This window comes from Zingiber officinale, chromosome 9A, assembly GCF_018446385.1.
Source record: "Zingiber officinale cultivar Zhangliang chromosome 9A, Zo_v1.1, whole genome shotgun sequence".
NCBI lineage: Eukaryota > Viridiplantae > Streptophyta > Magnoliopsida > Zingiberales > Zingiberaceae > Zingiber > Zingiber officinale.
The window spans coordinates 22,801,373-22,938,065 of NC_056002.1; the positions used below are offsets into that span (position 1 = coordinate 22,801,373).

General features: G+C 36.5%; 7 protein-coding genes across 9 annotated transcripts; 5 read left to right on the plus strand and 2 right to left on the minus strand.

The window, feature by feature from the left end:
* Window positions 1–14,667: 14,667 nt before the first annotated feature.
* Window positions 14,668–17,051, plus strand: LOC122021286 (la-related protein 1B-like). The gene is made up of 6 exons (XM_042579387.1): window positions 14,668–15,035; window positions 15,189–15,588; window positions 15,662–15,818; window positions 15,885–15,975; window positions 16,103–16,174; window positions 16,438–17,051. Exons 1-6 carry the CDS (start codon window positions 14,718–14,720, stop codon window positions 16,591–16,593), a joined length of 1,194 nt encoding a protein of 397 aa, XP_042435321.1. The 5' UTR covers window positions 14,668–14,717; the 3' UTR covers window positions 16,594–17,051.
* Window positions 17,052–35,510: 18,459 nt separating this feature from the next.
* Window positions 35,511–44,033, plus strand: LOC122019981 (cell number regulator 13-like). Of its 2 annotated transcripts, none has more exons than XM_042577653.1 (9): window positions 35,511–35,963; window positions 36,055–36,113; window positions 36,202–36,726; window positions 37,872–38,248; window positions 39,375–39,484; window positions 40,715–40,786; window positions 41,776–41,882; window positions 42,245–42,338; window positions 43,760–44,033. In XM_042577653.1, exons 3-9 carry the CDS (start codon window positions 36,319–36,321, stop codon window positions 43,810–43,812), a joined length of 1,221 nt encoding a protein of 406 aa, XP_042433587.1. In that variant the 5' UTR covers window positions 35,511–35,963; window positions 36,055–36,113; window positions 36,202–36,318; the 3' UTR covers window positions 43,813–44,033. The 2 variants fall into 2 exon arrangements, with proteins under 2 accessions (XP_042433587.1, XP_042433588.1); XM_042577654.1 differs by having other exon boundaries at window positions 39,378–39,484.
* Window positions 44,034–48,894: 4,861 nt separating this feature from the next.
* On the minus strand, window positions 48,895–55,439 carry LOC122019729. Its single transcript, XM_042577224.1, has 6 exons — window positions 55,197–55,439; window positions 54,873–55,025; window positions 54,721–54,779; window positions 52,890–54,641; window positions 49,902–50,004; window positions 48,895–49,833 (listed from the first exon to the last, which is right to left on the minus strand). The coding sequence occupies exons 2-6, from the start codon at window positions 54,961–54,963 to the stop codon at window positions 49,223–49,225; spliced, it is 2,616 nt and encodes an 871-aa protein (XP_042433158.1). The 5' UTR covers window positions 54,964–55,025; window positions 55,197–55,439; the 3' UTR covers window positions 48,895–49,222.
* A 26,136-nt stretch (window positions 55,440–81,575) lies between these two features.
* Window positions 81,576–85,646, plus strand: LOC122020545 (mevalonate kinase-like). Of its 2 annotated transcripts, none has more exons than XM_042578515.1 (5): window positions 81,576–81,840; window positions 81,927–82,170; window positions 82,252–82,505; window positions 82,717–83,130; window positions 85,255–85,646. In XM_042578515.1, the coding sequence occupies exons 1-5, from the start codon at window positions 81,699–81,701 to the stop codon at window positions 85,362–85,364; spliced, it is 1,164 nt and encodes a 387-aa protein (XP_042434449.1). In that variant the 5' UTR covers window positions 81,576–81,698; the 3' UTR covers window positions 85,365–85,646. The 2 variants fall into 2 exon arrangements, with proteins under 2 accessions (XP_042434449.1, XP_042434450.1); XM_042578516.1 differs by lacking the exon at window positions 85,255–85,646 and adding an exon at window positions 83,414–83,430.
* An 849-nt stretch (window positions 85,647–86,495) lies between these two features.
* On the plus strand, window positions 86,496–97,687 carry LOC122020807 (bifunctional 3-dehydroquinate dehydratase/shikimate dehydrogenase, chloroplastic-like). Its single transcript, XM_042578836.1, has 10 exons — window positions 86,496–86,805; window positions 87,706–87,811; window positions 88,036–88,254; window positions 89,482–89,828; window positions 95,649–95,712; window positions 95,847–95,955; window positions 96,064–96,207; window positions 96,640–96,788; window positions 97,095–97,257; window positions 97,337–97,687. The coding sequence occupies exons 1-10, from the start codon at window positions 86,618–86,620 to the stop codon at window positions 97,369–97,371; spliced, it is 1,524 nt and encodes a 507-aa protein (XP_042434770.1). The 5' UTR covers window positions 86,496–86,617; the 3' UTR covers window positions 97,372–97,687.
* Window positions 90,166–95,707, plus strand: LOC122020806. The gene is made up of 4 exons (XM_042578835.1): window positions 90,166–91,993; window positions 92,094–93,718; window positions 93,805–94,201; window positions 94,285–95,707. The coding sequence occupies exons 2-4, from the start codon at window positions 92,202–92,204 to the stop codon at window positions 94,636–94,638; spliced, it is 2,268 nt and encodes a 755-aa protein (XP_042434769.1). The 5' UTR covers window positions 90,166–91,993; window positions 92,094–92,201; the 3' UTR covers window positions 94,639–95,707.
* A 957-nt stretch (window positions 97,688–98,644) lies between the features above and the next one.
* Window positions 98,645–104,779, minus strand: LOC122021155 (phenylalanine--tRNA ligase, chloroplastic/mitochondrial-like). Its single transcript, XM_042579236.1, has 10 exons — window positions 104,367–104,779; window positions 104,077–104,270; window positions 103,513–103,719; window positions 103,321–103,438; window positions 103,096–103,172; window positions 102,302–102,481; window positions 99,614–99,658; window positions 99,247–99,351; window positions 99,001–99,114; window positions 98,645–98,913 (listed from the first exon to the last, which is right to left on the minus strand). Exons 1-10 carry the CDS (start codon window positions 104,650–104,652, stop codon window positions 98,863–98,865), a joined length of 1,377 nt encoding a protein of 458 aa, XP_042435170.1. The 5' UTR covers window positions 104,653–104,779; the 3' UTR covers window positions 98,645–98,862.
* Between the last annotated feature and the right edge of the window lie 31,914 nt (window positions 104,780–136,693).

Here is a 136,693-nt window from a genome sequence, read left to right on the forward strand (position 1 = left end):
TTAGTGTCACCAGAGGCTACAAGGTGCCGGCCGACAACTCCGGAAATCCACTAGACCCGGAACAGTGGATTCTGGACATGAGAAAGAAATCCTCTACAGACTTCAAGGCTCTCAACACGCTGCAATACGTGCTAACGAAGGAAGAGTTAAACCGAGTAGGACCGCACCAAAACGCGAAAAAATTATGGGACAAACTAATCGAACTACATGAAGGAACGAGTGACGCCAAGGTAACAAAACGCAATCTCCTTTTAAATAAATTATTTAATATTAAAATGAAGGAAGGAGAAATAGCGAGTCAACTACATGTGACGATCAAAGACATCCTCAACGGACTCCGTGCAATAGGCCACCAAATGGATAACCGCGATCTAATTAGGTACGCATTGAATGTTTTTCCACGTAATACCTTGTGGCATCTATCGTGGATGCCTACAAGATTTCAAAAAAAATTATTTAAATTAAAACTTGACAAATTGTTTTGCGAATTAGAATTACACGAGCAGACTAACATCGGATCCGAGAAAGCTATTGCTTTGATTGCAGGTCCCTCCAAGGAAAAGAAAAAGACCAAGCCTGAACCTGGAGAAGAGTCCGACCAAGATTCCAAAGATGAAGAGTACCTGGTGAACCTGGTAAGGAAGATGTTCACCAGGAGGAAGAAAAGCTTCAGCAAAAATGACCTGCAAGAGATCAACTCCCCAGCCGAACCAAGGAACGTGACTTGCTTCAGGTGCAACAAGAAAGGTCACTACAAGAACGAGTGCCCGAGATTGAAGAACAATAAATTAAAGACATCCAAGAAGAAGGCTCTCAAAGCAACTTGGGACGACTCGTCATCAGAAGAATCGGAGGCCGAAGATCAGAAGCACCAGAGTCACCTTGTGTTGATGGCCCTCGAAGAAGAATCGAAGGATGAATCGGAAGACAGATCCTAACCTGAATCGAGCCACGAGTCCGTACTCATTTCTGAAGGTTCCGAAGAGGTATGTCTAAATTTGAATAATTTTTTTTAGACTTATTGCTTGTTTAAATAAAAAATTAGCAGCAAAAGAAAATGAAAATAAATTGCTCCTTGAGGAAAACCAAAACCTCATGGAACAAATCATAAATTCTAATCCAACTCAAGACCTAACACTTGAGGAAGAAATGTAACACTAAAAATAGAAAATAATAAATTAAAAAGTATGTTAGAAAAATTTACAACAAGATCTAAGAACTTAGATCTAATTTTAAATAGTCAAAAAGCGGTCTATAATAAAATCGGACTTGGCTACAAGTCAAGTTCAAATAAAACATTTAAATCATTAATAACTCAACATAAACAACAAAATAAAGCATGGGTTCCGAAAGTGTGCTTAACCACGCAAGTAGGAATTAACCAGTATTATATACCTAAAGATGAAATATACTATATAAAATCTAATCAAAAACCAAAACACAAACCTAGATCAATAAAATAAAAAAATTTAAAAACCCATCAAAAATTATATTATCATCATGTTAAATATAGTTATAAAAGTAACAGACACAAACCTAGAATTTAAAAATAATATACCAATAATTCAGGGGGAGGCTCCAGAATAGCTGGCACCTTCAAAATTAATCTACCCGACAGGGTAACCAAAACCAATATGTCCGGCATGGTAATTAGGATTAGTTCAAAGGGAAAATAGTTTAACTTTATCAACGGTATTGGTGAAGTTTTGGATGATAGAACGTTAGGGAAACTATATCTATGCATGTCTAGGAAGATATGGCTTCGACCTGGTGCATTTGGCTTAGTGGAACTAACCGAAGCTACCCTTTATGGATCATAACCAATTAGACCAAGATTTTGTACTAAGTTCAGTGGATAGGACTATTTGGAAAATCTCGAAGGCATGGTTACTTTAATGATGTCCAAGTGACTCACCATAAACTAGAAGTTTATCCAGAGAATGTCTATTTGTTGAACCCAAAGCTAAACATGAATCTAACACAAAGTTAGACCAAACCTTGAAACTGAATCTAACTCATCTCACAAAAATTATAGGATTTCCTGATTGAAAATCTAGATCGGGTGAAATGACTAAGGATATAAAATCGAATAGAACCAAATCGAAAAGAATTGAACCAAATCGAGTCGAATCGAATCGAACAAAACTAAATTAAATCTAACCAGAAATGAATTAGATCTAATTAAAATTAAACTAAACCAAATCAAATTAAAATTCAATTTCAAAAAATTATCTTAAAAATCTATTTTCTTTAAAAAATTCATTTTAAAAATTCTTTAAAAAATCAATTTTAAAAAACAATTCTTTAAAAATTCGTTTAAAAAAACTTTAAAAATTAATTTTAAAAATTATTTAAAAATCAATTTTAAAAAATTATTTAAAAAATCAATTTAAAAAATTCGTTTAAAAAAAAAGTCTTCAAAAATTCTTTAAAATTTAATTTTAAAAAATTCTTTAAAAAATCAATTTTAAAAATTCGTTTTAAAAAATAAGTCTTCACAAATTCTTTAAAAATCAATTTTAAAAATTATTTTAAAATCAATTTTTTTATAAAAAACTTTAAAAATTCGTTTTAAAAATTAATTTTAAAAATTCTTTAAAAAACCTTTTTAAAAAATTATTTAAAAATCAATTTTAAAAATTCTTTCAAAATTCGTTTTAAAAAAAACTTCAAAAATTCTTTAAAAATTAATTTTAAAAATTCTTTAAAAAATCAATTTTTAAAATTCTTTAAAAATCAATTTAAAAAATTTATTTTAAAATTTCTTAAAAAAAACAATTTTAAAAATTCTTTAAAAAACAATTTTAAAAATTCTTTAAAAATAAGTTTTAAAATTCTTTTAAAAAAATCAATTTTAAAAATTCTTTGAAAATTCATTTTAAAAATTCTTTAAAAAAAATTATTGTTAACTTAAAATTTATATTAACTTAAAATTTTATCTAAACAACTCGAGAATTATTTTTATGTAAAGATTAAATTCAGACTAACCCTAATTCGTAGCTATTATAGGAAACCAAGTGGATCTTGGGCAGTGTTTGCTCCAAATATATGATTGAAGATCACACTAAATTCACCCAACTTACTTACAAAAACTTAGGAACAATTGCCTTTGGTAACAATGGCAAACTCAAGGTAATTAGTATAGGTAACATTGAGTTATCTGCGTCGAAAGTTAGGAATGTGCTTAATAGACTAGGACTTTTAATTTACAAAAACTATTTTCAAAAATAGTGCTTTTAAATTCTAGGTTAAAACTTTCAAAACTTCCCATTTTTAGAATTTCAAAAATAATTTTAGCCTTAGACTAGGTCAATCCCTTAGAAAGCATATTCCTATAGGACTAGAAAATGAGCATCTCACCAACACACTAGAACTACCTTGTCTGTGATTGTTGAACATAGAAAGGGGTGAGATGCATAGGCAGATTGCCTGGACTTAAGATGTTTATTTCAGTGTATTGATATAAGTCTGGGCATTAAATACAAAACAAACATCAATTAGGTTAAGTCTTTCAGTTTAGTCAAATACTAACTGATTATAATTGACTTAACTTGATTAACCAAGTGAAATCTGCTGTCCTCTGACAGTTAGTAAGTAACTAATTGGTTAGACAATTTTTGTGATGTCAGGCACAAGGAGAGGATTAATTATTTTTCATACTTATTTTCCATTGTTTTTTAAATTAGATTTTGAAAAATATTTTCTTAATTTGATTTTAAACTAACTTTTTATGGATCCAATTTTGTTTGAAAATTGGATTTGAAAACATCTGTTTGAAAATTGATTTTACAAACTTGGTTTTGAAAACATCTGTTTGAAAATTGATTTTACAAACTTGGTTTTGAAAACAAATTTTACTTAGTTTTAAAATTTATTTTGAAAGTTAGATTTTCCAAATATAGTTTTGAAAATTGATTTTAAAAGTTAGGTTTTACAAACTTAGTCTTGAAAATTTTACTTAGTTCGATTTGAAAATTAGACTTAGCCTTAATAATCTCCCTTTTGTAAACAAATTCTATATTTGAAAATTATATTTTAAATTTGAAAAGCTTATTTAAAAATAAAAAAAAATTAGGTTAAAATTACAAATTTTATCTTTAAAAATTACTCAAAATTTTGAAAACAAATTTTACTTAGTTTTAAAATTTATTTTGAAAGTTGGATTTTCCAAACATAGTTTTGAAAATTGATTTTAAAAGTTAGGTTTTACAAACTTAGTCTTGAAAATTTTACTTAGTTCGATTTGAAAATTAGACTTAGCCTTAATAATCTCCCTTTTTAAACAAATGCTATATTTGGAAATTATATTTTAAATTTGAAAAGCTTATTTAAAAATAAAAAAATAGGTTAAAATTACAAATTTTATCTTTAAAAATTACTCAAAATTTTTACAAAGTTATCTTTTAAAAGTTATCTGTATAAAGTTTAAAACTTAGTTATTTTTTAAAACTAAAAGCTAAGGTTTTAAATAAAATATTCTATGTTTTCTACTTTAGACTCCCCTAAGTCAATCTGACTTTAATTTTTTTTATTTTTTTACTTCCCTTATTTTTCTGTGTTTTTTTTTTATGAATGTCAAAGGGAGAGGGTTAGGTGGCTTAAGTTAGTTAAAACAAATCAATAAAATACCAAATAAGACTAACTTAGAAACTAACCTAAAAACCCAGGTTGTTTACTTGCCTTATCATTGTTTGTTCGTTTGCATATTTTTTACTAACTTAACTTGGGTTGTCATTGCATTAAAAAGGGGGAGATTTTGGTGCGGTTAGCACTAACGGTCTAACTCATTTTTGATGGATGACAAAGTAGGTTAAGTTAGTTTTATATTGATCTAACACTTCTACGAAGTGTCTAGGAGAAGCCCAGAAGGGTTTACGGACTGACCTAACGTCTGACATGAAGTCCAGCTAGGTCGACGAGCCGACCAGATGGCTGACACGAAGTCCAAATGGATTGACAGGCTGACCAGACGTTTGGCACGAAGTCCAGCTAGGTCAAAGGGCCGACCGGATAGTTGGCACGAAGTCTAGACGGGTCGAAGGGCTGACCGGACGTCTGGCAGGTAAATTGAGGTAAGTCACTGGAGGGAGCGACTGTGAGGATGCGTTCTTGAGAAGGGAACATTAGGCGTCGATCCAACTTAGATCCATTTCGAAAATCTAAGTTTAGATCGTGACTAGATTCCGATCTCGATGAGACGAAATCTAACTACTACTTTTGTTACTCTTATAACTTAACTGTGCTAACACTTTGGTTTGCAGGATAGTTTTGCATTTTGCCTCAGACTAATATGTTTTGTAGGTTGCTGAAAAAACAAAAGTCTGAGTGCCCGGAAGGGATCCAGGCGCCTGGGATGCAAAAAGTTATCCCCAGCCGCGTCGCTACATGGCGCTTCATGTGTGGATGAGCTAAGTCACACTCCAGGTGTCCGGAAGGGATCAGGGCGCCCCGAGCTTCCTATATAAGGAGGGTGAGGCCTGGAGCAAAGAACAACGAACGACAAGATCTCCCATCGATTGCTCTTCTGTGCTCCTGCGACGCTACGAAGGCTCTCCGACAAGTGCTATTTTTTTTCTTCTAAATTATTTTTGGTATTATTTTTACTAGCATTTTTGTACTTTACTTTTGTAATCAACTTTTCGAATTGATAGTAGATTGCCCAATGAAAGCACTCAACAAGTGCGGGCCTTGGAGTAGGAGTCGCCGAAGGCTCCGAACCAAGTAAAAATTACTTGTGTTAGTGTTGTTGTTTTCGTGTTTATTCCGCTGCGTACTCTTGCTAAATTTTTTAATCACTATTCACCCCCCCTAGCGAATTCACGATCCAACAGTTACCCTTAACCTCCCCGACTAAGTTATCTACATAAAACTTGATCTTTTGGCAGAACGTGGAGACGATCGCTTGGAATGCGTTAAGAGCCTGTCGGCCCAATATAATATTGTCAATGGATGGTGCATCCACTACAATGAAGTTTGTCGTCCTCATCCTTTTGAGTGGCTCTTCCCTAAGTGATATGGCCAGTCGAGTCTGGCCGATCGGCAATACCTCATTGCGTGTGAAGCCATATGATGGAGTCGTCATGGGCTAAAGCTCACTTTGATCAATCTGAAGTTGATCAAACGCCTTCTTGAATATGATGTTCACCGGGCTGCCTGTATCTATAAAAATACGGGTGAATATTCTAGTTAGAAATTATTACCTTGATGATCAAGGCGTCATCATGAGGGACTTCTACTTTTTCCAAATCTTGAGGGCCAAAACTGATCTCTAGTCCCTCTGCTCTCTCTTTGCTGCATCCGATAGCATGAATTTCTAATTGTCGGCATGTAACTTCCGGGCTGGGTTAGAATCACCGTCGGTCGAGCCTCCTATGATCATGCCAATGTCATCTTGAGCGGCTTTGCTACAATTCTCTTCTTCCTGGGTTGACGGGCATGACCGTTCGGCCGATGCCGGAGCATGCCTTTAATATTCCCTTTGCAGGGGCTGCGGTGGGTGCTGCTCAAACACCGGCTTGCCTTCTTCTCTCTGTCTGCCTAATTGGCAACAATGGTGGCGGTTAGGAGACGGAGACTAATGGTGAAATCTTAGAGGAGTCGGTTGGCGTGGCTTTAGTTTGAGATGGTATCAATCTCTTGTGTTGTGTGAGTCACTGAGCGGTGTTAAGCGCAAAACAGCGGGGTTCATGGTCGGGGCTTAGTGAACTTCGCCCGCTCAGTCTCCACATGTTGGACTACATGGGCTCGGGGCTCCTGATGTTGCTAAGTTGTGCCCGCTCGGGGCCTCTTTGGCGGTTGATGGGTGTGTGCGGCTCGGCGCTCCGGGACGACTGTCGTTTCAGGAATTGCTTCCTTCTTCTGAGCTGACTAAGCCTCCTCAATGTTGATGTACTTAGTGGCCCGACCAAACAGATGGTTAAAGTCTCTCGGGGGCTTCTAAATGAGTGAGTGGAAGAAGTCACCATCTATAAGTCATTGGGAAAAGGAACTTACCAAGATCTTCGGAGTGACCGATGGGACATCCATGGCCACTTGATTGAATCTCTTAATGTAGGCTCGCAATGCTTCCTTAGGCCCTTGTTTGACTGCAAACAAGTTCACGCTCGTCTTCTAGTAGTGACGACTACTAGCAAAATGCTACAGGAAAGCCATTCGAAAGTCTTTGAAACTACGAATGGTATGATCGGCAAGCATTTGAACCACCTCTGGCTTTGAATTGGAGAGCGTGGTGAGGAACACTTGGCACTTGACTCCGTCAGTGTATTGGCGGAGCGTGGCCATGTTGTCGAACTTGATTAGATGGTCTTCGGAGTTAGTTGACCATGTGTACTCCCTGATCATTAGAGGCTTATAGTGAGGTGGCAACTGATCGTCGAGGATTTCTTGGGAGAACTGTTTGTTGATCCGCTTGGGAGACTTATAGAGTCGAGGTGCTTTGCCCTTCCACTCGCCTCGGATGGGCACGTTCTCAAAAGAGGATCCTTGTGTCCTTTCAGCTCGGCCTGACTCTTTTGAGGGTGTGCAGAATAACGCCCGATGGTAGGGGATCGACACGTTCGGTGCTTCCCGAAAGGCACTAGCCGGCCTGTTGTCTGGCTTACGGTTGGCAGGGCCTTCCACTCGGGCTCTCGAGTCAGCTTGCTAGCCTGTCACCGATGCTACGGGGTCGTTCGGTACTTGGTAGTCGTTGTTGTCTGTTGTTGTTCCACCATCTTTGCAACTCAGGTTTGTATCAACATCTCTAGGTCTTCTTGTGTCAGCGACTTAGCGTTACCATAGTAAGTCGTCAAGCGTCTTCCATCTTCACGTTTTCTACTCAAGTGAAGTTCCCATAAACGACGTCAAATATGATCTTGTTCGAAAGCTGAGAAGACGGCTGGTTGGGAATGTGGCTTCACGGTTGACTGAAGGAAGACTTCGATCGATCTTGCAAAACTAAGAGCGTTAGTGCTAGGCCAGGAAGGGGGTCCCCGGTATTGACCCTCCAATGCTCAAGTCAATGATCCGCGTGAATGAAGAAGAAAAATAGTAAAGAACTATAGAAAGAGTGTATTCAACAATGAAGCATCACATATCTTTGCTTGTAGATGGAGATCCCCCTTTATAGTGTCACTATAACATCTGTGCATGCATCTCAAAGTATATGCACATTTTCTAAGGCATACTAAGAAAAGACAAGTCAAAAGGTGTCTTTAACACATTTCCTTAAATGAGCACGCAAATCCCTGATATGTCATATTAGAAGATTCAAAAGTGCGATTTGCATACTGGACATGCTCTATTAATGACATCACAAACTTCCAAAAAAGTGCGAGAAGATATGTAGGTGGGTCCGACCATTGGCCCACTGGAGCCCGCTTGGCCAGGACGTCCCAGTTCGGTCGCACCGATCGGAACTATTGGCTTGTCCTCTACTTGGCTTCCTTGCTATCGTGTGGCTACCTTATATCCGATAGGATAACCCATCTGATCGACAGGGACGGTGGGCTAGGGGGCTTACTACTTGTCTCTTAACTCTAGTTGCAAGCTTTCGGAGGATGACTGTTTGAACCGGCATGCTCGCTTAGCCAACATCGCCAGCTCAGCCATTTTGTGCATTTGACTATTTTGACTTTGACCTCCACGTCAGTCAGCCTTTCCCACTTTGACCCATCTCTGATGGGCCCATTTTTATCACCGTATCAGCAACGAAATATGTAATTCCTTCATTAAATGATGTCAGTGATCAATTTCATAGTGACGATAATAATTACCACTATATTCAATTTCACAGTGATGATAATAATCACTATTATGTTCAATTAGAGACGAATTAGTGACAGATAATTTCATCGCTAAAGTATTTTATTTGTGACATTGATTGAACTTAATTAGCCAACCGAGACTAAATTTAAAAATTTTATTTATTTTATTCAAAAATTTATTTATTTATTGAATCTCGATTATTTAAATTTTTCATTCCATCTCGATTTTCAAATTAAAAATTAATCAAATCGAATACGACAATTTACCAAAGGGCGCATGTAGAAAGTTAAATTTATCAAAAGGCGTACGCTACTTTGGTATTTACCAAAGAACGCACTTTTTTAAATGCATTTCCTATTTTACCCTTCTGACAATTTGACCTTTTTTTACCGTTTTCTTTTCTTCACTATATTTCTCTCTCTCTTCTCTCTTTTTTTATGGGCAGAATATATAAATAACATTAGTCAATTTTTTAGCAACATTTTAATGCATTTAAAGAAGCAAAAATAAATAATGAATAGCATATTTGAACTCCTTGCAATTTTGGAAATCCACTGGAACTAAAATGAGTGTAATCGGAGCTCTCTAGGTCGATCAGTGGGTTTCGGTCAAAACCCACTGATGAACGTAGAGCGCTCGGATTGAACCCATTTCAGTTCCTATGAATTTCTGATGTTGCAAGGAATTCAAAATTGGTGTTCATTGTTTATTTTGGATTTTTATAGATGTTAACATGCAAAATCAAAGAATCAACAAAAATACTACGTTGGGTCTGATATCATTCCATATCAGGCCCACGTTGGGCCTGATATGAGTTCATATCAGGCCCAACGTGTGATTTTTTTGTCGATTCTTTGATTTTGCATGTTAACATCTTTGAAAGGCCGAAATAAATAATTGACACCATATTTGAACTCCTTGCAACATCAGAAATCTATAGGAACTGAAATGGGTTCAATCAGAGCTCTCTAGGTCCATCAATGGGTTTTGACCGAAACTCACTAATGGACCTAGGGAGCTCCGATTGTATCCATTTCAGTTCCTATGGATTTCTGATGTTGCAAGGAGTTCAAATATGATATTCATTATTTATTTCGACTTTTTATAGATGTTAACATGTAAAAATAAAAAATCAACAAAAAACTCCACGTTGGCCTGATATGAACTCATATCAGGCCCAACGTGGGCCTCATATGGAATCATATCAGGCCCAACATGGGCCTCATATGGAATCATATCAGGCCCAACATAGACCTGATATGATTCCATATCATGCCCAATTGTTTGAGATCTGGGAGAAAAAGTACTTGCTCGCTACGCATAATGCATCATCATGTGCCAGGAATTGTTTGATTCAAATACAGATAGTAGTGGAATGCAGCAGAGGCCGAAGGAAAAACAATATTGTGCCTCTGTTCGCAACTACACATTTAAATCTTTAGCTAATGCTTTATCCTTCTGCATTCATAGTACAAAAATTCAGCCCGGCCTTTTTGACAATTAAGACCTGAGAAAAATTATGCTCTTATTTATAGAGGAAGCAACACAAAGATGAAATTATTGTCTAGAACTGCAGTGATCCATTTCCGGTGGTCAATTACTTAGCCAGCAATATTAACAAAACGATCAGATCCTTGTTTAAGGGCATGACGCTGCAGCACTTCAATTCTCTAAACGATTTTGGAATCATATCATTTTGGAAGCAATATTAACTAAATTATCGTGGTGTTGTTGAAAGTTGGGCCTGATATGGAATCATATTAGGTCCACGTTCATATCAGGCCCAACGTGGAGTTTTTTGCTGATTTTTTATTTTTACATGTTAACATCTATAAAAAGTCAAAATAAATAATGAACACCATATTTGAACTCTTTGCAACATCAGAAATCCATAGGAACTGAAATGGATGCAATCGGAGCTCCCTAGGTCCATCAGTGGGTTTCGGTCAAAACTTACTTATGGACCTAGAGAGCTCCGATTGAACCCATTTCAGTTCCTATAGATTTCTGATGTTGCAAGGAGTTCAAATATGATATCCATTATTTATTTCGACCTTTCAAAGATGTTAACCTGCAAAATCAAAGAATCGACAAAAAAACCTTACGTTGGGCCTGATATGGACTCATATCAGGCCCAACGTAGTATTTTTGCCGATTCTTTGATTTTGCATGTTAACATCTATGAAAAGCCAAAATAAATAATGAGCACCAAATTTGAATTCCTTGCAATATCAGAAATTCATAGGAACTGAAATGATTTCAATCGGAGCTCTCTAGGTCTATCAGTGGGTTTTGATCGAAACCTACTGATCGACTTAGAGAGCTCCGATTACACTCATTTTAGTTCCAGTGGATTTCTAAAATTACAAGGAGTTCAAATATGATATTCATTATTTATTTTTGCTTCTTCAAATGCATTAAAATGTTGCTAAAAAAATTGAATAATGTTATTTATATGTTCTGCCTATAAAAAAAAGAGAAGAGAGAGAAGAGAGAAATATAGTGAAGAAAAGAAAACGGTAGAAAAGATCAAATTGTCAGAAGGGTAAAATAGGAAATGTATTTAAAAAAGTACGTTCTTTGATAAATACCAAAATAACGTACATCTTTTGATAAATTTAACTTTATACGTGCGTCCTTTTGTAAATTGCCGAAACTAATAATATGATTGTTATATTACAGCTAGCCAACTAATATTGCTAGACCAATATTTTTTAAAAAAATCTTTAAAATCCTATCAATTGATATAAAAAATGTTTGATTTATCAAAAAAAATTTAATTATAATTTAATTTGTTCGTAAACCTTATTACAAAAAATTATGATTTTCCTATCTTTTACTAATGATGATAATTTTCATAATAAATATTAAAGTTTAACAAATTTCAAGAAATAACTTTAATATTGAACATTTATTAAAATAAATTATCAAATTTTATTCCGTGTCAATTTTTTTTTTTCTTAAATTATTTACTAATAAAGACGAGATATTTTAGTAACAGATTGTGTATGGATTTTTTTTAAAATATTTGAAATAAATAAGCTAAAAAATTGAAATACATATTGATATTTTTAATGATTTTTTACTATTTTTTTAAAAATTATATATTTTATATTTTTTATTCAATATAGTTAAAAATAGTTTATTGATAATAAGTATTCAAATTTAATATTTTTATCTTTATTTAAAAAATATATTTTAAATATTATAAGATCTCAATTATTGTAAAAAGATGATTACATCGTCAAAATTTTACAGTGGATAATTAAATGACTAGGGACGGATATAATTTTTTTTCCGAGAACATGTATATTTTATGAATTGATCTCTATTTTATTATTATTATTATTATTAAAATTTATCATTCTTTAGTCAACCGTGATAGAACCCGATCTTAATATATAGTAAACATTATCCTAATAATATTAATAATAAATCACTGTTGATAAATTTTATTTTTTTAATATCTATCACAATTATTATCCATAATTTTCCGTTTTAATTTTCTTTTATAAAAGAAAAAGAAATTTTATTTTGCTGTTTAATTCACATTTTTTTAATAAAAAAACTAGAAATTTTACATGTATATATATTAACTTCTATCCTCTTCTATGTGCGATGATCACCATCTTCTTTTCTTCGGGGCGATCTGCTTTGTCTTTTCGAAAACCCTCTCACCATGTCCCAGCAGTCCGATGCCGTCTCCGGCCGGTGCAAGTCTGGACGTCGATCTCTCTTCTCCGGCGCCAACTGAGCCTGCGTACTCTCCTACAGCCCCGGCCCTCCGATGCCAGCGCGCACGTTCCGAGTGATGAACGAATTTAGTTATGAAATTAAATATTTTATCACTGCCAGATATATCAGTATGTAAAATTAGCTTAATAAACTTCGATCTCTATGAATTTTTTAATTCTATCACTAATATTAAATTTTATAAAATTCTGTTGCTAAATGATATCAGCTACTAATTTCATAGTAATTCATTGTGGCAAAAAACGAATACGTTCGTCCTCAGCGTCCTGCCAACTTGTCCTAGGACCAATACGGAAAAGGTAAATCACGGACGACTACTAACTTTTAGAATAGTAACTAACACATAATGAATTTCATAGTAATTCATGCTAAATTATATCAGCGACCAATTTCATGAGAGCAGATCCTCTGGTCCGCAAATTACGGACCAGAGGATGGTCCATTGATGAGGACCTTTGATTTGGATGGACCCCACTTATTTAAAGATGGGGTCTATCAAAATCAAAAGTTCTCATTAATGGACCATCCCCTAGAGGATCCTGTTGTAATTTCATAGCAACATCAATTATTGATCATTAATTAGTTGTTATTTTATCTAGGGATGTAAATAAATCAAGTCACTCGTGAGCAGTTTGATTAAAACTCAACTTGAGTTTGAAATTGATCGAGCTTGAGTTGACTTGATTAGAAATCAAGTTGAGCTCAAACCTAATTACTAGCTCAGTGGCTTATCGAGCGAAATGAACCAGTAATAATATATATTTTTATAATATATAATATATTAATTTATTTATTAAAAAAGAAAAGTGTTAAACTCGAATCCATTAATTAGATATCGAACTCGGACTCAACTCTACATGTTCGATTGAACTCGAGCCAATATAAATCAAGTCGAGCTGACCTCGAATCTAGTTTAGCTTGAACTATGAATATTTTATTTTGTCTTAGTAGCGATGAAATATATAATTCCATCATTCAATGATATAAAAGAAAATTTTCACAACAACGTCAATAAACGATCCCTATATTCAATTAGTGATCGATTGACGGATAATTCCGTCCCTAAAGTACTATTTGTTGTTCCAGTAACAACGATTAAACTTAATTAACCAAAGACTAAATTTGAAAATTCAATTTATTTTATTCAAAAATTTATTTATTTTCTGAATCTCGATTATTAAATTTATTCATTCCATCTCATTTTCAAATTTAAAAATTAATAAAATCGATTGATTGTTATATTCCAGGTAGTCAATTAATATTGCTAGACCGATATTTTTTTTAAAAAAATCTTTAAAATCCTATTCCCAACTCGACAATCAATTGATATAAAAAATGTTTGATTTATAAAAAAATTTAATTCATTTAATTGATTGGTTGTTCATTTTTAATTATTAATGTACCCTATTAGATCTCATGTAGTCTTACAATCGATGGATTAATGGTATTAGAAGCTAATGAATCATCTTTTACTTTTAAAATCTTACTAAAAAAAATTATGATTTTCTTATCTTTTACTGATGACATAATTTTCATATATAAAAAATAATAAAGTTTATCAAATTTTAAGAACTAAATTTAATATTTAACATTTATTAAAATAAATTATAAATTGGTATGCCATGTCTTAAATTATTTATCAATAACGACAAGATATTTTAATAACCGATGTTGTATGGTTTTTTTTTAATATTTGAAATAAATAAGCTAAGTAATTGAAATAAATATTAACATTTTTTAATGATGATTTATTATATTTTTAAATTATTATAAGATCTTAATTATTATAGAAAAAGATAATTAAAGTTACTCAATTATTTTTATAGTTTACCAACTTAGTAGCGATGCTTATTCTATTATAACAAATTTATTATCTTCTAACTAACTAACTAGACATCCGGAATTATAAAATTTCAATTTTATATATATATATATAGTAAAACTTATCTTAATAACATTAATAAGGAAGTATTGTTGATAAATTTTATTTTTTATATCTATCGCAATTATTATCCATAATTTCCCGTTTTAAAACTTTTTAGAAAAGAAAAAGAAAATTGATTTTGCTGTTTCAATTTTTTTTATAAAAAAAAATTAGAAATTTTACAATCATGTATATATATATATATTAACTTTTATCCCTTCTCCGTGCAAGTGCAACGATCACCATCTGAAGATCTTTTCTTCAGGCCGATCCGCTTTTCGAAAACCCTCTCACCATGTCCCAGCAGTTCGATGCCGTCTCCGGCGCATGTCTGGACGTCGATCTCTCTTCTCCGGCGCCAGCTGAGCCTGGGAGGATCGCTCTCCCACATCCCGCCGATGCCGGCGCGCACGTTCTGGGTGATGGCATTGCCGCCGCTAGAGGGGGTGATAGCGAAGCTTTGATTTTGATGGCCGGCGGAGTGAACGAGGCGAGTCAGGTTTGGGGAAATCAGAGTCGGCCTTCGTCCTCGGAGTTCACTCTCGGGCCCTCTGTCAATTATTCCTCCTCTTCCGACTACTCTGTGAAAGTTTTATTCGATGGATCATCTCCGGTGAGATTTCGTATTTTTCCCTATCTTGCTGATTGTAAATTTGGTATTTTCTGAGATTGAAAACCCGGCCTTTTATTCATAATCTAATGAACATAGCCGAAATCGTCGACTCTTGTTTATAAACCTAAATAAACCCTATCTATCTCAATGTAGAATGCCGGCGGCAGTGGCGGCAGTAGCGGCAGCACGTCAGCCAACGGTGGTCCTGTGGCGTCGGTACAACCTCCGGTTTTCCGCGGTGCGTTTCCATTGAACAGGCATGCCAATGAAGGAAATTATGGCACTCCTGTTCGCCATACCAACTTTAGGTTCCCGCCACAGTCACAAGTTGGTGGCAATTGGGGCAGATTCAACAGCGATAATGGACGCTACAGGAATCAGCGTCATCACGAGCGAGGAGTACATCTTTGGAATGGTCCTCCAGTTGTCGGTACAAATCCAGGCATACGGATGCCGATGCAACCGCTGCAGGGACATGGACAACCGTTCGTTGCGCCGTCTGCTTTCATGCTCGATCAAACCCAGCCTGTTGCGAGTCTCATATGCTACGCTGGTAATGTTTTCTCTTTGTCAAGTTAATTTGGTTTTATATATCGTTTTGATGATCGTTATTATCTTTCGTCTAGATGGCACTTCTCCATATTCATATTCTGGCATACCACCTGCAGCTCTCGAGACGTATTATGCTCCCTCACCTCCAGTTCTTGAGACATACTATGTCCGGCCATCTCCACATCCACCTCAACAATTGGTGTTGAAGCAACAAATAGAATACTACTTCAGGTACTCTCACAACTCCATAGATGCCTCATTGTCAAGGTCCGGCATTTAATGATCATGCTTTTGCAGTGTCGATAATCTGTGCAGGGATTCTTTCCTGCGGAGTAATATGGATGCTCAAGGGTGGGTGCCCATCTCATTGATTGCGACCTTCAGGCGGGTGAGTTGCTGTGAATTCTTATTTCTGTTTCCCTTTTTACCTTCCTTGCTATCTGGTGTGTTGTTTAATAGATTCTGATATCATTTTATTTGGTATAACACTGATGATCCTGACTTAACATGTGCAGGTTAAGAGGGTGACTAGTAACACAAACTATATATTGAGTGCTTTAAGAAGTTCAATAGTGATTGAAATACAGGTACAATAATTCACTTTGTTGTTTATTCTATATACTCCAAGACTCCTGAGTTTACTTTCTATTGATTGTATCATTATGGGTCACTTTGTTTTTTTATTGTATCTTAATCCATCATAATTCTCATCATTTTACATTTTACTCAACTATTGCACCATTCATCTATCTGCAAAGTGAAGGTCACAAGAAGCCTTATCTTCTATGTTTCTTGAATTCCTCTAGGTGATTGCCTAATCCATCCCTACTCTTGCTTCAAACATTTACAGGGGGAGAACATAAGAAGGCACAATGACTGGAAAAGATGGATATTGCCATCGGCAAATGGTCGAGATGGACAACCTTCGGGTTCCACCGCATCTGCATCAAATTATGATTCGGTCGTAGGGGATTCTTCCAGGCAAATTGTGACAGCCTCAAATTGAGGTACTTCAAATGGGATTGGCTGCTGGGATGTTGAACAACCAGCAGGATCACAATCCAGCTCAAGACGGAATTTGCTGGTCAGTGAGTCAGATCATCATAGTCTGAGTTTGATCATCCAGCAAGTCAGTCAGTGCGGTCTGACTTTGATTCCCCGAGAACTACCACAACCCATTCAACAATAAGAAACGGATGGATTCGTTGTTTTAGACCCAAGTCGACTTGACTGCCAAGACGACGCCAAAGAGAAGCAGTCATCTCTTTTCATGAAAGGAACGAAATAAAAAAAATAAAACTGAGACTAATTTAAACTGGGTGTGTGGCCTTAGAGCAGCTATTGGTAATATGCTACTTGGTTTGTACAGTTTAGTTTGACTTTGATGCTTGCTTATTGTCGATACTGTAATTCATGGGTGCTTTTATCCTTAGATTTTTTTGTTTGGATAGTACTGTTTTTGAAGATGGAGATCATATTTTGAGAACCAGATTTGGAGATGTGAAAACTTCTTGACAGGAAATCAAAGTTGACAGACTGACGAAACAATCTCTGCTAACTATACATTCAATATGATTTTCTTTGAATGCCTTGTTCTAAGCACTTAGATGCATCTTAACATGATCTAGTTATTATCAATATGTAAAGCTTATTATCAATATGTAAAGCTCAATAGAAAACTAAAACAATAGCTTAAGAATGGCTGACTTGAATTCATTTCAATAAACTATTACTTTTTATTTGTTGCCGGCATTCTTGCTAGTACAGAATAATCTTCTACATAAGTGGGTGGCGACAATCCTTAGTTCTTTCTCAATAAGGAAGAAAGGAGGTTGAAGAAGCTTTTGAATGTACCTTAATTCATAAGCATCTTCTTTTATATACCAAGCTCATCCTATGTGGACTATCCACCTTAAAGTTCATTTATCATTAACAACCCATCAATTTTAATGAACCGGATTATTGGATTTATACATTAAATTTATATCCATTTAATCCAAATACTCTTTATATGCATTGAAGCATTGGATAACTTAATTGTGTTTAGTTACTTTTATAGAAATTAGTTGTGTGTGTGTTAATCAAGTGTAAGCCCACCTTATGGAGATTAAGTCTATCCATGTGGACTCAATTGAATTTAGTCCATCCATGTAGACTTAATCCTACAATCTCCCACTTGGTTATACTTGATTCCTTATACACCACACAACCCATTAGTTCAGCTCAATATGCTAAATTTTATGGGTTAAATATCTCTTTAAACAATCTCGTCCATTAAATAATTAGTACATGACTAAAGAAGTCATATTTACTATAACTATATCAAGACCCAATAGTAATCACAGTACTAATATCATTAACGATATAGATTAAATGTGGATGTGTAGTACAAGAATGACATGAAATGTGTTATGCAAGTGTCTATTCTCAATAAGTCCTTTTTGTGATCCAAACCGTATCCAAATCATATTTACCAAAATCGTATGCTAAACTGTAGTGGTAAATCATGATTCAACTTTATGACTCCAAATGGAGTCTGCATCATATCTACAACAATCAAATATAAAACTGCAATAGTCAATATGATATCCATATGTCAAAGAAAGTCAAAATCATATACACATATAGAAAAACTACAGTATATATAATGAGCCAAAATATGTGTTCATGAATATAGAGCATTACACAAAATACAGATTCTTACATAATGGATACTTCATCAAAAGGAAGAACCCTCATATTTAGCATATGCTGATGAAACACCTTGGGTTGTAAACCCTTGGTAAGTGGATCCGCTAACATGGAATCTGTCCTTATATACTTTATCATTATTTGGGCATTCTGAACTCTTTCTTTAATCGCCAAAAACTTTATGTCGCTGTGTTTGGACTTCGACGAACTGCGGTTGTTCTTAGAATACAATTCTGTAGCTTTGTTATTACAATTGATCCTCAATGGTCTGTTAATGCCCTCCAATGATCTGTAACCCTGTGATAAGGTTTCGCATCCACATCCCATACATAGTTGGAAGCTTCACGGCTAGCTATAAACTTTGTCTCCATAGTGGAAGTGGCTATTAGCATCTGTTTGACGTTTTTCCATGATATAACCTCTTCTGCCAACATGAAGACATAACTTGAGGTGGACCTTCTGCTATTCAAGCATCCAACAAAATTGGAGTCTAAGTATCCAATAATCTCCAGATGACCTAATCTCCGATATATGAGCATGCAATCCTTCGTTCTTTGCAAATACCACATAACACTCTTTATGGCTTTCTAATGCTCTGGTCCAGGGTTGTTCAAATATTTGTCCAACATCCCCATAATGTACCAAGATCCGGACGCATACATACGTGAGTATACATCAAACTCCCTACTGCTGATGTATAGGAGAATTGCTGCATTTCTTTGATCTCAAGTTCATGACGTGGATATTGTTGCAAGCTAAGCCTATCACCATTTGTCGCCAGCGTGTCATCGGGAGCACAATTCTACATGTCATATCGAATGAGCACATTTTATATATAGGTTTTTTGTGATAGTCTAAATGTGTACCTTAAATAATCACGAACAATTTGTATGTCAAGATAAAAGATACTTTACCAAGATCCTTTATTTCAAATTCACCGGATATAAATGACTTGGTTTCTAGTAGCAGACTCTTATCATTACTTGCCAACAATATATCATCCACATATAGAACAAGTATAATAAACTTGTTCCCACTGAACTTGATATACAAACATTGATCAACTAGATTTTCCTTGAAACCATATGAAGAAACTATTTGATCAAACTTCTAGTACCATTGATGAGATGCCCACTTTAGACCATAAATGGACTTCCTTAGTTTACATATTAGGTGTTTTAAATCATCCAACTCAAAGTTCTCAGGTTGCACCATGTATATAGTTTCTTCAGTATTTTCATTGAGAAACGCAGTCTTAACATCCATTTGATATAACTCTAGGTCATAATGAACTACAAGTTTCATGATTACCTTCAGGAAGTCTTTTGTCAAAATTGGTAAAAATGTCTCCGTGTAATCAATATCCTCCTTTTGAGTAAATCCCTTGGCAACTAGGCTTACCTTATACTTTTCAACATTATCATGTTAATTTTATTTGGTTTTAAATATCCATTTACAACCAACGGATTTCCCACCTTTAGACAATTCTACAAGTTTTCAAACGTCATTGCCCGTCATAGACTTCATCTCTTCCTTCATGGCATTGATTCATTTATTTGAATGAGGGCACTGTTTGACTTCTTGGAATGATGTGGGATCATCTTCCAACCCAATATCAAATTCATGCTCTTGGAGATATACATAATCACGAGACATCATGGATCTCTAATTTCTAATAGATCTTCTTAATGACACTCGATGGATCTTGAGGTGATTGAGAGTCATTCTCAACTATAGGAGGAAATGCATCTATTTGAGATGATGTACCTTCCAAATGAATTGGAGGTGACATTAAAATATCATGGCTAACTACCTCTTCGGGTTGAGCAGTTTCAAGTATATGTGGAATAGGAACCATTTCACTATCAGTTGCATTAGTAGTTACTATATTAAGATCACTAATGTTCTCTTCAAATGATATTTCCCTAGCTTTATCATTCCCACCGTCCTCAAAGAATTTGGCATTATCCGTCTCGAAAAAGCATCTACTCAAGGGGTTATAAAACTTGAAATTTCTAGAGTTTTCACAGCATTATACAAAATGGCAATTAACAGTGCTTGAGTCTAATTTTCTTTTGTTAGGCATATAGGGCCTAGCTTCAGTTGGACAACCCAAGATATATAAATTCCTTAGACTAGGCGCTCTACTTGTCCACAACTCGTATGAGATTTTCATTACTGCCTTACTAGGAACTTTGTTGAGTAGATCAACTATAGTCTTGAGTGCTTCACCCCACAAAAACTCTGATAAAAAAGAATATGCAATCATACTTCTCACCATATCCTTAAGGGTCTGATTTCATAGCTCTACTATATCATTTTGTTGAGATGTCCCAAGCATTGTGTATTGCACCATGATACCACACTCAGTAAGGTAATTTGCAAATGACCCAGAACGTTGTTCACCTGATTCTTTAGATCTACCATGGTATTCTCCACCACGATCTGATCTTACGGTCTTAATCTTCTTACCAAGTTGATTTTCAACTTCGGTTTTGAAGGTTTTGAACATGTCTAGGGATTGCGACTTCTCATGAATAAGGTACAAGTATCCATATCATGAATAATCATCTATAAAACTTATAAAATATGTTTGACCATTCCAAAAAGCTTTAGGGAATGATCCACATATATTCGTATGTATAAGTTTTAAGACTCCATTACTCTGCCTTAAACCCTTATTACTTTTGTTAGTTGTTTTCCCCTTGATACACTCAATGCAGATTTCAAAATCTGACATATCAAGATAATTGAGAATTCCTAATACATTAACCTTTCTAGGCATTGTTTAGAGATATACCCTAAACACCTATGTCGCAATATGGATGAATTCTCATTTGTCACACCATGTTTCACACCTATACTATATATCACAAAATTATTTGTATGAATTTCAGTGTCTAATCTCTATAGGCTGTCAATCAAAGGACCAGTACCACACAAAATATAATTTAAAAAAATACTAAACTTTTCATTTCTAAATGAACAAGTGTATTCGAATTTATCTAAACATGAAATAGAAATTAAGTCCATTTAAAAGACGACACTATAAATATATTTTTCAAACTCAAAAGTACATTATTCCCCAAACAAACTCTAAAAATACCTATTGCCTCTACTTTTGTCTTCTTACCCATTCTTATATAGATAAATCTTTCAACACCAATTGACATTCGGCTCGTGAGATAATCCTACATAGTTACACTTATGCGAGTAGTTGCAGCAGTATCTATCTACCAAGTGTTATTAGATACAATAATTAGGTTGACTTCTAAACTAATAAAGTTGAGAAGTATATCTGTCTTAACACATTAGTTGACATATCTAGGGTAATCCTTCTTCAGATGACCTTTTTTTTTACAAAAGAAATAAGTTAGGCTCGGATATTATTGCTTTTGTACTTATACCCTGAAGCTCCAGTGCAAGTTGTTTACCCTTACTCTCACCATTACCCTTCTTCTTTTTCTTGTGCATATACTAAGATGAAGATATATAGTGAGCACTTTGAGATGTGTCACCTCTCAATCTTTTTTTTTCCTGTACACACTGAGCTATGAGCTTATTTAGTGTCCATTTTTCTTTTGAGTATTATAGCTAATCATAAAAAGAGTGAATTGTATAGGTAGGGAGATTAAGATAGGGTTTATAAGGATACTTTCAGACATGTCTAACTTTAGTATCTTAAGTCTTATAACCAAGTTGGGCATCTAACTTTAGTTCCTCCTTTCGGATACACCATTCCACTGTGGTGTTCCAGGAGGAGTGAGTTGGGATAGAATCTCACACTCAGCTAGGTAGTCACGAAACTCATGGCTAAGGTATTCTCCACCTCGATCTGATCGAAGTATCTTAATACTCTTGTCAAGCTGGTTCTGTACTTCATTCTTAAATTCTTTAAACTTTTCAAAGGATTCAGACTTATGTGTCATCAAGTACACATAACCATATCTACTGAAGTCATCAGTAAATGTGATGAAGTACCTATAACCGCCTCTAGCAGTGACATTGAAAGGGCCACATACATCACTATGTATAAGTCCTAACATATCAGTCGCTCTTTCGCTGTGCCCACTAAAGGGAGTCTTGGTCATCTTGCCTAGTAGGCACGACTCGCACGTCTCATAAGATTCAAAATCAAATGAGTCCAGCAAACCATCCTTATGGAGCTGGGATAAGCGCTTGTCATTTATATGACCTAAGCGACAGTGCCAGAGATAGGTCTGGTTCATGTCATTTGGCTTGAACCTCTTGGTATTTATGTTATAGATGGGGTTCTCTAAGTCTAGAATATAGAGTTCGTTTATCAGATGTGCACTACAATAGAACATATCTTTTAAATAAACATAACAACATTTGTCCTTTATAATAAAAGAGAAACTTTTCTTGTCCAAACAAGAAACTGAAACTATGTTCTTAGTAAGAGCAGGCACATAACAACAATCATCTAAATCTAGTACAAGCCCAGAGGGCAGAGACAGATGGTAAGTTCCTACAGCAACAGCAGCAACCCGTGCTCCATTGTCTACTCGTAGGTCCACCTCGCCCTTTGTCAATGCTCTGCTATTTTTCAGCGCCTGCACATCAGTACAAATGTGAGAAGCACATCCAGTATCTAATACCCATGATGTAGAAATAGATAAATTGACTTCTATAACATATATACCTGAAGTGAAAGTCTCACTTCGCTTCTTCTTAAGATCCTCCAAGTATACTTTGCAGTTCCTCTTCCGAGGCAGGTAGCATCCTTGGCGACCCCTCCTTTAGGCTTCAGTGCCTTGCCTTTGCCCTTGGTTTGGGACTTTCCCTTACCTTTGGGCTTGCCCTTGTCCTTGTGTTTCTGAACCATCAGAACAGAGTTGGGCTTAACCTTCTTAAGGTTGAGCTCAGTAGTTCGCAACATACTAAGCAGCTCGGGCAGTGGCTTGTCAATCTCGTTCATATTGTAGTTTAGAACGAATTGACTGTAGCTATCCGGCAAGGATTGCAAGATCAGGTCAGTGGCCAGCTCTTGGCCAAGTGGGAACCCCAACCTTTGTAGGTTCTCTATGTACCCAATCATTTTGAGTACATATGGGCCTACGGGAGCCCCGTCTGAAACAGTGCCCTTGAGATCTCAAATCTCTCATGCCTCGCTTGTCCTTGATACAGTTGACGAAGATGTTCAACCATATCGTAAGCGCCCATTAACTCATGTTACTTCTGAAGCTCAGAGTTCATGGTCGCGAGCATTAGACAAGACACATCTAATGGGTCATCTTGATGCTTCTTGAAAGCATCTCGGTCAGCTCGCGGGGCAGTGGCAGGAGGAGCCTCCGGAATGGGCTGCTCCAGAACGTACAGTTTATGTTCTTGGGTGAGAACTATTCTCAAGTTCCTGTACCAGTCCAGGAAATTTGCTCCGTTGAGCTTGTCCTTCTCAAGAACAGATCGCAGGGAGAAAGGGTTCGTATTTGACGTCATGGTTATCTACAACAGAAAAATGCAGAAAATAAATATCATATTCTTTAAATCATTTAATTAGGCCTTTAACTAAATGATGCTCCCACTGAATTCTATAATTCATGTGGGACAAGATCCATATCATACTAACCCTTGAGTTAGCTTTGGCTAATACGCCCAAAACTTAGTATGATCGGTAGGTAACTAATTACCAATTACATCTCTATGCAACTCTTGTTTATAGGATCAAAATCCTCATTTATATTAAAACTCGAGTTAGCTTTGGCTAATACGCCCAAGAGTTAATATAAACGTGATTTTGACCTATCTACCAACCATTGGATAATGCCTATAGTTAAACTCGATCCAATTGAGTTAACTAGTTACTCAATCTAATTGAGTTGTACTCACCCATGCGTTGATAGGCGGGACCAAGATTGTCCCTCCGTACCCTACCAAGATAGTATGTGTTGCTCTGCTTTGGCAGATTCAACAACAACATGCGATCGAGGTAGTGGTATGTATCACGGCATGGTAGGCATTACGAGTTATCGCGATTTAGATATAATCTAAACGATGATGCGTATCATATACTCGATAGATCTAATCTAATCGAAGGGTGCATCATGTGCACGACTTAGATCTAATCTAATCGTTAGGCACTAATTAATTACTTAATTAACTAGCATGCATCACATACACACAAAAGTAATTAATTAAATAATTTTATGATTATGTCATGACCCTACTACGATCTTCTCAAGCCAATGAGAAGATCGGATAGTCAACCTAAGGTCAACAACTTCTCAAGCGCCTTCCTTTTGACCACCTTGTGTTGCTCGTGCCTTCCTCGTAACTCCGTCTTGAGTGGACCTTCCACCGCTTCAAAATTTACATTACATTTTGAAACTCGAGTTACATTCGAGTCTAAATCTAATTTACAACCAGAATATAAATAGGGAGGCACGACGCGCAGGTCGCGTATCAAATACAGCACACACAAACACATGACGACACGCATGTCATATTATAAATTACAACACAAATCCAATCATATTGGGTCTTTTGGGCCATGACTATCACAAAAATAATATATAATTCTAAATTATATATTTTTCATAATTTTCTGTAATTTTTCATAATTTTTACAATTTTTATGAGTAAATTTTTCCCGGCGGTCCCGATTAGCGATTTCGGGCGCAATCGCGGAGCAAATCCCCTTGCGGGGTTAGGGGCAGTACCCCTATCCGCGATCTAATCATCGCGAGTTGCTCCTAAGAGATCCTACAGCGCCTTAGCCCACTGTCCCAAAAAGTTTTCGGTCGAAACATTGCCGTAACGGAAAAATCTTCTCAGTAGTCGAAGCCTACAAGTGTCTAAACACTTGTGTTTCGCTTCTACGAGAAAAATACTCTTTAAAACTATAAAAATCATGAAATTACAGAAATTCACAGAATGTTTATTTTTCATAAAAACCAAAATAAACTCGTATTCGTCTTCGCATGTGGCTCTGATACCACTGTTGGATTTTTCGGGCCGCAAAAATTGCTTTTTCGCGTCGCGGAAACCCCGAAACCCCCTAGCTAACGGATCCGTGCGAAGAAAATTTTGAAAAACATACGAGTACAAGTTTCTACCTAGATCTACTCCTAGATCTACATGAAGAGATTTATTACCCTTGATGCGCGCCCTTCGCGTTCCCGCTCGTCCAAATGGTGCAGGATCTAGAAGTTGTCAACGTAGACAACTCTCTATACATATCCACACAAACAACTCAATGGAGAGAGAGCCTTAGAGTGTGCTAGCACTCCAAAGGGTCTCGGCAATGGTAGAGGAGGAGAGGGAGAGGGAGAGCTTGAGGAAGAGGATGAAGTGAATGTGCCTTGAATGAAAAATTCATTCCATCCCCTCACAATAGTGGCCGACCACTTTCAAAAAGGTGTAACCCCCATTTCCACATTAAGTGCAATTAATGTGGAGCCATTAAAGTAAAGAATTGTAACCTCCATGAGGTGGCATCTCACTTAAGTAACCATGATGATGTGGAGCATCATCATTGGTCCACATCTTGCCAACTCACTAATGATGTGGCAAAAAGTCAAGTCAAACTTGACTTTTCCTCTTCCTCTCAAGTCAAGTCAAACTTGACTTAATCTCTCTCATGGTTGATCTAATCCAATAATTTAATTCAAGCCAATTTAATATAATGAATCTAATTCATTTAATTAAATTGATTCAATGAGTCATAATCTAAATTAGACTCATTGAACACATGAATCAACTTGAGTCCAACTCAATTAGCCCAATTAAGATTACTCTTAATCCAATTTGATTCATCAAATGAATCCAATCCTCTTGGTTCATCATATGAACCTAATCTTCATCTAATTGTTCTTAGTGTGTGACCCTATAGGTTCTTGTAACGTTGGCAATGCCCTAAACCCATTTAGGAGCATAAGTAATGAGCGATATCTAGCAACACATCATTACTACCCAAGTTACAAGAATGTTGAGATCCTACATCACCTTGTGACTACTAATTGTGACTCCTCACAAAATATGACAAGTGTCCTTCTATCCTAGACATCTAGATTGATCAATGTGAGGTATAGACCGTGTCATCCTCTGATCAATCTAAATTCTGAACTCCAAGTAGACTCACTAAATCAAATGAGCTCAATATCTCATATTGACTCATTTGGGCATGGCCATGCACTTCGTGGTCTCACTCTATCAAGAATATCGATGTCTCTCCCATCATATAGGAGGGATAGATCTCAACTACATCACTCACATCCCTCCGCATAATTTGTTACATATCCAGTAATCGCCTTTATAGTTCACCCAGTTATGGGTGACGTTTGACGAAACCAAAGTACATAACTCCTTATGTAGGGAACCATGGTGACTTCAGGTCTAAGGACTAGTAGTCATACTAATAGTCATATGAGAAAGTATATAACACTCATATAACGATCCATGATACTTTCTCATGGCGGGTCATTCAGTATACATTCTCTAATGCATACTCATGTGTCAACTTGATATCTCTATATCCATGACTTGTGAGATCAAGTCATCGAGTTGACCTACATGCTAGTCTTATTGCATTAACATTGTCCCTGAATGTTAATATTCAACTAGGAATAATTAAGAGTAGTGTTCCCTATATCATCTCACTATTGGTTCAACAACCGATTGATATAGGTGAGAACCTTCTACTCAAGGACGCTATTATACTTAGTTTATTTGGCACAAATACAAGTAAGTATAATAACCAAAACAAATGCCTTTTATTTATATAGAATATGATACAACAAGTCCATAATACAATCATCAAATGATTGGCTCTAGGGCTCTAGCTAACACTAATCACCCTTAGCATGGACATACATCCCTATACACTAATACTTCTAGCCTCCCCAATAGTTCTAACTTTGGCGATAGTATATATTTGACTAAGTAGCAAGAGCGAAGAAAAATCCAGGAAAAAACTATTAAAAATTGAGCTAAATTCAGTTATCAATCGATTGATATTAGATATCAATAATTGCCACACTTATTAATCGATCAAGAATGGATGTGGATCGATTCACACACATGCCAATTGATTGAACACACATGAATCGATTCAGAAGACTTCTGTTCGCATGTTTATCCACCCCAATTGATCAGCTAACGAATGCCAATCTATTCAGAAACCTTCTGTGGGCAACCCAACGAGCGTCAATCGATTAGTCGATCGATTGGTGAACCCCAATCTATCAACTGATCAATTTAGAAGCTCTATATTGACTTCATTACAAACTTCAAACGATTTACTGATTGATTGATGAACACCAATTGATTGATTGATCAATTGGTGAACACCAATCGATCAGTCGATCAATTGGTGAACACTAATCGATCAGCCGATCAATTCAGAAGTCTTCTGTGAGTTTCTAAAATTAATTGGCCACTCATGGTGATTGATTGAGGAACTTGAATCGATCACCAAATTGATTTGGGGACTTGTTGCAATCAAGCGATTTTAATCGATTGACTCCTCATGTTGATCGATTGGTGAATACTAATCCATCAGTTGATAAATTCTGGACCCCATTGTTCATGAACCTAGGCATCCCATTCGATTCAGCCTCACGTCAATCAAATGGTAAACGTCAATCGATCAACTAATCGATTCGGGAAGCTTCTGCTTGCAAATTCATAACTCCCAATCGATTGGGAACCTTCCCAATTAATTGATATCAGAAGAATATGATTTCTGAATGTGATTTTTGTTGGAACCCCAAGGTTATTTTTGGTGTGATCAACCAAGTTTAGATTAAGTTCTATTATGTTTTGATCCTTGTATCTAAGTGTACAGGAGCTTATGAGCACAGGAAGTCGAGTGAAAGATACAGCTAGCGAAAAAGACGGCACGAGAGAGAGTCGACGGGCTCGGTGCGTCTGAGGGACGAGGTGCTATGGAAGAGTACACCAGTGGACGAGAAGGACGCGCGCGGCGGTCCGAGAGACGAGAAGCCGGGGAGGAAGGCTGCTCAAGGAGAAAACCAAAATTAGGTTCGGATGAGGCTTATTTTAGTTTACGGAAATCACCCAAGCGGAAGAGTTAGAGGAAGAAGAAAGAAGCTGTAGCCTTCCGCTAGAAGGCGCGTGAAGGCGCCTTCCTTACGCATGGAAGGCGCCTTCAACTCATCATGGAAGGCTATGGAAGGTACCTTTAACCAGGAAATTCTGGTTGTTGCGAAAAAGGATAAAGTTTCATCCTTGGCCTCGCTGGAGGCGCCTCCCAGCCCTATGGAAGGCGTCTTCAGCCTGCGGATAAGATTTTTCAGGGGCTATAAAAAGATCCCTGGACCTAGAAAAAATATAACAACTTCTGTATTCATTTCCTAGCGATAATCTGAGTTATTAACGAGTGTAAGAGGTTTCTCCACCTTCACCGAAGGAGACTTTTTAAGAGCTTTCATTTATCTTGGATTAACAATCACCTAGATTGTAACCAAGTAAATTTTGGTGCCTCTTTCTTTAGTTTCTTATTATTTAATTTTATTTGTTATTGCTACTAACCTAAGTTGAAAGATCGAGAAGGTGTTTGTTTTAGTGTTTCAGGCAACTCAACCCTTTCTAGTCGGTCTACCAGGTCCAACAAGTGGTATCAGAGCCAGGTCGCCTCAGAAGAACTAACCGCCGACTGAAGCAAACAAGAAATGACCTGAGCTAGTATCTATCCACAAACGCTCGAGGGGGAATTCACGTTTTGGAAGCGACAAATCGAGGTATTTCTCAAAATAGATTTTAATATTTTATTAATAATGAAATATGGTTATGAAACACCGAAGAACACGAACGGAGAAGAAATCTAAAAACGCCTCTGGACCAAAAAGTAGCGTGACGATTTTATGTCAAATGGTAAGGCTGAATTTCATCTTTTAAGCGTACTACCGGTTGAAGATCTCGACAAAATCGGCGACTACCAAAGTGCAAAAGAATTTTGAGAAAAGTTCTTGAAGCTTCATGAAGAACCAAAAGAAGTTGAATCCAACTCCTCGATGGGCACCAAGTCATCATCAGAAGAATCTGAAACCGAGGAAATCGTCAGAACAACTCTAATAGGCGAGTACCTACCAGAAGGCGAAGCAAGTTCTTCTGAAATGAGCATCGAGAGCATCGATGAAGGGGGAGCATCTACAGAAGAAAGCAGCAGTTCAGGGGGAGATACGGACAACGAGGTCGACAAGGTAAGTCAGATACGATCTCTTCCATCTGTTAAGTTGTTTAAATATATTAAATTATTAACTAAAAACTATTGCAAAGTTGAAAAAGAAAATAAAGAATTAAAAATAATGTTAGCCAAATCTTATATGTTAGAAGATTTTGAAAAATTAAAAATTGAAAATGATAAATTGAGGATACAAGTAGAAAACTTAAAACCATACATGCTTAATTGTTCAAGCTTAAAATTTTAAAAGACTAAGATGGTATCTTAGATTTCACAGGGGTCAAATTAAAAAAATTCCAAAAAGTTATGTACCTTGTAAATTTCTAATAACCCAGTAGTAAGGAACCTATATTGGGTTACGTTCCTAAAGAATATTTGAATTGAAATTTCTGTTAGGTTTTCAGAAAATAAATTAAATGTTTAAATTCTTTAAGAGGCTTTATCTAGAAGTGGTTGATGATCCAATAACTAAGAAGGCATAGTGCCTCGCCACAGCCTGAAAGTCAATTACTGAATTGAATATTTAATTGACAAACTGATAAACATGTAATAGTTAATTAAAATAATGCTTTCAATCTGTGTTAATTGTTTGAAAACTTCATAACTTAAAAAATTATTTTTTAAAAAACTTAAAATATTGACATTGTAATTTTTTTAATATCAAATTATTTTTAAAGTTTATCAAAATTATTTTCAAAAACTTTAAGTTTTTATTTTTATTTGAAAACCTAAATTTTTTAGAAAAGTTACCCTTGGATTTTTTTTACCCTAAGTTTTTATGTGATCAAAGGGGGAGAAAGGAAGATTAAGTCTAGGGAGAGGTAGTAGTTAAAATTCAAATTTTAATTTACAATTGAAAATCTTTTTGCACTTTATTACAATTTTATTATCTTGACTTGGTATTACAATTTTTTACTTGGTATTGCAATCTTTAATTTATGGTTAGTTTACCCTAACTTAATTTGGGTTGCTCACATCAAAAAAGGGGAAGATTGTTGGAACCCTAAGGTTGTTTTTGATGTGATCAACAAAGTTAGGTTAGGTCATGTTATGTTTTGATCTCTGTGTCTATGTGTGCAAGAGCTTAGGAGCACAGGAAGTCGAGTGGAAGACGCAGCTAGCGAGAAGGACGGCACGGAAGGGAGCCGACGAGCTCAGTGCGTCTGAGAGACGAGGTGCTGGGGAAGAGTACACTAGTAGACGAGAAGGACGCGCGCGGCGGCCCGAGAGACGAGAAGTCGAAGAGGAAGGTTGCTCGAGGAGAAGGTCGAAATTGGGTTCGGGTGAGCCTTATTTCGGTTGGCCGAAATCACCCAAGCGGAAGAGCGAGAGGAGGAGGAAAGAAGCTGAAGCCTTTTGTTGGAAGGCGCCTTCACTGTGCATGGAAGGTGCCTTCCTTACGCATGGAAGGCGCCTTCCTTACGCATGGAAGGCGCCTTCAACTCATCATGGAAGGCACCTTCCATGGCTATGGAAGCCACCTTCCATAGTTATGGAAGGCGCCTTCGACCAGACAATTCTGGCCATTACGGAAAATAATAAAGTTTTATCCTTGGCCTCACTGGAGGCCTCTCAGCCCTATGGAAGGCGCCTTCAGCCTGCTGATAAGATTTTTCAAGGGCTATAAAAAGACCCTTGGACCTAGGAAAGATGTAACAACTTTTGTATTCATTTCCTAGCAATAGTCTGAACTATTAACGAGTGTAAGAGGCTTCTCCACCTTTACCGAATGAGACTTTTTAAGAGTGTTCATTTGTCTTGGTTTAACAACTACCTAGGTTGTAACCAAGTAAATTCTGGTGTCTCTTTCTTTAGTTTCTTATTGTTTAATTTTATTTGCTATTGCTACTAACCTAAGTTAAAAGATCGAGAAGGTGTTTGTTTTAGTGTTTCAGGCAATTCAACCCTTTCCAGCCGGCCTACCTGGTCTAATAATTTTCAGCCCTAAAATCATGCTGCCAATCGTGTTCTTCGATGCTAATGCGAAAAACTAGATTTATTGGTTAAATCTTAATCTACCCATGCTACATAACCTACATTCAATGAATACACATTAATTTCACTCATTTATATGGAATCAAATGCAAAAATTAATATATATGTGTCAAAACATTAAAAAATTATCCTTACGCCTTAAATATGATAATAAGCTAATCCTAAGCTTTAATATCAATTGTTAGATTTGCAATACATTATACATGAACTAAAAGATGTATCTACAACAGGAGCTAGCTATTATCAATATCTAAAGCTCAATAAAAAACTGAAACAATAGGTCAAGAATGGTTGGCCTGAATTCATCTCAATAGACTATTGCTTCTTACTTATCGCCAGTGTTCCTGCTAGTGCGGAATAGTCTTCTACAAGAGTGGGTAGCGACAATCCTTGGTTCTTTCTCAATGGGGAAGAAAGGTGGTTGAAGAAGCTCTTAAACGTGCCCTAATTCATGAGCATCTTCTTTTATATACCAAGTTCATCCTATAGGAACTATCCACCTTAAAGCTCATCCATCATTAACAACTTATCAATATTAATAAACCGGGTTATTGGATCTATACATTAAATCCACATCCATTTAATCCAAACCCTCTTTATATGCATTGAAGTATTAGATCACTTAATTGAGTTGACAATTAGTTATGTATGTGTGTTAATCAAGTGTAAGTCCATCTTATGAGGATTTAGTCCACCCATATAGATTTAATCCTACACTTACAAATTCTTACACGAGTACTTTGAACAATGGAAACCTGCATATGAAAGTCGGGGTGCTCGAATTATTTCGGGACACCGTGACCACTTAGTCGCGGACGATCAAGTAGGATGTCAATTTCTTGGAGATGGAATTGGCCAACTTAAAATAATGATTTTTAGGGAGTGTTTGATTGTATGCTACTGAAACGGAGGATCTACGTTGTTTCCCTTTTTTCTAATTAGTTTGGAATTTACAATACAAAACTATTATTTATTAAATGAATTTGTTGATAAATTAAGACATTTTAAAATAATATGTATACTATACCCTAGCAATGGAGATTCCTCTCTTTAGGTAAAGACCAAAATAATCAAGTTTTAAATCTGTCAAGCTTTTGATTAAGCTAAATCCTAATTGATCTGTAAATTTGACTGTTTGTTTGGTTTAGTTGCTTAGGGTCTAAGAGGAAAATCTTAAACTTCCCTCAGTTTGTATCCATTGCGCCCTTGCTATGACTTTATATGAACATCTGCTTTTGCTCTTTTGTCACAATAGTTTGCCACTTAATTTTGTGCACTTTTACTGAACCAAAGAACGCCAAGGATTATATAAACAAAGACTCCAACTACTTATTTTAGTATGCTTCAAATCAGGACTTATGACCTAAACGCCCGCCTTCATCTCTAAACTAATTTTAGATGTTAATTTGAAATTATATTACATGCAAAGCCAAGCTTACCAACTACTGTGCCAACTTTTTTTCCTAGTTGCATCGAATATTTGCTAACTAACTCTATAAAAAATTTTCCACTAACTACCAGGATTAATCGGAAAGCACTCATAGCGGATAGCCAATTGATCCAGTTACATTTTTAGATCAACCGTCCATTAAACAAAATTCATCCGTTAATTCATCAAAGTGGAGACTCAATTGCCGATAATATTGCACCATTACCCATGTCATTTCTATTTTTTTTAATGCTTCGCCCCGCTATTCTTGAAAGTGGGAGGTCATTCGACCATCGAGTACATTCAAAAACACTCATAATACTACGTTGACAATTGACTTCCGTAGTCTTTGTCATCTCTATAAGGCCATCCAATATTAAATTGAGTACTTTGTCTTTGAAGGCAAACTCTCCGTCTTTCTCCGCTCGCGGGTATTTGGATTGAAACCCCTAACTTAGGTTTTTAATCAAATTCAATGTCAACGCATGCCCCACTAGAGGATCGAACCGTGGTGCTTTGGATATCCTTGTAACGCTCTACTTTTTCAAGCCAAGTCTAAAATGAATCAAACGATTAAAATAGTTGTTCGAATTTGACTTGATTTACAAACTTGAATTTAATTTTTTTAAAATGTCATCGCGCTCTAATTTCAAATTTGTCTGAATCTTTTATATTTATAAAACTTATTTAGTTGGTATATGAGTTTGATTTTAAATGTTTGTTTGTTTATTTACTATACATCAGTATCAGTTTATAAGAACAAACTTGGTTTTCTTCGTATTATTCAAATGAACAATGTAAAAGCCCAAAGGATGAGATGAGCGAAAACACACACACAAGGAGAAGAAGACGCCTGTGGACCTTACACAGCCATTGTTGCTGTGTTACTCATGGATTTCATGACTTTCATCTTCCTCCTCATATTTTATTTTGTTTTGTTTTTTATTTTCTCCTTTAAATTGAACAGAAAAAAAATACTAAATTCAGTTAGACCATCTCCAACCACAAAACCTATTTTGATGCACTTTCAACACTAATTTAGTGTCATTTGAGCACCAAAAATTTTTCCAACTTCAATCAATGCACACCATTTCCTACACTAAAAGAAATATTCTTTAAAATATTCTATTTTTCCATCTTATAATTTATTATCAACATACATATTAATTTGTTGAATATTTTTATTATGATAATAATTACTATTAAAATTAAAAATTTTATCATACATAATAACTAATTTTTATGATATTATGGTTTTTAGTTAAAGCAAATTAAAATTAGTATTTTATAATTTTGTTAGAAATAATTTAATAAACATACTAATATTTAATATTTAAATATAATACACAATCATAAACAATTTAGATATTGATAATCTTAGTAATATAACAAATATTTTAAATATTAATTATTTAAGTTAATAACTAATATAAATTTATAATATATAAAATTTACATAATAAACTCAATTAAATTAAATAATATTAATTTATAATATTTAAGAATATTTTAAATATAAATTTAAGATTATAATATATTATATTTAAAAAATCTAAACGTGTACCAAAATGATGCAAGTGAACAGTTATACTGCACTGTTCACTTGCACCCTTTTTGTGCAAGTTTTGAGGTTTCCATTGGAGGAGATATGGTGTCCCTTTTACATCAAAATGATGTAAAAGTGCACCGGTTGGAGTTGCTCTTAGTCCCAGATGACCAATCCGATTTCACAGAATTCTTCCATTGATCATTAAGATAAATCGAGAAACACTCACCCTAAAACTTCTTTAAACTGAACAGAGAAAGAGACCCTATAAATAAATGATCAGATTGAAATGCAGGCATCGCAGAGTTTAGTGGATCACTGAAACATCCCACCAAAAATGCTCATCCTACTCACTGCGTGCCAATCAGTTTCTTCATATTTTCCTTTATTATTATTATTATTATTATTATTATTATTATTATTATTATTATTATTTATTTTTGTTGCTAACTTTTTGAGTGATCAATGGCGCATGCCGTCTTTATCTCTTGTTCCACTAGCAAATGGAGGGCGTTTGGCTTTTGTTAGCTACCATGATGGAGCCACCCACAGACCTCTGCCCCCAAGCACATGCCCCACACTAGGGACTAGGAAGGCAAATGCTTCATTTTCCCTTTCCTTAATTTAAGAGTAGTTGTTGGAATGTATTTGTTGCGAGGTCCATATTATTTATTATTTATTTATTGATTTATTTTAGATTTGTTTTTAGAAAAATATACAAATGCTTAATTGATTGATTTATTTATCCATTCTTTCCAAATTCTTATTATTCTATCAATCCTACTTAAGCAATAAGCATAATTATCTAAATCCATGAGTTGACTTCAATGTGGCGTGCATTTAAGCAACTAAAATTCACAGTTGGTATTTAGGTATGATTACTATAATAGATTATGAGATCGATTAATATAATAATTTTAATTAAGTTAAAGTAATTTTAAATGGATATAATAATGATAAAGTAATTCTAATTCAGTGAAAATTAAGACACTGTTTTAGTAAATTATGCAAAATATTTATTTAATAAAGATTTAATTAATTAATTATATATATATACTTCGGATAAATAATTTTTGGGAATTTATGAACAGAGTGGGCGCTGCGCTGGAAAAGAGCCACTGCAACAGACAGAAGCGCGCAAGCAAAAGAGGGACTGAGGGAGAGAGGATGATTTGGAAGCGAGGCCAGTAGAAGAGGGGGAAGAGGACAGAGCGCTCGTGCCGCGTCGCTCCAAAAGAGGGGAAAAGGAGAGCTCGCAAATCGCCCACGGGATTCGGCCGACCGATCGAGCTCGCACTCAAAGCAATGCCTGCGATGCACCCACCTCGATGCCTCTCTCTCTTCTTCCTCTAGTCACTGCTGCCCGACGGCGCCCGGGCCTCCCCTGCTCTGGAGAAAAAGGAACGAACGGTGGGAGAGAGGCGGCGAGATGGAAAAGACGTGGTTTTTCCAGGTCTAGTTGCCGCGGCGGTGGATCTGGAACTTAGATCTGTGAACTTACTTGAAGCTGTAACGTTGGAAGCTCGTTTGGTTTCCCGCGTTTCTCATATTGGTACTTCCACATTTCCTCCTTGATTTGCACCCCGATCGAAGTTTTCACCTTGGAACTTAAAACGTTTCCTTTTTGATAATTCATCCCCTAGGAATCTTCGACGGGAGATATCTGACAAAAAGGAGAAATTTTGGAGTGGTTTCATTGCAGGTATTGTGATCTGTAGACTGTAGCACAGATTCTGAAGTTTAGTTTTAATTATTGTCTGTCTAAGTTTGTTCCTTGTCCTCTTCGGTAGACGGGTGGCATCCTAAGTCGTCGCCATGTGCTGTTGCGTCTGTTAAACTTCATTTCCTTTCCTTTGTTGCGCGGAACAACCTACATTTAGGTTTTCTCCGTCCTAACCAGCTCCAAAATGGCGAGTTGGGAGCAGTTGGGAGAGCTGTCGAACGTGGCCCAGCTGACGGGTCTCGACGCCGTCCGTTTGATCGGGTTGATTGGGCAGGCGGCGGCTACTGCACGGATGCACAAGAAAAATTGCCGGCAGTTCGCGCAGCATCTGAAGCTGATTGGTAATCTCTTGGATCAGCTGAAGATTTCGGAGCTGAGGAAGTACCCTGAAACCCGGGAGCCTCTCGAGCAGCTGGAAGATGCTCTTAGGAGGTCTTACATTCTCGTGGATAGTTGCCAAAACAGGAGTTATTTGTACCTTTTGGCAATGGGATGGAACATGGTCTACCAGTTTAGAAGAGCTCAGAATGAGATTGATCGATATCTTCGACTCGTTCCACTCATCACCCTCGTAGATAATGCTCGAGTCAGAGTAAGATTTTTTTTAATAAAAAAACTTGTTAATTCATCCATCTTTTGAAGTTTTCCTAGAATACAATCTTTCGCTGTCATTTACTTCCCTATATCGAAGACTTTACATTTAATAATTGCAAGATTGATTCAGTTTGAAGTATTGTCAAATGGTTTTGGTTACTTCTTCTCTGTTTTGATTTGATTTGCTGTTGCAGCAATTGCAAGTTTGATTCAGTTTGAAGTTTTTTCAAATGGTTTTGGTTGTATCTTTTCTGTTTTGATTTGACTTGCAGTTGGTAGAGCTAGCGGTTTGACTATCCTGTATACTTTTTTTTGGTAATCGATTTAGTAAACAGCAAAGTTTTTACCTGAGTAAAGAAATATGCTAGAATGGCTGTCATCAGCGGAAATGGCCACAAGTGAACAGAAACCCACCTGATAGTTTTTCTTGCAAATAACATGACCAGCGATCATTTTACCACAAGAAGTCTTGTTTTGCAACCATGTGGGGTTGTTTGTATTAAATGTTATCCTTCAATCGTTGTTGTTAATACTTGGGTATCCTTTTATTTCTTTTTGCCTCTCTACTTCAACTTCAATTAATATAACTTGTCTAACTATGTACTTTTCTTGTCTCTAAATGTTTTATAATATCTTAACTTATTTTCTGCCATTTTATCATTAGTTTAAGCACCTGGTTGTCTTCACATAGCAAGATTTTAATTTTCTCTTCTAGTGGTCGTGCACATTCAATTCTGGGATTAGAGATATTTTTACAGAATAACTTTGTATGTTGAAAATTTTACTCATGTTGGATAAGCTTTTGTCCGAAGTGTAAGTGAGCTTTGGTTTAGTTAAAGTGTCAAAGGATTCAATTATTCAATACAGAATTTCCTTTGTCTGGCAAGTTTAAATTTCATATATCCTAATTAAAAGTGGTTTTTTTTTGTTTTCATTCTAACCTGATTTAGGGTTTCATTGAGTAATTTCCGAGTTTTTTTTTTGAAGTTTATCTAGGACATTTTGGTGGATCTTTTGGGTTTTCTATAAAAACTTTTGAAGTTATTGTTGATCTTGGCATGTCAATGTCCTTTCTTATGATTCATGTAATATTTGCTTTTGTTCTTTCCCCTAGAGCTTCTTATTTCCTTTTTCATATGATAGGAAAGGCTTGATTCCATTGAGAGGGATGAGCGAGAATATACCTTGGATGAAGAAGATAGAAAAGTGCAAGATGTCATTTTGGATCGTGAACGATCAACAAATCCTTCCACAGTTCTCAAGAAATCTCTCTCTTGTTCTTATCCAAATGTGCCATTTGATGAAGCCCTTAAGAAAGAAAGGGAAAAGCTGCAAATGGAGCTTGAGAGATCGTGTGATATAGGTCAAAGTGAAATGATCCAACATTTGATAGGGGTAACACAAAATGTGGAAACAGCATTAGAAGAAAAAAGTGCACATCTTAAAAGTCCAAAGAAAGTTGAGCTAAAATATTCAGATCCCAATGATTACAAAGAGAAGTCCTTTGATGGGACAACTAGGTTGGTCTTGTTTTTCTATATGTATAGACATGATCGTAAATCCATAGAATGCATCTTTCTTTAGAAGATGCTAATATATCTGCAGGCAACCTTACTACAGTTTTCATTTTTCATAACAATAATCCATCATTCCAGTGATTAAAATTTTCCACTCAAGGAATTAAAATTTCATTAGATTAGACAATCTGTATTTATAATGTCTATGTAGTTTACTTGAATTCCAATAGAAAAATAGTGATTTTCCTGCCTCAAATGATTCTACGCTTCCATGATCTTGAGTATTAATTTATGAAATAGTTGTTTTCTAGAAAAGTTCAACTTTAGGGACTCATAATGTACTTATTCAAAGAGTTATAGATTATCATATAAATTTTCAAATATAGCATACCAAAGGAAAAAGTTATTGTTCACTTTGTTCTCGGCTTACCACTTTTCCTTCAACCTCTTGTTTTTGTTACATCAAGCATACTCCTAAGGTAACAATTCTTTTTTGTTCTTTTGCTGATATTGCTGGTCAAAACATGTGTCTTTAAGTAAATTCAATTGTGTAATTCTTTGAAAAAATGGTCAACTGGCAACATGTCTATGTAATGGTGAGATTATCACATGATAATAATTGCTAGGAAGGAATTTGATTCTAACTCATATGTGATTTACCTCGATTCGATGATAAAGTAACCCTGTTGTCATTTTCTTCCCTAATTGTTGAATATTTTACCATGATTATATTTATGTGTTTCTCTAAAAGAAAGACATTAAGCCCAAGCAATGACAACCATGAGCAGTATAGAATTCTCCTATACCAATCTTTACATAGCACATGGTGTGACCAGCTTGGACAAGCTTCTATGGTGATCCATCCCATCATTGCTCACTGTATTCCCACCCACTCACATGTGAGATCCATCACCATTGTCTGAATAAATAGAGTTTGATCAACATCACATCTTTTGTTTTAAGCATTTTCTTGGACTTTGTTGGAATGAGTGTTTGAGTTGAAGATATTAAAGCACTATCTCATACTTTATTCATATGAATTTTACTAACAGTAAGCTTTCTAGTTCATGATTTTTTGCAACGTAAATGTAAACTTCAGAATATGATAACAATTCTGAATTTTGTCTAGAAGGGCTTCACCAGATACATATGGTCACGATACACCGTCATACAAAGGATTTCATGGACATGAAGAATGGCATGCGGATTTACTGGGATGCTGTTCAGAGCCTTCATTATGTATGTGATTGTTAGTTTCATGCTTATGCTATTTTGTGAAGTTGCTTATTACAAAACACTGTTTTGATTTACTATGTACTTGAATTCCTTGTAGCCAAATGAGTATGTTGCCATGTGGAAACAATTTTGTCAAGATTTAATTTTAAATTTGGTCATACTTATTTTTCCATTATAGATTCCTTGACATGTTGAAAGTGTGTGATATATTTGTAGTTAGAAATGAAAATAAGGGATATTTTTGTTAAAACCTTAAAAAATCATGACAAACTTAACAATTGATCATAATTTTAACACTCGCCTCCATGTGTGCAATGTGGATCATGTGCACTAACTTAGTTATATATATTTTTTGAAATACTGACATTATCAGGGTCTGAAAGACGACTTCCATTCGACCTTTGGGAAAAGTTGTTAGTCATTGAAATTTATCTTTTGGAGTATGCAGTGAACCAATCAAATTTAACAACACAACTGTTCAATTTTATGTGTCACAAAGCTTGTCAAGATAGATTTTGAGTTATATATGCCTAGTAAAAGAAAGAAAAAGAATCCACGATGGTATTTGTTCTTTTTTTTCATAGACTCATTGGTGAATAGACCTCCAGATCATCTTAGTCAACTGATGCACTTTTGATGTTCTCCTATTCTTTCGATATTGCTGGACAGTAGCAGTCATCTGTTCCCTATATTTAGACATTTAATTTTTGGGCTTCTTAAGAGAAGTGTTTTCCCCTCCCAAACAACCTACAGTTTGCATACATGAGTGATCAGTTCCTCTTCATTTTAGGTCTCCTGCTACTCTATGTTACCAATTAATTTTTGTCAAATTGTCAAAATCAAGTGACGGAAGGGGAGCTTTGACGTAATGGTAAAGTTATTGTCATGTGACTTGGTGGTCACGGGTTCCAGTCGCAGAAACAACTTCTTACAATGCAAGGTAAGGCCGCATATAATAGATTCTTCCCTAGGACCCCATATTAACGGGAGCTTCGTGTATCAGACTGCCCTTTCTCAAACTCAAGTGACCCATGATTTGCTAACCATTTCTGTTGATTTTCATTGTGGACTTTGTTTCTGTATAAGCTAAGATGTAAAATGGACACTAGTTTATCCATCTTAGGCAGGATTGAAAACTATTTCAAATATGGTTATAGATTTTACAAGATTATTTTTATACAGTTCTTTTCTAAAAATTAGATAAAAATTATATTGCCTAATGATGTTTTGCAGGTTTGCGAACTTTATTCTATCCCTGCGGAACATTTTCACAGATTGCTAGTGTGGCAAAAGATAGACCAATTTGTAAGTTACTTTGTTCCACAGCTAGTTTCTTGCCTAATCTTTCTGTTGGTAGTCAATATATATTTTGTAAAAATGAATAACAACCAAACAAACCTACATCTATTTAGAATTTTCTTTTGTTTGCCATTGTCATTTCAGATTAGAAACAATCAATTCTATGTTAGTTGACACCGTATATCTCTTGATTCTTGGGCATAGACTGGGAAAAAACAATATCTGGTGTATTTATTAAAATATACAAGAAACTAGACCAATCTGCTTTAAAGTTTCAGATTCTTTGGGTAGCTAGATAATAGATATAATTCACTGGAAAGACTGCTTGTTCTTTTTAGTGTTGCACTTCCTGCAGACAAATGGGTGTACTTAGCTAAATAAACAATAATTCATATTTGATATAAGGATGAACTGTCACAATCTTCATTGAGAGTTTGAATCTATTCAATTAGCATTATTGTCAAGGCCAATTTACATAATCACGAGAAACTCAGTTGGGAATAAGGATGACTATCAAGATAAGTGTTGAATATAGTTTACCTCAAAATGAATCTAGATATTTTGAAAGGAAAAATAATAGAGATGAAAAAAGATGATTAGCGCTATATTTACCAAGAACAATAAGCTCTTCAAAGGGAATGAAAACGACTTCCATAAGATTCTTGCCTGCACTTTTTCAGTTTCTTATGAACTTGTTGGCAGATTCCATTTGGACAAAATTGTTCTGAATAATCTATGTTTAAACTATGTAAGGATTAAAAAAGACCTCTAGCATTCGTTGGCTTTTTCTTCTTGCGGACAGGAACCTGGATGCTCGCAGTCCTCTTTTCAGTTTTGCTCTTAGTCATCTGTCGTGACTACTATGGTGTAGGAAGCTTCCATTTTTGTAAAGTAGCAATTTCATATAAACTTCTCATTAGATATTCTGTTCATAGTCTGATAGAAATTTCTGACGTGTACTAGCGTTGAACTGAGGCCTTGTTTCTTGTCAACAGCTTCTGCTGAAGCATGTAATGATTTGATGGCTTATACATTAGTATTATCATGCTGTTGTTACACTTGCTGTGTACGAAGGAAGCTACGAAAAATGTTCAATATTACGGTAATCTGGCTTCCGTCATTCTGTCATGTTTACTTACAAAGTATACTGACCTCTGCAAAGTTTTTAAAAATTTAAAAATTGATAATTTTTGTCTAAATAAATCTGGTGAGAAGTTATCTTGTATACCTTCAGATATTCATGTCAATGTAGTTTGCATCGCTCAATGACTGCTATTGCATTATGAGACGGCAAACAATGTTACAATCATTCGTTAAATAGGTGGTGCTATAATTCTAAACCTCGTAATTTTATGTTTGTTCACAATTTTTAAAGGCTTAACAATGCTTTCAGAAAAATAAAGAGGTGTAGAGAAGCCAAACTACTTTTCAGAGTTTGCTGATAAACTACTCTTTTACAATTAGGGAGGGCTTTGTGATGATTTCTTGTCTCATCTACTTTGCTGTTGCTGCGCCCTAGTTCAAGAATGGCGAGAAGTTGAGATTCGTGGAGCTCAAGGTAATGACTTTTTACTTTTCATAATAAAAAATGACTTTATAACCCAAAGTTAATGACCATTATTAAAAAATGACTTTATAACCCAAAGCTATTATGAGCAGCAAGTGTAGTTCAACATTGCTATTTTCAAGTTTGGTTTACGGTTTTTATCATAGGTCAATATATGCTCATATAATGGTGATTCTAACAATGCAACAGGATATTTGTTTTCCTAAATTCTATGTGGTATTAGAGCCTCCGTTCTAGAATTAAGATTTTGCAAAGCAAAATTCACCTTCAGAGTAGGTTGTTGGCGTTTTACTCATCCTTTGATTTCTTCACCTCACTTCTTAGTATCCTTGTTCTGTACTAGTGTCCATTGAACTCCTTTAACTCATGCATCAGCACGTCAGTGTTCTCACAGTAGTCAACAGATCGACAACTTGAGAAAATCCAGTTTCACCACTTGCAATGCTAGTCATGGTTCTTCCTTGCTTGTCATCCACATTTCACCAGCATCCTTTCACCATTATGCGTCTGCCTTCCCTCGTGTCATCCTGTAGATCTCACCAGCTTTGCTGATCTGTGATGCACCAACAGATCTCCAGCGAGCCTCACTCTTTATAAAGCTATCCATCGGCGCAATTCCTCCATCCAATGGGATGCCTTAGCCGCAGAATTTGGCAATGGCCTACTATCATCATGTCTTATAGTTCAACATCTTCTTCCTGACCAGAGCAAAGCCAACATCTTATCCAAGATCAGCATACTTGAGTATCATGTCTTTCGTGTGTCTCTTGCTGGCGTCATCCTGCACACAGTCCACACGTCATCCGAGGTTTCTCTGTTTTTGGACTAGCAGCTATAAATGACCTGCTTCACCTTCAAGATTTTCAGACTTCCCAATTTTCAATCCAGTTGGTTGTTTATGAGCATTTTGTCTTGCACTCTTCTAATCGGAGCAAAATTTATTCCTTTCGATCATTCCAATCTTCTTTGGGTAATTAAGAAATAGTAATACCAATCTTCTTTGGGTAATTAAGAAGACTAATTCTATATCTCCACTTCAGTTCTATGATAAACAATGCCACAGGGTATAGATAGATGCATTCCTGGGTCTTCAGCATAACACCCTTAAGACGACAAAGTGTGCAATGTTTAAAACGAACGAATGGAGTCTTAGTTATATTCCTTGTGTACATGATTCATATCTAAAACAACTAAAAACTTAGCCTTCATTGAAAGAAATCCTTGCTATAGATTCTGCTGCATATCCATTGCTCACTTCTCAACAACAACAACAAAGCTCTATAGTTTGTCTCTCACTGGATGGATGAATCTTTCTCCATGATGTCTAAGATTCTAATACCAACATGTTTCTAACAAATTGCAAGCATTCTGTCTAATCTTCCTGACTGTTAAAGCTGTTCGTTATTCTGCAGGATCCTGGAAAACAAAAACAAGTCCACCAGCTTCTCAGTACATGGAATCCTAGGTATCAAGTTTCCGCTGATATATGTCTATCCTATGAACACTGCTACATCACTAGGTTTTTTTTTCCTTCGAATACGAGTCTTCTTAACTTGACCGTTCCAGTTTACGAACTCTAATAGGTTGGCAGGATTGAGTAACCGTGTTGTGCAGGTATTTAACAATGCTACAGTTGTAAATGTTGGATCCATGAATTTATGTTTGCCATGGTTTGTTATCCTACAATTATATGTTGAATAAGTGTGAATGGAGAAGAGGTGGAAGAGAAGAAGCTCCATTGTGAATGAGACTTTAGTCCCACATTGGAAGTTTCAAGGCAAGTTTGTTGGTTTATATTGATTCACATGCATTGAGGATGTGAACAAATGCATGGGGAGAGACTTTCTCTCACGCATGGGTGCGCAGGGGGTGCAAATCTAGGGCCTGGATTGCATTTGAACCAAGTTAATTACTGCGCACACGAATGCCAGACCGTCCAATATTTTACCACATATATCTTTTTGCTGCTTGTGTAACGGATGCATTAAAGGAAAATTAATGCATAATCAAAACGGCCAAGTGAAAAGCTGACGTTTAGTAATGATCATTAATGATGTCCTTTAGTCTTGAGCTCCTATATAAGGAGGCTGCGACCTCAGGCAAAATGTTACACAGATAACATAGCAAAAGCAAGAAAAAGCTCTCCTCCTCATTCCCCTTCTTTGTCGTGCAACTCCTGCTCGACAGATTGCCCGCGGTAGCTTTTGGGTACCACTCAGTTCGCCGTGACCACCGGTGCTTAGTGGAGTTCGCGGTCAAACCGTTGTATCCTGGGAAACAGACCTCCCAAATAAGCCTCGAAGCACAGCCGGAGGTGGGGGCGAATCTGTTTCAAGGAAACTGCTACTTGTAGGCCTCAGTCAGTTTGTCCGGTCGGGATTTTGCCCGACCTTACTGCTCTGTCGAGACTGTTCTGCAGACCTGGTCTTTTGTTCTGCAGATCTGCTCTGAACAGATCTGGACATGCTATTCTAAACAGACCTGGTCTCCATTTTTGTCAAGACCTGTTTTGCTGCACACCGACCCAGCCGACCGACCGACCCGCCGACCCGCCGACTCGACCGACCGACCGACCCGCCGACCCGGCCGACCGATCGACCGACCAGGTTGACCGACCGACCTCAACTCGATTTGCCCTCTGCTCGGCCGATCCGCCCGCTCGACAACACAGACTAGTGGCTCAACCGATCTTCTTGCTCGGCAATTCTTCGGCTCGGAGCAGAAACCAGCCCCTGCTGGCAGCCTGAGATTATCTGCTCAGGTCATCTCTACTGTAAGTTGAATTTAAATCAGTGCTATTTGAATTCAGCTAATACCCCTAAAATCTCTGACAGATTATTTGTGTCTAACATTATAAACTGTTGTGCCCCAAATTTTCCTCGAGTATAGAGCAAAAGCATAAGATGATACAATAATGGTTGAACTAACCGTGGTGGTCATGGCTTGACAACGTCAAGCTCACAACAACCACTTACCATTCTCTTGAATTATACATTATGTGTGATATATGTAGAACAGTAGACCTTTGTCAAGTATTGTGGCCAAGAACAAATAAGAACATAGTCGCAACTTGTTTGCCTTGTATCGACTAGGTTTTGCAATGTAGTAATTACATGCTTGCGAAACATAGATGATCGCATTCGTGGCATGTCGTAGCACCCATGCTTTGTTGGATCGAGCGCTAGAAGGGGGTGAATAGCACTCGTGGCTATTTCTCGGACTTTTGGAATTAAAAACGTATCGAGTAATACAGCGAAAACAAAGAAATAAGCAATCACACAAACAACACCAAGATTTTACTTTGTTCGGAGCCTAGGACAACTCCTACTCTAAGACACGCGATCGTTGATCACTTTCTGTGGGCAATAACTATATCGCGTAAACTTATTGCAATCTAAGTACAATAAAAAGCTGTAAAAATTATACCGACAACAAGAAATGTTAAATCTGAAGCTCCAGGTCATCAGACACTTGTAGCAGCACTTCTGGGTCGTCTAGTTCGCAGCACAAAAGAAGAGATTGCTTTAGAATTCGTTGTTCTGAGTGCTGTCTCGTGATCTCCTTTTATGCATTGTTGGAGGCACCTCTAGCACCATCCAAGGTGCCTCCAACCCTCCCGAGTCGCCCGCGTGGATCAGCACAGAACGGGTCGCACCTCATCCACTCAAAGGTACCTTCAAGCCACTCCAAAGCGCCTCCAAGTTGCGGTCCAAGGCGCCCCCAGCTCGGTCTAAGGCGCCTCCAGGCTTGCTGCGCATCTACCTTCAGCCTTGCATCTGAGGCGCCTCCAAGCTCCATGGAGGCGCCTCGGGCACTGTTCATCCGAGGCTTAAGGTTGTTTCTTCGTTCCTGCAGAATGTGTTAGTCCCAAACACATACCATGCAAAACAAAGTTAGCACATAATAGTTATAAATAAGATATTGACCGTCTCTGAACTGTTCGTGTCTGATTTCGGATTTCCTACCAGAAATCCTAGGTCGACCCGACGTCTACTGTTCCCTCTGCGGGGAACGCGCCCTCACCTACTCCACTCAGGAGATTTACCTGTTGCCAGCACGATCTTCCAGATCGACTGGACTTTTGCTCGGCGCTCGATGCTTCCGGACTTTCTGCTGGACGCCCGCTCTTGACCCACACCTGGTTCGCGACACCAGAACTTTCCACCTAGGGTTACCACCCCCTAGGACTTTTGTCTGAAGCTCTCGACCTGCCAAGACTTTTCGCATAGGGTTACCATCCCCTAGGGTTTTCCACTTGCCTAGCCGCAGTTAGGACTTTTGCCTAAATACACTTAGGATTTTCTTGCAAGCTTATTCAAACTGTTAGATCACAAAACAACTTAACTTTGAACCGTTTGACATTATTAAAATTTGGGTTCAATCGTCGGATGCTTCCTGCACCAACATGCTTTTCTCAATAACAATTGATATGCTAACTTTTATAAGACCCAGTTGTTTGTAGGAGCAATTAACTAGTTAGTAGTCAATTTGGCTTGTAATTTATACAGCTCATGGTGACTTGCACCAATTTATCTGAAAACCTAATGGACGAATGCACACAATCAAACCAGTCTTTCACAGAATTGAATTAAGATTAGAGGAAATATCAGTTACATCAAGGCTACAATTCAAATCGATGAACGTCATCTAACATCTAACTATCAAATGGGGAGAGAGCACAAGCAGACCTCATGAAACAGCAATAGGTTTATACAATGAAGTCTAGATGCTCCCCGAATGGTTGATGGCATGCTCCTTTTTAGTTTGAAGGAAATGTTCACAATATGGAGCAGCTCTTGACATATTGCAGAAAGGAGTGATGGGGAGCTGAGGGTCGGCATTTTATACTGATTCCGGATAGAGCGTACCTCGAGTTGGTCAATTCGGATCCTCTGTCTCTATCCTCATGTCCCTTTGTCGATCGGATGGATCAGATTACATCTCAAGGGTATCTTACACATCTTAAAGATGTCATGATGTCTTAAAATGTAATCTGGTTCGTCCGATCGACAGAGGACACGGGGACAGAGAAATTTGGGGATAGAAAATTTGATCTCCGAGTTGGTTACTTGAAATATTCCAAAAGCTTAACCATTTTTAGAAATGGCACTTAAAATTTTAATTATGTTAGAAGTTTTTGTTAATCTTTTTTTCAAGTAAAAAAAAAGTCCAAGTGTTAGGACACTCAATTAATCCCGGAGATGATAGGTCTTCCCCGGAGAGTACTAGTGAATCCACACCCAGCAACCAACTAGCTTGTCGAACATTATACTTCATCCAATCCAACTTGATCAACGCATTTGTCTAAACTGACATCCCAACCTCATTTGACGCATTCACCTCGATAGCCATGTTAGCACAATGCAGTTCAACCAGCCTACTTACCCTGTGTGGCTTGGCTAGCCTCCAAGACAGGCAAGCTTAAAAGCCTACTTGATTGTCCAACTAATCCAATCCAACACTTGGTCTGTGCACCCTGGCCCATTCAACTTGATGGTCCAACTCAACCTACCTAAACTCTAGTGTTAGAGTAAAAAAAATATGTTCATCCCTAACGGTCTAATATCGTCAATTCCATGGTAAAATACAAAAACATAAATCATGAGAGATATTTTACATGACAAAGATCAATCCCAATGAGATCCCGTTGAGAATTGATTTCAAGGCCTATTAAATAAATACTCATATAAATATCAACTGCATCAATCCGAATCCACAGAGGCAACTAAAGTCTAGGCTACGTTTGATTGAGTGTAATGTAATCGAGCTTGTAATATAATCAAATTTGTAATATAATGTAATCTTGATTACATTACTACGTTTGGTAATGTAATGTATGTAATATTTGATTACAAGGATGGTTACATTCTTTTATTTAGTATTCATTATTTTGTATAAGGAATGTAATTCATATTATTATAAATGATAAAAATATCCTACGACTTCTACCGACGGTGGCTGCACCTCTGTCGGAGCTTGCGTACGGTGACCGGTGACGGTCGACCGGCGACGACCGACTATGGCCGGCGACGGTCGGCGGCCGGCGACGGCAATGGACGACGGTGGTGGTTGGTGACGGTCGGCGGTGGCGGCCGGCGGTAAACAATCGACGAAGCGGCCGGCGATCGACGATCGACGACGGCAACGACCGGTGATAGCGACGACCGACGGCGACGGCTGCGACTGATGGCCGACAGCGAGGACGATCGACGACTGGCGACGGCGAACAGCGGGGACGACCGATGACCGGCGACGGGGACGGCCGACGGTGGGCAGTGGGAGGGCTACGAGCGATCGACTGACTAGGGGTATATTCGACATTCAAATTTTGGTTAAACAATGATCTCATAATGTAATCGGATTACATAATATTTGCTTTGTAATCCAGATTACAAAACTTCATTATCTTTTGTAATCAAGATTACATTACATTACAGGTTTAAAGTTAAAACAAATAAAATAATCAACCTTATAATGTAATCAAGATTACATTATAAGACAGATTACATCCTACCAAACGTAATCCTAATGTTGAAGCATGATGATCAAGCGTGTAAAGCCAACTACTATTTAGCAAGTTCAATGCACTACACAAATCTTGCCATTTTAGGAATTCTTGTCGGAGCAAAATGATTGCTAACTCGAGTCCCAACAATGCCACAGTGATTCTCTTCAAATCCTGGAATGTATTTACATGGTTACAAGGAAAAGAGAGAAGCCTGGAGAACATCAAATGTGGGAACGAAAGGCAAGCCTGTTGCCTTCACCGTGAAACCCCCTATACAGCCTCAGGATTAAAATACCTGAAACCATCGACTGTATAGAGGGCTTCAAGCGGTTTGCAAGTGAACCCCTCAAGTTTGTTTCCTCGTTCCTCATAACAATCCGGCAGCAACATCATCGACCAAGGAATTGAAAAGCTCTGACTCAATCTCTATTCCTGCTTCGAATGCTTCAATTTCATAGTGAACCCAACCACCTAAATGCGTAGTCATGTCTCGATTCACAAGTTCATCCACCATCCAGTCTCCAATGCTACTCCAATCTGAGATCTCCTTGTAGAGTTCAGCTCCCAAACTTTTTGCAGCAACAGCTACCCCTTTCACCCATGATTGGAATCCTGACCGGAAATACTGACTGCATTTCCTGTCCAAGCATTCGTTCACAGAGTCGAATAATATCTTCCGCCTCATCCTCAGCCTTTTCTCCTCCGCTTCATTTGGTGTTGAGATTCTAGTCTCTTCCAGCTTGTCAAAAAGAATTGGATCAAGTATCTCGAAAGAATGGTCAAGTGGACATGGTATCAGATCCTCAAATGTAAAGCCGGTGTTAATAATTATCTCTTTCACATATTCTAGTTCCTGAGTGGATGAATTAGTATGACCACCGTTGCGGATTTCAGATACTAATTCTCCATCTCTATTTTCAGAAAATTGGGAAACTGAATTTGATAAATCAGCACAAAAAGTGGAACTTATTTTGTTTCCTGCAAAGAGAAAAATAAAATTGTTTACTTGTTGAAGAAAGCATCGAGTGTAAGCATTCTGATAGTACCATGAACACTGCTGCAGCTCAGCATAGAGTTCCAGGATAAAGGGCTCAGATCTTGGTGACCAATTTCGTCCACCTTGCTGTGAGATCCTGCTCTACTCATTTCCTGCAGTGACTCAAAAAGCTATTCAATTGGAAAAACAGAATGCTCAAACAAATGCATCGTAAATTTATCTAGTAATACTTGGAAGTATTGCAACATAAGAAAACTAGCATTTAACAGTTTGACGTAATCTAACTCACAAGTCTAAGCTAAGTATGTTGTTTGTTAACATATAGTCTTCACTTTGTGTGCAATGTAACTGAAAAGGCTTTGCGTAGTCTAGAGTGACATCCATACTTGGTTAACACAGGTCCAATACCTAATTTTGATAAAGGAAGAAATGGAAAGGCATAAAAAAACTAAAATGACAGACCATTTCAAATTTCATCTCTTATAACTTATCATAAAATTGATCTTTCCCCCAATTTCAATTTCCAAGTCAAACTATAATGAACAGCAAATCAGAATATAAAGCCATTACCAACAAATACTACAATCCAGACCTTTTCAGCAAAGTTGTTCTTCAAAAACTCATTTAACTCGAACATTGGCACCAATTATTCACGTTACCAAAGTTTTCAGTTTTCTATCAACAGCTTTTAAGTTGACTTTGCATCTTTTGGATCTGATCTTTTTGAAAGGTTAGTTAACAAAACAAACACTATGAAGGCTTTTACTGCCTCACACCAGAAATAATATGTACTTATGAATTTGGTTATCTTTTACCTCGTTATGTAAAGATGAGGGTTGAGAAAGAAGAGAGGAAAAAACACTAGAAACAAATAAGGCTAAGGAGACATGTTTTAAAAGCAGTCCTTGCTCACCATGTTTTACAAGTTATATGTGCTTCCATTACACATTCAAACTGAAGGTGATAAGTGTTAGCTCTTTAATGCATATGTCTTTATTCTTTAAATGGTTCACCATACTATGATAAGCACTAGGTTAAAGAGAACTCAATATTTGTGATCAGGCAACACATGGAAAAGATAACTAATCCAATCTATTTTAAATTCAATAAAATCTTTTAAAAACACAGCAAATTGAGAAGGGATGAGATCCCTGGCTACAAAAGATGGACAAATGCAATCAAATGATTTAACAAAGAAATTAGCTTGGGTTGGACTTTGACATGGAATTTAATTTCAGAAACACAAGCTAATAGACTGTGTTACCAGAGGAGCTGCAGACTCACTTGTACCCTGGTAGTATAAACTAAAAACCCACTTGTTCTTATGATAGTGATTGTAAATATAGCTAAATCCCTTTCTGAAGAAGAATAACAAACTTCACATTGACTTTGAAGACTTTTGTAAAGATACTATAAGTTTTGGTTATGGCTACAAATTTGAAATTTCGGCATTATTTTGCATTTTTGTTATTCAATAGATGGTTTGTGTTAAAACCCTTATTTTTTGGTCCGAAGATAACCTTATGTTATGAATTACTTGTATTTGTTAAGTTTTACAACTATTTAAACAAGATTTTACGAATAATTGAAGAAATAACTATTTTAATACGAAGTGCTTATGCTAATGCATATAAGTAAAAATCATTAAAAAAAACTTAAACATATAGTCTGGAGACTATATTTAGCTAGTGTGCACAGGCCCCAGATCTCCAAGGCAGAGACTTCATCAGTAACCAGATCATATATTAGGTAATCAGACACTGTATTGCTTGCTTATGTTTCTTAAAACTCTTGGTCAAAGGATCTTTTACATATGGCAAAAGGGCACCTTTTAGCTAAGCTAAAATCACTGAAAAAAACATGGACAGTCTGAGACCGAATTAAGCTGGTGTGCTCAGGTCCCAGATCAAAAAAAAAAAAAAAAAAAATCCACCAGGTCTCCAGGCTAGATAAATCTTTATGCCACTGAACTTGTGAATTATGTTGATACTCACTAGAATAATTTTTTTTGTGAATCAAACTGTTTTTTTCGCCTAAAGAACAATTTTTTATGAACAAAAGCACGGCAGACAGTTGGTCCAAGTCAATGTTTGCTTAGTACTAAGTCCGTATATCTGCATTTCAAGATCCAGCCAAAAGATTTGGTCTCCAGGATTATTTTGCTCAAACTTAGACTTATAAAACTAGAACATTCTCATTTGTCAATAAATAAATGAACATAACATATTAATTATTATGAGATTCCAGATTGTGGTAGCTGTCAAAATTTATAATTAATTCATAAGATATTAAGAAATAAAATAATTAAGCTTGCATAATGTGTGCAAATATATACATAAAGTCCTAATTTATGGATTATCCACACTCAGAAAAGATGAATGAGGATAATATAGTAACTCAACCAAAACAAAAAGGGGCACGTTCACATATGCCCAGCAACATGGGCACTAATATACAGATATTCAAGGGAATTTAATGCGGTTGAGGGATACAGTAGATAGTTTTGTTGGTAGAAATCAAGCATGCAATTTTTGATAATCTTTCTGGTAATTATCTTGAAGAGAATGGGGAAAGGAACATGGTTAAATAACTCATTAAGTTATTAGCAAATAATTGTCTAGTTGACCCTCCTGATGAAAAAAAACACCAACATGTTTAAATATTTTCAAACCCAATTTAAACCTCAAATTTCTCTTTGGAAAACAATAAGAAAATAAACAATGAAAAGACAGTGTCCATTGTGAGAATTTCCCTGTTACCAATATGTATCGACAAAAAATTACAGGTACTGGTTAATTAATGACAATATTCATCATTCAAATTTTCAAAAACTAGACTACTTTTGTTGCGTAAGAAAGACACCATGAAAGGACTTAAGTGACAAAACATGATCATGTCAAATCCTTACTTCGAACAAATACTGGCAGGTTTTTCCAAATTAACAGCATCTGTAGTGTCCAATGATTTATTTTTCTCAAGCCATAAATTTACATGTTTGCGAAGAACATAGGCAAAAGAATAAATAGTAGCAGCATACCTGTAGCCTAAAGCTCATGTTGCCTTCTTCCATTTCGCTAGCTAATGAAACTGATTTCAAACTAACAGATGAAAATGAGGCTTTCTTTTTGCGCTCAGAACTATATTCATTAAAAGCAGAAGCCGAATCATCCACAATGGGTATGCATGCTGAAACACTACCTCGTTTAAGTAAATTAAAATAAGGTGATTGAGCACCTGTAGTTAAATCTTGTAACTTTCTTTCTAAAAGAATGCCTAGACAGTCCTGTTCTATAACATTCTGTTTTGAGTGGGGTAAGATTTGGTTGTCTGAATATACAACATCTTGACATTTCTTATCAGAATATTCATTCTTTTTGACCTGGTTTTCCACCTTGCTGCTGAAGGACAGTGATGAGCCCTTTGGCTTACTAATTTGTGAGGTGAATGTAAATGAAACAACATCTGTGCTCTTTTGCACATTATCATACCTGCATTTCAAATGTTCATCCAATACAAAATTATGCTGTACCAGGGTCCAAGATTTACCTGGGGGCACCTGAGCGATCTCATTAGAAAAACTTGTTTGGGAAGATGACTTTGTCTCTACCAAACTATTATGCTGTGAGAAGTTTTTGCAACCTGGCGGCACTGCCTCTTTCTCGGAGTAATTAGTTCCTATTCCTTTCTTGTAACCCACTTTATTATTCACTGGAAACTCACTTCCAATCTTTCTCTTCTCAGATGACACATGTCCAATAACGTTTTTGGTCCCTTGCTGCTCTGTAACTGATGGCTGCAAAGTTAACTTGCCTTTACCAGACAGATACTTGTCCTTCTGATTACTTCTCTTCAGCACACTGTAACCATTAACAGAAGGAGCTCTCATATCCTGGTTGCTGTTTTGGTCATCCAACAGACTATTAGCTGGCTTGTTTGAGCTGCACCCCTCATTATCTTTGCCTAATGTTGTGCTGCTCTTCAAGCTTGTTCCCTCCTTCCTCTGTGAGTTTACCTTTGCTTTAATTGGAAGCGAGCCTGAATTCTGATTTACTTTAGCACCTGAATACTGGGACTCATTTGAACTTCCATTCAATTGAGCACCTGTATCATCTTTCAGGCTCTTTGAACTTTTTAAGGTCCGTCCTCTGAGAGATGCAGGATCACCGGTCTTTGAAATTCCAACAGATGATTCTATCTGTTTTGATATATTCCTACGTGTTTCTATGATCCCATTGGATTCACTATCCTTTAGTGATTTCAGAGGCATCCTGAAAGAATGAAGTCCACCCATGGTAGTGCTGTGAAATTTTGGTTCAAGAATCTTTGCTGCAGCTTCAATTATATAAGATGCATTTCTAGGAGTGATGAGACCAGAATTTCTAACAGGAGAAAGTAATTTGTGGTGGGTAATTGAGATAGTTTTAGCTCCTCTAGGAGGCAACATTTCTATTTGAAATTTCTCAATTGGGCTGCTCGGCATCCTCTGTAACTTTGTTTCTATTTTTCCAGAATAGATATTGTTTCTTGTGATCACATGATATACACTATCATTGGAGTAATATTCAGCATCTCTCTTCTGACTATTGTTACCCCAAAAAGAGCTTGAGTCATCTAAGAGTGGAGAATCAGGCTTAGAATTGCTAGAGGCTGGCATAGAGTCCAAACCCATAAGCTTGGCTACAACTCCTGGAGCTTTAAATCCACCTTCCTCTTGATCAGTTACCAAATTACCATAATAGTTACTGCCAACCTCGGTGCTTGCTTGCCCATCCGACTCATTTTGATCAACCTGCAAAAAAGAAAGCGCATTAAAAAGTAGATTTGTACCAACTTGAAAAAAGGACAGAGCAAAAGAGGTTTAAAGGCACCTGGTGGAGTTGTGGCTCTGACTTATTATAATCACACTTATTGCCCTTGGTTGTTTTTTCTGCAAGAAGAAGACAGTTTAAGTTGCAACAGGCTTGACTTCAACGTCCGAATAAACAAGCGAGCAAATACCAATGAGGAAAAAACAACATACCAGAACAAGCGTCTCCGTTGTAGAACAATTTCTTGCGTGATTTCCTGTTCCAATCAAACAAATGAAAGAAACCTCCACCCTCTGAGCCCATCTCGCGTAACCCCAGCGTCAAATGCTTCTAAAGCTCGATAACTAAACTACAACCTCGTAAACCTAACAAACAAAACAACAACCTTTAACATCAACTACATTAATCAAGAAAAAAAGAAGAAGAATGTTAGACAAAACGCAAGCAGCTGAGGAGGCGAACCAGATCTTAAAACGGTAAAGAAATCAACTTTACACTACACTACAAGACCTCAATGATTTGGAGAGAGAACAAACCAGGAAGGCGAGCGAGGCAGCGAGATTGAAGCGAGGCACGGCATCCCCAAGCGAGTTTGTTCGAGTTTGAGCCGGGATTAGGGTTCTAAGGCGAGGACGGGAGAATGGGCTGAAGAGGTAGAAGGCAAGGGCAGGCATCGAGATTAGAGTCGTGCGATGGGCGTAGGAGGAAGAGGAGGCAAGAAGAGCAGAAGAAGAGAGTGGGAAGCCATTAATGAGAAAAGGAAGCGACGTTGAAACAAGTGGAGTGGGAATATTTAATTCGGAGATGGAGACGGATCCTTCACGAGCTTAAAATAGAAAATTCGCAGTTATAATTAATGAAATGGAAATAGTAATAAAATGGCGTTTCAGGGAAAAAAAAGGGGTAAAAATGTATGATAATAAATTTTAATAATTTTAAATGAGAAAAACTATCTTTAAAAGATTTTTAAATTGTTTTTTAAAAGTTTTAATTGAGGCTTTATAATTACTAACGAGATAAACAATTCAACTAAAGTTGAAAAAGAACAATATAACTAATTAATTTTTATTTTATTCATGACTTTTAAACATTAATAAATATGATAAGAAAGAAAATTAATATTGTGTGGAATGATTGGCAGGCAACCTAGCTTGTTGGGTAGGCAATGATGTGGATTGGCAGTCAGATTAAATTAATAAAATTGCAGCATTAAATTCCACGTTTAGAATCCTATTCCTTGAGAGGTGGACGTCACTGTCATGCAGCTCGAATAACTAACCGGACCAACTGTGATGAATAGGGTACCATTGATGAATGGGGATGATTGATTAGGATACATGACAATTTTCTAATGATCATCCGGATAAATTATAAAGGGATTGCAATATCTTAGGATTACATCTTCTATTTAAAAATAAAATTTTATAAATACATTATATAGCTAGGATGATAACTTAAAACCTTTCACTATATCATAACCTCTTCGATGACCAACTCTTCTTTATGAGTTGCGAAGTCATAAGTTAAATGAGTTGCTGATCCATTTTATTGTTTTTTAATATTATTATTATTAGTTAATTAGAGGTGACGGATTTAATATAATAAGGTAAAAGTCAATTTTTTATAGATATATATTTTCAGAAAATTTTTTTTTCCATCTACTAGTTACTTATTGATTATAAGTTGATCTCATGATTTATCCTTTTTACTAATTTGAAAACAGACTCTGAGGAGTGCTTAAGATGAGTATAATCATCTTTTATGATACTATGATTATTATTATTATTATCCCTGAGAAATAGTGCAACGGTTAAGCCTTTCAAACTTTTAATCAGATATTTAAAAGTTTAATCTTAGTTGCGGTGTGCTATAGAGATTCTTTTTATGAGATAAACACTTGGATAGACCTCCATAAAAATTTCTTAATTTATCCCGATGACAAATAAGAAATTTTCATGAAACAAAATAAGTCATCTTTAGAATTAGTCAATTTGAAAAGTTAGATATCTAAATTATTTTTTAAAATTATTATTATTATTATTATTATTCTACAAGAAATAGTGATATATTTTCTTTTGAACAATATTAAACAATTAAAATTTGATCCGTTAGAATATACTTTAAAAAAAATATTATTAAAAATATTCAAATAAAATTATCTCTTTTTATATTCATATTTAATTATAATTTAAAATGATATATATTATAATTTATTTTTTAAGTTAGTCAGATTCAGATTCTGTCCCTAAGATTTATCGTTGTCTTTCGTGCAACAACAAGTTAATATATTAACTGGATTATTATTTCACTTCTGCAAGGTACTCGTGTGTCAGAAATTCAGCTTTACTTTGGTTGCTAAAATAGCAGCGGGAAGAAAATAATCTTGCGCAAAATAACATTTGTCAGAGCGCGCGCCCTGCCGAAAGTTATTCGGCACAGTCCTTCCATATTTAAGTTACCGCTAAGCTAAAAGAATAATTAAAAAAAAAATTTAAAAAAAAAAGAGAGAGATATTAGATTTAGATTTTCTCTGTGGTCGTCGATTTTAATTATTATATATAATTAATTAATATCGTAAAATTCAAGGATGGTTAGATCTTAAAATTATAAATTGCAACGGTGAGAATTATGATGGGACATAGACAATAATGGTCCCGGGTTACAAGGACCGTGGTTAATTATGATATATTCTTGCAAGGACTATTTCTAATTATGATCTGTACCTGCAATGCAGGATTCTGTCCTCTAACTTACGAGGACCATAACGGGTCAGACCCAACAAAAAAAGGTTTCAGGGGAGTTGAGCAAGAGTACAGAGGTCGAGAATAGCTAGCTCTAGCGGAATGCTTCTTAGACTTGGACACTGAAACGTGTTGAGTGCTGCTACAGTGTAGCTAAGTTAGTGTTTCGATGGTAAAGTTATTTTTTGGATTCATTTTTTTAATTAAAATGTCCTTTAAATTTAAGAGATTTGGTACTATGATTTTTTTTGTTTTTCATATTTCATTATGAGACGATAAGACATTCGAGAGGAATAAAAACATATTTTACTTCCTAGAAGACTGAGTCGCATGAGGGATTCATCAACTTCTTCCGAAAACTAGCAGTTGTTGTGTTTAAATTTGCTCAAAATATTACTTTTTAACTTATTATGATGTAAAGGAAATCAAATGTTAGGGAACGCTTCAAGTGCGTCATTTTGCTAAAAGCCTTTATTAATTAATATATTTTTAAGAAGATTACGTATGGTAGTCATTATGGTGTAATTGAGTTGGTACTCGAGTGATAAAGTTACTTTAAAGATGGTTAATTATTGTAATGCAATTTAGATGAATGTGTAAGAATCCCGGATAGATTTTGATATGGTCAACCAAGTTAAGTTAGGTGTTGTGTTTTGATATATTATGTATAAGTGCGTATAAATTTATGAACACAAGAAGTCAAGTGCAAGATATATCCGACGAGAAGGATGGCACGGAAAGGGAGTCGACAAGCTCAGTGCATTCAAGGAACAAGAAGTTGCGAAATAGTACACCGATTGATAAGAATGACTCACGTGGCGTATTTGAGGAACTAGAAGTTGGGGAGGAAACCTGCTCGAGGAGAATGTCAGAATTGAGTTCGGATGAACTCAACTTTGGCTAACCAGAGCATCGCCCAAAAGGAAGAGCGAGGAAAAGTTAACCTTTCTTGAAGGTTAATTGCTCAAGCTGACGAATGGAAGACGACCTCAAGGAACATGGAAGGTGCCCTCGCGCATTCATGGAAGGTGCCCTCGCGTCTTCATGGAAGGCGCCCTCAAGGAACATGAAAATCGCCCTCGCCCCTTCATGGAAGGCGCCCTCAAGCTGATTGGAGTCGCCTCTAGTAGTCGTTGAGAAGGATAAAGTCTTATCGCTGGAGGATAAGCTCTATCCTCTTGGAGGCGGCTTGGACCTCCTTAGAGGCGCCTCCAAGCAACGAGCGTCAATGGATACTTTATCCCAAGAGGCTATAAAAAGCCCCCTGATGCTAGGAATTAAACACAACTTGATAACAACTTTTGCATTCAATTCCTAGTAAATTTTTGAGCTATCAAAGATTACAAGAGGTTTCTCTGCCTTTAGCAAAGGAGATTCTTTTTGAGTGGAGCTTTGCAACTATCTTGGATTAACAACCATCTATAGGTTGTAACCAAGTAAAAATTCTAGCTTTCTCACGTACTACTTTTATAAGTTGTTATTTCTTTTAATGTTAATTGTTTATGCTTAGCGAACTTGTATTCTTGCTAAGTTTCAAGTAAGAGAAAATTCTAACTCTGGTTTCAAGACTATTCATCCCCCTTCTAACTGATTATTGTTATGTGCAAAAGTTCTTATCCCAATCTTATTATAAAGCTTAAGACAATAATACTCACTAATCAATACCGTCGATGGGTTCCTAGAACTTCCATGCCTTGAAAAATATCAAACTTTTAAAATTTTTGAATGGTGTATGTAGTGATGTAGCTAGCTAGGATTTTCAACCAACGGGGGTCAATTCAATCAATTTAAAAAATTATACAAACACAAAATTGAATTATTCAACTCTAAAAACTTGAATTTAAAAAATATATAAGCTAAAATTTTAAAAAATTCCAACATTAGTGAAAGTTGATTTTCACAATCCAAAAGTTTAAATTTCAAATTTAAGGAGTCAAAAATGAATTAAATTTAAAAATTTTGATTTTATACCTTGATTTTAGTTGAAACAATGATTCGTCAATACTCAGAGCTTATCTATGACTTAAAGTCGTAGAATCATTTGTAATATATATTCCTTATAATATTTAGTATTCTTACATATGATACTTCCATTCTGATCTAAATAATCATTATAATTAACAACATAATAAAATAACACTACAATAAAAATGCTACAATGGATTTTATTTGTTATCTTTGCCCTTTAAAAATTGTTGTAATCGGCACTATTGTTAAAAGTATACTAAAACAACAACGTAACAACTTCAAAACTATTGTCTTTAAGCGTCATAGACAACAGTTCTACAATAATTTTAAACTATTATTTTTTAATACCAAAGATAATAATTTTGCTATATTTAAAAACTGTTGTCTGGATGCTTTTGACAACAATTAAATATCTTGATTAGAAAATATTTTAACAACAATTAAAAATCATTGTGTTTGATTTTTTTCATAATAGTTTATGACCGTTGTCTTTATTCAAGGGACGGATTTACATTAGGATCCGAGGGGGCCACGACCCTCCCCCAAACATATTTTTATATATATATTTTTATTTTTGTAGTATATATATTATTTTACCCCTTTAAAAAAAATATGTATTGTTGGTCTAATGGTAAGTTTTGTTTTCCTTTTTAACACACCTCTTGAGTTTGAATCCTTTGAGGATTAAATTTCAAGATTTTCTTCTTTATTTTTCATATTTCAACTAAATATACATTTTGCATTTTTAAGGTTTGGAGAGGTCATTATTTAAATGCGTTTAATAATTATTTTCGTCACTTAGTATATGACTCCCCTAAACCTAAAATCTGAGATCCACCCCTGTTTTTTCAATAATTAAAAACTCAAATTTTTATAAGACAAACTGTACACAACATTTATTTACAGTACACAACATTTATTTACAATACATAACATCTTTTACGAAATTAATTTGTAAGCACATCAATATCTTTAACCGTTGTCTTTTACAATACATGTACAACATCTATTTACAATATTATTTTTACAACAAATTATCTTTTACACAGCTATTTTACAATAAATAACATCTTTTACAAACTTAGATATACACATAATGTTTACACAATATATTTTTACAACTCATAAGCTACTAAACCTAGCTACATCTTTAGATTTCTTGGACGCTCAAAGCTAAAAAAATAAATAATATTTACCATAAATGAATCAATAGCTGCTTAATCTATAGATTTAGTATACAAATTTACTTTATTGCAATAGTAAATATTACTACATTGAATTAACATAGAAATTATAATAGTAATGGTAAAAAAAAAATACTTTAAACATTTTTATACAAAATTATAAAAGTCAATTAGTAAATATACTGAATATGATTATCCCAAGTTAGGCATCGAGAGTATACTTAATTTGCTTATCTTTTTACTCTGTGCATGAAGATTGAACCTTCCAAGTATCTTGTAAGAAATTAATCCATATATGGATAATATCAGCTTTTACATTGCATAAAGTGACAGATTTTGCAAGCTCATCTTCCTGCTAATTAAAGAAAAGTCAAATATTGCTATAATAATTTCTTTAGAATGATAAACCTTTAGACGAATAACTGAACTTTGAAAACCTTTGTTTTGAGGTGCATAATCATTTGATTGCTTGCATCATCAAATAGGTCTTTCTCCTCCCTGGTTTTCTTGAGTCGTGCAGAAGCAGCTTCCAGAGAAGCATTAACCTGATATAAAGCACATATTTGGTCACTTACACTGGTAGAAGAGTATTTAAAATTTATACTTTGTGCTTTTTCTCATTTAAATTTCCAGAAGTTATAGGCCATCATGTAAACATGAATCCTTCATCAAAATAGACTAGAGAACCTCCAACAATGGACCTAGTCTGCTCCTTTGTAATGACTTGATGTCTATACAACATTATACAAAGGTTTAGTACAAACCCAGTTCTCGACAACATACTCTTAATGGATGTAGTTCAAACTAGCAGATAGTTGGAGCTCTGTAGCAAATAAGATCCGTCAAATTTGATACAATATGATTTATGGATGATATACAGTGACAGTGGTCTTGAAAGTAATTCACTGAACCATTGACATCAATGTAAAAAAACATAAAAAATATTTAAGAGGAAGTTCAAGTACTTGATGTGGTAAGATATATATATGATAAACTGGAATCACTTATATATCAACATTTGGTCATTGGAGGGTAAAGTTATATCCATCATAGTCTTCCTGATAAAATCATGTTGATGATAGCAGATACAGCTTGGGTGTATTTGGAAGTAGTTTAGTGACTCCATGAGTTCAACTTTTTATCAGCTTATTACACACTATGAACAGGGGAAGACTCCAATATAAGAAAAAGAAAATCTGATGAAACTTAAAAAGAAAATTTCTACAAAAAAAAAAAAAAACTTCTTTAGCTCAGCCTCAAGTCCATCTCTTTGATCCTCCAGCCTAGCAACATCAAAGAGTTAAGGGTAACTCCTGGTTTAAATTGACAAAATAAGCCAATAATAGATATCCAGGTAGGTTCAAAACACCAAGTCACCATCAATAAACATGAAAGTTTAGATGCATAGGTAGAGAGATGAAGATGATGTTGAAATGAAGCAATCAAGAGGAATGTACACTAAAAAGTTGGTTAAACAAGTTGTTCCAAAGAGAAATGTGTATCAGCAAACATACCCACTAGCCAAACTTGTAGCTCTAATTATATTGTCATGTATTAATGGAGCACCTTTATCTTCACAGGACGCAACTGTAAGTCTAAGTAATGAGTAGAATCCTGGACAATTATTATCCACCAGAAAATGACATAACAACAATCAAAATCAAAATCAAAATCAAAATGCTATATCAGTATGAGAATTTACAATACATCAACAGAATATGAGGAAAAGTTTTTTTTTACAACAGAAATATCATCCAGAATAGTAGTAATTTTATGTGATGAGACACTCCCCCAATACATGACATCTTGACACAACATGATACTGTAAGTATCCTGTGGTAGTTTTGATATGATCAACCAGATTAAGTTAGGTCTTGTGTATTTGATCCCTGTGTCTAAGTATGTAGGAACTTAGGAACACAAGAAGTCGAGCGGAAGACGCAACTAACGAGAAGGATGACACGGGAAGGGAGTCGGCTCGGTACATTCGAAGGATGAGGTGCTGCGGAAGAGTATACCAGCGAACGAGAAGGATGCACGAGTTTGGTCTGAGGGACGAGAAGCCGGGAAGGATGGTTGCTCGAGGAGAAGGCCGGAGTTAGATCGGGTGAGCTCAATTCCGGACGACCGGAGCATCACCCAAGCGAGCGGAGCAAAAAATGGTTAACAAGGGAAGTTAACCATTTTCGGATGAACAGTGTCGAATGTGTCTTCCATGAACAATACCGGAGACTCCTTTAAAAGCTTGGAAGACACCTTCCATGAACAATACTGAAGATGCTTTCAGTGAACAATGCTAGCCTCAGTGAACAGTGCCAACCTTAAATCCAGGTGGGTCAAGGCTGACCAAACACCTAGTGTTTAGAAGTCCAAGTGGATAATGGAGGACCGGACACTTAGCACGGAGAGAAAAGTCTAAGTGGGTCAAAGGTTGACCGTGTTGGATCGTGAAACGTCGATAGAGGGGGGGGGTGAATATCGATTCGAAAAAATCGCGTTAATAAGAGTTAAGCGCAGCGGAATAATAAAAAACTTAGGCAAACTGAACAAGGTGTTTTTTACTTCGTTCGGAGCCTGTGACGACTCCTACTCGAAGGCCCGTACTCCTTGAGTACTTTCGTTGGGCAATTCACTAGCAATTCGAAATACTATTACAAATTAAGGTACATAAATGCTAATAGAAATAAAGTGATACCGACAAGAAAATTAACCAAAGAAGAAGGAGCACTTTGTCAGGGCTTTGTTAGCGTCGCAGGAGCGTAGAGCAGCAGAGCAAGGAGTCGAAGAGTTCTCAGTTGTTTTTGAAGCTCCACCCCTGGGGCTTCTTTTATATGCTGCTCCGGGCGCCTGGATCCCTTCCAGGCGCCCTGGTGCGACGTGGCAGGTCTAATCAGCGAACTCCACGTGGCGACGACTCGGCTTGGATAAAATTCACCTCCGGGCGCCCGGATCCCTTCCAGGCGCCCGGACCTCCTATTTCCAGAAACTTCCTTTCCTACAAAACAGAGTTAGTCCGAGGCAAATATATATTCTGCAAAACAGATTGTTAGCATAACTAAAGTAATATGATTTAACAAGAAAAGAGTATGACTTAGATTCCGTCTTTCCGAGACCAGAATCTAGTCACGATCTCGACTTAGATATCCGAAATGGATCTAAGCCGGATCGACGCCTAATGTTCCCTTCCTGGGAACGCGTCCTCGCAGTCACTCCCCTCCAGTGACTTACCTCACTTACCTGCCGTCCGTCGACCCGTCTGGACTTCGTGCCAGCTATCCGGTCAGCCCGTCGACCTAGCTGGGCTTCGTGCCTAAGCGTCCGGTCAGCCCGTCGACCCGCTTGGACTTCGTGCCAGCTATCCGGTCAGCCCGTCGACCTAGCTGGGCTTCGTGCCAGACATCCGGTCAGCCCGTCGACTTGTCTAGACTTATCCTGCACACTCGATCAGAGTGTTAGATCAACAATAAACCTAACTTAACCTATTTGTCATTCATCAAAACCTGGGTTAAATCGTTAGTGCTAACCGCACCAACAATCTCCCCCTTTTTGATGGAATGACAACCTGGTTAAGTTAGTGAAGACATTTGCAAGAAAAAACAGATAACATCATTATGTGGAGGTTTTTAAGTTAGTTTGTATTTTCAATTGGTTTGGCTAACTTAACCCACCTAACCCTCCCCCTTTGGCATTCATCAAAAATAAGCATGTTTAAAGTAATTAAAAATATAGACTTCAGACAAAGTAAGGAATCATGTCAAGTTAATCTGGGGGAGTTAAACTTAGTAATTTATCTTTTGTAAAAGAGCTAAGTTTTGAGACAAGTTTAAAAGATCTATTTTTCAAAACTAGGTAAAATTGATTTTCTAAAACTGAGTTGGTAAAGGATTCAACTTTCAAGACTTAAGTACATAAAAGACTTGATTTTTTAAAGCTAGTTTTCAAAAATAGGTGTATATATAAAAAAAATTCAGATTTAAAGGCTAAGTTTTGTGAAAAATAGCTATTTTTTCAAGTATAGCTTCTAAGGTTAAGGTTTAAGAATAAGTTCTAAATTTCAAGAAAAATAATTTTTTAAAACAGGTTTCAACTCTTTTCAAACATAAGCAAAATTTCAAAACTAAGTTTTAAAATATATTTCAAGATTGATTGAAGTTTAATTTTCAACACTAAGTTTGTAAAAGATTAAAAATTTTAAAAAGACTTAGTTTATAAACTTATGCTTAGTTTACAAAAATTAATTTTTGTAGAATTAAGTAAAGTCAAATTCTCAGAACTAGATTTTTAAATTTAATTTTCAAAACTACGTTAAATCTAATTTTGAAATTCAATAACTTAGTTTTCAAAAATAGGTTTAAGAAATTTTTAATAAAAATGTTTTGAAAAACTGAAAAAATTTTAATTGATTCCTCCCCTGGACCTGACATCAAATCAAATGTCTAACCAGTTAGTTACTGACTGACTTATCAAAAGATAGCAGCTTTCACTTGTTTAGTCAAGTTAAGGTCAATCTTAACTTGATTAATATATATTTTGTTTTTAACGCCCAGACTTATGTCGATGCACTGAAATAAGCATCTTAATTCTTAGGCAAGTGGCCTATGCATCTCACCCCATTCTATTGTTCGGCAAACACAAGCAAGGTAAGCCTAGGGTTTTGGTGAGATGCTCAAAACTAGTCCTATGGGTGCATGTTCTCTAAGGATTTTGAACTAGTCTAAGGCTAAAAGTTTATTTAAAAATCTAAAAATAGGAAGGTTTTAAAAACTGACACATGTTTGAACCTATAAGTTGAAAGCAATAATTTTGAAAGTATTTTGAAATTCAAAATTCCTAATCTATTAGGCACATTCCTAGTTTTCTACGTAAATGGCTAAATTCATTTTCAGGGAGTGGTTTAGTGAATATGTCAGCTAAGTTTGACTTGGACTCAACGTATTTGAGCTCAATGTCACCCTTAGTAACATGATCCCTGATAAAGTGGTGCCTGATTTCAATGTGTTTGGTTCTTGAATGATGCACTGGATTTTTTGTTAAATTTATTGAGCTAATATTGTCAATTAAGACTTTTACATTTGTGATTTTTAAGTTAAAATCTTTTAAGGTGTGCATCATCCATAATAATTGGGCTACACATTCTCCTATGGCTATGTATTCTGACTCAGTTGTAGATAGTGCAACGCAATGTTGCTTTCTACTAAACCAGCTAACAAGTGATGGGCCTAGTAGTTGACATCCACCACTTGTGCTTTTGCGGTCTAATTTGCACCCAGCAAAATCTGAGTCAGAATATCCTATTAATTCAAACTCACTGGTCCTAGGATACCAGATTCCTACGTTTGTTGTTCCCTTAAGATATCTAAAAATCCTTTTGACTTGAGTCAAATGGGATTCTTTAGCACAGGCTTGGTATCTTGCACACATACTAACTCCAAATAAGATATCAGGTCGGCTTGCAGTTAGGTAGAGTAGACTGCCTATTGCACTTCTATAGTACTTTAGATCTACTGGTTTTCCATTTGGGTCATTGTCTAAGATTGTGTTTACTGCCATGGGTGTTTTTATTTCTTTTGTATTTTCAATTCTGAATTTTTTAAGTAATTCTTTAGTGTATTTGTATTGATAAATGTAATTTCCTTCATTTGTTTGTTTGATTTGTAATCTTAGGAAATAGGTCAATTTTCCTACTAAGCTCATTTCAAATTCTTGTTCCATTAGATTAATAAATTCTTCTAAAAAGTCTGAGTTAGTTGAACCAAATATTATATCATCTACATATATTTGTGCTATAAATATGCCGTTATTTAGTAATTTAACAAACAAGGTTGGATCAATTTGACCTTGGTTGAATCCTTTGGATGTTAAGTAAGATGTTAGCCTTTCATACCATGCCCTGGGTGCTTGTTTAAGTCCATATAATGCTTTCTTCAACTTAAAGACATAATCAGGGTGTTCTATATTTTCAAACCCAGGAGGTTGACTTACATACACTTCTTCTTTTATTAGTTCATTGAGAAAGGCTGACTTAACATCCATTTGATATAGTCTGAATTCCTTATGGGCTGCATAACTTAGTAACATTCTAATGGATTCTAGTTTGGCTACTGGGGCATAGGTCTCATCGTAGTCAAGTCCTTCAACTTGACTGACCCTTTGGCAACTAGCCTAGCCTTATTCCTAGTAATTTCCCCAGTTTCACTTAATTTGTTTCTAAATACCCATTTTGTTTCTATTACTTTCTTATCTTTAGGTGGTGGCACTAAATCCCAAACTTCATTACGCTCAAATTGAGCTAGTTCTTCTTGCATAGCGATGATCCAATCTGGATCAAGTAGGGATTCAGCTACAGTTTTGGGTTCAATTTTTGAAATCAGGGAGATTTGACTCAGGTTCCTAAAAGATGATCTGGTTTGAACCCTTAGGTCTGGGTCACCAATTATTTGATCAGTTGAATGGTTAGGATTTACTCTTATAGTTCTAGGGGGTTCATTTTCTTAGTGTGTTCATCTTCTTCATAGTCTAGGGATTGATTGGTTTCTTCAGAATTATTAATTTCAGTAGGTTGAAGTTGAGTTTGTCCTTGGGTTTCTTCAAATTTTACATTTGTGGTTTCCTCGATTTTTAGCGTAATTTTATTATATATTCTGTAACCCCTACTGTTTAGAGAATATCCTACAAAAATTCCATTTTCTACTTTAGAGGTGAATTTTCCTAAATGTTCTCTAGTATTTAGGATGAAGGCTGGACACCCAAATACTTTAAAATATTTTATGTTAGGTTGTTTGTTATAAAATATTTCAAAGAAGTTTTATTATGTCTTTTATTTAATGTTGTTCTATTTTGCACATAGCAGGCTGTGCTAACAGCTTCTGCCCAAAAATATTTAGGTAGGTTATATTCATTTAACATAGTTCTAGAGGCTTTTAGTAAGGTTCTATTTTTTCTTTCTACAATTCCATTTTGTTGGGGGGTTTTAGGACATGAAAATTCGTGATGGTAGCCATTTTCAAGACAGAATTTGTTAAAATTATGATTTTTAAATTCTCCCCCATTGTCACTCCTAATTCTTTTAATTTTAAGATCTTTTTCATTTTTAATTTGTTTGCAAAAGTTTGTAAAAATTTCAAAAGTTTCGTCTTTATGTTTTAAGAAATTTACTCAAGTAAACCTAGAATAATCATCTATTATAACTAAACAGTATAAGTTTCCATTTATGGATTTGACTCCATGGGAGTCAAAAAGATCTAAGTGTAGAAGTTCTAATATTGAGTTGGTTTGTGGCTGATTTATTGGTTTGTGAGTGGATTTAGTTTGTTTACCTTGTTGACAAGCATTACATATGGTTGAATCTATGTTAGGTAATTTTGGTAAGTCTCTCACTAGTCCATTTAATTTGCTTATATTTCTAAAGTTGGTGTGAGACATTCTTCTACGCCATAACCATGTTTCTTCTTTTTGTGTTAAATAGCACTTAATGGAAGAAGTGGTTAAGTTGATGGCATAGATGTTGTCTTTTCTAAAACCTTTTAGGCTTATGGTAGGATTATCTAGATGTTTGATTAAACACTCTGTGGATAGAAATTTAACCTTATACCTAGTATCACATAACTGACTTATACTCAGAAGATTATATTTAAAATTTTCAACAAGTAAAATATTTGTAATTATAAAGTCTATTTTTAATTCAATATTACCTATACCAATTACCTTGAGTTTGCCGTTGTTTCCAAAGGCAACTGTTCCTAAGCTTTTGTAAGTGAGTTGAGTAAACTTGGTGTGATCTCCAGTCATATGTTTGGAGCAACCACCGTCCAAAATCCACTTGGTTTCCTACAGTAAGTAGGATTTAAAGTTAGTCTTTTTATTTTTGAGCAGACATTATTTAAGTTAATTTTAAGTTTAAAATTAAAGTTTTGACATTAATTTTTAAGTTTGAAATTGAAAATTTGAAATTAATTTTTAAGTTTAAAATTAAAATTTTGAAATTAATTTTTAAGTTTAAAATTAAAATTTTGAAATTAATTTTTAAGTTTGAAATTGAAATTTTGAAATTAATTTTAATTAAACAAATTTAAGCCTTATTCATCTCACCCGATCTATATATTCAATCAGAGAATCCTATGATTTTGTGAGATGAAATTAGATTTTTAATTATGGAGTTTTGGTTTAACTTGTGCTAGATTCAGATTTAGCTTTGGTCTCCACAAATAGGCAATCTTCGGATAAACTTCTAAGCTTGGTGAGTCACATGGACGTCATTAGTAGTAACCAACCTTTCGAGGTTTTCCGAATAGTCCTATCCACGGAGCTTAGTACTAAATCTTGGTCTAACTGGTTAGGATTCATTTAAGGGTAGCTTCGGTCAGTTCCACTTGGCCAAATGCACCAGATCGAAACCATATCTTTCTAGACATGCGATGCCCAAGCTTCCCTAACGTACTATCATCCAAAAACTTCACCAGTACCATGATTCAAGTTAAACTTGGTCTCTTTTTAACTAATCCTAATTACCCTGCCGGGTTAGTTAATTTTGGAGGTGCCAGCTATTCTAGAGCCTCCCCCTGAATTATTGACCTTTAATTTAAATTTTCGTTTTAGGTTTGTGTTTGTTTCTTTTATAGTTATAATTAACTTGGTGATAGTTTAAATTTTGTTGAGTTTTAAATTTTGAATTTTTCGATTTAGGTTTGTATTTTGGTTTTTTATTTGGTTTAATCGAGTTTATATAATTTACTTTTTCTTTAGGTATATAATATTGATTAAGTCCTACTTGCGTGGTCAGACACGCTTTTGGAACCCAAGCTTGATTAGTTGATTTGTATTGAGTTATTAATGACTTAAAAGTTTTATTTGAGTTCGACTTGTATCCGAGTCCGGTTTTATTATAACATGCTTTTTGATTGTTCAGGATTAAGTCAAGATTTTTTGATCTTGTTGTAAATTTTTCTAGCATTTCTTTTAAATTGTTAATATCATTTTTTAATGATAAATTCTCCTCCTCAAGTGTTAGATCTTGAGTTGGATTTGAATTTTTGATTTGTTCCTTGAAGTTTTGATTTTCCTCAAGAAGTGATTTATTTTCATTTTCTATTTTAATTAATTTACTATTTAAATAGGAAATGATTCTAAAAATTTTTTTGTTTAAATTAAAATATACCTCATTCGGGCCTTCGAAAACGAGTACGGACTCGTGGCTTGTTTCGGGTTCAGACCCGTCTTCATCTTCCGACTCGTCTTCGCGGGCCATCAGTGCGAGGTGGCTCTGATGTTTCTGCTCTTCTTCCTCCGATTTGTCCGAGGAGTCGTCCCACGTTGCTTTGAGGGCCTTCTTTTTGGTTGGCTTCGGTTTGTCGAACTTCAGTTTTGGGCATTTGTTCTTGTAGTGTCCCTTTTTATTGCAGCCGAAGCAAGTCACGTTCTTTTGTTCTGAGGGAGAACTGATCTTTTGAAGGTCCTTTTTGCTGAAGCTCCTTTTTCTCCTGGTGAACATTTTTCTTACCAAGTTCACCAGGTGTTCTTCGTCTTCGGAGTCTTGGTCGGAATCTTCTTCAAATTCAGGCTTGCTCTTCTTTTCTTTGGAGGAACCTGCAAATAAAGCTATACCTTTCTCGGCTCCAGCATTAGTTTGTTCATGTAATTCTAATTCACTGAAAAGCTCGTCTAATTTTAACTTAGAAAGATTTTTAGAAATTTTGTAGGCATCTATGATTGATGCCCACAAACTATTACGTGGAAAAACATTTAATGCGTACCTTATTAAGTCTCTATTTTCCATCTGGTGGCCTATCGCATGAAGCCCGTTGAGGATATCCTTGATCCTCGCGTGGAGCTGATTCGCCGTTTCGCCTTCCTGCATTTTTATATTAAGAATTTTATTTAAAAGCAGGTCTCGTTTTGTTACCTTGGCGTCGCTCGTTCCCTCATGCAGCTCGATCAATTTGTCCCACAGCTCTTTAGCGTTTTTGTGTGGACCGACTCTGTTCAGTTCTTCTCTTGTTAATCCGCACTGTAGAGTGTTGATCGCTTTATTTTCTGTTGACGCCTTTTTCTTCAAATCTGTTGTCCAGTCTTCAGGATCCAGTATATTCCCGGAGCTGTCCGCTGGAATTTTATAGGGTCTCGTAACGCTCATCCACTGGTCGAAGTCTGTTTTGAGGTAAACCTCCATGTGCTTCTTCCAGTACGGAAAATCGTCCCCGTTGAAGAGTGGAGGTCGTACTGTGCTGAATCCTTCTGTCTGAGACATTTTAGTCCTGCGCACAGAAGAAAGAAAAGAAAAACAAAAATCCCAAGACTTGGTCTTGGATTAGTAGTGCGGAAGAAGAAAAATAATAGAAGTATCTAAATTGGTGTTGCACCAATTTAGATTTAATTGCAACGAAAAAAAATTCAAAGCAGGTAATAATACCAGTTTGAAATTAAATAAACCCGAAAAAAGATTAATTTTTCACCCCTGTCTGATTGGTGGTTGCACCAAATCAGAGCGGTACCTGCTCTGATACCACTTGTTGGATCGTGAAACGTCGATAGAGGGGGGGGTGAATATCGATTCGAAAAAATCGCGTTAATAAGAGTTAAGCGCAGCGGAATAATAAAAAAACTTAGGCAAACTGAACAAGGTGTTTTTTACTTCGTTCGGAGCCTGTGACGACTCCTACTCGAAGTCCCGTACTCCTTGAGTACTTTTGTTGGGCAATTCACTAGCAATTCGAAATACTATTACAAATTAAGGTACAGAAATGCTAATGGAAATAAAGTGATACCAACAAGAAAGTTAACCAAAGAAGAAGGAGCACTTTGTCGGAGCTTTGTTAGCGTCGCAGGAGCGTAGAGCAGCAGAGCAAGCAGTCGAAGAGTTCTCAGTTGTTGTTGAAGCTCCACCCCTGGGGCTTCTTTTATATGCTGCTCCGGGCGCCCTGGTGCGACGTGGTAGGTCTAATCAGCGAACTCCACGTGGCGACGACTCGGCCTGGATAAAATTCACCTCCGGGCGCCCGGACCTCCTATTTCCAGAAACTTCCTTTCCTGCAAAACAGAGTTAGTCCGAGGCGAATATATATTCTGCAAAACAGATTGTTAGCACAACTAAAGTAATATGATTTAACAAGAAAAGAGTATGACTTAGATTCTGTCTTTCCGAGACCGGAATCTAGTCACGATCTCGACTTAGATATCCGAAATGGATCTAAGCCGGATCGACGCCTAATGTTGCCTTCCTGGGAACGCGTCCTCGCAGTCACTCCCCTCCAGTGACTTACCTCACTTACCTGCCAGACGTCCGGTCAGCCCGTCGACCTAAGCGTCCGGTCAGCCCGTCGACCCGCTTGGACTTCGTGCCAGCTATCTGGTCAGCCCGTCGACCTAGCTGGGCTTCGTGCCAGACATCCGGTCAGCCCGTCGACCTGTCTGGACTTATCCTGCACACTCAATCAGAGTGTTAGATCAACAATAAACCTAACTTAACCTATTTGTCATTCATCAAAACCTGGGTTAAATCGTTAGTGCTAACCGCACCAACAAACCGGACACTTGAGACTAGGAGAAAAGTCCAAGTGGGTCAAAGGATTGACCAGACACTTGGCATAGGGAAAAAAGTCCAAGTAGGTCAAAGGATTAACTAGACACATGGTGACAAAATCTCAACATGTCAAGGTTGACCAGATACTAGGCATGAGGGAGTCCCAATAGGTCATTGTTGATCGGATGTTAGAGTTGGGAACCCTAACTTGAGTTTAGGGTTGGTCAATCAATCAACCGATCGATTGAACCAGAGTCCAATCAATCAGTTGATCGATTAGGAGATTTGCGTGAGCAATGATAGCCCAATTGATCGGCTAATCGATTGGGGTTGTGCTAATTGATTGGGCTATTCCAATCGATCCGGCTATCGATTGGGGTTGGTTTTCTCATGATGACACGAGGAAGTCGGAATCGATTAGTTAATCGATTTCGAGGTCTTCTATGAAAGCACAGAAGGTTGCTAGATTGATCAGTCGATCGATCAAACTGCTCCCAATTGATTGGTCCATCAATTGGGATATGACCGTTGCATATGTTGCGAGCTTTGGATGGTTGCGATTACTAGGATCTAATGTGACAATCAATTGGGAGCCAACCTAATAGATTGGGAGCCCTAAAAGGGCAGATATAAAAGCGACAATGAGTTCAAACAGTACATCACTCTTCACTCCATCTTCTCCGCTAGTTCTTGGAAGCTTAGGATTGAGGTGTTGCTGCACTTCCAAGATTACAAGAGGCATTTACAAGCAACAAGAGATCAAGTAAGAAGGTTTTTCATTTGTATTTGTGTATTTACTTCTTGTTTCGAATTGTATTGTTTGTGTGAGTTGTAAGAGGTTTCTTCACCTCTGGATTATTTTCGAGAAAAAGTATTTTTGATAGTGGAGAGTATGCTCGATATGGATTCTTGGATTAGTCACCTCTTCTTGAGGTGGATACCAAGTAAATCCTAGTGTTAGTATTGGAGAGTTTGTCGCTTTAAGTTTATCCGCTTCAACAACATCTACGAAGCGAGAAAGCGAGCGAGAAGAGCTATTCACCCCCCCCCCCCCCCTCTTCTAGCTCAAAAATGTTCCAACAGTCATGTTACCCCCGTCTAGGTGTCACTAGATGAGACAAAAGGTTGATGGACCCATTGGTTTAACGACTTTTTAATGGGTCGACTTGGTTCTGCTCTGCCAGGAAGACTGGCTAGTTGGATGTTATGGTAGGTATACTGGTTGGCTTGACTTTGGGATGATAGGTAGGCTAGTTGGTTTTGGAAGCATGGCCGGTCAATCGGTTAGATCGACCTTGGCGAGTTGGCTGGTCAGGTTGGCCTTGACGGGTCAGCCGATCGGCCTCAACGAGTTGACCGATCGTCCGGTCGGGTCGGCCTTGGCAGGTTGGCTAGTCGAGTTGGCTGGTTAGGTCAGTCTTGGCGAGTCGGCCGATCGGGTTAACCCTAGCAGGCTGGTTGGCTTTGCTATACTTAGCCAAAAAGACTGGCCTATTTTGGAAGAGTGGCTTGGGTGGTCTGGTCTGGGAGAGATGGTCATTGACCTCCTCTTGACTTTAACCCAACTAAGCATGCCATTTTGACCTTTTTTGCATTTGTGGCAGCTTTAAATACTCGTTGTATCAGTCGATGAACACAATCAGAGGGCGAAAGCGGGAGACCTGTAGCCGGACGATAGGGGGATGTGAAAGGAGAAGGGAAGAAGAGATTTGATCCTGTAAGAAATCGGTGAAGGCAATGCATTGGGATATGGCTTTACTATTGACTCTATGAAAACTCCGTGCTGTCTTGCAACACAGGAAACGTTAGTGTCAGGCCAGAGAAGGGGTGTCTGCCGTTGACCCTCTGATGCTTTAGTATTCGATCTCATAGAAGAAAGTAATGAACTGTAGGCATGTGCAAATAAGAAGCATCTCATATTTTCGCTAGTAGATGGAGACCCATTTTCTAATGTCACAGTTGCACTGTGCACGCATATCAAAGCATTAACATGTTTCCTAAAACTTTTCTAAGAAAGGATAAGTCAAAAAGTGTCTCTGACACCTTTCGTCAAATAAGCCCGCAAATTGTTGTAAGCTGACAGGCTGAAAGCTTTTAAAGGACGATTTACCGACAAGATATTCTCTGCCTTTTCTGACACACACTTCCAAAAGGGTATAATATGACATATATCTAAGTTCCACTATAAGCCTACTGGCAGCCACTCTACCGATATATCGTCGGCTCAACTATTCAGAGTGAAGCTACTGATCTATTTTTCACTCTGTTTCATGCTATCGAAGAGGCGTACGGTGTCTGATCGGACCTAAGGTTCAATTGGCCTCAACTGTAAGTTGAGGAGGACTGGGTAACTTAGTATTTGACTCTTAACCTCAACTGCAAGTTGCGGAGGATGGTTGTTCGGATGATTTGGTTGACCTTTCACGTTTAACCGGCCCGCTAGGCCAACCTTGCTTGATCCACAATTCGCAGTCTCATGGTTCATCCGACCCTGCGACTTTGACCGTTTGACTTTAATCTCCACGTCAGCCGATCCTTGCTGCTTTGACCCGCTCTTGGGTTGACCCCTCTTTATCATCATATCAGGTTTAACACATTGCTATACGTTGGTTCGCGGTATCTTTTTAGACTTAGCGGACGACAGTTTCCGTAACGCCTCACACTTCACCCACTTTTCTTGGAGAGTATTAGTGAGAGGAGATGAACGTCGAGTAAGTGCAAAAGCATGCACTAGGATTTGACCCCCAAAAAATAAAGCACATAGACAACAGTTTTCAAAAACTGTTGTTGTAATCTCAAAAAAGCGTTCATAGACAACGATTTTTAAAAACCATTGTCATAGCCCCTAAAAATCGTTCATAGACAATCATTTTTTTTTATAAATCATTGTCTTTGCTTAAAAAAATGCTTAAAGACAACTATTTTTATTAAAACCATTGTAAAAAGATAAAAGACAATAATTTTAGCATAAAACTGTTGTCTTTTGAATGTTGTTGAATACATATTTTCTTGTAGTGTAAGGTTTATATTTTATAAATCTTCTTTAATTAATAAAATATGAAAAAAGAAAGGAACAACTTACTCTTTTTGTTGTTGTCATTGAACAAAGGGGAACAAGAGCTGCTTGCAAAGGGTTGCTCGTTGAAAAATATAAAAGGAAGATCATTGCGTTAAAGAAAAGTAGATAAGAGAAGACAAGGAGGAAGAGGTAAAGAGAACTTTTATCTTCTTTGTTAGCAACCTCGATTAGCTTTGGTGAACTCAGTAATGACACACAGAAAACAAGGCAAGGCAAGACAGAGCTATTTTTTTAGTATCACCAAAACCCTAGAAAACACGAAAAAAGGAAGAAGATGTGAGGATTGCTCTTGTTGCTGGAAGAGGGTAGCAATTGATACTGCATTTCTTTGCTTGCTGAAGAAGAGAAAGGAGAAGAAAAGGGAGCTCCTGAGCCTAAAAAGAAGAGAAGAAAAGTGTATGTTGACTATTATTGGAGGAGGGGATAAGAAGGAAATTGGGAAAAAGAGAAAGAGAAAAATAAAAGCTAGGGATGAGCAAAGTCATTACGGTGTATGACGACGGAGTCTAGTTTAGGGAGAAAAGTAGAAAAAAAGGAAAGGGAAGATTTTCTAAAAAATATCTTAATTTATTTTAAATTGATTAAACTCATTTAAATTTTAACTTGGTTTGACCATAATTTAGCTAAATCAATTCCGATTTAAACAAATATAATCTTTATCTTCGTACCTATCCATTTAATTTAGTTCGAACTCAATTTGATTTTAATTTAGTACTCTCACTTCATCTTCTATGATTTAGTTCATTCATTTATTATTATATATTTTATTTTTAAAATTTAATACTTAACATTCTAAGTCTAATATTTCCTCGTAAAAGTGCTATCAATAGATATCTTAAGTTAAGGGCTTTCTAAATATATAGTCAATTTTAATTTTTTGATGATGAGGTGATGAATGAGCTGATCAAAGTGATAGTGAGGGTAGTTTTTTTTTTTGATAAAAAACTTAGGGAGGGCAAACGTATCCTCCCGTTAAAAAGGTATGATTTAGAGATTTTTAAATAACTTTAAATAAAAACTAATGCACACTTGAAAACTTTATTAGCGTATTATTATTTCCCTCACACTTGAATTTTATAGTGTAAATTGAATTTTTAAATTTATAAAAATTTAATAATTTTTTTTCACAAACTTATTATAAGAGGGGGAATGATACTTAGGGCATCCACAATTGTTAGAGCTCATTGAGAGCTCTTTCATTACCACATCTGTGTCACATCAAAAGTTAAAAACCTCACACTACTCTCTACTATCAAAAAAACCTCTCAACAACTTCTTCATGGGTCCCACGCTTTTCATTATATATATTTCATTATCTCTTCTTCATATTTACATTTTATATAATTAAATTTTAATAAAATTTAAATTCATAAATTACTAACATAAAATAACTTTCATAATTAAAAAAATTACATAAATATCACAATTAATAAATTATTTTTTCACTGATTACAATGATAGCGTGCCCAGATATACTCAACTAAGTCGGCTCGAAGTTGATGATTTAGTTGATTATCACGTAGCTCGTAATTTCTGCGGATGTATGCTTGGAATTCTTGAGTGGAGCCTTGAAATATTTGTGATTGAGGATCTCCTTCATCGTCCAACCAATTGACTACTGCATCTCCCTCATTCTCAATAATCATGTTGTGCAAAATAATACAGGTATACATGATGTCCTTCAAATTATCCTTGTACCAAAATCGTCCTGGACCTCTTATCATTGCCCATCGTGATTGAAGCACCCCAAATGCCCTCTCGACATCCTTTCTCGCGACCTCCTGTCGTTCCTTAAATATTTTTCTCTTGGGATCCTGGGGACATAGAAAGCTCTTGACGAAAGTAGCCCATTCTGGATAGATCCCATCGGTCAGATAGTATCCTTTTGTATATTGTGTATTATTAATCGTAAAATTAACCTTGGGTGCATTTCCTTGTAAGACGTCGTTGAATAACGGTGATTCGTTAAGCACATTGATATCATTACGTGACCCTGCAATCCCAAAAAAGGCATGCCATATCCACAAGTCCGAAGATGCAACGGCTTCAAGCACAATTGTTGGGACGCCATGATCTCCTCGAGTAAACTGGTATTTCCAAGCGACGGGATAATTTTTTCATTGTCAATGCATACAATCAAGATTGCCCAACATGCCAGGGAAACTATGTCTCTGCTCATGCATTTCAAGCAAGTGTTGTATATTAGCAGCATTAGGTCTTCTTAAATATTGGGCCCGAACACTTCAATTATACATCGACAAAAGTTGAATAAACATCAGATGACAGTTATTTCAACAATCCGTAGATACTCATATCAGCAGGGACTCCATACGCCAATTGACGAATAGCCGTTGTGCATTTTTGAAGTGGTGACAAACCTTTTTTCCCGCTGCATCGACCTTCCATTGAAAATATTCGGAATGATTTTTCACGGCATCAACTATACGAAGAAATAAGTTTTTTTGCATTCGAAATCGACGTCGAAATATGTCATCAGGATATACTGGATCATCAGAAAAGTAATCATTGAAAAGACGAGCATGTCCAACTTCACGATCTCGATTCAAATACCTTCTCCTTTGTGTTCTACCGGAAGAATTTTGAGCTCTTTGACGTACCGTTTGTCGCTGCTCATACAGTTGGAGCATTCTTCGTGTTGGGAATATGCCCATAAAATAGATATTTATTATTAATTGCTGAATTAAATAAAAGAAGCATTTATTTTATTGTTTGATTGTTTTATGCTTATTTTTATAAAAATAAATATCTGTATAAAATCCATAATATATTGATGTAACTATGATTTTAGTATATAAGATTGTTATATACAAGAGAATTAAAATCATAGATAATATATTTAAAATGTCCATGATTGATTAAAGTATGGATCTTTAATTGGAAATCATGAATGCAGTTTGCTGACATTATGAATATAATAGTCTTATCCGGACAATCAGTGTAATGACACTAAGCAGAGGCATTTTATATAATATAATTATATAGGACAAGGACTAGATGTGATTTAAGTGTCTATGTTTAAGTACCGTTATAAAGACTCGAATCAACATCGCTAAGATGATCATATGTAGATCAATCTAAATCCTGAGTTGTCATAGACTCCTTGTTTGTATTAACAAGTCTTTTGATTTGTTTGTTAAAATCTATTTTAAATAATAGGTGTAACACTTACATTTTGGAGACTCAATTATACATTCAGCTGGGAATATGATTTATAGATACGGAATCCGTAACTTCCGAAAGGATGCTAAAATGGTTCTCTTGAGTGTTGATTCTAGCACTGAATAGTTTGAGCGCTCTAATTCATAATTAGATTATGAATTAACTATTCACTAGTGAATCAATGGTACTTAAGGTTTTAGATACAAATAGAGAGGTAAAACGATAATTTTGCCTAGCTCTATTTGTGAACCATGAACGGAGGATTGATCGACATGTAATGATTATATCAATGGACTGTTCAAGTCTTTTGAGTAAATATGTTCCATAATTTTCAAGAGTGCAATTCCGGATTTTAGTGGAATAATCTCGAAATTAATAAATTAGATAATTAGTTAAAGAGCTTTAATTAATTGTATCTAAATTTATTGGAGCTTGAAATTATGGGTCCATGGTCCCCAAACCATCTTCGTATAATCATGATGGATACTCTTAAATAATTAATTTGATTAATTATTTATTCTCACAAAATTTATTAACTAATAAATTGTTTATTATTTTTACTAAAAGGAGATATTCTATTTGTAATTTGATTACGAATAAAGTATAAAAGAGAGAGAAATCAAATATTCAGATATTCTATTTGTAATTTGATTACGAATAAAATATAAAAGAGAGAGAAATCTAATATACAGATATTCTATTTGTAATTTGATTACGAATAAAATATAAAAGAGAGAGAAATCAAATATTCAGATATTCTATTTGTAATTTGATTACGAATAAAATATAAAAGAGAGAAATCAAATATTTGGATATTCTATTTGTAATTTGATTACAAATAAAATATATATAAGAGAAAAATCAAGTATTTAGATATTCTATTTGTAATTTAATTAAGAATAAAATATAAAAGAGAGAAATCAATATTTGTGAATATTATAAATTTTCTCTCTCACTTTATAATACACATTCCCATTTTTTCTCTTCCACTTTTGTATACATATCCCCTCTTTTCTCTCCCACTCGATAATACACGTTTCCCTCTTTCTCTCCTTACTATATTATACATCTCTCTTTCTCTCTCGAAAGGAGATAGAATGAAAAAGAGAATTTTTGGTGAAAAATTCTATAGTTCATTTTGTGAGAAAAGTTAAAAGAGTTAGCCCACACTTTTGTCCATCCGTTGATTCGAAGAATTGGAGAGGAAGATCGTGGCATTGGAAGAACTCCGGCAACCTGTGAAGAACTCCGATGACCTGCGAATCTTAGGCGCGAACTCAAGGTAAAGATTCTATTTTGTAGAATTATAAAGAAAATATTATAATGTTTGCATGTTGAATTATAAGAGATTTTATAATTAAACAAGATCTTTTGTTCGATCTAAACAAAATTGTTTTGTTGTGAAAAATTTTAAAAGGCATTTAATCTATTTTTCACACCTTCCGCGCATCGAACAATTTAATATGAACACTTCATTCATCAATATCCTCCGCATCTTCCGTCAATTCATTTCTACATAATTCATGGAGCATAGATCGATCTGGATTTTGAGTTATTTGAAATAAATCAACATATTTTTGTGGTTGAAAAATATAGAGAGTTGAGGAAAGAAATCGAAACCGAAGATAACAATGTGATGGATGAAAAAAATATGAAATTGATCATGTATTTATAAAAAAATTTAAATTAAAAAAATAAAGTTAACTGTTGAATAATGGCTAAAATAGCCGTTGTTCAACGGCATAGCGCACAAAGAATATATTAAAATTCTAACTGTTATTTTTTTTACAATTATTAAAATAAAAATAATATAAAAAAAATAAAAAACATGAAAAAGAGGCGGAAAAAAAGCTGCTTCTTCATGTAAAAGGAAAAACCTCCCTCCATTATGGGAGGGAGGTTTTTCTCTACTGTTACATCACAGTGGGAGTTCTGAAAGAACTCTCACTATGGATGCTCTTATTAATCAATGTAATTAATGCACTTTTAAGAATCCTTTATTTGAAAAATTATTAAATTTTTAAATTTTTTGATTGATATAATCCATCAATCAATTTGAGAGAATAGAAATTGAAAATAATGATTTTTTAAATTAAAGTATTTAATTTTTTGAATCAATTAATTTAAAGGTCACCCTTCAATAAAATTTTTGATTTACTATTAAAATAAATATAAAAACATAAATATCTTATCTTCCAATAGTCAACATTTTAAATCTGTTAGAGTCACCGTAATTAAGATTTGAATAGTGAATACGTAAGAATGGTTAAAGGTGAAGTCCACCGTAGTCTCAGGTGAAAATAGTGAATTTTTAAACAATAAAATAAAGATTTAGAGATGCACGGACAAAAAAACTAGGTTATTATTTTGTGAGAAGGAAGTTAGGTATATGATGGTAAAAGATGAATACATTCATCTCAAGTGTTCGTCAATTCGTCTCATGGTCAACACGGAAGAGGCTCACCCCAGGGTCTCCGTCAATCCGTCCCAAGATCAATACGAAGAAGACGACTACTAGTATTTGCTGAGATTTGAATCTCAGACCTTATGATGATAACATCTTATGCGCTAGTCACTAGATCGTCCCGAAAGACGAAGGAAATTGGGTACATGAAATTGTAAAGGATAATACTGGAATTTTCTATTCAGAAAAATACTGTAAACTCTATCGTGTATATTGTAAAGGGTTATCATTCCAAAGAGACGGAATGATGGAATGCAAAATGCATATATTTATTTATTATATTTTTGATTTTTTTTTCTAGATCAGTTTCCATGGTACCTAAAAATACAATAAAAATCAACGATGAATCCGTATTTTTCCAACAAAATTAAACTTTAAATATATAGAAAAATCGGTATAAAGAAAATCTCATTTGATTAAAAGATCATATTATGTATGTTATAGTGATAAGAGATTGATTAGTAACAAAGAAGTAAAGATCAAAATCCACATGATAATTTTTTAAAATTTAAATTTATTAAATTGTTTGCTGGTTACCAAAAACAAAATAAGACATGATTAAAATATTTACTATAATTTTCAATTTTAACCAATATAATAATAATAATAGCAATTATTTAAGTAACTTATTATATAATATATATTTTTTATTAGTTAACCTATAAATTTAGCAAACAAATATTGTTTTAAATCAAATAATCAATACGATTAATATTTTATTATTTATTTTTAAAAAATAATTATAGAATAATTAATATAATCTATCTGTAGGAAAAAACCAACGGAGCCGCCAGCAACCGTGACTCTGGTCCTCGGGTCTCTCCTTATTCTTCGCTGCGGTCGTCGTTGGATTGCTTCTCCGCTCCGCTCCGCCATCGTGCTTCGCGTTAGCATCGCAGCAGCGCCAATGGCGGAGGTCCGAGCCCGATCTCCAGGGAAGATCATTATCTCCGGCGAGCACGCCGTCGTCCACGGCTCCACCGCCGTCGCCGCCGCCGTCGACCTCCACACCCACGTGTCGATCCGCCCCGATTCCCCGCGGCTTCCAGGTTCGCCACCTCGCCCTCCGGTCGATGTTTCATGCATTTTCTCTTCGGGATTTTCTCCAAAGTTGCAATCTTTTGTCGGAATCCAGGCCATGCTGATGGATCGGTGTGTTTAGAGCTTAAAGATATGAACTTGGTTTTTTCTTGGACGCTCTCGCGATTAAGGACGAGTCTGGGGGATTCTTTTAGTGTTTCTTCATCGCCGGTCTCATGCACGGATGAACGAATGAAACTGATTGCAGCCCTAGTTGAAGAACAAAGCATTCCTGAAGCAAAGATGTCGCTTGCTTCTGGGATTTCAGCCTTCCTTCATCTCTACACCTCGATCCACGGGTAACACTCGCGATTGATTCCGTTTTCTACTGTTTCCTTTGCTTTCCCATTTAGCTCATTCTTGCCTTTCTCTTTATCAAGTTACAAACCAGGAAAAGTGGTTGTCTTCTCTGATCTTCCACTTGGCTCGGGCATGGGTTCATCTGCATCATACTGTGTTTCACTTGCAGCAGCTCTGCTTGCTTTGTCTAATGCCATTATGATCGATAATTCACAAGGTGGATGGCTGAAATTGTGCAATGATGATCTTGAACTAGTGAATAAATGGGCATTCGAAGGTGAAAAAATTATCCATGGGAAGCCATCTGGCATTGATAACACCGTGAGCACATTCGGTATCAAATCTCCTTACTAGTAATCTTTTTTCATTCATACAGGGGTCTTTCAATTATGTTCTATTTGAAGATTTTTTTTTTCTTTTTGGATTTGTAATTTATCCTGCTTGGTAATTCGTTAAATCATCAATTCTAAGCTGTGATATGTTTTTTCATTGTTGCTTAGGAAACTTGTTCTTTATAGTTTAATTTTTAAGTGACCATCTTATAGGTAGCATGATTCAGTTTAAGTTGGGTGAAGTGACTCGCATTAAATCTAGTTCTCCCCTAAGAATGCTCATCACAAATACAAAGGTTGGGAGGAACACAAAAGCACTGGTGGCCGGTGTATCTGAAAGAACCTCGAGGCATCAGGATGCTATGGCTTCTGTGTTTGCTGCAGTTGACTCTATCAGCAAGGAACTATCAGCCATAATACAGTCAGCTGTTCCTGATGACATTTCAATTACTGAAAGAGAAGAGAAAATAAAGGAACTAATGGAAATGAACCAGGGTTTACTGCAATGCATGGGGGTAAGCCATGCTTCTATAGAAACTGTGATTCGGACAACACTAAAGTATAAACTAGCATCCAAGCTGACTGGAGCTGGTGGCGGCGGCTGTGTTTTGACTCTGCTGCCTACATGTATCCTTTTATTTATATGTCATCATATCGTATTTTTAGCTTTTAAACCTTTTTTATATGATATTTATTTTTTCAGGTTTATATTTGTGCTTGGTTAACCTCTGATTTTGGATACTAACTATATGAACCACAATTTATTAATTATATCATAATCCATACCTAAACTTCTTAAATTTGCTAAATTTTTCTGTAATTTTGCTTTTGTTATAAATTTTGTTTTTGTAGTATATTATATGATTGTTTTAGGACAATCTTCTAAGAGCTTTCTTTAAGGTCTTATAAGAATTTTGACTCTTACAATACAAATTTGCACAAAGGAGATGACGATGCGAAGAATCTGGTGCAAGTGTTTGAGTACTTACACAAAGGTAGCTCCATAATGCTTGACCACACCATGAAATGTAAATAATCAGAGGCCGATGTTAACTTGTTGACAAAACACCTTTGTGTACTTTGTGCAACTTTTGTGAAGAAAAGAAATAATTATGGAAGATTTTGAGTCCTGTGATTGAACAAACATCATATGTCCTTATTTTCTATCTAGAATATCTAGATACACCAGGATTTAATTAAAGAAGCTTGAACATCCATTTGTTCCATTTATTTAGAGCTTAGGCATCTTTGGGAGTTGGTAATCCACAACATAGGTTCAAGCTGTATTCCTATATATTTTTAGATGCATACACATGGAACCCTTCTCATCATTGAGCCCTACTAATTATTGTATTGTCTCTTCAAATAATTAATATCAAGTAAATCCCTTTCCTCTTTCTACCAAAGAAATCCTTGACAAACACTGAGCTTACATTGCTTGTTTAACTAATCACCACAATCCTTTAGGTTTTTTTTTCTTCCCTAGAAATCCTGGATAAAGTTGACTATGTCAACCAACTTTTGACTGTCAGAGTATTTTAGTTGAAAGAAGTTAGCATGCAGATAACACAATGGTTTTCAGTCTAATAGGCAACTGTTTCTGCTTATTGTTTGGAATTATCATATTTACCGTACTTTTGATGTGCTAAAATTATACTGAAAAAGAAGGAAAAAATTAATCCTAATCAGTATTAGAATGTACTAGTAAAATGCATTTGTGTTACCTTTATGGCTTGCCTAGATTTGCCTCATCCTCTTCTATAGCAACTTCAATAGTGGATTATGTGAAGATGCTGACAGTTATGATATGAACTTGTCATTACAGAGTCAGTTAATCCATCAGGACTGGTTCATCTAGTTCATGAAGAGGAACGATAACAGGTCCCAGGATATGGCAATCAACATGATGTTTGGTGGCACAATGCTTTTTAGCATACAAATTTCTTGCCATTTCTTTAGTATTTCATTGTATTGGTACATGAAAATTAGCTCTGACGAAATTCCAGAGTACATTCCATTTCTTGTTTGTTCAAGACAGATTAAGTTGAAGTTTAGCCATATGCAGTAACTCCGAAAGAATGATAAAATAGAGCTTTATGGAAACAGATGACATATTATTAATTGTATATATATCAGAGCTATAGCTAGCTGTTCAATTAAGGAACGGCTATGCCTGGAAATATTAGGCAGAGCCAACATGCAATAACTTGATAAATCGAATATATGTACATGAAATATACCATTTTCTTAGTTATAAGGATGCATCTCAAGAAGAACTTATCCATATTACGTCAGGTTTCACACAAGCAAAACTTAGTAGAAGTAATCTAAAGATTCTAAAATGTTCAATTATTTGTCCCAAAGCCATTTACTGAGAGTGGAGCTTTCACCTAAAACTATTATGTGCCTTGATTGCCTCAGGAATTTCTGATAACCTTATGCAGATCGGCATATAAGCCGTGCTCCAGTAAGTGTATCGGCCTCAAATGAATTCTCTCTTATTCGTTTATATATTTTTTTCTGAACAATTGCCCCAACACGATATGGATTAGCCTATAAATTAGCATCTGTGCCCTCTGAAAACTGCATAGGTTGGTTGTCTTTTATGTTTGCAGTGACAATTGCTGGTGTACTTTGAATCTGAAAATGTGGTTATACATGATTTTGAAACCATTTATCCATTTATTTTACTTTATTCATTTACTTATCCTCTAAATCTTGCTTTATAATGCTTCCTTGACCTTGGGGCAGCTCTTTCTTCCTCAGTTCTAGACAAGGTCATTGCAGAGCTCGAGTCGTGCGGGTTTCAGTGCTTGAGAGCTGAGGTTGGCGGGGAAGGTTTGGAGATATGCTTCAGCTAACAATGCCGATCCTCTTCATAACCACCCTACTTGAAGTAATCTATTCTTCAGAGAGAAACTCTCATGTTGCTAGGTAGGATGGTTTCTTTGTGCTTTTTTTACTCGTGTCTGATCAATAAGAACCATGTTTAAGTTTTTGTTACCAAGGAAATTCAACAGTTGATGAAATGCAATCCCTGAGGAGATTTTGTCTTTCAGATAAACTAAAGAAACATGTCTCTAACTAAATGAGCATTGTTCCAAACAATTCAGTATGAAACTTAATTCAATTAGCAATTTATATGTTCTCGAATTGCTCTTCGTGAGTAGTTTAATGTGTAGATTAGCAATTTTGATGTGAGTAGTTTAATCCAATTAAATGTATTACGGAAAAGAGATTATTCCATTGTAGTCAAATTTTAGTCACAGCAAAGAATAATTTGATTACTCTCTAGCAAAAAGCAAACTTTGACTGCCCAAAATATTTTGAGTCATCAAAGACACCTAATTTGGTTGACTAACTAAAGATTTTGGTCAACCAAACCTAATACATGTGGAAAACTTAATTTTGTTTTAACTTTGTTTGACCAGTTAAGAATTATTTGTCGATCACACAAAAGACATCTGTAAAGCTCTTAAATAAACTTTCTAGACAAATTGAACCATGATAAATAGTCCTTCACATAATTTTTGGGGTAATTTTGAAGCTTAACAATATCAGTAAGATGATTTTAAAATATTTTACACTTGCCCCGGATAATGGTACAATGGTAGGATATTTTTTCAATTTTTAAAATATTTAAAGATCGAATTTAACTTTGACAAATTAATGGATAACTAATTTTTTAAATATTGAAATTGCATAATCAAACCCATCATAATTTTTTCTTTTTTAATATTTAACTTTGAATTTAAATTAGTGAATTAATCATGTTCTACTAGTAGGCTAATTGATTAAAAAAACAATATAATGTGTAAAATCAATCATGGATTAAATCTGCTAGATTTTCTAAAATACAAAAAAAAAACGTACTAAATTTAGCAATTAATAATATAATAAAAAAATAACCGTCGGCCGAGATGGCGCATCCAGCCGTAAAGTGAACGCGAGTCACATCAACCGTTGGATCTGCCCCAGCTTCCTCGGATACTCTCCCGCAGTGCGACGAAACGAATCGCGCCACCAACCTCCTGCCGCCGCCTCTTCCTCTTTTCTCGCTGCTTCATCCACCGTCGCGAGCCGCATCGCATGCGACGAGCGAGCGAACGAGAAGATGACGCTGCTTTGCGTGCCTTTGGTGTCAAAGACGGTGGAGCAGATGGTGGACGACGCGGTCGCCGCCAAGGCCCGCGGCGCCGACATCGTTGAGATCCGGCTCGACCACCTCTCCGACTTCGATGCCTTCCGCGATCTCCCTCTCCTTCTCCGCAGCCGTCCACTCCCGGCCCTCGTCACCTACAGGTCTTTTCTCGTCACCTACAGGTCTTTTCTCGTCTTCTCCCCCTTCCCCTCCCCCTTGGTGGGATTATGCAGTAGGCGATCTTTCTACCGGTTTGGGATTAGCCTATACTCGATCTTCTAGGTTTCTTTTCTTGGCTTCAATTTTCTGGTTTGTTTTCTATTCAATGATCTGAAAAGAGAAGGGATTTAGGAAGCTGTTTAAGGTGCTATTTCCTTTCTGTTGTTATGATTTTTGTACATGATATTTCAAAAATATAATTTGCGCACAAAATTGTTTTTTGATCGAGTTCATTTTTTTTTTCAGTTTCCATTTGTCATCTGTAGTAGCGTAAAAGTATGCGTAACAGGAAGGTGGAACTATACACTTCTTCGCCAGATTGGATGAAGCCTTAGCTAATCCTTTCGAAAGCAAGAATGCCCATGCTTTGATTCAAAAAAAAAAAAAAAGGGGAAAAAGAAAGAAAGAAAGAGAATCATATATTCATTATGCATAATCAGAATGTTATCTGAAGTCCTTTTGTCCTATTAATGCTTCTACCCTGGATGCTGGAAAGTTAGTTTGTCACCTCTGGGGCTATGGTGCAGTGGCAGGACATCTAGGTTGTCTCCCAGGTACCTGTGATTCGATCTCCAGTTATGGCGAATTTGTAGGATTTTTTCCTCCAAATGAGACGCACAATCAAAGGATGCTGGACTTCTTTGTTGTCCGCCGCTAGCGCTTCCCGATTTAACTTGGTGGCCGGTGGAAAAATTCTCTGGGGCAGGCCGGTCACCCCAAGACTAGCTGGGTTTATCATTTTTTTTTTTTTGGAAAGTTGTTTTGCCTGCATAATTAACCAAAATGGTGCTGAACTCATGTTATTATATTTGATTCTAACTTTAAATTTGTATCTTCCTTAGGCCAAAATGGGAAGGAGGTGAATATGAGGGTGATGACAAAGTGAGATTTGATGCACTATGCTTAGCCATGGAATTAGGAGCTGAGTATGTTGACATTGAGCTTAAGGTTGGTGTTTACACTAAAGTATATCTTCAAGCAAATGTACCAAAACTTAATGCAACAGACCCAAATGCTGCATTTAAATATTACCAGGAAGAAAAATGATGTGTGCATTTTGATATTTTCAATGCTAATTGAAGATTCCTAGTAGCTAATTAAGACATGCCAGTGTTATTATATGACTTCTGCTATCTACCTTATCTGCAGATGTGTACACTTTGTACTTGCAGGTTGCTGAAAACTTTGTTAAACTCATATCTGGAAAGAAACCAGAGAGCTTCAAGCTTATTGTTTCTTCTCACAATTATCAAACTACTCCATCAAGTGAGGAGTTGAGTGGTCTTGTAGCAACAATACAAGCTGTTGGAGCTGATATAGTGAAGATTGCAACCACTGCTGTGGACATTGTTGATGTCACACGCATGTTTCAAGTAATTGTGCATTGCCAAGTAAGTGCTAACAAATTGATGATGCAATTGAATTGGTTGGCGGGCACATATCTTCTTCTTTTTATTTCTTTTTGTTGTTCTATTGTGCCTAGTAGTGAACTGGCATTCTTAGATCAAAACAGGAGTCCTGTTTCTAGTATGCTCCATGGTATTCATGGCAATGTGGAGTCATGTTAAATGAAAGTAGTTATTTGGTATGGGCCTATTTGGTCAGATATGAAAAGATAATGCATCTGGCTAAACCAAAAATGGGATTTAGGATCAGTAGTTCCGAATCTAATTTGAGTTATTTTTCTGCTGTTGACATCTAATTGTATATTGGGATGAAGATCAATTGCAATTCAACATATCTTGCATGTTTCTTTATCTTATTTTACTGTCGATCCCTGTTTCTTCTGGAATATTCCTGCATCAATAGTTGCTTGAAACTATAATTTAATAGAAGTGACAACATCATCAGAAGAAAGGATGTAAACTATCAAACTTGACTATACTACAACGTTCAAATTTCTTTTCTTATTTTGTTTCAATATCGATAATGAGAATATGTATATGTAATAACCATACAGTATGTGCATTATTATTATGACCATGTTTCTATTATGTGGTTTATAAAATGTAAACCAGGGACATAATGTTTACTGGCAATAAGTTAGGACAACACATCTTAGTTTTTTAGGATATAAGAAACTAGCTTCTGAATTCTTTGTCAGTCAAATTGGATGGACTAGTTCTGTATCAGCGACTTAGCAATAATATGCTACAAGCGATATACTAATTCTTTGTTAGTCAAATTGATTGGACTAGTTTTGTATCAGCGAATTTTGATTAAAAAAAAGTGATATACTTGCAACTACGTTTTCCAAATTCCACCTGAAGTGTATACGATTGGCATTATCTAAATAACTTATAAATTGCCCCTGCATATTTCTCTATTTGCCTGTTTCGTTTAGTGGAACAGCTCCTCTTCTGATTTGGTTGTTATTTAAGCAAAAAGAAAAAAGAAAGGAAATCTCCCATTATTATTGTGATAGTTAAGTTTACCTTCTGCTCTTCAAAATAAACCACTTTTAAATGCTTTTTGATCAAAATTCATTACTCATTATGGTACTGGTTCCCCTTTCCTTTACAAATAGAGAGATTGATGGTCTATTCAAAGTAAATATAGGATATCACTTGGACTTGAGATAGAACATCATATGTTTGACTAATTAATAGGAATAACAGGTGCCAATGATAGGATTGGTCATGGGGGAGAGAGGTTTAATCTCCAGGTTGCTTTGCTCAAAATTTGGAGGATATCTAACTTTTGGCACCCTTGACTCGGGCAAGGAATCAGCTCCTGGACAGCCAACTATCTCAGACTTGTTGAATGTATACAACATTAGACAGATTGGAGAAGATACAAAAGTTTATGGGATTATTGGGAAACCTGTAGGCCACAGCAAGGGCCCTATTTTGCATAATGCGGCATTCAAGTCAGTTGGTTTCAATGCAGTTTACGTGCCGCTTTTAGTGGATGACCTTGAGAACTTTCTAAATGCTTACTCATCTCCAGATTTTGCTGGATTCAGGTACAACTGTTAATATCTTGCGCAAAGCTTTTCACTCTGTGCTGGGTTCATTATTCTTTGAGAGTCCTTATTTTTACCTGTTTTGTCAACATAAGTTCTTTGCACATATAATATTCTTATGCCAGGCCTTCATTCATACTTTTCTTTGCTGACAGTGATTGTCTTCATTTGGGGGTCTTTATATTGGCTTGTATTGCGATTTGAAATTTAAATAAGCTGCTTCCTACTTTTAAGCTTCAACTATCTTAAAGCTTTCATCTGATATTATTGCATTTTAATGTTTTCCTTGACATGGAAAGGTGGTTGGACATATCTCCATTTTCAAATAAAGGTGACCAAATGGATATCATATCTTTGCTTCTTTTTTTCTATCTCAACATGTTGGCTGTGGATCAGATTTTTATGCTTTGTGCTTTTGTCAGATGTAAGATGTTTACTCAATGTCTTCCTTGCCTATCATACATGTTGCAGTTTGTCACTATGAGCATAAGGGTATAGGAGTATTCCTGCCACGCCAAATTCTCGTCATTCAATTTAACTCGGGAATTTTGCTCCACTGGCGTTGGAATGAACAATTGAAAATTTTCCATTTAATTACTTGTGGCATTCATATATGTGCACAAATCCCAAAACTGGTCATTTGGATACCCATAAACAAATTGTAGGAGTCTAAAAGAGAAATGAGGGATATGTGAAACGTGCAATGGAAGTGATCTATCCCCTTATGCAAATGGTACAAGGTTAAATCTGCCATGTAGACATAAAGGTGACCAGATTAGTCTGTAGAATCTTATAAACTGATATTAAAGTATTATATTTCACCATGGTTCTCTCAAGTAGAATTAGCATCATTGCTTCCAACAGTGATGATCTTATCTGATATACAGTGTGTTTTTAGGAGGCAGATGGATCAAGGAACTGAATCCCTTTAAGTTGTTTTCTACCTATCTAACCACTTGTAAGAGAACCACATCTTGTTTTGTGTCATTACAGGCTTCCTGAATCACACTATACGTTCTGCTACCCAATTGATATAGTAACTAGAATGTGAAGGTCATAGTAAAATGCTTAATCTGAATACACTTCTTGCCCAGGCATCACAAAGTTGGGTGACTCATTTTCTATCTTTCCTTCAGGGACTGCATAAAATTTTAAAATAGCTAGTCCTTGCTGCATCATTTGCCATCATGAGAATAATATGATTTAATAAAAGGAATTTCTAATGTTTTATGCTCAGCAGATGAACAATGGACATTGATCAAATATGTAATGCAATATCTGCATGGTTCATGATTCATGAAGATAATGGGATAGGGATTAATTCCCAGCGGACGCATGCGCTTGGGAAAAAACTCCTCCCACCCCCTAGCCAATTGTCGGTTGGCTATAGGTGTCCGTGTGATTTACCTCCCTTCACATAATTTGAGGATGGATTATGAGGGGCGCTTGGGGTGAGCTTGTCAAAATCGCGAGTCGGAACGTAGAATCGCACGATTCTACGCATTTCTGGTGGCCTTCCGCGTTGCGTGCCCAGGCGGAAGCGGAATCTGGTGGAATCGTGCAGAATTGCGTGGAAGCGTAGCGGAAATCGTAGACTCGTAAGAGTCCAGCGATTTTCCAAGACCAGAAGGTCGATCGCAGCGATCGATCAAACACGGGTCCAAGAAACCTCACTCCAAATAACACGTGCGTTTCTCCTTCAGAAAAATAGGGAGATCGGTCTGTGGACCGATCCACCTATGGCCTGATCGGTCCACAGACCGATCTGCAAGGGCCGATCGGCCTAGGGGTTGATCGGTCTGGGGACCGATCGGCCTAGGGGCTGATCGGTCTGGGGACCGATCGGCCTCCGATCGGCCTAGGAGCTGATCGGTCTGGGGACCGATCAGCAAGGGCCGATCCCTGATTTCCGCCTTCGTCACGTGTTTCTCACGAGTCGGTTGACGTTTTCTGCGTGGGACAGAGGGACAGGGAGAGTTTCGGGACAGAAGATTTGATCTCAAGAAACCCTAACTTTCCTAAGTCGCGTCGCGAGCCATTGTCGCCGCAACTGCTGTGCTTCGTTCTTCTTCAGCAACCATCGTCTCCTTCACGTACGCGTCTGTCTCCTCCTCCCTGTGCGTCCGGTGTGCGTCGACCGGCACTGTGACTGACTTCAATTAAAGGTACGCCATCATCCGCCTCTGTCCCTTCTCCATCTATCTCATCTGTGGGTCTCTGTTCTTTACTTCTTTGGCCGTCTCTGTCCCGTCTGCATCTCTGAAGGCTGTTGGCCACGTCTGTGGTTCGCGAGCTGCTGTTGCAGAGTTGCAGTGTCGTTGGTGAAGCTGAAGCTGCGTGGTGGTGTTCTTGTTCTTCTTTAATTTCACAAAAATGAGTAGAGAAGCTAGTGTTGGTGGGTCTGGTGAAGCAAGCTCCAATAGTGGTGCAGCCATTCCAAGCGTAGCTTCCACAACTAGTGGAACTTCAGATTCCAAAAGATTGGCAGTGAATGCTCCTGGAAATAGATCTGATCCAGGTTGGAAACATGGAATTGCAGTTGATGAAAATCCAAAGAAAGTGCAATGCAAATACTGTCAAAAGGTGATAAATGGAGGGATTTATAGACTCAAGCATCATTTGGCAGGAACACAAAAGGATGTTGGAGCATGCAAGGCTGTTAGTGATGATGTAAGGAAGGAAATGTGGAAAATTGTATCCTCATTGCAAGAAAATTTAATAAAGAGGGCAAAGGAGATTGAAGGAAGATCAAGTGATTCAAGTCCTCTTGGCCAATATGAAGATGAGGAGGTGGAGGGTGCAAAAAGACAAAGGCGAGAAATTGCAAAGAATCCTGCTGATCTATTCAAGAAAAGGGGTGTGAGTAGTCAAACTACCATCAATGGCATTTTCAAGAAGAATTTGAGGGAGGAAGCTTGCCAAGGGATTGCCTCTTTTTTCTACAATAATGCTATACCTTTTCATGTGGCAAAAAGTGATGAATTCAAGAAGATGCTAGACTTGGTTGCAAGACATGGTATTGGCTTTAAGCCTCCATCCTACCATGAGATTAGAGTCAAGTATTTGAAACAACAAGTTGATTGCACCAAAGAAGTTATAGAGCAGCACAAAGCATTTTGGAAGAAAATGGGATGCACAATTATGACTGATGGGTGGACAGATAAGAGGAGGAGGACTATATTAAACTTCTTGGTTAATAGTCCTATGGGAACCATTTTTTTGAAGTCAATTGATGCATCTGATATATCTAAAACAGCTGACAAGATTTTCAAGTTGATGGATGAAATTGTTGAAGAAGTTGGTGAAGAGAATGTAGTGCAAATTGTCACAGACAATGCAGCAAACTACAAAGCAGCCGGGGAGATGTTGATGGGGAAGAGAAAGAGGCTATATTGGACGCCTTGTGCAGCTCATTGCATCGATTTAATGTTGGAGGATTTTGAAAAAAAGATACCAATACATAAAGAGACAATTGCACGAGGTAAAAAGATCACAACTTACATCTATTCAAGGACTGCGCTTATTTCTCTATTGCATCATTTTACCAAAGAAAAGGATTTGATTAGACCAGCCACTACCCATTTTGCCACATCTTACTTGACTTTGGGTTGCTTGAATGACAATAAGGGAGCATTGATTAGAATGTTTACATCCAAAGAATGGAAATCTAGTCAATTTGCAAAGACTAAAGATGGAAAGGTTATTGAAAATGTGGTAATGGATAAGGACTTCTGGAAAAGCATTATTACATGCTTGAGGAGTGCTTATCCTTTGATCAAAGTCCTTCGTTTGGTAGACTCAGATGAGAAGCCTGCCATGGGGTTCATTTATGAGGAAATGGACAGGGCCAAAGAAAAGATACAAGCCGCCTTTAATGGTATTAAGAAAAGGTAACTTAATTTATTACTAATTATTAAATACTCGTATAAATTTATAATTTCTTGGAAACTAATTCAAATTTTTTCTCACTCTTTAGTTACTTGCCTCTATGGGAAATTATAGATGCAAGATGGGATAATCAACTACATCGGCCTTTGCATGCTGCGGGCTATTACCTTAACCCTCAATTTCATTACAGTCCTAATTTTAAAGCTGACTTTGAAGTGAAAAGAGGACTATATGATTGTCTACAAAGGATGGTTGAAAGTATGGAAGAAGTAAAGAAGATTGATGCTCAACTGGAAGACTTCAAATATCGAAAGAAATTCTTTGGTAGTGCAGTAGCCACTTGTGGAATTGAAACCAAAACTCCAGCACAATGGTGGGAATCATATGGTTATGAACATCCTGAGTTGCAAAAGTTTGCTATTCGTGTTTTGAGCTTGACATGCAGCTCATCTGGCTGTGAGAGGAATTGGAGTGCATTTGAGATGGTATTGCATTTCATTCTTGAATGAAATTACCTAGTTGTATGTGATTATATGAGTATGTGTTAATTGATTTTGTTATTATTTAGGTCCACACTAAGAGAAGAAATCGTTTGAAGGCAAAAACGATGAATGATGTAGTCTTTGTGATGGCTAATTCAAAATTAGCCAAGAAGAAGGAATTGAGGAAAGTCAATGACTATAGCATTGATGACCTAGCTTCTGATGATGATTGGATTGTGGATGATAGTGAAAATTTAGATTTGGATGCTTCAAATGAAGATTTGGTTCCAGTTGAAGAAGGACCTAGTAGTGGAGCACCTCATGATGATTTGGAGCTGCCTAGTTATGATGATGATGAAGTTGAAGAAGGTGGAGATGCCATGGAGGATGCTGGAGATGAAGAACACATGGAGGATGATTATGAATTCATGAATTTATGAAGTTTAGACTTTAGAACTTGACTATTATTTTTCATGTTGTAGACTTATATGTTATCTAAAATTTGTGACTTATGACTTATTTTATGTGTGGATTGTAGAAGACCTTATAAATGTTTAGTTTAATCAAATGTTTAATGTGTTTTTGAGGTTATTAATCTTATGTATGTTATTTTCTATGAGTATATATATGTTTATATATAATTTTACATTTTGGTAGAAACTTACGATTCGTGTTACGATACTACGAGTTTACGATTCTACAACTCCCTTCCGTTTCAACGTAGAATCTCGATTTTGACAACCTTGGTAATCACCTTGCTACAATGATTCACGAAGATACAACAAATTACTGTGCATTGATTTGCCTGTTGCAAATCTCATTATCTATGTTGGAGCATAGCCTTGCAAAGCAAAAAGGTTTTAGGATTTAAATTTGGGAACCACAAGTGTCTTTGTCAAAAGAAAATTAGTGAAAAGGTAAAAAAAGTAACCACTAGGTTTGAATGACTGATGATCCAACAAGACCAGGGGTGCACATATAATTCAACTTTAACAAATTTTTCAAGCGGAATTTTAATTTATTTATCCATAAGAAGGAAAAATTCCATTATTATTCATTACTTTCTTGTCACTTTGCATACCTTCTCTTAACATTTTATCATAGACCCTACAGACATAAGCTGTTGTTTAAATGTCACACTCGCAGTGAAACGTTATGTGATTAGTATGTCCAAGCCATCCATATAGACCAAGGTCAATAAATATTTTTACACTCAATCCCTACAAATTATACCATGGGAGAAAACATATAAATATAATAGGAAAAGTGACACCAATAAAATGACAACTAGACAGTGAGAAATTGAATCATCTTAGAAGTGGGTAAATTTTACTACCCAATTTTCTAGAATACAGTATGTCTTTACTTGGACAGCTATTACACAATAAATGGTTAAATTTGATGAATATTTCCATCTCTCTTGACTAATTGTATCTGTTCTATGATTCAGTTGTACAATTCCCCACAAAGAAGCTGCACTAAGATGTTGCGATGAAGTTGATCCAATTGCAAAAGTAAGTGAGGATAGCTTCAGGTTTAATGGTGATTTTACAGCTAGTTAATGGGTGCCATTACATCTTGGTCGAGAAATTGTACAGCTATGTTCTATAAAGAGTTATGAAATGGCATCCTTGTTTTGCTTCTGCAGGCTATAGGTGCCGTAAATACTATTGTTAAACGGGCATCTGATGGGAAATTAATTGGTTACAACACTGACTATGTTGGTGCAATATCTGCAATCGAGGATGGACTAAGAGGTGTGTAAGTATTGAATACTTTTGTATGCAACTTTTGGAAAAGCTCTATCCAGAAAGTAGCTGTTCATTGGTAATGCTAGCGAAGTTTCAGTTTATGTTACTTCACAGGTTTACGAGGGGGAAAGGATGAAATTGGTTCTCCCCTTGCTGGTAAGATATTTGTTGTCATAGGTGCTGGTGGTGCTGGGAAGGCTCTTGCTTATGGTGCAAAGGCAAAAGGAGCAAAAGTAGTGATTGCAAATCGTACTTTTGGTAATTCTTTTTCTGAAATTGATTGCCTCCTCATTTACCATTTTACACATGTACTTGGTGCTAGAGAAACAAAGAAGCTCCATGCTCAATCAGCTTAACAACTTATTACATTGCTACCAAATCTAAGTTTTGTATTAGCCTATTTATAAAATGCAGACTCGTTGGTTGTTTGATTAATAAGTTTCATAAGCTAATTTCTTTTATAATAAGAAGCTGAAACTATAAAATTCCATGCAGTTAATTTGGGGAGAGGTTATTCTCGTACACTCACCATTATGATTTTATTATGGTTTTTGATTGTTCCTAATGTGAATGAATAGCGAATAGTAGTTTACAAGTAGAAGAATCAATGCATGCATCCTTTGCTGCATTGCTGTTCACAAATAGAGTTGCTGTACTTGTCTTGATCTCTTTACCACTCGTGATTCACAGAACGAGCAAAAGAGCTTGCAAATTTGATGGGGGCACAAGCGTTGACCCTTGCTGAATTAGAAAATTTCCATCCTGAGAATGGAATGATTCTTGCCAACACCACATCAATTGGAATGCAACCTAATATTAATCAGACACCTGTCTCTAAGGTTTGTGAATTCTCCTTAAATTGGTTTTGCTCCTTCCAAGTTTTTGCTGCTTCAAATTCCTTTTACAGTCTGAAACTAAATTCTTGGTGTTGTATTCATCTATGAGATGTTATACTCTTTTAGCACACATTAAACCTTCATATGGAATCTGGGCAAGATTCCTACCACCTTCATTCTCGATGCTTCAAGGAACCAGAAGATAATCTTTGTTTCACAATTTGAGCAAATAGAGCATTTCACATATCTAGGATCCTATTAACTCTTGAAGTAAAAATTCCATAATCAAATATATTTGTGAAATTGCAGCAAGCACTGAGGTGGTATTCTTTGATTTTTGATGCTGTTTACACACCAAAAGTAACCACTCTTTTGAGGGAAGCACAGGAATCTGGAGCCACAGTCGTTAGCGGACTTGAGATGTTTACAAGGCAAGCAATGGGACAATTCGAATTGTTCACAAATTTGCCAGGTCAACTCTTCAACCCTGTATCATATTTTGATATGCTTTGTATATTTAAAGGAGTCTCATATAATTCTTTTTTTTGCAGCTCCTGAAAAACTTATGCGCGATATTTTGGCATAATACACATAAAATGGTTTGTTTTCTGTAGTAAATAAATGCTTTCTCAGTATCTCCTTGACAGTCGGATATTTTTTCAAACTTATGGCATATCGACTTGGCCGGCATTCTTCAATAAGTAGCATGAGGCATGTTGATTCCTATTTTGTTGTGATGGAGACAAAGAAATGGCAACTAGAAATCTGAAAGTTGTATTCAGCATATTTGCTATCAGTAGTTGTATTCAGCATATTTGCTATCAGTTTCATATTTATATACATACAATATTGAATTGTATCTGTCATTTGATATTTGATTCAGCTTGATGCTACCTTCTGGATATTTAGTTACAAATTCAAATTCAAACTTAAAATGTTGATATCATTGTTAGGGCTGTAAACAAGCCGAGCCGAATCGAGTTTTGGGATGTTCAAGCTTGTTTGATAAACTAACCAAGCCGAGCCGAGCCGAGTTTAAAATGAACCAAGCTTTTGAAATGAGTGTTCAAGCTTGACTTGATTTATTTTTTATGAGCTTGAGCTTGTTTGAAGCTTGGCTTGAGCTTGGTTCATTTAGATGTTATCAATCTCTCAATTCAAGTTTAGCTTGAGCTTGGTTCGAGCTTGGCTTGAGTTTGTTTCAAACTTAGTTCGTTTAGATGTTATCAAACTTTCAATTCAAGCTTGTTTGATTGTTTGAAACTTTTAGTTGTTTGATTGATTATTAAACTTGATAATTTAAATTTATTTATTTATTTATTTTATTTTATTATTTATTTAGCATATTGAAAAGAATTTTATTAATAAATATGGTTCGTGAACATTGTTCATGAATGTTGTTCACAAACATTGTTCATGAACGTTGTTCACGAACGTTAACGAGCTGAATATATATGTGTTCAAGCTTATTTGTTTAGCTTAACTAGTTGTTCAAGCTTGTTTGTTTAATTAATTTTATATATATTGAACGAACATAAACAAGCTCTTACCAAACCGAACACCAAGCTTGTTCATGAACGCTTGGTTCATTTACAACCCTAATTATTGTGCAAGTTATATTTATTCCATTTCACTCCAAATGACAATATTGTGCCATCCATGCTCTAAATAGGCGTAAAAATACTCATAAAGCCAATTCTAGTTAGTAGGATAAAGATTTGATTGTATTTGTTGTTCTTATACTCTAAATACAAAATGAATGACATATTAGATAGCAAGAACCATTTAACAAACACATTTAGTTTATCCAGATTCACAAAAGTGAAGCTAATGAAGAGAATGCCAAAGACAAAAAAGTATATCCTCATAAGAGATTCATAAACACGTACGGAATCAGTAAGAAAAACAAGAGAGCATTAACCCGTAGCATTATTATTTTCGTCTTCCTTTACTAGCATTAATCCCAGATGAATTACATCTAAATCTGAATCTTAAGGAGATAATAACATGAATATTAAATGTGATAGTGCAAAATTTCGCTAAGGATGACAATACTTGCAGTGGGGTGCATCTGCTCTTATCGTAGTGTGACATGCAACTTTGTCTGCACTGTTTCCCTGATACTCCACTGCAAGCAAGTTTGTACGAGTACATCAACAATCAATCGACGAGCACAAATTGCAAAAGGAAAGGATCATTTAAACATCCTCCAAACCTGTAGCTGGTTTATCTCCTCATCGGTAAGCGACCTTTCCATGGATCTGAATGCAATTCTGTAACAATGGCTAGTCATACCCTTCTTATTGGTGAAATTATCAATCAACTTCACCTGCCACAGAAAATATATGATTAGTCTTCGCTGTAATATAGCAACCTTCAGAAAACCAATAGAGCAAGAAATATAGATTATGAAAAAAGAATTCGTTATATAGAACAGAACAAATGCCGCCTAGAGACTGACCTCTTCCACAAGATCCCCAGCAATTCCTCTAACGACTTCACATAAGTTGTTCTCTGTAAAGGAATCACTGATCCAAAAACTAATATCCTTGTAGCAGGGAGGAAACTGCAAAAGGAAGTTTCCATGAGACGAAAGCAAAAGTTTTGATAAGCATTATTTATTTTGTAATTTAATTTGCACAGTTCAATGTCATTTTCCAATCTTTTGAATTGAAAAGGCAGATTGTTTAAATTGGAAATTGAAGCATACTTCTGTCGAATGTTCCAGAACTGTAAAGGCAGGTCGAGTTGCAAAAATGTTTGGTAAAAGTGAGTCTTTTCTCTCTTTTTTTTAGCTGATCCAAAAGAGTAAGTTGAGCAAATAATACCTTGGAAAATGGTTTGAACTTGACACCAAGCTTGCCCGCGGAAAACTATTCATAGGAAGGGAGATTAATTAAATGAAGGTCAATGCTTGATGACAAGTACAGACAGTTCCATTAACAGACAATTTATGTAATGATCAAGTGAATTAACATTTATTGATATAATTATTTTAATTTGTTAGGATGATTGCCTTTGACTATGTATTTTTTTGACAAAAAAAATTAAAAATAAATCACCATATAGCATAGAAGATGTATTAGAATACGCAGTTCTAAGAAAGCATAATGATATTCCAACTAAGCTTTTAGGACATGGTTTATGTGAGAGCATGTATCGCAATAGAACCGCAATGCAAAGCTGTATAATGAGTTGGTCTATTTCAGATTGTAAATGAAAATACAAAGTCCATAACCTAGCGGACTGCTCTAGAAATGATAATTGAACTAACATGGGCTTAATTGGTCATAAAAATGATGTGCATTGTATTCATTGATCAGTCTCTCACACAAAAGTATATAGTTCATATTCAAAACTTCAACTATATTTTATTATGGTTTAAGTATTCCTCATACTTGCAAGACTTGTATCTGCAGCAAATGTTTATCGAACTTGAGTTTCAAATAATAGCAAATTTGCAAAATTCGGCAATTAGTGAATTTTAACAAATCACAGGTGACAACTAAGTCCTAAATCACCTATATTTTCTCACAATATAAAGCATATATGAATTGTGTGACCTGACAATTGAAGCCTCTCTCGTGACACAACTGGCACTCCACATCATCCTAAAATCTAAATAATGCTTTGGTGTTCATGAACACACTCAATGATAGTTATCATTCAATTTTTTCCCCTCCTAATTAGTTCTTCGAGTAGATGAAATCGGGAGAAAGAAAATTAAAATCCCAAAATTTGTAACCCTAAAATGTCATGATTTCAGAGTAGTTGAACCTGATTATGATCTGCCGACACAACATACTAGTGCAAAATTAGGATAGAAGGACAATGAAACATTCATGATCAAGAATAGTACTCAGCGTAGAAATAACTCATTTATGCACTTGTGCGATCTTATCCACCCATAAATGATAAAATAATAAAGCTTTAACTTTTTTAGGCACAATTAATAAACAAGAACATGAGTACTTTTGGCTCATTAGTATATCTTAGGTAACTAGAAATTACAAGTGGCTCACAAGGTGAAAATTTCATTTATAAGCTTGTCTAGCTCATTAAAAATTTAATAAATATGGTCTGTGATACTGGTTACTGGCTATTTTATATGGGCCTAGAATGTTTACTTTTTGCACATAAGTTAATTTAGATATTCAATAAAATTTGTAAGATATAAATCTGATGTATGCACAAGGCTTTGCTGCTAAATTAAAATTTGTCCTTTTGAATATGTAAATGTTTTACACATCAAGTTTATAGAAGTATTTTATGTTGACGAATAGTCTTCAAAGTTTACCATTACCAGCATGGAGCTCATCCATTGCCGTTTTATATACTTGTATGTCTTAGTATCTGAACCTGTTTTATCTCATCAGGAGCCATTTCATATGTTTTCCTAACTCTTTTAAATCTCAATAGCATCATTTTATTTTATTTTCAGGCCTAATGAAATAAAAGGTCAATTTTCTGATCTGAGGGGATATCAGAGCATACTTAATTTTAAGAATAATAAGGTGTTGGAAAAGGCTATATATGTAATCGTGTAGCCACTGTTGTACTTCACATGCTGTCAATTAGGGATGATTATGGGTTGAGTTGGAATTTAGGTCTTGACAAAGACCCGACTGCAGTAGATTCTGACATCCAATTTAGTGCTACATGGCGAGTTGTTGGATAATAAAAAAGTTCATAAGTTCAGATGAGTGAGTTGTTTTAACTTGGGTTTAAACATTCTGGTCAATGATTAGGCTTAATAAGTTGATGGGTTAATTTTCTCATTTAAATTTATTATGACACGTTTGATTCACAAATAATATGGAGAGATATCCTCTCCATTACTGCTAAAGTCCCTAATTTAAATTTATTTTTTTTATCAAGTTTATTATGAGAATTATAGTGATGCTAAATATTATTTAAACTCTTAGATAAGTCCAAGAGCAAGTTCTTTTAAAAAGCTATATAACAAAATTATTGTGAGAAGTTTATTAAACCCATTAAAATGATCTAAATATCCTTCATTGGCTCGAATTTGAACATAATTATCCTTATAGATTTGATTCTAATTGAGCAAACATCTTGAGATCAGTCAAAGTTCAATACTTTGAAAAAAAACACATGGAGTTTCATGCTTGGTCAAGATTTTAATCCATGACAAATATGCATAAAATTTTCATGTTTAGTTGAGATTTTAATCACGACATATGCATAAACATGATTAAGCTTAACAGAACTCAGCTCCTTTCAGATCTATGCAGAAAAAATCATCTTTATCAGTGTATACTTAAAATTTTGAGTCGGTTAAACAAGTACTCACATGGGTGTCTAAACAACCAGAGAACCATTAATCCTAAATCATGATTTGATATTGGATATATCTCAAACAATGAATTAACTATATATCTTCCTTTCTCATCTTAAGAACTACCAAGTAGATCATCACTACTCGAATAAAAGTAAATGTTTGAAGACAATATTAGCACTAGTTTCAGCATCAGCAAAACATAAGTTTGACATACTTGTGAAGTAAGCCTCTGATCAGTTGACCAAAAAAGTCGAATATCTGGTATATCAAAGAGAACCATTGCAAGTCTTTCTAATCCAAGCCCAAAGGCCCATGCAACAGAATCTTTCCTACCATTTCTGTTAAGAATTTCCTGTTCAGTCACTCCACATCCCAACACTTCCATCCATTTTTCCTGCAAAGGTTATTTATAACAATATTAAAACAAATATCAGATCATACAAGACAAGAATTAGTGGGAATAATGTCTAAATATATTCCTAATTAAGCTCAGTCTAAATCTGTCTCTCATCAATTTCAAATATTTCAATTAAGATAAATCTATAATCTAAAATGTGATATGGGATCTAAAAGAATACCCATCAATGCATTGGTCAGTTGATCATTTATGTCACTCTAAAAAATTCTTCAACAAACAGAAAGATTAAATTGACACATAATGTGCTATTGAACTAGGACTTCAAAACAAAGAAAAATTCAGAATCTTAAAACAAATGCCTATAAATGTATTTCGTGTTACGATCACAATAATGTTTATTAATAAATACCAAGTGTGATCATGAGAGCGACCAACATGATTTTTCCTTGTGATTTTTTTTGTTTAACTAGAAGCTCCTATCATTTCCTTGCATATAGATTACTGCAGGTTCCAAATCAAGCAAGACAAACACTCCCTTACATGCAGGAACATATTATGGAGAATAACAAAATCAGTATTATAAGATAACTAAGTCAAAATGTACATCAGGAGATGATGGGAGGGTCAATTCAAGAGAAATAAGTAGCAACCTGAAAATAAATCTCTAATTCGAAAGATGGGTTGGTGAATGGAAAATAAGTATCAACCCATCGCATTTCCACAGCACCTGCACATAAAGATACATAAGACTTGGGACCTCAGCATACAAGAACTAGAACTAGAACTAGAACTAGAACTATCGTAAGGCAGTAACTAATATATTCCACTTTAAATTTTTAATGACAAAGTTAAAAGTTTCATTAGTTCCAGAGTACCAAAAAGATGCCTTGCTAAACCCTCGAGACACTTCTTTAGATTTGTTGCTGCATAAGATGTTGCATCAGTGCTAGAAACCTCCCATTCATCTGGAGAGAAGACACGGACCCCTTCCATCTGTAAGCTGGGTGCTTAACGATTAGGTTTTGAAATATCAGAAAAATTGATAGTTAGTGGAATTGGACAAAAACCTGATGAAACACAGGATAATGGGTTGAATCAATGGAATCTCTACGGTACACATCCCCAGTTACAAGAAAATGGCTGTGCCCTGCCCTCAGTAACTCTGCCTGATGAGCACTGGTATGACACCTTAAGACAGTGCCCGCATCAACATAATATGTATCATTGTAACTCCTGCTTACATGATCAGCAGGCACTAACACCTCATCAAAATTCTGAAAGACACGGATTCAAGGTCAGCCACAAGTGCATCAAACAATAGTGCATAGAAAGTCCATACAGATATCAGAACTAGATAATCCTAAACTCGTGATTAATCAAGTGTAGGAATCTACTGGCCAAGATCACAGGATGGCATTGTGAGGTAAGGCATTAACGTTTTTTTTTTCTGTGCCCAATTAGTTTAAGAAAAGCATAGTATAATCCAAAAAACACAAACTTTACTCTACTGATTACCCAGATATCAACACTACGGAGCTTGAAGGGAGATATTTTGAGCATGGGCTCGGTAGTTGAAAAAAACTTAAACATTAAGCTGCCAAAAGAAACGATGTAATGAAAAGCATATATACCTGCTGCACGGAAACAATGGGACAAAGGTCATCAAATTTGACGAACATGGAGGAGTAACTGGTGTCGAAATACTCATAGATGGCATTCTTCAATATTCCAATCGGATGGTTGTCCCTTCGATGTAGTTGCAGACCGATCTTCGAAAATATACTGTCTGGCACATTGTTTGTGGGATCGCTTTCCCGGACAACATCTGTACCATCAAGCAATAGAACCCAAATAAATCAATAAAGACGCACAATAAGCTTTTTTTTAAAAAAAAAAATTGATAATACAAAAAGAAAGGTACCATCTTTGGCAATTTTGACGCCGCCAATCTCGAGGAGAGCCGCGACCCTGGAATTGGATTTCTTATGAACCTTGTTGGAGTGGACAGAGGCATGAGAGGAGAAAAGGGAAGCGCGGGATAAAAAGGGCGGATAGGAGAGGAGCTGGGTGGAGAAGGGCTTCGAACCATGAATGCGGCGTGAGGCAGAGGCGGGCGCGATGAGGTTGGAGGATATTGAGGATGCCGCCATGCGAGTGGAGAGCAGCAGCAGCGCGCGGGCGCAGGTGCCACCTCTTGAGATAAGCATATCGTCGCTCGTCGTCTCCTCGGAAGGTCAAAAAGGGGAATCCAATTGGTGGATGAAAGAAGGGAGCCGCCCGCCGCTACGACTCACTTCCCTCAGCCGCAAAAAAGCAATTTTTTTGCCTTGTTGAGTCGTGAATGATACCGTAATGAGCAGTCAAATTCACCCAATAATTTTAAATAAATTATCAAATTTTAAAAGAAAAAAAACTTTATAAAATGATAAAAATCCAAAAAAAAAAAAAGTGTTTTCACTAAAAAAAAAATTTTCACTAATTTTTCCCCTCAAATCGGTCTTTCATATTTTTCTTCTTTCTCCTTCCACTTTAATATTCATATCTACCTTATAGTTGAAGGCCTCTTCAATATTTATTTTATTACATTATATATTTGTGTGCCACTTTGCTAGGTTACCTCTCTATGTGACTTATCTAATGACAAGCACTTGAGGTGTTGGTCCTGAGACGGGTTGCCAGAAATACTAGGAGGACGAACAAATTCATTTTTTAGGAGGACGAACATATTCATTTTTTACGATCAAATTTTATCATCGTCATGGAGATTGATTTTACATTGTGTTATCCCTTATTTTGCATAACAAATTTCATCATCCCAATTACCTTAACATTACCTTTAGCTAGGATTATACAAATAAGCTGAGTTTTGTATTGTTTAAACTTATTTGATAAACTCACTACGCCAATTTTGGTTTGATTACTTTTTAAGTGAATTTGGGTTTGATTTATTTAGATATTATGGAGCTTTGGAAAAAAAAAATTTATTTTTAAACTTGTTTAACTAATTAGTAATTTGATATTATAAATTTATTTATCTATTTATAAATTTTATAAGCTCTTTATTGATAAAGATAGTTTATCAACTTTATCTTTATATGTTGCTCATGAGTATTATTCATGAATAATTCACCAACTTTATTTAAAATGATTACTTTTTTATTTAATTAACCTTATCTAATTGATTGCACATTGAATAAATATAAATAAATTTTTATTAAATTAAAATTTAAATTTACTCACAAATGTTAGTTCATTTAGATTTAAATCTCCAACCAGTCAATCACCTATTCATTTAGTTCATTTAGAATATTTTCTTTAAATATACCTTTTAGATAATTAGGTATAGTCAAATTTCGATTTTATTTTTATATTCAAATATCTTATTTCATCTCTTAGCAATTTTTTTTATAATGATATTAAATTCAACAAATATTTTTTAGCAGTAAATATAAATTTATTAATTAAATTGACTTAGAATCCTACCAGTACTAACTAGATAATTTAACACTACATTAATTAGTTAACTTGTTTAAACATGAATATTAGAATATAATATAAATAATATTGGACATTTAGATTATTAGATATTCATTGAACTAGTACATATTTGAGTAAAAAACTGATAAGGTGCATTTGAGAACAAAAATTTAGGATAGATAGAAGGGTATAAAATGAATACTTGTCTTGTATTTATTAATGATTAATAATTAATAATGAATAGAAGCATACACATACCCGACTTTTCATCCATTTGATACACCAAATCCTTCTAGTTCACTCTCACTCCCCGTGATATCATTTTCGTATGTTTATGTCTTCCACTCCCCGTGTAAATCTGTCTTTATATTCCAATTCTTTCATTCCCCGGGTGTTGTATACCCTATCTTTCTTCTATACTTCCAATAACTCTTGAGTTATCAATGTTCCTATCCTATGTGTACTCCTAGGTCTTACACAGATACATATATCATATTATAAGATAAAACTTAATTTAAATCATTTAATTCAAACATCAAAATCTATAATCAAACCACTCGAGATACTAATAAGAGTCAACCCTAGTGGTCAAGGTGGGGGCGTCGCATAGGACCCTACCGTTGGCGGGTCCATATTTTTTTTTAGTAATTATTTTATTTTTTAACTCTGGTCAAGTTGACGCTCGACTTCTTAGTCTCTCGGCTTCTCGAGCCTCCCGGCTCCTTAACCTCCCGACCTCTTAGGCCTCCTGGCTTCGTAGCCTCCTCGTCTCCTAGCTCCTTAGCCTCTCCCAGCCTCTTGGCCCTCTCAGCTCCTGACTCTCGGGCCACTAGCCCCTTGGTTTCCCAGCCCTTTGGTGGTGCAGGACCATTTTAGGAAAAGGTTAAATCATCTAGCAAATCTCATATTATTTTAAGAAAAGGATAATCATTGCGTAAATCTCATATTATTTCAAGAAAAAGACAACAACGTGAACTAGTCTCGCATTATTTTAGAAATTAAATAATGACAACATAGGAAGGGGAATAGAAGGAAAATAAAGTTTGTGGTTTCCTTATGAAAGATGGCCCTTTCCGGTATCTTAGTTACATACGTACATCAAAACTCTAATACTCATTTTCTTCATTCTCTAACTTGAGCATTGGAGTGGTTGCGCCGGGAAATCCCCTGACCATCATTCTAACCCTCTTAACTTCTTGTTTGCCTTCATCCAAGCTCTCAACCATGCCATCATCCTCGCTGTCATTAGGCGATTGACAATTAAATTGGCAACAGAACCAACTCACCGATGATTCACTCATAGATGTTCACGGGTAGGATTATAGGTATTTTTACATAACCATTTTATAAAGTCTATAGTTGTAATATTATGATATTTTCTGATTTTTTTAGGAATCAAATACATGCTCTATGGAGGGTAGTGTCATTGGTCCCATGAATAATGAGATAGTGATGATTTATATAATGATGTCCACTACTACTAAATGTTTTGAATCTCATGATACACTAGTTGCTTCGGCACATAAGGTGGCAAAGACGAATAGAATGGTTGTAGTAGTGAAAAGACAGTGTAGATAGTGGGAGATGAGTTCGGTTGTGTTTTGGCATGTGAACAAAGTGGCCAATATCGTCAACCTAAAGAAAAATTGTCTGAAAAAAATATGAGAATGTGAAAGATGAAAAAAATGTGATGAGAAAAGTGATCAAAGAGAGACTTACTAGAACAAAGAAGTGTGGTTGTCCATTTTTAATTAAAGGTACGCAAATATCCAATGATGAGCCATGGGTTTTTTATGTTGTTTGCGGCATGCATAATCATCCTTGCACACTGTATTTGGAAGGTCACTCATTTGTTGGATGCTTATTACGTGCTGAGGAGGAGTTGGTGGTTGACCTATCAAAGAGCCACAGTTGACCGAAAGACATATTAAGCGTGTTAAAGGTGAGATTTTCTAAAAAAATATCGACAATTAAGATTGTTTACAATGTATGATAGAAGCATAAAACAATCGAGAATAGAGGTGGATCACAAATGCAATGCTGAAGGAGTATAACTATTTATATCATCACATGTGATGCGATAAAATTGACATAGTGAAGGATATTTTCTTTGCTCACTCGATGAGTATTGACATGTTGCATGCTTTTCCAAGTGTATTGTTGATGGATTTGTTGGATCGAAAGCGCTAGAGGAGGGGGGTGAATAGCTCTCGTGGCTATTTCATTTTTGAAAACGTTCGAGTAAATATGCAGCGGAAAAGTAATAAACATAGAACCAACTCTAACACAATTTCTTTTACTTAGTTTGGAGCCTGTGGCGACTCCTACTCCAAGGCCCGCGATCGTTGATCGCTTTCATTGGGCAATCACTATAGATCCGAAATTCTTTACAAGAATATAAGTACAAGTACAGATTAAAGAATGATTATATCGACAATACAAAATGAAGAAAGTAGTCGTCGATTGTCGGAACAACAGAGCGTTGTTGAAGCATTCGGAGCAGTGCACAGGAGCACAAGTTGTTCTGCTTTTATTGGCTTCGAAGCTGCTTCCCGGGGCTCCTTTTATAGCCTCAGTAGGACTAATCCAGATCTTCAAAGCTCGGGATCAGGTTTGACTCAAAGCGGATCGATCGATCGATCCCCACGTTTGATCGACCGATCAGTTGATCTCCTCCTCATTCGATCTGATCGCTCCGCTTCGATATGGTCAACTCCTATCCTTGGATCGGTCTGTTGGTTAGTCCTAGGAAAATCGTACCGGTTCCACTGTAAAAAAATTTTGTACAAGTGTCAAACCTTTCCTTTAATAACCTATTGTGTTCTTTAGAAGTTAAATTAGGAATCGCAGACGGAACTTAACATCATTGATTCCAAATTTAACTTATCTGTTCTTAATGGCTTAGATTTGAATCGCAAGCGGAACTTAACACTATTGATTCAAATCCACCTATGTTATTAATTTCATTAAATATTAATTTTCAAAATTGGCTTCCAGGACTGCATGGCGAGACACATGACCTTCTTGGATATGGGAGCAACCACCACTGCCTAGACAAAGCCTTTTAAGGAAAGCTAATATTTAATTTCCTTAAATAACTCTAGGTTAACCAAAAAGAACAATCGAATCACAAATTCGAAAAAAAAGAAAACACAAACTCGAAAAAACTAGATCTAATGCCTCTTGTGTTTAGAATTCATACAAAAAGAAATAACTAGCATGATGCGGAAAACAATTGCTAATTATACATTCTCTTTGTAAACTAACAACCTCGAGATCTTCTCCCGTATTCCTCGCCTCGCCTTGGACGTCGTGTGGGCGACGATCCTCCAAGATGAACACCACCCAAAAGCTTTCTTCCTCTTCCTCTAAAATCCGGCCACCACCACCACCACCAAGGAGAAGAGAGCAAAGGGAAAGAGAGAGGAGAGAGGGTCGACCACCAAGAGATCCTCCAAGCAAGAGAATAAGAGTTGTGTCTCATGAGACCTCCTCACCCCTTCTTTTATAATACTTGCCCAAGGCAAATAAGGGAAGAATTTTTACAAAAATTAAAATCTTCCTCTAGTTTTCCCTTTTCCCTTTTATTTTTCCTCTTGATTGAACCAATCACCAAATCAATGGTTGGATGAATCTAATCTTGGTCGGCCCCTTTCTTGGGCACCAAGCAAGGTGGTCGGCCACTTATAGGAAGAAAAAAAAATTATAAAATTTTTACAAGAAAAAAACCTCTTATAAAATTTTACAAGCTCTCTTTCCTAAAGTGGATGTTAAAAAGGAAAACTTTTAAAAATTAAAACCATGTTTTAAAATTTAAAACTTCTCTTCAAAAATTTCCTTTTTTAACATAAATAGAAAATTTTAATTTTTAAAACTTCTCTTCCTTTTTTTCTAGAACCATGAGGATGGTTAAAAAAGGAAAGTTTTTGTCACGCCCCAGATAGTCCCTGCCAGAAGAAATTTCGACAGCATCTCCCCTGTACGGGTGACAATATGAATCCAGAATACATATATCTATACCTCGGCCACACACGGCCGGAACAATACACACAAATAGTAAACAATCTGTTGGTGCGGTTAGCACTAACGATTTAACCCAGGTTTTGATGAATGACAAATAGGTTAAGTTAGGTTTATTGTTGATCTAACACTCTGATCGAGTGTGCAGGAGAAGTCCAGACAGGTCGACGGGCTGACCGGATGTCTGGCACGAAGCCCAGCTAGGTCGACGGGCTGACCGGATAGCTGGCGAGAAGTCCAAGCGGGTCGACGGGCTGACCGGACGCTTGGCGAGAAGTCCAGCTAGGTCGACGGGCTGACCGGATAGCTGGCGAGAAGTCCAGACGGGCTGACCGGACGTCTGGCAGGTGAGTAAAGGTAAGTCACTGGAAGGGAGTGACTGTGAGGACGCGTTCCCCGGAAGGGAACATTAGGCGTCGATCCGGCTTAGATCCATTTCGGATATCTAAGTCGAGATCGTGACTAGATTCCGGTCTCGGAAAGACGGAATCTAAGTCATACTTTTTCTGTTATTTCATTGTGCTAACAATCTGTGTTGCAGGGTATATTTTGCCTCGGACTAACCTTGTTTTGCAGGAGAAGGAATCTCTGGAAAAAGGTGGTCCGGACGCCCGGAGGGGATCCAGGCGCCCGGAAGGGATCCGAGCGCCCGGAGGCAAGTTTTATCCTCTGCGTCGCCTCGCCACATGGAGCATCCTGACTGGACTTGCCATGTCGCACCAGGGCGCCCGGAAGGGATCCAGGCGCCCGGAGCAGCATATAAAAGAAGCCCCAGGGGTGGAGCTTCAAAAACACATCTCTCAGAATTCCCAGATTGCTTTGCTGCTCTGTGCTCCAGCGACGCTAACAAAGCTCCGACAACGCGCCCTGGCTCCTTAAGTTTTATTTTCTGTCGGTACAGCTTTGTGCTTTGTTTCATTAGCATTTCTTGTACTCTTTTTGTAATCACATTCGAATTGCTAGTAATTGTCCAACGAAAGTGGTCAAGGACCACAGGCCTTCGAGTAGGAGTCGTCATAGGCTCCGAACGAAGTAAAATCAATTGTGTTCATTTACTTTTCCGCTGCGTACTTTTACACTCGAGTTTTCGAATCGATATTCACCCCCCCTCTATCGAAAGATCACGGTCCTACAAGTGGTATCAGAGCAGGTACCGCTCTGATTTGGTGCAACCACCAATCAGACAGGGGGTGAAAATTTTTTTTTTTTTCGGTTTTCAGTTTTACGTTTAATTTCAAACTGGTATTATTACCTGCTTTGAATTTTTTTTTGTTGCAATTAAATCTAAATTAGTGCAACACCAATTTAGATACTTCTATTATTTTTCTTCTTCCGCACTACTAATCCAAGACCAAGTCTTGGGACTTTTGTTTTTCTTTTCTTTCTTGTGTGCGCAGGACTAAAATGTCTCAAACAGAAGGATTCAGCACAGTATGACCTCCACTCTTCAACGGGGACGATTTTCCGTACTGGAAGAAGCGCATGGAGGTTTACCTCAAAACAGACTTCGACCAGTGGATGAGCGTTACGAGACCCTATAAAATTCCAGCGGACAACTCCGGGAACATACTGGATCCTGAAGACTGGACAACAGATTTGAAGAAAAAGGCGTCAACAAAAAATAAAGCGATCAACACTCTACAGTGCGGATTAACAAGAGAAGAACTGAACAGAGTCGGTCCACACAAAAACGCAAAGGGATAATTGCACGAGGGAACGAGCGACGCCAAGGTAACAAAACGGGACCTGCTTTTAAATAAAATTCTTAACATAAAAATGCAGGAAGGTGAAACGGCGAATCAGCTCCACGCGAGGATCAAGGACATCCTCAACGAGCTTCATGCGATAGGCCACCAGATGGAAAATAGAGACTTAATAAGGTACACATTAAATGCTTTTCCACGTAATAGTTTGTGGGCATCAATCGTAGATGCCTACAAAATTTCTAAAAATCTTTCTAAGTTAAAATTAGACGAGCTTTCCTGTGAATTAGAATTACATGAACAAACTAATCTTTGGAGCCGAGAAAGGTATAACTTTATTTACTGTGTTCCTCGAAAAGAAGAGCAAGCTGAATATGAAGAAGATTCGACCAAGACTCGAAGGCGAAGAACACCCGTGAACTTGTTAAGAAAAATGTTCACCAGGAGAAAAACGGCAAAAAGGACCTTCAAAGATCAGTTCTCCTCGGAACAAAAGAACGTGACTTGCAACAAAAAAGGACACTACAAGAACGAATGCCCAAAACTGAAGTTCGCCAACCAAAAAGAAGGCCCTCAAAGCAACGTGGGACGACTCCTCGAGACGAATCGGAGGAAGAAGAGCAGAACATCAGAGCCACCTCGCCCGATGGCCCGCCAAGCAGAAGACGAGTCGGAAGATGAAGACGGGTCTGAACCCGAAACAAGCCACGAGTCCGTACTCGTTTCCGAAGGCCCGAATGAGGTATATTTTAATTTAAACAAATTTTTTTTTAGAATTATTTCCTGTTTAAATAGTAAATTAATTAAAATATAAAATGAAAACAAATCACTTCTTGAGGAAAATCAAAACCTCAAGGAACAAATCAAAAATTCAAATCCAACTCAAGATCTAACACTTGAGGAGGAGAATTTATCATTAAAAAATGATATTAACAATTTAAAAGAAATGCTAGAAAAATTTACAACAAGATCAAAAAATCTTGACTTAATCCTGAACAATCAAAAAGCATGTTATAATAAAACTGGACTCGGATACAAGTCGAACTCAAATAAAACTTTTAAGTCATTAATAACTCAATACAAATCAACTAATCAAGCTTGGGTTCCAAAAGCGTATCTGACCACGCAAGTAGGACTTAATCAATATTATATACCTGAAGAAAAAGTATATTATATAAACTCGATTAAACCAAATAAAAAACCAAAATACAAACCTAAATAGAAAAATTCAAAATTTAAAACTCAACAAAATATAAACTATCACCAAGTTAATTATAACTATAAAAGAAACAGACACAAACCTAAAACGAAAATTTAAATTAAAGGTCAATAATTCAGGGGGAGGCTCCAGAATAGCTGACACCTCCAAAATTAACTAACCAGGTAGGGTAATTAGGATTAGTTAAAAAGAGACCAAGTTTAACTTGAATCATGGTACTGGTGAAGTTTTTGGATGATAGTACGTTAGGGAAGCTTGGGCATCGCATGTCTAGAAAGATATGGTTTCGATCTGGTGCATTTGGCCAAGTGGAACTGACCAAAGCTACCCTTAAATGAATCCTAACCAGTTAGACCAAGATTTAGTACTAAACTTCGTGGATAAGACTATTCGGAAAACCTCGAAAGGTTGGTTACTACTAATGACGTCCATGTGACTCACCAAGCTTAGAAGTTTATCCGAAGATTGCCTATTTGTGGAGACCAAAGCTAAATCTGAATCTAATACAAGTTAAACCAAAACTCCATAATTAAAAATCCAATTTCATCTCACAAAATCATAGGATTCCCTGATTGACAATATAGATCGGGTGAGATGAATAAGGCTTAAATTTGTTTACTTAAAAATTAATTTCAAAATTTTAATTTTAAACTTAAAAATTAATTTCAAAATTTTAATTTTAAAACTTAAAAATTAATTTCAAAATTTTAATTTTAAAACTTAAAAATTAATTTCAAAATTTTAATTTAAAACTTAAAAATTAATTTCAAAATTTTAATTTTAAAATTAAAAAATTAATTTCAAAATTTTAATTTTAAACTTAAAAATTAATTTCAAAATTTTAATTTTAAAACTTAAAAATTAATTTCAAAATTTTAATTTTAAACTTAAAAATTAATTTCAAAATTTTAATTTTAAAACTTAAAAATTAATTTTAAAATTTTAATTTTAAACTTAAAAATTAATTTCAAAATTTTAATTTTAAAACTTAAAAATTAATTTCAAAATTTTAATTTTAAAACTTAAAAATTAATTTCAAAATTTTAATTTTAAACTTAAAAATTAATTTCAAATTTTTTATTTTAAAACTTAAAAATTAATTTCAAAATTTTAATTTTAAACTTAAAAATTAATTTCAAAATTTTAATTTTAAACTTAAAAATTAATGTCAAAACTTTAATTTTAAACTTAACTTAATGTCTGCTCAAAAATAAAAAGACTAACTTTAAATCCTACTTACTGTAGGAAACCAAGTGGATTTTGGATAGTGGTTGCTCCAAACATATGACTGGAGATCACACCAAGTTCACTCAACTCACTTACAAAAGCTTAGGAACAGTTGCCTTTGGAAACAACGGCAAACTCAAGGTAATTGGTATAGGTAATATTGAATTAAAAATAGACTTTATAATTACAAATGTTTTACTTGTTGAAAATTTTAAATATAATCTTCTGAGTATAAGTCAATTATGTGATACTAGGTATAAGGTTAAATTTCTATCCACAGAGTGTTTAATCAAACATCTAGATAATCCTACTATAAGCCTAAAAGGTTTTAGAAAAGACAACATCTATGCCATCAACTTAACCACTTCTTCCATTAAGTGTTATTTAACACAAAAAGAAGAAACATGGTTATGGCATAGAAGAATGTCTCACACCAACTTTAGAAATATAAGCAAATTAAATGGACTAGTGAAAGGCTTACCAAACTTACCTAACATAGATTCAACCATATGTAATGCCTGTCAACAAGGTAAACAAACTAAATCCACTCACAAACCAATAAATCAGCCACAAACCAACTCAATATTAGAACTTCTACACTTAGATCTTTTTGACTCCCATGGAGTCAAATCCATAAATGGAAACTTATACTATTTAGTCATAATAGATGATTATTCTAGGTTTACTTGGGTAAAATTCTTAAAACATAAAGACAAAACTTTTGAAATCTTTACAAACTTTTGCAAACAAATTGAAAATGAAAAAGATCTTAAAATTAAAAGAATTAGGAGTGACAATGGGGGAGAATTTAAAAATCATAATTTTAACAAATTCTGTCTTGAAAATGGCTACCATCACGAATTTTCATGTCCTAAAACCCCCCAACAAAATGGAATTGTAGAAAGAAAAAATAGAACCTTACTAGAAGCCTCTAGAACTATGTTAAATGAATATAACCTACCCAAATATTAGTACAGCTTGCTATGTGCAAAATAGAACAACATTAAATAAAAGACATAATAAAACCTTCTTTGAAATATTTTATAACAAACAACCTAACATAAAATATTTTAAAGTATTTGGGTGTCCAGCCTTCATCCTAAATACTAGAGAACATTTAGGAAAATTCACCTCTAAAGTAGAAAATGGAATTTTTGTAGGATATTCTCTAAACAGTAGGGGTTACAGAATATATAATAAAATTACGCTAAAAATCGAGGAAACCACAAATGTAAAATTTGAAGAAACCCAAGGACAAACTCAACTTCAACCTACTGAAATTAATAATTCTGAAGAAACCAATCAATCCCTAGACTATGAAGAAGATGAACACACTCAAGAAAATGAACCCCCTAGAACTATAAGAGTAAATCCTAACCATCCAACTGATCAAATAATTGGTGACCCAGACCTAAGGGTTCAAACCAGATCATCCTTTAGGAACCTGAGTCAGATCTCCCTGATTTCAAAAATTGAACCCAAAACTGTAGCTGAATCCCTACTTGATCCAGATTGGATCATCACTATGCAAGAAGAACTAGCTCAATTTGAGCGTAATGAAGTTTGAGATCTAGTGCCACCACCTAAAGATAAGAAAGTAATAGAAACAAAATGGGTATTTAAAAACAAATTAAGTGAAACTGGGGAAATTACTAGGAATAAGGCTAGGCTAGTTGCCAAAGGGTTCAGTCAAATTGAAGGACTTGACTACGATGAGACCTATGCCCCAGTAGCCAGACCAGAATCCATTAGAATGTTACTAAGTTATGCAGCCCATAAGGGATTCAGACTATATCAAATGGATGTTAAGTCAGCCTTTCTCAATGGACTAATAAAAGAAGAAGTGTATGTAAGTCAACCTCCTGGGTTTGAAAATATAGAACACCCTGATTATGTCTTTAAGTTGAAGAAAGCATTATATGGACTTAAACAAGCACCCAGGGCATGGTATGAAAGGCTAACATCTTACTTAACATCTAAAGGATTCAACCAAGGTCAAATTGATCCAACCTTATTTGTTAAATTACTAAATAACGACATATTTATAGCACAAATATATGTAGATGATATAATATTTGGTTCAACTAACTCAGACTTTCTAGAAGAATTTATTAATCTAATGGAACAAGAATTTGAAATAAGCTTAGTAGGAAAATTGACCTATTTCCTAGGATTACAAATCAAACAAACAAATGAAGGAAATTACATTTATCAATACAAATACACTAAAGAATTACTTAAAAAATTCAGAATGGAAAATATAAAAGAAATAAAAACACCCATGGCAGTAAACACAATCTTAGACAATGACCCAAATGGAAAACCAGTAGATCTGAAGTACTATAGAAGTGCAACAGGCAGTCTACTCTACCTAACTGCAAGCCGACCCGATATCTTATTTGCAGTTAGTATGTGTGCAAGATATCAAACCTGTGCTAAATAATCCCATTTGACTCAAGTCAAAAGGATTTTTAGATATCTTAAGAGAACAACAAACGTAGGAATCTGGTATCCTAGGACCAGTGAGTTTGAATTAATAGGATATTCTGACTCAGATTATGTTGGGTGCAAATTAGACCGCAAAAGCACAAGTGGTGGATGTCAACTACTAGGCCCATCACTGGTTAGCTGGTTTAGTAGAAAGCAACATTGCGTTGCACTCTCTACAATTGAGTCAGAATACATAGCCATAGGAGAATGTGTAGCCCAATTATTATGGATGATGCACACCTTAAAAGATTTTAACTTAAAAATCATAAATGTAAAAGTCTTAATTGACAATATTAGCTCAATAAATTTAACAAAAAATCCAGTGCATCATTCAAGAACCAAACACATTGAAATCATGCACCACTTTATCAGGGATCATGTTACTAAGGGTGACATTGAGCTCAAATACGTTGAGTCCAAGTCAAACTTAGCTGACATATTCACTAAACCACTCCCTGAAAATGAATTTAGCCATTTACGTAGAAAACTAGGAATGTGCCTAATAGACTAGGAATTTCAAATTTCAAAATACTTTCAAAATTATTGCTTTCAACTTATAGGTTCAAACATGTGTCAGTTTTTAAAACTTTCCTATTTTTAGATTTTTAAATAAACTTTTAGCCTTAGACTAGTTCAAAATCCTTAGAGAACATGCACCCATAGGACTAGTTTTGAGCATCTCACCAAAACCCTAGGCTTACCTTGCTTGTGTTTGCCGAACAATAGAATGGGGTGAGATGCATAGGCCACTTGCCTAAGACTTAAGATGCTTATTTCAGTGCATCGACATAAGTCTGGGCGTTAAAAACAAAATATATATTAATCAAGTTAAGATTGACCTTAACTTGACTAACCAAGTGAAAGCTGCTATCTTTTGATAAGTCAGTCAGTAACTAACTGGTTAGACATTTGATTTAATGTCAGGTCCAGGGGGAGGAATCAATTAAAATTTTTTCGGTTTTTCAAAACATTTTTATTAAAAATTTCTTAAACCTATTTTTGAAAACTAAGTTATTGAATTTCAAAATTAAATTTAACTTAGTTTTGAAAATTGAATTTAAAAATCTAGTTCTGAGAATTTGACTTTACTTAATTCTACTTAATTCTACAAAAATTAATTTTTGTAAACTAAGCGTAAGTTTATAAACTAAGTTTTTTTAAAATTTTTTAATCTTTTACAAACTTAGTGTTGAAAATTAAACTTCAATCAATCTTGAAATATATTTTAAAAACTTAGTTTTTTTGCTATTGTTTGAAAAGAGTTAAACCTGTTTTAAAAAATTATTTTTCTTGAAATTTAGAACTTATTCTTAAACCTTAACCTTAGAAGCTATACTTGAAAATTTTGCTATTTTTCACAAAACTTAGCCTTTAAATCTGGATTTTTTTTATATATACACCTATTTTTTAAAACTAGTTTTAAACAATCAAGTCTTTTATGTACTTAAGTCTTGAAAGTTGAATCCTTTACCAACTCAGTTTTAGAAAATCAATTTTACCTAGTTTTGAAAAATAGATCTTTTAAACTTGTCTCAAAACTTAGCTCTTTTACAAAAGATAAATTACTAAGTTTAACTCCCCCAGAGTAACTTGACATGATTCCTTACTTTATCTGAAGTCTATATTTTTAATTACTTTAAACATGCTTATTTTTGATGAATGCCAAAGGGGGAGGGTTAGATGAGTTAAATTAGCCAACCCAATTGAAAATACAAACTAACTTAAAAAACCTCCACATAATGATGTTATCTGTTTTTTTCTTGCAAATGTCTTCACTAACTTAACCAGGTTGTCATTCCATCAAAAAGGGGGAGATTGTTGGTACGGTTAGCACTAACGATTTAACCCATGTTTTGATGAATGACAAATAGGTTAAGTTAGGTTTATTGTTGATCTAACACTCTGATCGAGTGTGCAGGAGAAGTCCAAACAGGTCGACGGGCTGACCGGATGTCTGGCACGAAGCCCAGCTAGGTCGACGGGCTGACCGGATAGCTGGCGAGAAGTCCAAGCGGGTCAACGGGCTGACCGGACGCTTGGCGAGAAGTCCAGCTAGGTCGACGGGCTGACCGGATAGCTGGCGAGAAGTCCAGACGGGTCGAAGGGTTGACCGGACGTCTGGCAGGTGAGTAAAGGTAAGTCACTGGAAGGGAGTGACTGTGAGGACGCGTTCCCGGGAATGGAACATTAGGCGTCGATCCGGCTTAGATCCATTTCGGATATCTAAGTCGAGATCGTGACTAGATTCCGGTCTCGGAAAGACGGAATCTAAGTCATACTTTTTCTGTTATTTCATTGTGCTAACAATCTGTGTTGCAGGGTATATTTTACCTCGGACTAACCTTGTTTTGCAGAAGAAGGAATCTCTGGAAAAAGGTGGTCCGGGCGCCCGGAGGTCCGAGCGCCCGGAGGCAAGTTTTATCCTCTGCGTCACCTCGCCACGTGGAGCATCCTGACTGGACTTGCCACGTCGCACCATGGCGCCCGGAAGGGATCCAGGCGCCCGGAGCAGCTTCAAAAACACATCTCTCAGAATTCCCAGATTGCTTTGCTGCTCTGTGCTCCAGCGACGCTAACAAAGCTCCGACAACGCGCCCTGGCTCCTTAAGTTTTATTTTCTGTCGGTACAGCTTTGTGCTTTGTTTCATTAGCATTTCTTGTACTCTTTTTGTAATCACATTCGAATTGCTAGTGATTGCCCAACGAAAGTGGTCAAGGACCACGGGCCTTCGAGTAAGAGTCGTCACAGGCTCCGAACGAAGTAAAATCAATTGTGTTTATTTACTTTTCCGCTGCGTATTTTTACACTCGAGTTTTCGATTCGATATTCACCCCCCCTCTATCGAACGATCACGGTCCTATACAATCCACGCAGTTATATTCAACATTTCCACACAAATATAATATGAACAATCCATGCAGTTAAATAAAGAAAGAACGATATATAATCCTCGAAGATATATGTAAACATCCTACTCCACTACAACGAAGAAAGACAAAATCCACGAAGTAATGAAAATATATCCGCAGCGGAAAACCAAAAGTAGTAAACCCAAGTGTTCGATATAAAGTCCACAATACAAAACCCACATTACAAGTATATAAGATGCAAAAGCAAAACAGATCCCGACAACAGGAAATCCTCGTGATAAAGGGCTAGCGACTGGAATCTCTCCTGACGGCCTCAACCTGAAAAATAGTAACAACGGGGTGAGTTCGAAGAACTCAGCAGGTAATCCAATAGATATGTACATCAACATATAACTACTAGCAATATCCTAAGGTACAGTACACTAAACCATAGAGCCTACAGTACAGTTTCCTAACAGTACAACCTATGGTACAGTCTCCTAACAGTATAGCAGATATGCATAGCTGAAATAAACCGTAATATCCAGCAATAGGCATAAAGTGCAGTCTATCGCAAGAATAATAACAAAAATGCATAACTGAAATAAATTGTACTCACCTGCGAGGCATGGGCAAATGACTGTGGACATACACAGACAAAGATAGTCAGAGCAAATAAGCATATATCCTGTATGCATGTCAATCATATGCAATCACCAAAATGCATAATCCAATATGCAACAATCACAATAAATGCAATCTGTGCATATGATGAAATATGACATGGTCACCCCTGTTAGCCAGTCAGCCATCTCACACACAATGGTGAGACGGAGTGGATAGGGCTGTGACACCGTGCATTCTGCCATCACTGCCCCTGAAGAGTGACCGAGTGGACGGGATGCTGTCGGAGTACACCTATCCTCCTACATCAAACATAGTGAGGGAGCGCAATACTCTCATCTCCCGGTACGCGATGACGGGAAGGGATCCCTTCCTGCTACCACGCTGCAGTCACACTACCCATGAGCAGACCAGCGGAGCACTACAGAGCTAACTACCATACACACCCTAGTGCTGTGCCACTACCCATGAGTGGGCACGCTGTGTGCAGACCCATGTAGCCGGCCAATAATGGAGTCGTCAATCGCCCAGCATGCAATCATGCGATATGGTGCATGCGGCTACAATATGACATACCTGAACAAAGCCTCCTCCATATATGTGCGTGCCAAAAAGGTAAACACATATAAATATAACCATGATATAAGCAGCATAGATCCAACAACATATAACAAGTATCTACAGCAACTGATCCAGTGAAAAATAACACTAAATGTATCTATCCATCCATAACATACATAAACATAGCAAAAGGTAAAAATAATCCAATTCTAAAGTACAGCAACTAACAGAAGAAGCATGTGATAGGTATCACCTAAGCTAAGACCAGGGAAGAAATAAATCTACCATCTACCACTAGTAATTATATATAAACTATACATATCATAAGATAGTATCAAAAGATAAGTCAAAGGGTACCCGCCTCAAATAGAAGATACAGTCAATCCAAATCCGAAGTCGAGACACCCGTCTCGAATCAGAGTCCTGTGTAAACAAATACATTTACTTTTATTTAGCTAGAATACAAACAAATAGCTAAATAAATCCTAATTAGAAATTTAGGGATAAACCCTAAACCATATCTCTCAACTTTTCTAACGGTTAATTAGGGTTAATTACCTTAACCCCAAACAACCCTTTAGATAGAAATCCAAAACCTAAATCCATATAACCTAATTAATCTACACAACCTAATGATGATTAAGTATCAATAGGTATCAAGATCATACCTAATCATCTAACAAATATCCAAATTCGAAACCTGATCTACAATATGTTCCAACCGAAATTCAATTCAAACCTAACCCTAAATCAAAACTACACATGTAACAAAAATCTCTACACATACCTCAATTCCTAGCTACTGTTGATGCTGGAACAAGGAGAGCTGAACCAAGAACACCCACGTTACACCATTCTAAATCCACAGAAACAACACTTGCTGGAAAATCCACTCCTCTATTCCGATCAAACAGTGAATCTATGGTAGCTGCCAGTGATCGACGCCGCCTGATCAACAAACCACAGAGATAGAAATCAGATAATCGGTTTCGCACCCAATGAGCACTTGGTGATCACGACCAAGAATTTGTAGCCGGCGGTCAAGATTCCTCTCCGATGATGGCTCTAGGGCACAGATCAGAGAGGGCGAGGGCAAATGTAGAGAAGAACCCTAATCTAGCCAATACACAAATCCAGCGACACCTTACCTCCAAGATCACTCCTCGGTGGTGTTGTTCGATCCAAATCCGGCAAGAAGGGAGATGCGGACTGCTCTGTGAACAACTCGTGGAGGAAGAACGAAGGGTCGATAGGCTGGAGATGACACGGATTGAGCACCTGTCGTGCCCTAGCCGCCTCGCTGTCGACACTCGGCCGCAGAAACCACCAGAGAAGCGACCGTTGGACCGAAGATGGCCTGGAGAGGAGAAACACAAGTCGGATCTGATCTTAGGGTGTCGATGTCGGCAGAGGGAGATCGCCGGAGCTCTCGGCTTGCTTCATTCGCGAGAGAGGGAGAGAACAGAGAAGAAGAAATCGGGGAGATCGGGGAAGAAGGCTCGGGTTTGGGGGAAACGATGCTGGGAAGAGAATAAAAGAAAAAGGAAAAAGCAATTTATATAATAAACATTTCCTCACTTAAATAGGTATCCCAAACAGGCTTTATCCGCGCCCGAAATTGATCCACTCAAAACCCATCGTATGAGCTCTGAAAAATTCCCAGAAAATTTTTAAAAATTCCGGAAAAATTCTATAAGGCTATTTCCCAAATAACCTTATTTATTAAATTCTTCCGAGATCTCACATCCTCCCCTACTAATAAAAATTTGGTCCCCAAATTTCGCTATAACCAATAGCAAACCCTAAAATATAACCATGCAGTATAAATGCTGAAGATACTCTAACCCACATACCTCAAATAAAAAGATAGGGGTATCGAGCTCGGATCGTATCCTCCAGCTCCCACGTAGCCTCCTCGTCAGAATGATGCTGCCATCCGACTTTAACCAGTCGGACCGTCTTGTTCCGCAGCTGACGCTCTCTACGGTCCAGAATCCGTACCGGAACCTCCTCGTAAGTAACGTCCGCCCGAATAGGAACTGATATATCCGACAGAACATGTGCCGGATCTGATACGTATCTCCTCAGCATAGATACATGAAATACATCATGAATGCCAGCTAGAGATGGTGGTAGCGCCAGACGGTAAGCTACTGCTCCAATCCTCTCCAAGATATGGAATGACCCAATATATCGTGGAGCTAGCTTACCTCGAAAACCAAATCGCTTCACCCCCTTCGTGGGTGAAACTCTCAGAAACACATGATCACCAATAGAGAACTCCAGGGGTCTCCGTCGCCGATCAGCATAACTCTTCTGACGGTCCTGAGCCTCAGACATCCTCCGCCTAATAGTACGAACCAACTCTGCCTCCTGCTGAGCTCTCTGAGGTCCTAACAACTGAGCCTCACCAACCTCCTCCCAAAGGGTGGGTGTCCGACACGGTCTACCATACAACGCCTCAAACGGTGCCATCTGGATAGCCGAATGATAGCTGTTGTTGTAGGCGAACTCCACCAAGGGCAGGTGGTCCTCCCAACTGCCTCCGAAATCCATAACACAAGACCTCAGCAAGTCCTCCAAAGTCTGAATGGTCCGCTCTGACTGTCCATCTGTCTGCGGATGGAATGTCGTACTGAAACGAAGTTCTGTGCCCAAGGCCTGCTGCAGACTCTACCAAAACTGAGACGTGAATCGTGGGTCTCTATCTGATATAATACTCAGCGGAACTCTATGTAATCTGATAATCTCTCGACAGTATAACTCTGCTAATCGATTCAGAGAATCAGTCTTCCGGATTGATATAAAATCTGCGGATTTGGTTAATCGGTTAACGATTACCCAAATCGCATCATGGCCTCGACGAGTCCAAGGCAAACCAACCACGAAATCCATAGTAATGTGCTCTCATTTCCACTCGTGAATAGGGATCCTCTGAAGTAATCCAGCAGGTCTCTGGTGCTCGGCCTTCACCTGCTGACAGACAAGACATCTAGCTACAAAATCTGCAATGTCTTTCTTCATATCGTTCCACCAATAGGAACGCCTCAAATCACGATACATACGAGTTCCACCTGGGTGGATAGCAAATCTAGAGCGATGAGCCTCCTGAAGTAACTCCTCCATGACCGGGTGAGACCGAGGTACACATAATCTGCCTCAGAAATAAATAATACCCTCGTCATCTCGGGTAAACTCGGTCTGCTGTCCGGAAGCTATCTGGCTGCCAATGAACTGTAAATGCTTATCTCCGGCATAGGCCTCTCGAATCCTCATCCTGATCAACGACTGAGCAACCATGGTAACAAGAATACCCTGCTCTGTCCGTCCCTACTCCTCAAGGCCCAATTCGGAGAATCCCTTAATCAAGTCCGTGACTAAAACTCGGTGGCAAGCTAAAGTCCCTCTGGATTTCCTGCTAAGTGCATCCGCAACCACATTAGCTTTACCCGGATGGTAGCTAATAGTACAATCATAATCTTTCAGGAACTCCATCCATCTCCTCTGTCGGAGATTGAGTTCCTTCTGTGTGAAAATATATTTGAGACTCTTATGATCAGTAAGAATCTCAAAAGTAATACCATAAAGATGATGTCGCCAAATCTTCAAAGCAAAGATAATAGCGGCTAGCTCTAAATCATGTACTGGGTAGTTCTTCTCATGCTCCTTTAACTGACGAGAAGCATAGAAGAATACCCTACCCTGCTGCATCAAAACAGCGCCCAAGCCCTGAAGAGATGCGTCTGTGTATAGTATGAATCCGTCATCACCAGAAGGTAAAACCAAAACTGGTGCTGATACTAATCTCCACTTCAGCTCCTGGAGGCTAGTCTTGCAAGCCTCTGCCCACGTGAACTTCACGCCTTTCCTAGTCAGACGTGTCAATGGCATAGCAATACTGGAGAAACCCTCAACGAATCGTCTGTAATATCCAGCCAGTCCCAAGAAACTACGGATCTCCTGGACTGACTTCGGCTGCTCCCAGCTAGTGATAGCCTCGATCTTCTGAGGATCAACTGAAATACCTCGGCTTGACACCACGTGCCCCAGAAAACCAACTGAGGATAGCTAAAATGCACACTTGCTGAACTTCGCATACAGATGATGTCGTCGCAAAGTCTCTAAGACCGTGCGAAGATGTCGTGCGTGCTCCTCCTCAGAACGCGAATAGATCAATATATCATCGATAAACACAATAACAAACTGATCTAGGTACTCCAGAAAGATACGGTTCATCAAATCGATAAATACTGCAGGAGCATTGGTAAGCCCAAATGGCATTACCAAAAACTCGTAATGTCCATATCTGGTGCGAAGTGCTGTCTTCTGAATATCAGAATCTCTAACTCTCAGCTGATGATATCCAGACCGCAGATCAATCTTAGAATACACTGATGCATCTCTAAGCTGATCAAATAAATCCTCAATCCGTGGCAAGGGATACTTATTTCTGATAGTCACTGCATTCAGCTGCCTATAATCGATGCACAACCTCAGAGACACTAATTCCTTCTTCTTGACGAATAATACAGGAGAACACTAAGGCGGAATATCGTGGGGTTCTCCATAAGGACACCGGAATGCTCCTGCCCATGCATGCCATATGCAACTGCTGCAGGAGGAGCTGTCCTCTGCTGGCGATGCGAGGATTGGGCCTTTGGCCCTCCTCGCTGAATCCCGGACTGACCAAACTGTCCTCCCACAACAGAAACCCCGGAGACTACATGCTAAGCCTTCAGCGAACAGTCTCGACTCACGTGCCCAGGCAGTTTGCAATAGTAGCAAACGGACCGGCCCAGGGTGCATGCAGAGATGAAGTGCTCTCGGGATCCGCATCGGATACAGTGAGGGTCACCAGCGGACTGTTTCCGGTTCTGCTGAGCAGACCGGGAAGTTCTAGATGAAGATCGTCCTGACTTCTGGGGTCGGCCAGATGACCCAGAAGTACTCTGACCCGTCTGAGGGCGACTGCTCTGCTGCTGTCCCGTAGTCTGTGGCTGCTGGCTCTGTCAGGAAGTCCGATCAGTATGCTTCCTCTTCTTGTCTACTTTCACTCTCTGATGAGCAGGACTCAATCATAAGCGCTCTATCCAGTGCCTCTGTGTATGATGCACTACAAAAATCGGCAATCTTCATCTGAAGATGCTCGTCTAGTCCCTAGACAAACTAAAGCATATGAGATCAGTCCTCGGCAACCAACTCAGGACAGAATCTAGCCAACCGATTAAATTCGGCATTATACTCCATCACTGAGCGATTATTCTGTCGAAGACTCAGAAAAACCTGCTGACGTGTCATCCGATACGCCCGGGGAAAATACTGACTTTCAAATGCTTCCCTAAATCTCGTCCAGGTAATATGCTGCTCGCCTATAATCAAGCGCTGTGTGTCCCACCAGATCTCTGCCTCGTCTCGTACCTCAAGTACGCAATAGTAGGCACGACTGGAGGGGGTGCCCGGTATGCTGAAGGTGATACCACTAGTGGTACAGTCGAGGTATATACCTCTGAAGTCGGAACCGTCGGGGTCTTAAAATCCGACGTGCCTATAAAATCCTGACGAGTCTGTCCCTTACGGGCAGGCTCAACCCTAGCAGACCTCTCTTAAGACTCTGTCTCAGGAGAATCTATCGGCCTCTTACGTGTGCATCCACGTCTAAGTACTAGAACACGTGTATGTGTCATATCAGTAAACAAAATATTACCCAGATATTATTACAGGTATGAAAACTATACAATTACCAATTTACCTATTGTCGTCTGGAGATGTCCTGTCACTGCTTAGCCCCATATAGAACCTCGTCAAAATACCTCGGAATTCTGAAACGAGAAAACCGACGGAAATTCGTACAAATCTGAAATACTGAAATATCCAAGCTAAATAAAAAATTTAGCTCTGATACCAAATAAATTGGTATCAGATAAAATCCCGAAAATCCAGAATGCCTAGCCAGCATCACAAACCGGCTCTGATACCAAATAAATTGGTATCAGATAATCTCGCAAGTCAAGAACACAGAAACCAAATAGGTATCGCAAACATGCTCTGATACCAAATAAATTGTCACGCCCCAGGTAGTCCCTGCCAGAAGAAATTTCGGCAGCATCTCCCCTGTACGGGTGACAATATGAATCCAGAATACATATATCTATACCTCGGCCACACATGGCCGGAACAATATACACAAATAGTAAACAATCCACGCAGTTATATTCAACATTTCCACACAAATATAATATGAACAATCCATGCAGTTATATAAAGAAAGAACGATATATAATCCTCGAAGATATATGTAAACATCCTACTCCACTACAACGAAGAAAGACAAAATCCACGAAGTAATGAAAATATATCCGCAGCGGAAAACCAAAAGTAGTAAACCCAAGTGTTCGATATAAAGTCCACAATACAAAACCCACATTACAAGTATATAAGATGCAAAAGCAAAACAGATCCCGACAACAGGAAATCCTCGCGATAAAGGGCTAGCGACTGGAATCTCTCCTGACGGCCTCAACCTGAAAAATAGTAACAACGGGGTGAGTTCGAAGAACTCAGCAGGTAATCCAATAGATATGTACATCAACATATAACTACTAGCAATATCCTAAGGTACAGTACACTAAACCATAGAGCCTACAGTACAGTTTCCTAACAGTACAACCTATGGTACAGTCTCCTAACAGTATAGCAGATATGCATAGCTGAAATAAACCGTAATATCCAGCAATAGGCATAAAGTGCAGTCTATCGCAAGAATAATAACAAAAATGCATAACTGAAATAAATTGTACTCACCTGCGAGGCATGGGCAAATGACTGTGGACATACACAGACAAAGATAGTCAGAGCAAATAAGCATATATCCTGTATGCATGTCAATCATATGCAATCACCAAAATGCATAATCCAATATGCAACAATCACAATAAATGCAATCTGTGCATATGATGAAATATGACATGGTCACCCCTGTCAGCCAGTCAGCCATCTCACACACAATGGTGAGACCGAGTGGATAGGGCTGTGACACCGTGCATTCTGCCATCACTGCCCCTGAAGAGTGACCGAGTGGACGGGATGCTATCGGAGTACACCTATCCTCCTACCTCAAACATAGTGAGGGAGCGCAATACTCTCATCTCCCGGTACGCGATGACGGGAAGGGATCCCTTCCTGCTACCACGCTGCAGTCACACTACCCATGAGCGGACCAGCGGAGCACTACAGAGCTAACTACCATACACACCCTAGTGCTGTGCCACTACCCATGAGTGGGCACGCTGTGTGCAGGCCCATGTAGCCGGCCGACGAGCTCAACAATAATGGAGTCGTCAATCGCCCAGCATGCAATCATGCGATATGGTGCATGCGGCTACAATATGACATACCTGAACAAAGCCTCCTCCATATATGTGCGTGCCAAAAAGGTAAACACATATAACTATAACCATGATATAAGCAGCATAGATCCAACAACATATAACAAGTATCTACAGCAACTGATCCAGTGGAAAATAACACTAAATGTATCTATCCATCTGTAACGCCCGAAAATTCTCAAACTTGCATTATAAATATTCTATGATTTTTCTGGAATTTCTAGATATTTTTCCAGAATTTTCCGAGTAGCGGAAATAGCAAAAATAATTAGAAGAATAAAAAGGCTTCAGCGGGAATCGAACCCGGGACCTCTCGGATCCGCTAAACCTTTAGTTAGCCTTAGTAACCGGTGAACCCAGCAGGGCCGTGCTGAGAGAAAGGAGAACCAAATATAATTATAATTGAGTTGGGCCAAAATACCCACTTAATATAAATAGGAAACTTAAAGAGGGTTTGGTTTATTTTATTTTGGTTCGGCACATCCTTCCCCACCGAAACCCTCTCACGCCACCTCTCCCTTTTCTTCCTCCTTCTTTCGGCGCCACACCAAGGAAGACCTAGGGTTCTTTCTCTAGGGCCCCAAGGACACTTTCCGGCGACGATTTCGACACAAGGGCGCACTCCTTCGCGAGAGGAACGCATAGACGCGAGAAGTCTCTCGAAAGGGGCACCTCCATCGGAATTTCTAGCGATTAGATTTGTAAGAAATCTAGCACACAAGGTAAGAAACCCCTCACCTGCAGTATAAGTAGCTCTCGTTTGATTGCATGCTTATAATTTAGTTATATGTAGATTTTTTATCGATATCTAGAGTGTATTTAATTTTCTTCGCAGATTTAGGGGTTAGTTGAGTATCTCTGGATGGGCCGGACGCGTTTTCCCTCGTCAGATAGAGGTTCTAGACGTCGTCGGGTGCCTAGAGGTGGTCCCCCTATAAGAGAGGAGAGTTGGAGCACACTAGGTGTTCGATAAAATGTTTAGCACAACATTAGACAGTTTTAACAGCATAGTTAAATGTATAGAAGCATTTAAACCAGCATATTAGTTTTATCTCAGCTTTATGGGACTAGATGTCCAATGGGTGGGCTCCCATAGTCGCCTCTAGGTTCAGACAACCTAGTCCTAGGTTCAGATGCCCTAGATTCAGCTAATTAGTATTTCAGTATTTTACTTTCAGCAGCGACACTGTACTGGATTAGATATCCACTGGGTTGGACTCCCATAGTTGTCCCTAGGTTCAGCTAACCTAGTAAACCCTACTAGATTCGGAACTTGCAATCCCGGGTCTAGTTAGGGATGCGCGCACAGCAAGTACAGTTGCCAGGGCCCTACAGCAGCATGTTTAGTATTTTTATCTATTATGTATAATAGTTTTCCAAATCAGTTTTAAAACATAATGGAATTCAGTATTAGCTTGATTCAGCTCACTTTATATAGCTTATTTCAGCATGTTGTTTCATTTCAGTTTCTATGTTAGCTTTATGTTCATTTTATAGTTCAGTGTTATGTTATGTCATGCTTGTATGATACCATGTCATGCCATGCTTGCATATTCAGTATGTTTTTCAACAAAGATGATTTAAAAGCATATTTGCATCGTATGCATGATTTAGTGAGGTAGATGGTTTCTTACTAAGCTTTTTAGCTTACAGATACTATTTTCCTTATACTGCAGATACAGGTAAAAGGTAAATGGACTAGCATTGGGGGCTGGAGTTCAGTTCAGTTGAGGTTGTGTGTGGCGGGATCTGGAATAAAGATCCTAGGGATCTAGTTTTATTTTTCTACGCATTAGAACTTGAAACAAGTCTAGTTATTAAAGCCTTGTTCTCTTTTCCTTATGCTTCGTATTCTAGTATGGTTAATGGTATGAACTAGTGAACATGCATTATATTATGTCTTGAATGTTGCCCAATGCATGATAGAATAGTTATTAGCATTTGTAGAGTGTTTCACTGATTTGGCACGAAATCTGCTGAAATCGAGTCTCAGCTCGAAATCAGATCGGTCGGACGATCGAGTCTGATCGGTCGGTGAGACCGATCGAGGACCCGGTTCTGCAACAACTTGTATTCGATCGATCGTGGATCGATCGGGGCTGAAGCCTCGATCGGTCGATGGACCGATCGAGGATCTGATTCTATGACGAAACTTTACATTTGTTCTGATCGATCCGTGGATCGATCGGGAGCTGGGTCACGCAAACCGATCAGTAAGCCACTGATCGGTCTCACTGACCGATCAGGGACCAGCTGGATCGGTCGGCAGACTGATCCAGCAGCGTACAGAATTGCAGCCTAGTTATGGATCGGTCGGTTGAACGATCCGGAGGTTCCTACCGTACTAGTATCAGTAGATCGTGTAGTAGATCGATCTGAAGTTTATTATCAGTTGTAAACACCTCCCCTAGCATGTGTACAATTATTAGGTACATGTAGAACATTCAGTTTCAGCGTTCCCAGCAATTAGATTAGCAAAATTTTAATAAACCCAGTTTTCCGCATAGTGTAGTTTAGCATAAATTGTAGCGACCGGCCTTACAGCCAGTACCCAGAAGGTGGGTCGTTACACCATCTCCATAACATACATAAACATAGCAAAAGGTAAAAATCATCCAATTCTAAAGTACAGCAACTAACAGAAGAAGCATGTGATAGATATCAACTAAGCTAAGACCAGGGAAGAAATAAATCTACCATCTACCACTAGTAATTATATATAAACTATACATATCATAAGACAGTATCAAAAGATAAGTCAAAGGGTACCCACCTCAAATAGAAGATACAGTCAATCCAAATCCGAAGTTGAGACACCCGTCTCGAATCAGAGTCCTGTGTAAACAAATACATTTACTTTTATTTAGCTAAAATACAAACAAATAGCTAAATAAATCCTAATTAGAAATTTAGGGATAAACCCTAATCCATATCTCTCAACTTTTCTAACGGTTAATTAGAGTTAATTACCTTAACCCCAAACAACCCTTTAGATAGAAATCCAAAACCTAAATCCATATAACCTAATTAATCTACACAACCTAATGATGATTAAGTATCAATAGGTATCAAGATCATACCTAATCATCTAACACATGATCATCTAACAAATATCCAAATTCGAAACCTGATCTACAATATGTTCCAACCGAAATTCAATTCAAACCTAACCCTAAATCAAAACTACACATGTAACAAAAATCTCTACACATACCTCAATTTCCAGCTACTGTTGATGCTGGAACAAAGAGAGTTGAACCAAGAACACCCACGTTACACCATTCTAAATCCACAGAAACAACACTTGCTGGAAAATCCACTCCTCTATTCCGATCAAACAGTGAATCTATGGTAGCTGCCAGTGATCGACGCCGCCTGATCAACAAACCACAGAGATAGAAATCAGATAATCGGTTTCGCACCCAATGAGCACTTGGTGATCACGACCAAGAATTTGTAGCCGGCGGTCAAGATTCCTCTCCGATGATGGCTCTAGGGCACAGATCAGAGAGGGCGAGGGCAAATGTAGAGAAGAACCCTAATCTAGCCAATACACAAATCCAGCGACACCTTACCTCCAAGATCACTCCTCGGTGGTGTTGTTCGATCCAAATCTGGCAAGAAGGGAGACGCGGATTGCTCTGTGAACAACTCGTGGAGGAAGAACGAAGGGTCGATAGGCTGGAGATGACACAGATTGAGCACCTGTCGTGCCCTAGCCGCCTCGCTGTCGACACTCGGCCGCAGAAACCACCAGAGAAGCGACCGCTGGACCGAAGATGGCCTGGAGAGGAGAAACACAAGTCGGATATGATCTTAGGGTGTCGATGTCGACAGAGGGAGATCGCCGGAGCTCTCGGCTTACTTCATCCGCGAGAGAGGGAGAGAACAGAGAAGAAGAAATCGGGGAGATCGGGGAAGAAGGCTCGGGTTTGGGGGAAACGGCGCTGGGAAGAGAATAAAAGAAAAAGGGAAAAGCAATTTATATAATAAACATTTCCTCACTTAAATAGGTATCCCAAACAGGCTTTATCCGCGCCCGAAATTGATCCACTCAAAACCCATCGTATGAGCTCTGAAAAATTCCCAGAAAATTTTTAAAAATTCCGGAAAAATTCTATAAGGCTATTTCCCAAATAACCTTATTTATTAAATTCTTCTGAGATCTTATAGTTTTAAAACTTTTAAACTCTCTATTAAAACATGTGGCATAATTCAAATAAGGAAAGTTTTTTTAAAAAAAAATTAAAATCTCTCTTATAAAACTTATAGTTTTCTACAAAGAGAAGATTTTAAAAATTCAAAACAACCCTCCTTAATTGAATTATTGTGGTCGACCCCTACTAGCTTGGTCACCAAGCAATAGGGCTGACCCCTATAGAAGAGGATATGGTCGGCCATTGCTTGGTCACCAAGCAATGGATCGACCCCCTTCTTGTACACCAAGAAAAGCCTTACATTTGGATGGACTTGAGACTATAATGAGGTTACGACAGGGACCTAGAGGAGAAATTGGTTTTGGCCTTCCGATGAGCTTGAGTATCCCGTGCTCGCCCCGAACACACAACTCAAGTTCATTGATAATAACTCATTCCACTAGAGAGTTATTATCACACTACCGCACCAATCCCAAATTACATTATGGGCTCCTTCTTATCATGAGTATGCTAGTCTCCTTGTGTTTAAGATGACGAATGCCCACTAGTTAAGTAAGTTACTGACAACTCACTTAATTAATATCTAGCTCCAAGAGTAGTACCACTCAACCTCATTGTCATGTCGGACTAAGTCCACCTGTAGGGTTTAACATGACAATCCTTATGAACTTCTCTTAGGGACATTCTCAACCTAGATAACTAGGACACATATTCCTTCTATAATCAACAACACACACTATAAGTAATATCATTTCCCAACTTATCGGACCTATTGATTTATCGAGCTAAATCTCACCCTTAGATAAGTTAAAGAAATAAATACTAAATATATGTGCTTGTTATTATATTAGAATTAAGAGCACACACTTCCATAATAACTAAGGTCTAGTTCTTTTATTAAGTCAGTATAAAAAGAACTTACCTAAAATGGTCCTACTCAATACACTTAGAGTGTACTAGTGTAATTTATTAGTCAAGATAAACTAATACCTAATTATACTATGACTATTCCAATGGTTTGTTCCTTTTCATCTTAATCATGAGCAACTATTTATAATTTATAAAGAACTGATAACATGATCTTCTGTGTATGACACCACACACCATGTTATCTACAATATAAATTAATTGAACAACTATACTTAACGAATAAATGTAGACATTTGACCAATGTGATTCTTTTATTTCTAAAATAAATGTTTACAAAAGCTAGGCTTTTAGTATATACTCTAACAGTGGTGGTACCTCTTCTTAGGGTACTTGTGATGGTACCTCTCGTGCAAGTCTCTCTTCTCAGAGTTTTCTGTCAGAAGTTGTTGGTCTATTTCTCCTTGAAAATGTCTTCAACATTTTCAGTGCACATAAGAAATAAGTGAATTAAATATTGAATTAGATATACAACTAACACATATAAATGAAAGGAAACGGAGTTGTTCGGTCCACTAGTAGAATTTCCTTGATTTACTTCGCATATTCACCGAAGTCATAGATAGATAATTACCGAAGTAGACACATGTGAAGTAATAGGGTACTATTTTACTTCGTCTTATCACCGAAGTCATTGCAAAGAAAAAAACGAAGTCTTTGACCGATTCGAGGAGGCAAAACCGGTTCAGAGTTGAACCGATCCTGAAGTAAAAAAACATCTTTTACTTCGTTTGTTTTGTAAAGTGCCGAAGTAATTGATAATATATAACTTTATAATTTATATTGATTGCTGAAGTAAAACACATCTTTTACTTCATTGATTGTGTAACATGTTGAAGTAATAGATGATATGTAACTTCACACTTTACATTGATTGGCGAAGTAATATATTCTATAATTTCACCATAATTTTTATTTATCGAAGTATTTGGTATTATGTTACTTTATACTTTACATTTATTAATAAAATAATTGATTGTCAAGACTTCATTGTTTTGTATTATACTGAAATAATTTATAAAAAATGACTTCACAATTATTAAACTGTGGTGAAGTAAATTCTATCTTTAACTTCGACAAAATTTTAATGCGACAAAGTATTTTATTTTTTATTATTTCACTATTTAGTAGTAGTATTGAAGTAAATAATCACATTTTATTTCAACACAATTTTAATTTAATGAAGTAATTATTGATTCCACAACACTAATTTAATAAAGGAGTGAAGTAAAAACATATTTTTTTTACTTCATCAAAATTAAACACAAATTTAATATGCAATAAACTTAAAATGCATTAATTAGATCAATAAATTATCCATTCAAAAATTAATAATCCATAAATTTATCCACCAATCCACAAGTATAACTAAAAAAATGCATCCACAAAACCAAAAGTGTATCGACAATGTAAAATAAATTATTTATCCCAACGCACACGACCCATTTAGGAACCACATACGAGTAGATGAATTCGCTCCATTCACTTCTGACTTCATCATATTGAGATTGGTTATAATATTGATTCTTGATTGTTCCTGCAAACTTTTATATAAAAAATGCAAAATACATTAGATTCATAAAATCATTCATCCAAAAAAAATGATGAATATCCATAAAGAAATAACAAAACTAAGCATATGTTATAAAGATCCTAAATATTCTCCAAACCCATATAAGAGTTATCAAGATCTTAAATAATTCAATTTAAAAAGAGGAAACAAAGCATATAAAGAAAAATAGACAAGTAGATGCATGCACAATTACAACAGATGGCTAATATGGACAAACTATTGCATTGACAACAAAGCATGATGGACACTACCTACTTGATTACAATTTGGTTTGCCTTAGTTATCCATGGACAAAGGGATAAAACAAAACAAATATGTATTGGAACTCATCACATCCATTATATATCATAAAGAAAATTTACCATATTCTCCAACTGTATATTTTCATATTCAGCTATCTCTTTCAGGTACCTCATCACACAATATCCACATGCAACAGAATCATTTTGTTTTAGATTACCCTATAATGTAATCAAAAAGTAATGCAATGGTCATAATCCAAATAATAACAACTATTCATTCATGTCTTAATACATAGGTACAATACATACCGTCAATTGTTTAAAACCTGGTCCTTTAACAATACCCCTCGAGGCATTGTACATTTTGACCCCACTACATTTTAAAAAGTAAGAAAGTTATTTTTTTTATATTTATAAGTGAATGCATTCAAAATCAACATAATCTACTACCTACCTGGGCACTATAGTTTTTCATGCATCATCTCAGTTTCTATTAGACATAGAGTCCAATAAATATATCATATTTTTATCTGCATTGACGATAGTCAACTTTGTGTAACGTTTACATCCATTATACAACGGTTTCTTTGCTTCCTCCAAAAATTCGATAAATGCTTCTGGATTTTCTATATAGTTATCATATGCTGCCTCACACATATTGGTAGTTTCAAAGTCATCGTGATAATTATCAATTAGCTCCTGGTTGGTACTCAAATTTACTCTATCACTTTTAGCAGACTCACCATGCCAAATCCAATTCACATAATTTTGATTAAAACCATGAAAATAAAGATGCTCTTGAATGGACTTAACCGATCCTTTTTTAAGATTTATACATTTGCAACAAGGACAATGAATTAAATTAGGATCAATATGAGGATTTTGTAAACAACCGCTAATGAACTGTTCCACACCCTCCTTATACTGTTTAGACCTTCTATCCGACTGAATCCAAGATTTATCCATTTCAATATACCAAAATCCCAAAAAATGTAACGATAAATTTTTGTATTATTTACCGCTAGATGAAGGTCTTCTTCAAATTACTTCAAGGACTTTATCTTTTTTCAATGTGGATTTGATCAACACTTGAAAATATAATATTAAATAAGCAACAGTTATAGAGTATGAATGCATAAAGCTATAGAATCCAACACTTAGGATGACTGCATATAAATAGTAAAACACATTGGCAAGCTAGCAATGTAAGGAATGAGTAGATTCACACTATTAATAAACACTAATACCAAATGCAGTACAAGCATACTAAATTACACTATTTTTCAAGCTCTTCTATATTGCCTTTTAAAACATTGCCACCAATAGTCATATTCAACCCTCCACTAGAACCTATTACCCTTCCGACCTCATTTGCGAATTGACCAATAATTGACTTACCTAGTTTTGAAGAGAGCAAAGCTTTTATTTCCTTTCAAAATATGTTTTCATCCTTTCATGGGTATGAATCTTCACAAATGACAAACGCATGAATTTGTCCATCCTTGTACTTTTTCATTGGGTGTTTACAATCAAAGTATATTTTTAATGATCAAATTGATAACTATAAAGCAAAGGGATATAAATAGATTAATGGCAAATCGATTGGTGGCTGCATATGTTGCAATAAGATTGTTGATTTGTGTTTGGTACTCATCTCATAACCACATGATTTACTGGATTTTAGTGTGTTTGGTGCCCTATAAGGAGCTTCTCAGGAGGTGCTACTTATTGAATTTCTTTTAAACCAAGCTTAGGTAGATAAGAGAGCTTGGCCTAACATTTAGCTCTTAATG

Excerpts from the sequence above, each read along its gene's own strand:
- LOC122021286 (XM_042579387.1), top strand. The coding sequence starts at position 14,718 with ATGTCCCAGCAGTTCGATGCCGTCTCCGGCGCATGTCTGGACGTCGAT. Across the intron at positions 15,036-15,188 it reads TATTCGATGGATCATCTCCG|AATGCCGGCGGCAGTGGCGG; the intron begins GTGAGATTTCGT and ends ATCTCAATGTAG. Across the intron at positions 16,175-16,437 it reads CAATAGTGATTGAAATACAG|GGGGAGAACATAAGAAGGCA; the intron begins GTACAATAATTC and ends AAACATTTACAG.
- LOC122019981 (XM_042577653.1), top strand. The coding sequence starts at position 36,319 with ATGGCGAGTTGGGAGCAGTTGGGAGAGCTGTCGAACGTGGCCCAGCTG. Across the intron at positions 39,485-40,714 it reads CTGTTCAGAGCCTTCATTAT|GTTTGCGAACTTTATTCTAT; the intron begins GTATGTGATTGT and ends GATGTTTTGCAG. Across the intron at positions 40,787-41,775 it reads GGCAAAAGATAGACCAATTT|CTTCTGCTGAAGCATGTAAT; the intron begins GTAAGTTACTTT and ends TCTTGTCAACAG.
- LOC122019729 (XM_042577224.1), bottom strand. The coding sequence starts at position 54,963 with ATGGGCTCAGAGGGTGGAGGTTTCTTTCATTTGTTTGATTGGAACAGG. Across the intron at positions 54,780-54,872 it reads CAACGGAGACGCTTGTTCTG|AAAAAACAACCAAGGGCAAT; the intron begins GTATGTTGTTTT and ends TTCTTCTTGCAG. Across the intron at positions 50,005-52,889 it reads ACATGAGCTTTAGGCTACAG|GAAATGAGTAGAGCAGGATC; the intron begins GTATGCTGCTAC and ends GAGTCACTGCAG.
- LOC122020545 (XM_042578515.1), top strand. The coding sequence starts at position 81,699 with ATGGCGGAGGTCCGAGCCCGATCTCCAGGGAAGATCATTATCTCCGGC. Across the intron at positions 81,841-81,926 it reads CGATTCCCCGCGGCTTCCAG|GCCATGCTGATGGATCGGTG; the intron begins GTTCGCCACCTC and ends GTCGGAATCCAG. Across the intron at positions 82,171-82,251 it reads CTCTACACCTCGATCCACGG|TTACAAACCAGGAAAAGTGG; the intron begins GTAACACTCGCG and ends CTCTTTATCAAG.
- LOC122020807 (XM_042578836.1), top strand. The coding sequence starts at position 86,618 with ATGACGCTGCTTTGCGTGCCTTTGGTGTCAAAGACGGTGGAGCAGATG. Across the intron at positions 86,806-87,705 it reads CCGGCCCTCGTCACCTACAG|GCCAAAATGGGAAGGAGGTG; the intron begins GTCTTTTCTCGT and ends TATCTTCCTTAG. Across the intron at positions 89,829-95,648 it reads CCAGATTTTGCTGGATTCAG|TTGTACAATTCCCCACAAAG; the intron begins GTACAACTGTTA and ends TCTATGATTCAG.
- LOC122020806 (XM_042578835.1), top strand. The coding sequence starts at position 92,202 with ATGAGTAGAGAAGCTAGTGTTGGTGGGTCTGGTGAAGCAAGCTCCAAT. Across the intron at positions 93,719-93,804 it reads TTTAATGGTATTAAGAAAAG|TTACTTGCCTCTATGGGAAA; the intron begins GTAACTTAATTT and ends CTCACTCTTTAG. Across the intron at positions 94,202-94,284 it reads ATTGGAGTGCATTTGAGATG|GTCCACACTAAGAGAAGAAA; the intron begins GTATTGCATTTC and ends GTTATTATTTAG.
- LOC122021155 (XM_042579236.1), bottom strand. The coding sequence starts at position 104,652 with ATGCTTATCTCAAGAGGTGGCACCTGCGCCCGCGCGCTGCTGCTGCTC. Across the intron at positions 103,173-103,320 it reads TTTAGCAAGGCATCTTTTTG|GTGCTGTGGAAATGCGATGG; the intron begins GTACTCTGGAAC and ends CTTTATGTGCAG. Across the intron at positions 99,659-102,301 it reads ATCAGAGGCTTACTTCACAA|TTTTCCGCGGGCAAGCTTGG; the intron begins GTATGTCAAACT and ends TCCTATGAATAG.